The 115,026-nt window shown below is 44.2% G+C and overlaps 1 protein-coding gene across 1 annotated transcript; it reads left to right on the forward strand.

Moving 5' to 3' along the window:
• Positions 1–2,043: 2,043 nt before the first annotated feature.
• On the forward strand, positions 2,044–114,398 carry BHLHA15 (basic helix-loop-helix family member a15). The gene is made up of 3 exons (XM_078665165.1): positions 2,044–2,380; positions 83,200–83,341; positions 108,821–114,398. The coding sequence occupies exon 3, from the start codon at positions 108,860–108,862 to the stop codon at positions 109,388–109,390; it is 531 nt and encodes a 176-aa protein (XP_078521291.1). The 5' UTR covers positions 2,044–2,380; positions 83,200–83,341; positions 108,821–108,859; the 3' UTR covers positions 109,391–114,398.
• The last annotated feature ends 628 nt before the right edge of the window (positions 114,399–115,026 follow it).

A 115,026-nucleotide genomic window follows, 5' to 3' on the forward strand; every position in this document is an offset into this window, starting at 1 on the left:
ACAGGCAACTGCCCTGGTCCTCTCTGGCCTTAGCCGAGGCACCCTGAGCCCTAAGCCTAAATAGCCTTAGATCATGTGACCTTTGGCCAAAGGGAACCCTAGCCCTAACCAATCATAACTCTAAGCCCTAGAGCCAATGAGAGACCTGGACTTAGGAACCAATTACAGCCCTAGCCCTATTAGCCAATCAAAACCCAAACCCTAAGCTCTAAGTCTAATAAAAACCCTACTCAAGAAATCAAAATGGGGAGTGAAGAGGAATAGTGGTAGAATCGTTCTCCTCTAAATACTGTTTCTCAACACAAAGATTCTACCGTTATATCGCTTAATGCTCTTCAAACCTTGAAGGTTCTAGTCATAACGATGGTGTAGAAAAGATGTTGATGCAAAGGCACCTTCTCGTTTTTGTTTGATGGGGAATCCTTTTGGAATTGTAAAATACCCCTCACACACTGAAACCTGATTCAGTGTCATGCTTCATCATTGGGATCTTCCTGTCCCTCTATGGGGCGGGCCGTGCTAAGACCTACGTAGACCCGGGAGCACATGTGTTCGTGATAGAAGTTATGTGTAGTGCATGGGGAGGTAGGGTCGTGAAAAATAATGGTGCAAAAATGAAAAAGTTCCCTGGCTAGTGGAAAAAATAACTTTATTTCCTTCCCTAGCTGGAAACAGTAAAAATGGGGAAGTGTAGATGGTGTACCGTAATGCATCACTTCCTACAGGGTCATTCACGACCCATACCTCCCCATGCACTACACTTAACTTCTGTTTGCGGATGCTCAGGAAATGTCTTCCCCTCCTGCCTCTGGACCACAGGAAGACAGTTGTCCAAGCCCTTATTGTTTCTAGACTGGACTAAGTTAATGTTCTATATTTGGGCCTCCCGGAATACCTACTGCTTTAAGGCACTGGCGCACATTACCTCAGAAGGAGAGTCATACACTACGACCCCCGCAGAACCTTGAGGTCATCTTCACTGCATCTGTCCCCAAGATATGCTGCACCCGTACAGGAGGTCGCTCTTTCTAAGTGCAGGTTGCACGCGCCTGGAAACCTCCTGCCGGGTCCAGGCAGTTGACAGACTTACTTACCTTTAGGAAGATGCTTAAAACCTGGCTCTTCCATCATTTACCTTAAGTCTCCCCCACCCTTTAACCCCTTCTCCGCAGCACGAAATTCGCTGCGGCGTGGGGGGTGGGGGTGAGCGCGGCATTTCCATTCTCGTGACGGAACCATGCCGTCATGAGTCACGGGGGGAGTGTACTCATGACGGCGTGGTACCGTCACGGCCCCGCCCATTCATTAATTCGCTCGTACAGGCGGGGAATTAATGCCGCGTGGGCGAAGCGGCAGCCGCTTGACGGAACCATGTCGTCATGAGCACACACCGCCCGTGACTCATGACAGCGTGGTTCCATCATACGCACGCAAGGGGTTAAGGACATCAGCAGCTAGTTTTGAGGTTCTCTAGCGCCGGGAGACTCTTTCTGAGTAGTTGTGTGCTTTATACATACTTCTCATTCATTCATTCATTCATAGGGGTCAGCCAAGCTGGGGGCCACAGAATTTAACAGATCATTGGAGGAAGCCCACAGACCAAAAGCTTCTCTGTGTATCTATTTTATATATGATTTGGAAAAAACAGACTGGCAAAAAGCTAAACCTGGCATTAATGTTAAGGTTACTAAATGACTCCATGTCACCAGGGAGACAAGAATGTTGGGAGTTGTATTCCTGGTTCACCTCAAAGAAACCAACTGCACAAACATGCCTGAAACAATGCTTTGAAAAAGAAAGGTCGGTACTGGAGCACGGTGTTCCTGGCGACACAGAGTCAATTGCTAACCATACTGTACTAGGCATTTGCACAAATCTCACTAAAGAGTGATCTCAAAAGTACATTGAAAGTTTGATTGAAATAACCAATTCATATGTGGAAGATTAAGAACTGGCACAATCCCGCGAGAGAGGACACATGACCTTTAATTTTCCACCCAACCGGCTCTTTTATTTCCGCGTGCTGACAACAGGGAAGCCAGAGCAGCTCGGGGAGAAAAGGAAGCAGCCCAGCTCAAACAATGAGCGTCAGATATGTTTGCATAGGGGGGCCGTTGCTTTTGCGAGAAAAAAAAAAGCACACCCGGAGCAGTCTTTGCATCGGGGATGCTGCCAGGCTCCGCCCTAACCTGGCTCGGCACTAAAGCAACGTGTACCAATACCCTGGCAGGGAGCCGCTAACAGCAGCCCTGCTCCCAGAACTCGCGCATGCTGCTGCTGCGCGTGCAGAGGCCGGGACCCCCAGCACGCAGCGCGAGCCAGCAGCCAGTGGAGGCGCGTGCGGGACAGCAAGCGGCACGCGAGCCTTGCGGAGCACGAGGTAGGTTCTTCCTGCGGGGTGGGGCTTGCAGGGTCCTGGCTCCCCTCAAACCACTTCAGAAAGACCGTATTGCCAAGAGGCGAAGGTCGGAGCTTGGCGAGAATAGCATTTCATTTTCCCCACAATTTGAACGAATGAAATGAACTCCTATACATATATTTTTTTTTATTGCCCATATCTCCTAATTGTTAACTCAGCATAGTGTATTTTACTTGAGCTTTCGGGTCGCGATAGCAGGTCAGTCAGGAGAGAGTTGTTGCGACGTAGACAGTTGTTGTGAGCTTAATTTTGCCACCACACCAACGAAGACACCCTGGTGGGACAGCCCTCGTTTAGGAACCAAAATTGCAGTATGAGCAAGCCCCAAGTTTCAACCAGTCAAAAAATGAACTATTCTTCTCTTCTGTCACGTGAGTTTCACCTGCACACAGGGCTTCCCCTAACCACAGAGGACTTAGAATAAAACTGGCACAGTTGTTTTTTTTACTCAATGTGACATAGCACCGGAGAAGTGGTCTTCAAACATTTTAATACGCGGCCACCTTAGTTAAAAAAAAATCACCTAGCTTTCATGAATGACAAACATATTTTCTCACAATAATTCCTGTAATCGTCAGCTCTGAACATATTCAACTATGCAAACATTGCAGTTATCCATTTAAAATTATGTAAATAGGAGATTGCTAACTTGCGAATGGCAGACACAGCTTTCTCAAAGTGTACAATTTTCCACATTGTAAGATACTTTAAGTGTTGTTTGCACCCCACCTCACCTATACCTACAGGACATGAGTGACAAAAACATTACTGACGCTCCTCTACGGAGTGTCTCGCTGCCACTCTGTTTTGTTTTATAAACAACACAAAACTGTTTGCAACATGATGTTTGCCTTGGTTCCCTATGGGCATAGTAAATGTTACTCTTGTCCGGAACCTGTCACCCCCTGAGATCAATTCAGACACACCAGGGGGGCATGCCTCACAATTTGAAGACCGCTGCTCTTGAATAATCCATTTTAGGGATCTGACCCCTATTTGACCTACATTTTCAGTCAAAACTTTGGACCTCATTTACGAAAACCCTATGGCACTTTTTGCGCTGCCGGAGCATTACTTTCTTGACGCTCCGGTGGCACAATGGGCCGCAGCATATTTACATGGCCACGCAGAGCCACTTTGCGTGGCTTTTCATGACCTTGAAGATATGTGCCCTTTTCATGCAGAAGACTGCGTGAAGGGAGCATTCCATGGGTGTTGCTGTGGCATGTTGCTGTGGCATGGCATCAGAAGGATTCCCAGGTTTACAAGGAATCGTAAAACTGGGAATGCGTCAGATTCTAACGGAACCCCAAGGGTGGAGGTAGGGAGGCGCAACAAGGAGAAATATCCTTATTTCTCCTTGTTTTGAACTCTTTCTATGTGTGCTGCATTCAGGACACAGAAAGAGGAAAACACCTCTTGTGATTATTTTCGTGCAGGAGGATGTCCTTTCGTTCCCAAAAACAATCACCCCCTACAATGCAGGCACCCTTGCACCATGGCATGAGGGTGCCTGCGTTGGCGCATGGCAGCCCAATGTGTGCCAGCTTCGTGGAAAAGGACAAGATACGGCACATTCCTGCCCTTTTCTTTTGACTCAGGGCAGTACAGCAAGATTCCTTGCGGTGCTGTCCTGCTATAAAACCTCGTAAATGAGGCCCTCCACTTTCCTGATCTGACCCTACAAATCGGAGAACTTCACTAGAAAGTTTGTTTTAAATAAGCATACCATGGCCGTTTGTTACAATTTCAATGGCTATACATGCAATAAAGTAACAGAGCAGTGTCAACTTGAGTAGTTTTGGGGCCCACTGTTAGATCAACTTTGAATTATATTTCCAATTTTCTCTAATCTATGCTTGTAAGATGGCACCCAAAACAGTCGAAATATGTTTTTCGAGGGTCCCAAACATCCTTAAAATGAACTGGGTAGAGAAAAAGTCAGTGGTACATTAGGGCAGACAGAAGAAAGGGTAAGAGAGAGAAATAGACAGAGGTAAAAGAGAAATATCAATTTAATTGCAGGCTACTTTATAGGTTGGAGCCCTGGGCAGTTGCCCACTTTGCCCATACCTTAAAATGTCTCTAGCACACAATCTCACGTGCAATAATTGAAAGTTTGACGGGCTATTATAAGAGCCTGTTGTTATTGAAAGCGTGGACAGGTTCTTATTAATAGTCACTATGAAAAAAGTGATACTGTTTCATCAAACCTTTGTTGGAATTAGGGTAAGAATTGTGAGTGTGCGGTATTGTCAGTGTATTTTAGTGCCATAGGAGTGACGCATTTTTTTGCACAACCCTCTCTCTTTTGGCCACAGTGCACTTACGGCTGTGAGAAATGATTGAATCGACGTAGTCTTTAAATCCAGGAAGATGGTTCAGTGAGTTTCTGACGTGTGATTTTTTGACCCCCGCTTAGGAATTTAAATACAGGCATGCATGTCATGTTCATACTTTCATTCTTCTGAGGTAGTTACTATTACAAAAGGATACAGCAGTTTTGCACTTAAGATAGCACATCCGCTAATGGGTACGCAGTGCTTGTGTATTGACAGTGCACGTACTGGTTGCTAAACCCCATGTAACTTTCTGCTTTGAAAGCTACTGAGACTATTGGGTGACCTACCATTACTGGGAGAACTAAACTTAATAGCACTTTTTTAAAGATCAGTATCAGAGTAGCATTGCCAGAGTTACAAGTCCATGTTAAAAAGTGAAACAGATGAAGATAACTACTTTTTAGATATTGTTTGTTTATTATACAACTATCTTGTATTCTTGACATATTGTAGTATTAAATCTCATAGAATAGCCGCCACTTATTTCTTCAACTTACGACTTCCTTAAGGCCCAGACGGAATCTGTGTCTTGGATGGAATGGGTTGATGTATGGAAACACTGGCATCAGGTACAGTAGTGTTCTCTGTGTAGTAGAACAGTGTAGGCTCTAAGTGGGTCCCAGCTCTGAAGGAAATGGTCATCAGTGGTGGTTATTGCTTCGCGGCATGTTTGTTGAATTTGGAGGTATGTAGTATTGGGTGTCAAAGACATACACCCCCAAGATGGTTCAAGGAGTTGAGCACTTGCTGCTAGTATGGGTGTTTATGGTCCTGCATTTCATGAAGTCAAATACCCACCTGCATAGCTAATTCATCCTTTTATCCCACTAAAGTTAATAAATTGAGTACCGCTAAATTAGTAATAAATAAAGAAGGAGATGTAGCCCGTGTCTATAACTAGTGCCTTTGGAACATCAATAACATCGATAACAGGTTTAAATCCCAGCTTTGGCTCAACATCCTGTGATTATGCTCAAATAATGTAATCTCCCTATGCGAAAACAAATTTTAAAAAGGGTGAATCTGTAACGTAAACAGTTGTTTTTAGTATATTGCTTTAGTACTCTTAGGCCAGTTTCGCTAAAAAAAAAATGCAAAAATTTGTATTTATGGGATTTAGAAAATAGCGAAACTGCGATATCATGTGCTTTAGAAAGAACAGATTATTTTGCTTAGCTCCACATCTGCACACCCAATCTTGTCTTGCACAAAGTTAATCACAAATCATGTATCTTTTAAGAAGGAGGTTGGAGAGCCCTATTGAGGAATTTTGGAGGGTGGACCGCTTTCACTGTAAGTGGTACATTTTTGGCAAACAAGGATAGTAACATTGAAAGATTTGTAGGATTCAAGATGTCAACATAGGCATTTTGGGATAAACCATCAATGTTTGGGAAAAGGATGAATTTTAAGCACACAAACCTAGTAGGTTTTCTGTCACAAACTACATTTAGCAAAATCAATGGATTTGCAACCACAAAATTCCTTTTCCTAATTACCAACCCTGTTTTGCCAGTCAGACAACTCAGCAGCCACAGAATTGCATGATCCCAGTGGATCTGTATAATAAATGCAGACAATATAATACAATCATTGACATAAGAAGAAAGGATGTGAAGAGAAAATGGAAGATTCCCATTGTGGGCAATTAAATAGCAGAGAAGCAGAGTTTTAATGTTCTCTAAGATTGGTTAGGGCAGGAAAGGAATAGTGAAATAGGGGATTAAAACTGAAGGATAGACTTTTAGTGGGTCGAAGTGGACAGGTGGTCCTGGGCTATTGTCATGAAGTGACTCCTGATCCTGTCAATAAAAGGTAGGTAATCTTGAACGTATGTAAATCAGTATCTCGTGAGTGGCCATTGTCAACAATCTTCTTATCCCTTCGCAGTGCATTGGTGGGGGAACACTCTTCCACAGAAAACACAACAAAATCACCATCCAGGCCATGGAGAACCACTGGCACCAACGCAGTACTATCCCCTGGATGGTGAGATGTCATGGAGAAGCACTAGGTCAGAGGATGAGGTTATTGCCACACAGATTTCATGCAGTGCAAGGATTCTGCCTCAACCATGAACTACTGATGGACAGGATCAAAGAACATGTGTAATGTTGCAGGCAAGCTGTTTGCCTCTTCACCAGAGATAGGAGGTATTGATGCCTGCCCTACAAAGGTGGGCCGGGCACCAATGCCATTCAAGCAAGATTTTCGAAAACCTGACCTTCAGGCAGTTGTCTATCATGATGGAGCAGCAGGACAGACTATTCCTTCTTGGAGTACATAGTGGTGAGATGATCCCGCTGCACAGACAGCGACTTCGATTCGGTAGGTTTTTCAAATGTACCTTCCAGCTTGAATGCGTATAAGCCCAAAGCTCATGATGAGAGGCAGCTCACAATTAGAGACAGACCCAGGGGTATGTGTCCAGGAACTTTTTAAGGCATTGTGAAAGTTGTAAGTATTTTTCCAGGAACTTCTTGATGTTGACTGTTACATTGCTTCCATTCAACAATATTTAATGCCAGAGATGTTATCGTTTTCATGCAGCTAAAACTGAAGCAGATTTTGTTCAGGCCTCGAAAAACCATAAAAATGTTACAAGACGTGCAGGTCTAGACTTAAATAATCTATTTGACCTAATTATAATGTTCTTGACCCATAAACTGGTTTCAAAATATGTGATCCTGGGAAAATATTTTAATTCACTGAGCCGGCTTTATCATAGATGAGAGCACCTTCAAATACATGAGGTCAGCATGTCTGCTCTACATAAACACTATTTTTTTTATTTAATAGACTTAACTTTTGCTCCATATATAAAACAAATCTAGTCACATACAGGATACATTTGACCGCTGACTTGCCTCTTAGTACATTAACGTCATTGTCATGAGGGCAGGAATGTTTCTCAAATCATGTTTAAACACTATCACTTTTAATAAATACATACCTGAAGCATGACGTGATAGTACACTTATTTGCAATCAGCAGATTTTCCATTGAAATGGCCTCAATATTTCTCACTGACATTTGGTTTTACAGATACAACTATATAGTGTATAATGCTTGGAAATCGAGTTTCTCCAAATATTTTCCATTCTCACATCACCAAGTAAAGTGTTCTGATTTGTGTTGCTCCAACTTAAATCTTTGTTTGCATCACTTCTGAATTACAAGAAAAACCCTGGCATCCTACAGCCTTTTGTTTCACGATTGTCAGACAGCTCACTTGACAAAAACCTCTAACTGTAATAAGAGAAAGAAAAGTACACACAATTTTCCAGGATACAGCAACAATTAGTGAAAAGACAAACTGACATTTGACCTGTCCTTGAACAGAGAGCAAATGTGTCAAGATAAAAATAAGTCCTGAAGGTGTCTTTATTGCTCATTCACTTTCTGAATGAACAGATCACATGTTCCTTCTGGCTCAAATCTGACCTGCCATAGCAAGTAGGCTAGTAGATTTTTCAAGGCCTGTTCTAGTCTGTATAGCTTATTCAAGTAAATCTAGATTGTAAATAGTGGTGCTTCAGTTTTGAAGTAGATTTTAACACCTGTAACAAATTCTGTCACTTGTGAGTAGAAGTGCAGCAGACTTTATTCTCTCCAAAAATATTTTCTGACAGTGATGCTTCCTGATTTATTTTACATGCAAGTGTGACCTCAGAGACCTTGTTTCTCTGATTGGTCCGTATGAGGACATTTCATGATTGCTAACAGGGGAAATGTCTTGTTATAATTGCATTTAATGTATGTGAAATGTTATTACTTGTAAGTTGAACTGAAACAACTTCTACTCCCCTAGTAATCAGAATAGGGACATCTGGTTGCCAACAGCAATACTGCAGCCTTTAATCTCCATGTAGACTGTAGGCAGCTATCTCTTTAGTACAAAAACAGCCTTTCCTTTCTGTACTCTCTGTGTGAGGGAATCTAGTTACTTTCAGTAGTATTGCTGGCTTTAGCCTCAATGCAATGTCTATGAGAATATGTATTCAGAAGAATTGCGGAGCCTACCCCCTTCAAATAAGAGTTAGCACATATAGATGATGACTGTATTTGTTGACGTATGTGATCTCACCAGCATGTCTAGTGTCTTGGATTGAGAGTGCTATAATTTGTAGCCAACCATAATTCTCTAATTACAGTGGCAGATGATTTTGAATCATAATTATATTCCCCTCAACTTAAGTAATTGTTGAAAATGAAGATGTTTTTAATGTTTTTAATAGTGATAGATACTTATTGATATTAGTGCACAAGCATAATGTCACCTAATGAATCATTTTTAGAGACTTTTTGTCTGCTTGTACCCCTGCCCGGTGTATCCACTGACATCGCTTTTGGTGCATTTATGACATTATGCGCATATGGTATAGTCATAGGCCATGCCTTGTGCCCAGCATCCCTGCTGGAGCGTTTCATGGACAGAGCCTGTGGTAATGCTCAACGTGCACAGGACATGAACCTCAGAATGGCTGCATTCTCCTCTAGATTTGGGGAGTGATTCCATCGGCTTCACTGAAACCTACCACATTGTTTATACAACAAGGTTACGTGAACCCAATGAGGTGGCTCATGACCCACAAAATGGCACATTGGCTGAAAAAGAGCCCCACTCAATCAGTTTCTGAGTTTAATTTTACATTTTCATTTGTAAACCTGTTTACAGACATAATCTTCCTGGTATCTAGATATGTTGTTTTTCCAAATTTCTCAGGAACAACTCAATTGATTTTATAACAAATTAAGCAGGAGGGTTAGTTTGGATCTTGCTGAGTATTCATTCTGTACATCAGTTTTTGTTGTATTGATGTGAAAAATCTCATAGAGAATTTTGAATAGGACATGTAACCTTAAGGGGTGAGGTGATTCTCAGTTACCACAGGAAGCACAAATTTCGGGTCAGTAAACTTTCTGAAACAAAAATATTCAAACACAAATGACAAGGATGTTAGGATGTTTTTTAGCTCACACAATAAAGCCACCAGAGTGAATTTATATTATTTTACGGTTCTACAGCATATTGTAATTGCATGATTATCAGCCAATCCCTAAACACATGCAAAAGGTTGACAGGATGTCCCCACCGACCTACCAGGGGTCATACTTCATCATAGGATAGCCCCAAGCTCTCCAAAAACTTTAGTTTGATGGAGAGGGACCCTACACCCTGAGATCAGGGACACAATTTTTTCTAGCTTAGGATCCGGGAAATAGATTAAAAACCAATTTGATAACCCAATCTGTTTTTTACTAAGTAGGGTACCACTTGGTATTAGAAATTAGGTGTGGAGTATCGAGGAATTTGTACCCTAACCCCACTATGATGCCAACATGTTGCTGCCTTGCGTCTCAACTGAGTCCATTGCATTCATCAGGACAGATGTTGGATCCTCTTTAAGCATATACCCTTCACATCTACTAATGTACTGGGGACTAACGCTTGTCGCCACCCAACGTTCATAGGTCACTTAGTTATCTGGAAAGCAGTAATAACATATGTGTGTCACCAATATATATATATATGGGAAACAACCTTTACAACGCAACTTTTACAACGCACTACCATTACAACGAAACTTTTACAACGCAACATCCATTACAACTCATGCAATTACAACGCAACCATTACAACGCATGACACTACAACGCACACCACTACAACGCATGTCATTACAACTAAGTCATTAAAACGCATACCATTACAACGCATAACATTACCATCCAACACTTACCCTACTGTTGCACCCCCTGGAGTTAGAATAGTAATTTTTACCCCTACACTATCCAACACTTACCCTACTGTTGCACCCCCTGGAGTTAGAATAGTAATTTTTACCCCTACACTATCCAATACTTACCAAACATGCAATGTAATGTTATGTGTTGTAATGGTATGCGTTGTAAAGGTATTTTGCATTGTAATGGAATGCGTTGTAAATGTAGTTTTTAAAATTTCGTTGTAAATGGCATGCGTTGTAATGGAATACGTTGTAATGGATGTTGAGTTGTAAAAAATGCATTGTAAAGGTATGCGTTGTAAAAGTGTGCGTTGTAACGTCATACATCCTATATATATATATATATATATATATATAATACCCTGCACTTGACTAAGGAGGCACATGTTGCAGGTCAATACTTCTTCCATCTAGAATGGCCAAATTTGTAGTCTATCCTCTATGTTTATGTGTGCCTGAAAGAGGGAGGAGGGCTATATATTCCTACAATGTCATGGTGCCAAAACAGATTGACAAAGCCTGCTGCGCAGGCGAAACGCGCCTCTCCTTTTCTGCAGGGTCGTGGGCGACCTGAACAATAATAAATAAGCCTGATCCATAGACGCCTCGTGTACGTGCCTCTTCTTGTTTGCTGTAGGAGCGGTTTTCTTCAAATATATATATATATATATATATATATATTAAAAACCTTGCAAATTCACTGAAAAAACCATAGGTTTCAGGCCTTATATAGTTAGGAAAAAACCTTTGAAATTCACTCAAAAAACTATAAGTTTTAGGGGTGTTATAGTTAGCGGGACATTTCACTCATACAAAACCATTGAAATTGCTCCTATATAGTTAGTTGTACTAACTATATTTCGCGCACCCGCAATCCACTGCTGATGATGTCACATATTACATCATTCATGACATGGTCAGTGACATCACTGATGACATCTCAAATGACATCAATGATGACATCACTGATGACATCGTCCAGTGAATGTGGTTTGCTTCGTTATTTAAATATGCATTATATATATAGCAATTTGCATTGAAGTATGAGTAGATATATAAAAATAAATATTTGGATGGAGGACTTTAACAATGTATAGTGTCTCGCTAAATATAGTGGATAGTGACTAAACTGTGTGAATATCTGTATCACTTTGTCAGTTGTTGTGTAAACTGGTTCTCCAGTTGGTTACTAGCTATGTGAAAGTCTATATTAGTTACTGATTAGTTAATTGAGTATTTGTATGGGAGAGTGAATGTGTGTGTGGTTCTGTGGAGGGTGTGTGACTGCCCAAAGATGTGTGAATAGTTGATTCAGTAGATATAAGAAGTTACAACTACATGTTCTAACAGTTGTTTGGGTGAGTGAATATCTTTATGGTTGTGGTGATGAGCAAATACATTTCTCAATGGTACATGTCCAACAAACTAGAAAAATAAAAGGCAGTGTATGTGTCAGTTGTTGTATATAAATAAGTATACATAAGACTCAATGATTGTGTGAGTGACTGTATGGATAACTGTATACTTGTAATAATGATTTTATAATATACTAAATATGACTTACTATCTAAATGAATAGATGAAGTGGTGTTTGTATAAGTGTGTAGCTAACTAAGTATGATCAATTTTTTGCATAAGTGAGTATGATAACTTCATATGTGAATAGGCTGTGTGCTGGTGTGTAATGTTGATATAGGTGTATAAGTATTTTTGATAGTGTTCTATTTTTCAATGACAGCATGTATGAGTGAATCTACAGGTAATTGATTACATGTGTGTATACATCTAGGAATCAGTGAGTGGGTTTTTAAATACTTGTATTGCTGTGTCAATAGATTCAAATATGATACTCTGTGTTTTACAAAGAGTGATGAAAGATTTTACTAGTGTATGAAAAGGTGTATGTGATTGTCACGTGGATGAAGTCATCAGTGATGTCATCATTGATGTCATTTGAGATGTCATCAGTGATGTCACTGACCATGTCATGAATGATGTAATATGTGACATCATCCGCAGTGGATTGCGGGTGCGCAAAATATAGTTAGTACAACTAACTATATAGGAGCAATTTCAATGGTTTTGTATGAGTGAAATGTCCACCTAACTAGAACACCCCTAAAACTTATAGTTTTTTGAGTGAATCTCAAAGGTTTTTTAAAAGCTAATTCCTAACTATATAAGGCCTGAAACCTGTGGTTTTTTCAGTGAATTTGCAAGGTTTTTAAAATGCTAATTCCTAACTATATAATGCCTGAAACCTATGGTTTTTTCAGTGAATTTGCAAGGTTTTTTAAATGCTAATTCCTAACTATATAAGGCCTGAAACCTACAGTTTTTTAATTGAATAGGCAAGGTTTTTTAAATGCTAATTCCTAACTATATAAGGCCTGAAACCTATGGTTTTTGCATTGAATTTCAACGGTTTTTTAAATGACAATTTTTAAATGTATTAATTTGTTTTTTTTATACTGATTTACTACATTTTTGCAGGCAGGTGTTCGAAGGGCACGTCCCCTTTTTACAACACTCTGCAGCGCAATGCCTGGCGCGTTTGCAGAGGAGGAACTAATTCCCCTTGCATACTGGGGGTCCCTGGGGGGCAACTAGCCCACCAGGAGCCTCCAGTATAAGCCAGGGGCTGCATTGCAGAGAGGTGTAATGAGGCCACACCCTTTTTTACACCTCTCTGCAACGCAGCCCCCGGGCATGTTTGCAGAGGAGGAACTAATTCCCCTTGCATACTGGGGGTCCCTGGGGGCCAACTAGCCCACCTGGAACCTGCAGTATGCGCTAGCGGGCTGCATTGCAGAGAGGTGTAATGAGGCCACACTCTTTTTTACACCTCTCTGCAGCGCAACCCCTGGCGTGTTTGCAGAGTAGGAACTAATTCCCCTTGCATACTGGGGGTCCCTGGGGGCCAACTAGCCCACCAGGGGCCTCCAGTATGCGCCAAGGGGTTGTGTTGCTTTGCCCCGGGGGCGGCAGTCCCCGGGAAAGTGTGGGGGGGATTGTGGACCCCCCACACTTTTTTATCACTATGCCCCGCGATTTGGTCCCCCCGTGGGGTAATTTTTTAAAAAACAGACCAGGTTTTTTAAAAAAAAATGTGGTCCTTTTTTGTCCTTGTGGGACCACCTGGGCAGGCCTAGGGTGTCAGGGTGTATCTACCCTGCCCCCTTTGTGTGTTCTTCACGTTTCTTTTTTTGCTTTCTTTTGCCTTTGTCTATCGAGCACAAGATGGATTCCAACACTTCCTGGTTAGAAGTGTTGACAGCCAATGAGCATGCAGCTTTCTCGGGAAGGCATGCTGATTGGCTGCCACTGTCTGTCAACACTAGCACAAGATGGATGCCAACACTTCCTGGTTAGAAGTGTTGACAGCCAATGAGCATGCAGCTTTCTCGGGAAGGCATGCTGATTGGCTGCCACTGTCTGTCAACACTCCAAACCAGGAAGTGTGGCAGCCATCTTGTGCCTCGGTAGAATGAAGTCACAAGAAAGCAGTGAAACAAAGGTGCAAAACACGCAAAGGGAGCAGGGTAGAAGCACCCTGACCCCCTAGGCCTGCTCAGGGGGTCAGGGTTTTTAAATCACGATATTCCGAACAATTGAAAATGACTTTTTTTGAGAAACATTTGGATTTGGATTATCATGTCCTATACTTTGGAATTTTTGAAAGACTGACTTTGTGGATGCTATAAATTACTCAAGTCTGCCCGAATTGTGTGGGTAAAATTGATACCTAGTCACTTTGAATAAGAATGTGCTTACGTCTCGTCTAACATTTGGAAGAAATATCTAGTTATATGACAACAGGATACCGACATAACTTGAAGGAAATAAGAACGCCCTGAAGAAGTTCTGTTGTACAGAACGGAACGCGTCGGCTGGCTGTGGTACATAAACTTAAGGAAAATAAAAGCATTTGAATATACACCAAGATTCAGCGCTTCAATAACGACTCTAAGTGATATGATTTGATTGGACTTGTGTGCAAGTGGTGCTGTGCCAAACTTTGGAATATTCTCCACTACTCTCTACTACTCACTCTCTATTACTCCACTACTCTCTACTACTCTCTCTCTACTACTCACTCCCTACTACTCACTATCTACTACTCTCTTCTACTCACTCTCTACTACTCTCTACTCTCTACTACTCACTCTCTACTACTCTCTACTACTCACTCTACTACTCACTCTACTACTCACTCTCTACTACTTTCTACTACTCACTCTCTACTACTCTCTACTACTCACCCTTTACTACTCTCTACTACTCACTCTCTACTGCTCTCTACTACTCACTCTGCTACTTACTCTCTACTACTCTTTACTTCTCACTCTCTACTACTCTCTACTACTCACTCTACTACTCACCCTTTACTACTCTCTACTACTCACTCTCTACTGCTCTCTACTACTCACTCTCTACTACTCTCTACTACTCACTCTCTACTCTCTATTACTCACTCTCTACTCTCTATTACTCACTCTCTACTCTCTATGACTCACTCTCTACCTCTCTCTACTAGTCTCTACCTCTCTACCTCTCTCTACACGCACACATATACACATATATATGCATATATATGCATATGCATTTATATATATGCATGTGTATATATATATATACATACATATATAAACATATATAATCTGCATATCTATATAAATACAAATATAAATGCATGCATACATATACATATATACATACATATGCATGTTATTTACATGAAAGTTTGAAAAACACTAATAAAAGCAAAGCTAAAAAGCCACCTCATTACAAACAGTATGGCTTTAACTTAAACGAGGGCGAGATCTATTGCATTTTCAATGCTTGTTTACTTTGGTTCCGACAAGAAGGCATTCAGATGTGTCACACATTTGCCATAAATTCTGAATGTTAGCACTCTAGTTGCTCATTAGATCACTGTAGTAAAGCTACTGCTCACCAGGGAAGTCTGCTGCTGGTATTCAAAGTGCATGTTTCAGTCTGCATGGCAGAAGTTGTTCTTTAGAACACTCGGGGACATTCTGTCATTGGGCTATACTTGGGCTACATCTGGGTGATATTTGGGCTACATTTGGGCTCTTTTGTCTCTGGTGGCCATCTTGGGAGACTGCATGTAAGAATTTTTTAATGAAATAGAAGAGGATTTGAAAAGTCACTCAAAATGTGCCCTAATTTTTCTTTCTGCCGCACTAATCATAATTTCTATGGCAAAATGAACCCCCTCATCTTGTTCCTTTTTAAATTAAATGTTTTAAGAGTTACCACTTTATTCCAATCAAGATGGCTTCAGGTGTGCCATACCTTTGTAATAAGTAGGACTGTTAGCGCTCTAGTTGTTCTTTAGAACACTCTGGGAAGCTGCAGTAGAACACAAAGGAATCAACTGACAGTCTCTGTCCTTGTTGGATGTACATGTTTTACTGAGAATGTCAGACTTCATTCTCACATGACTGAGAAAGATAATGTGAATTTACAGAAAATATGCTTTCAGCTTAGCTTATAGATCCCCTTCCAAACCACTGTGGGAAAAGCATGAGATAATAGTTTTCTTTCAAACATGATTCATGATATCCCAGCAGAAGGCTTTTTCACATGGTAAAATCACCTTAGAAAACCCCACAATTCTTAAAATTAGTATGGTACTATCAACAAATAATTTATAATGTAACTAAAGTCTTTAAACCTTCTATTAACTGCAATGCTTTTTAATGAGGTGCTATCATGTATATTGGTCCCAAGATGGCTGCCAACAGTTTCTGGTTTGGAGTGTTGACAGACAGTTGACAGCCAATCAGCATGCAGCTCGTGCTCGGAAAGGTAAGCTTACAGTAAGCTTCTATAGATATATATATTTTTTCTCTTTTAATTTTCTCAGGAACTACTGGAGGGATTTTCACCAAATATAGAAAAGGCACTTCTGCATGCCAGTCCCTACCATTTTGCCAAGTTTGGTGTAATTCCGTTCAGCCGTTCGGGCTGTAGCCGTGTCTAATCGTCCTCTGGAAATTAACATGGGAAAACACGTTTTGGGTCCCCCCTTTTTTCTCGGCCCCTGCTTGACGAATCCCCCCAAAACTTTCAGGGAAGGAGCAGAACTGAGATGGCCAAATTTTGGAAAATTGCACGCAATTTCCTCAATCGACGCCAAAGTTATTCCCAATAGAATGTTGCGAATTTCCTATGGTAACTAGGTCCTAACTATATATACCTACTGGCGACCGCCAGTAGGTAATATATATTGACTGGTAAATCTGGACATGGTGTCCTTCAATCTCATATTTAGGAAATAATGAATGCAGTGTCAGCATGAAACTGCACACGTGTATCACACCCATACAATATTGTGTAGTATCATGCTGTGAGAACCAGCTCACACACTCTTACCCTAATAGAGGGTCATCTGAGCCCCTTGGAGAAAAGCCTCAGGAACCCCTCTAGTCACACTCTGCATGGAAGAGGAAAGGATTTTATTGCAAGACAGGTGGCTACCATTATGCATAAAACCCTTTCCTCACTTCCAAGCAGCAACTTCTAAAGTTCCATACTAGAACCAAGTATGACAACGTAAACCAATTAGAACGTCTAGTCCATAAAACTCCTCAACACTCCAGCGTCTTCCTTTTTTATTTGTTGCGTCTGAGCAGAAAAGTATACCTTTAATTTAATGTATGAAAAGAGCAGTAGAATGTAATATATTGTGTGTTTTTATTAATATGTAGAATTTGGTATGTAATTTATATCGCGGTATAGCTAAGAACCCAATTTATGGGTTTATATTAGGTAGGAATGTTTTAATAATTGTCTTACTAATGCTAACAATATTTTTTTGTATTATTATTTAGCTAACTTGAGTTATAAGGTCGATTGATTAGGATTTAGGTTGGATTTAAGGCTGGAGGTTCTGAAGTTTTGACGGAAAAACAAAAACAAACAACAAAGTGTAACTGTCTTGGACCTCTAATGTTTAAATTTGAAGGAAAGCAGGGTATAAGAGCAGTGCGGATGTAGCCGCATGTTTCCAGGCTTTCTATTATGCCATCCCACTTCAGAGTGCATGTGAGGTGGAGCACGTGGCTCACGAAGCTCTGGCAGAACGTGGCAAAGTGCTCGCTGTCTCGTGCAACTCGCGTGCAGCGAGGTCACAGCTCCTACTGTTTCAAGTGGAGCGTTTGCATCGTTTCAGCTGCTCTGTTCCTGGAGGGGTGTAAAGAAGTCCTGCTGCTCCTGCTGTTTGTGCGGAGCACATGCAATGTAAGAGCAGCATCGGCCCTGGGGAATTTTGAACTAATAAACTGTTCTGGCCCAAAGGAGAATTGAAATTAAGAGGTTCATTAAAAATAAAAGGTTTGAGAAGCCAATGAGATAAGCGCTTGCTATCTCCAGAGTAAGAAATATAAAAACAAAAGGTAGGTTTATCCAAAGGAAATAGGTCTGTTGTAATGAAAGACAACAGTTACTTCTTGAATGAGTTTATTTGAAGATGAACAGGTGAGAGTCAGGCAGCACGGCTTCCAGTCCAAGGTACAGGCAGCAACTCACACTTGGACTGGAACGCAGTGGAAGAATGCAACCGACATTCTATGCATCGCTCCCAACAAGGAATACAAAGAAGCAATACACAACACACCCCCCCCCCGACACAGAAAACAAAACAAGTAGCCAAATAAATTGTGCAATAAGAATTTCCAAAACTATACACAAACAGAATGCAGTAATGTAAACTATAACCACATTACATATTCTTTAAGCCAACCTGGAAGTGTTCTCTTCCTACTTCCACTCACACCAGTATCCTGTGTAACCACAACCGGATTAATGGCACTTGAGCACAGTTCCTTCATTCCAGATTGCACCGCTTCCAAAACTTCCATTCCCCCATCAACAGGTTGAGCTTCAAAACTATCCTGAGTGTCCACCACACCTTTTTCTGCCTCAAAACTATCCTGAGTGTCAACCACACCTTTTTCCGCAGCACTCTCCACCATCTTCCTTTCCGAAGAGATATAAGAAGATACTCCTGATCGAAAAGAGCTTGTGTCAAGAAAATCTTCCATCCATTCAGTATCCTTCACACCATCAGCACCCACCAAACCTTCTTGTAAAACATTCCAAATTTTCCCGGAACACAGCGCAATACTCTTTAGATTCCACACTCTACCATCTTCCAAACGCACTGCATTGCGCAGAGGTTCAACAACTTTTTGTAGTGGCCCAAACTGATTCTCACCCTTAGGAACCTTACCAGGTCTCTTCACACAAACTAAATCACTGACCTTGACCTGCACCTCCTTGAGGCCATGAGTCTTATCATAATAGCATTTACTCTTATCATGCACCTGCACCAATTCGCTCCTCACTTCCTCCACAGACCATTGTTGCAAAGAACCATCAGAAAGCCAGGCAGGGGAGAACTTACACCTGGGGTTTCTGCCTCTCATGATGACAAAAGGAGACAAACCTGTGGAATCATGCATGGTGAATCTGTAAGCCCAAACACTCTTCTGCAATTCCAACTTCCAATCCTTCCTCTTGGAAATAGCAGCTTGGATGACTCATTTCAACAGACGGTTAGAGCGCTCCACAGTGCCATTACCACTGGGGTTGTAAAGAGCTGTGGTTTTGTGCTTGATGCCCACCCTTTCAAAATATTCCTTGGCACTCCTGGACGTAAACTGTACTCCATTGTCACTCAAAACACAAACAGGTAACCCTTCCATTACAAACATTTTATCCAGGAAATTAAGAACAGTGTCAGTATCTACTCTCTCAACCATTTTTACCACTGGCCATATGGAAAACAAATCAATGGCAACTAAACCATATTCCTTAAACTCTCCAACAGGACCAAAAATATCCACTGCAAAAACTTCCCATGGAAAATTTGGAATCGAACCCTCACTCATTGGGGGTCTTAAAGTTTTAAAAGACTTGTCAGCAGAAGAACACATTACACAATCCCTCACAAATCTATCCACAGCTTTATCAACATCTGGCCACCAGTAAAATGCCTTCAACAATGATCTTAGTTCTTACAATCCCAAAATGACCTTCATGGCACAAATGTAATAGCTTGTTCCTAAGACTCTCAGGAGGTATGACCCTCATGACTAAACCCTTGTCCACCGACAGTTCAGTGCTACCTTCCCAGAAAGATCTCAAATCGTCCGTAACATCATCCTTCTTGGGCCAACGCTTGCATTAAAATCCTTGAACTAGTAGTAATTTAACATCTTTACATTGTTCCTCCATCCACTCAACTTGCTCGATAGCTGGTATTCCAGCGTCCTGAATAAGTGCAATGTTGAAATCCCCCCATGAATCATCAGAACATTCTTCCATGGGAGGTGGCAATCTAGACAGACTATCAGCAATGGCATTTTCTTTGCCCGGTACATAAACCAAACTATAGACAAATTCCTTTATTTTCGTGGAGATTCTGGCTAACCTTGCTGATGCTGTAATACTTCCCTCAGTAGTAAGGATGTTTACTAAGGGACGGTGATCAGTACAGATTACAACAGGTTTCCCCCAAACAAATACATGTAAATGCTCCAGGGCCCAAGCGCAAGCCAAAGCCTCTCTTTCGATAATAGGATATTTGCTTTCCGAGGGAGATAAAGATCTTGAAGCTAACAAAATTATCTTCGCCTGATTGGTCACACATTTCTGCGATAAGACAGCTCCCAAACCCTTATTGCTTGCATCCGTTGTCAAAATACATTCCAGATTGGGGTCATAACTACTAGGAGCACCCACATTTTGTAAATCACTTTTCACCCGACCAAACTCTGTCTCACACTCACTAGTCCATTCAAATTTAGAGTTTTTCTTCAATATTGAACTTTACTGGCAACATTTTGAATGAATTTTGCGCAGTACTCAGCCATGCCTAAAAATTATCTCACTTCCTCCTTGTTGGTTGGAGCAGACAAACCAACAATTGCATTCACTAAAGCAAGCTTGGGTTTAACACCTTCTTCACTGATAATATGTCTCTGTGCAAATTTGCATTTACTGATTTCAACAGTTAATCCAACATCTTGTAACACACTCAAAACATCTTTCAGCTTGCTATCATGCTCCTCCTTGTATTTGACAGAGACTAAAATATTGTCCTGACCCCACTTATTTTCTGAACAACTTGTGCATTAGGCACTGGAAGATGGCAGCCACGGAAGCAAGGCCAAAAGGCATGCGTTTGAATTTGTAGCAGCCATACGGTGTTATGAAAGCGGTAAGCTTCCTTGATTCGGGCGATAACACAACCTGATGGTAAGCTGCTGAAAGATCAATGGTGGAAAACCAAGTAGCACCCTTGAGAGATGATACCATCTCATTGATTTTAGGCAGCGGAAACCTATCGATGACAATGTTGTTATTTAAGTGGCGCAAATCAATGCATAAACGGATCTTGCCATTCCCTTTGTGTGCCACGACCACCAGAGAAATCCATTCAGAATTTTCCACTTCTTCGATCACATTCTTCTCAATCAACCCATCTAACTCCTTGGCAACTTCATCCCTTATTAATATAGGGATGGGTCCTACAATAGTATGCTCAAAACCTTTAAGAGCACCTAAATCCTTATTGAATACCTTTGGAAACATGCTACTCATTCCATCTTGTAGTTTACTTGAATCATCCATAATGAGTACTTTCTCCTCACTATTTGGGTCGAAAAAAATTTGCTAATTCTTTTGGTCCATCCAACCTAAAACGGAGGGATCAAACTGAGCTTCATAGAGTTTTCCTCTTGCTGACCTTCCCTTGAACAAGAACGTCAACCATCTGAAACCTAACATGTTAATCTTTTCACCAGTAAAACTTAGTGGATTGACATCAGTGGGAATTAATTGCTGGCCTATTTTCTTAACAAATTTCTCCTTCCAAATTCCTTAGTTTATTATAGTATACTGTGACCCTGAGGCAGCAAACATCTTGATAGGTCCCCCATCTCTGGACATGTCACACACATGTTTCTCCTTAACTGAACTATCTGTGATGTTAATCACAAAATTACCCTGTAAATTCAGGATTCTCATTCTCAACTTCAACCTCAGTAAAAGTGTCATCCTCGCACAGGTATTTTACATTTCCTTTCCTCCTTCTACACATTTTACTAAAATGACCAATAAGACCACAAATGCAAAATTTCTTTTTCGCAGCCGGGCAATTTCTGCTGAACGCCAAATGATCTTTGTTGCCACAGCGATAACAATGTCTATCCTGCGGTTCTTTTTCTCTCCAAGAACTCCTTTGTGTTTGGTTAGGGTTTCTGCCAACATTTTGTTGTGGTTGTCCACGGGTCATGTTTTGGACTTTGAAGACCCCTCCAGTATCCTTATCAGACTCCTTAAGTTGTGTAGCACTTCTTCCAGACATTTCGGCCTTCCTTATGATGGGTAGTACATCCTCTAAAGATACAAGATACATGACCATTTATCCATAAGCGATCTTGGATTGCAGAGTTACTACAGTGCATGACTAGCTGATCACGTAAAAGGTCATCATGTAAATTACCATACTTGCAGTCAATAGCAAGTTTTTTTAGTTCATCAACGTATTCATCCACCAATTCACCCTTGTTCTGTTTCCTCTGGAAGAACTTATAGCGTACAACATCAATGCAAACTTTATGTGCAAAGTACTTATCTAGGTCTTTTAAAGCCGCTTCAAAAACATTAATTTCCCCACTTACAACCATTTTGGGCATACGATCATAGGTTTTCAGACCTACAGGTCCTAATGAATGTATCAAAATTCTCTTCATTTGATCGGCTTTCATTTTGCCTGCCTCATCAACAGCTTTGATATAGTTAACAAAATAATCTTTACACTCCAGCCACTCCATTGCTGGACGTGGTCCTGTTGTCCAAAAGGAATGGGGAGGACTAATTGTCTAGTTTTATTGAGCCATGACTATTTCTTCTTGGTGATCACCTTCTTCCATACAAGGATGAATATAGTATAGTTCTTCAATTTCGTGGATATTATAATAACAGAAGAAGGTTAAAGCATTGCCAGTAACTCTCCCATCATGAGAAAAAGAAAGTGTGTAAGTCTGCTTAAAATTACATAAATTAAACCATTATAAAGTGCGGAATGAGATAATCCTCCTTACCTGACATCCTCACCTGTCCCGCTATGTTTATTTTCTGTGAGAAGAGAGAAAAGTTCCAAACGAATGTTGCTCGGTAAAAACACAACGCCGTGTATGCCTTGAGTTGCCACAGCAGCCACTGCAAACAAAATGGCTGTTACATAAGTCACGTAGCGTAACCCAGCTCAAAGACATCCCACACGAGGTGTGCGCTACCGTCATGTGCGTCACGGCTACTCCGTCACAGCCAACTTAGCACGCACCTGGCAGGGTCTCTGAATACTGCCGCCACTCGAAAAATGTGGCTGAACGGCAGTTACACTCAAAGAGATCCCGCTAACCAGTAAGGGCCAAAGTCAACTCACAAAGTCTACTCACAATTTAGTTGTCTTCAGAAATCCGAGGTGGAAGATAATGGTATTTTAATTCAGTATACAGCTAGTCTTCCTGTCAATTTGATACCCTTTGAGTACTTCCTTCTGTTAAGATTTCCTCTTCTTCCTTCTTTCTGTTTTTTTTTTTTTTGTAATCTTCCTTGCTTCACACGCGTTGGTAACCAGGTCGTCGCCAGTTGTTGTAATGAAAGACAACGGTTACTTCTTGAATGAGTTTATTAGAAGATGAACAGGTGAGAGCCAGGCAGCACGGCTTCCAGTCCAAGGTACAGGCAGCAACTCACACTTGGACTGGAACACCGTGGAAGAATGCAACCGGCATTCCATGCCTCGCTCCCAACAGGGAATACAAAGAAGCAATGCACAACAAGGTCATGATAGAAAATGGATTGTGGAGCCAGGTAGCATCATTGTAGAATTTTGGGACGTTTTGTCGCAGAACAAAACGATCGATCAAAATCCTTTCATTGCATTGAAGGATTAGCGATTACATTACTGTTCAGCTAAGTAAAAAATCACCAATTTAACAATCTAGGGCTAGATATAGGTAAATGGAATTTACCGACTCTAAAATACCGAATTTTACCTATTCGGTATTTAAGAATCGGTAAATGCAATGTAGGTAAAAATTTGGTAACATTCGGAATCTGCCATTCGGTATTTACCGAATCGGTATTTACCGAATCGGTATTTCTCATTCATTCCCATGGGCCTTTTGGCCCATAGGAATGAATGGGAAATACCGATTCGGTAAATACCGAATCGGAAAGCAAATAAAAGTGAAACTGAATCAGGCAGCCAATCAGGTGCTACCACCCTCCCCCTCCCTACCAGGAAGTGGCTACACAGGCAGCTGCAAGTAATTAGAAGCTTCTGGAGAGGCAGTTGGAGCTGAGCTGAGTCCCTGAGCCACAGAACATTTTTGCACTTTTAAACTGTGAAAATGGCAAGCAGCAGTGAAAACGTACAGCCAGAGAGGAAGAGGAAAATAAAATTTAGGAACATGGAGCTGCAGGTCCTTGTGGAGGAGGTGGTGAAGGAACACCAGAAATTGTTTGGCAAGCTGTCCCTGACTGTGGCTGAATCTGCCAAAAGGAAGATTTGGCTGGACATTCAAGCAAAGGTGAATGCTGTAGGAGTGACTCCAAGGGACATAGATGACCTGAAAAAGAGGTGGTATGACCTCAGGAGCCTGACCAAGAAAGAAATTGCTGAGCTCCACATCCCCTTTTGTATCGCTGAGCTCCACAAACAGGCAAACAAAACTGGAGGGGGGAAGAACCGGGCACCCCCCCTGACTGACCTGGAGGAGCTGGTGGGGTCCACCATTGAACCAGAGAGCGTCTGTGGACTGGGAGACGCAGACAGCTCAGCCAGAGCTGCCACCAGAAAAGGTAAGACGCATGCACAGCAATCACCCCACCCCATCAGCCTTCCCTTTTCCCTATGTGACAAAGTTAACCCCAGTCCAGTAGAGGTAGCACTATACAGGTGCAATGCATTATGGGACATGTAGTCATCAAATGAAAGACCATGTCATACAGCAGAGCAAGCAACAAGTTTGGCAAATCATTTCAGACATAATCAAGCGCAGGCAACATGTACAGTGTTTATGTGAGAATTATTTAATTGTAGTAGCTGTGAGGCAGTAGCACCGAGCTAATGTACGCTTACATGTCCACAGGCGAGACGTCTCGCAGGCGGACCAGGGAGACGGAAGGCACGGCACCAGAGAGGGATGACAGCCAGGAGCCATGCCCAAGTGCAGAGAATGTCACAGAGGACACAGGTGCACCAACTACATAGCCATCATCCCAAGACCCAGAAATTTCTCCAAATCTGCAGGCGTCGCCAGAACGTTCAGGATCCCCTCTGATACTGTCCTCACCTGAACTGCCTGCATCACTGCCTCTGACAACTCCTGCATCACAAAAAAGCAGGAGGCATGTAGTTGCCCCACTTGTACAAATGGAGTCATCAGCAGGTGACATGGAGGGGGATGACACACAAACCTTGGCTGGGGAAGGTAGCCCTGCCACACAGCAGTCCAGTGCAGAGGGTGTCCGTACAGGTAGCAGACGCCGCAGGCACAGAGAAAGCATTGTAGCAGCTCATGTGGAGGGTCCCAGTGTCTTCCATGGCCTTGAGGGTAGCATGTTGAAAATCCAAAGGATGCAGGGGAAGGCCATCCTGTCTGTGCATCGCCAGATGAGGAACCTAAACACACATGTGAAAGATATAGGGAAGGGCATTGGAGAACTGGTTGATGTGAACAAGGAGATGGCTGCAGGAATGCGGGACATGACACAATTAGTGCAGCTTCTGTGCAGCAAACTGGACCAGGAAATGTTAGCAAGGCGCAAGGAGAGGCAGTGTGCGCAGCAGCAAAATAAAGCAATAAACCGCCTAGCCACAGCCACTTCCCTGCTATGCAGACGATATTAACATGCAACAGGGACTCACCCACAACCGCAATGAGGTGTCTAGGGGCATTGCTAGGATGACCAGTGCTGTAGAGGTGCTGATAAATGCACAGACAGCACAAACTGCTGCTCTGGATGTACCAGAAAGTGAGGAAAGCACCAGTAGGAGCAGCATGACAAGCCTCCTTGTTGGCGAGACACGGAGGAGCAGCAGGCGCCATGGTGAGCCTACAGCCCAAATGCACAGTGAAGAGATCCAGCCACTTACATATGGCACTGGTAGGCGTGGGCGGAAATGACTTGTTCAGTTAATGGGGAAGTGACCCAGAACTACCATTATTAAATGGATGACATTTGTGTTGCACATTTGTGCTTTTGAATACCTGCGTAGTGCCAAATATTAAGCTACGTTGGGTGCATACTCCACCTGTCTGTGTCTCTTTACTTACTTAAAAGTAGTTGCGTGTGATTTCTGCCCGTCTGTGTCTACCATCTGTTGGTGTCGCAACTCCTGCTGTGTTGGGTTCAGGCAGTGCATGTTCATCATCATGGTCCTGATAGTCACTCAATTCCACCTCGGTGCCCTTCTTAGTAGCAAGGATGTGCAACATTGCACAAGTTGCAATCATCTTACAGCAGGTGATTGGTGTATACTGGCGTGCCCCTCCACTTTTGTGGAGGCAGCGGAACCTGCTTTTCAACAGCCCAAAGGTGCACTCAACAATGTTTCTGGTAGATTTGTGTGCCCTGTTGTATCGCCTCTGGCTGGGGGTTGAAGGGTTGAGGTAGGGTGTCAGGATGAAAGAGCGGACGGCATATGCACTATCCCCTATTTGAAAATGAGAAAGACATTACTCACATGCACACATACATCTGCAATATGTATCAAGGGAGTGTCACACAGTGTTTTACCTAGCAGGTATCCTTCGCCAAATTCCCCCGCTGTCAGGCGTGTTTAGATCCCACTGTTCTGAAAGATGTAGGAGTCGTGGGTACTTCCTTGGAACTTGGCCACTATGTCCGTGATAATGTAGTTAGCATCACAGATTACCTGTACATTTATTGTGTGGGTTGACTTCCTGTTTCTGGTTGGCATATTGGGATGTGGGTGCAATCAATACAGCCGATGACGTTGGGGAAATGTGCTATTTGATAAAAGTCTGTCTTGGTCCTGAGCAGTTCTGCGTGCGTTTCAGGGAAGCTGATGTAATGATGCATTCTCTGCATCATGGCCTCTAGGAACTTCCTAAAGAAACGGGACAGGCAGCTCTGGGACACCCCACCTACTGCAGCAATCACACTCTGGTAACTCCCAGAGGCAAGCAGGTGTAGGCTACACAGCACCTGCACATGGGGTGGGATGGCGTGCGCCCTTGGGGTTGTGTGCTCCAAAAGTGGGTGCAGGTCCCTGATCAAGTCCAGGATGGTTTGGGTTTGTAGCCTGTACCTTTGTAGGATCTCTGCATCAGTTAGTTGGAATAGGGTGATCCTCTGCCTGTAGACCTGCTCCTCCCTTCTCCAGACAATCTCTCCTTCTGCCTGTAGCCGTAGCTGCCTCGCTATCACGTAGAATGCCGCCATTCTGGTCAAACTGTTGCATTTTGGGCCCTTTTTCATAGCCTGCACCTGGTTACCACCTGCTTTCAATCCATGGTAAATAACAACTCTTAAATACCGAATTTCATGCAAATTCGGTATTTTAGAGGTTACCTACTACTCAAAAGTCATTTTTTCCATTTCTTATTTACCGAATCGGTAAATTTACTGATTCGGAAATTTTACCGATTCGGTAAATTTACCGAATTGGTAGCTTTTTTAGGCCCTTACATCTCAATATCCAAATACCGGTCAGTAACGGCCGAAAATCGGTATTTTCGGCCGTTACCGACCGGTATTTGGATACCTACATCTGGCCCCTAGTTTTATTTAAAAATGGTATTATATTTAAAGCTGGGAGATTATGACTGAACAGACAGCAGGGAAAAAAATGCAGGAAGAGAGAGTAAGGGACATTATTAGGAGACAACTGAAGGAAAGTGTGTAAAAACCATTTAGGACTATGTTAAATAACAGGAATAGCAAAGGAAATATGAATGAGGAGGAAGAGTATTGGTCCATGTCTGAGGAGGAAGGTGTCTCAAATAAAGGACCAGGGAGCAAATGTTTTAGAAAGAAAAAACATTTGATGGCTATTAATACAAACCTTAGTCGGCTAAAATGTAAGACCAAAAGAAAACTTGTTAAGAAAAAGGAGTGCACAGATTCACAAATATAAATGTACACAATATGAAGGATGCGACAAAATTGGAAAAATTCTAGCATTTAAAGTAGCAGAAGATAGAGCAGAATCTACGGTCTCACAAATCATAGGAGTTGACAATAAGAGATATAACCAGACAGACAATATAATACAACAATTTGCCAAATACTATGAAATTCTATATACGCCGGAAAACACTCCTAATGGCAACACAATTGATAACTACCTAAAAGAGAATCTTACGAACAAAATAACCATCTCTGAAGCAGAAACCTTGGCTTTAGAAACAACTAGAGAAGAATTGTATGAAGCTATAAAAACACTACCATTGGGTAAAGCGGCTGGGGAAGACACCATCCCTTTGGAACTGTATAAATCATGTATGGAAGAATTAACACCCCTTCTTTTAGAAGTAGTAAATCATATAAGTAGAACAGGGTCCGCTCCGCACTCTTGGAATAAGGCGAAAATTGTATTCTTTCACAAAAAGGGTAAACCCAAAGAGGAGATGGGCTCATATAGACCCATCTCCTTAATCAATGCCGACGCTAAGATATTTGCAAAATGCTTAGCCAGAAGACTCGCACCGTTATTGCCTAAAATAGTAAGTACACAACAACACGGGTTTGTGATGGGGAGGGACACATCAGCCCATGTAAACACAGCAATAACAGCTTTCGATATAGCTGAGGTAGAGTCTACTCCCTTAGCAATGATAATGCTTGATGCTGAAAAAGCATTTGATCGGGTGGGATGGGACTCTCTATGGCACATAATGGGACATATGGGGTTCAGCGGAAACTTTCTAAATGGGATCCGCGCCCTTTATGACAATCCAACCGCATACATCAGTTATCGTGGCCTTACGTCAAACTATTTTGCAATCAGGAGAGGTACACGTCAAGGGTGCCCCTTATCCCCTTTATTATTCGCCTTATCATTGGAGCCGTTTTTAAAGGCATTGGATAATCAACCAGAAATAATTTCCTTTAAAACCAGTGGGCAGAGCCTAAAAATAACCGCATACGCGGATGACATTGCCATTTATGTGACTGAGGCTACCGACTCTCTGAAAGTAATCAATTTAGAAGCATCCAAATTTGGCAATGTATCTGGTTATAAATTAAACACTCATAAAACTCAAATAATAGCTAATTTTGTCCCCCCCCAACCAATGCCTGAAATTTGTAAGACTGCGACTTATTTGGGAGTACAAATCACCTCAAATATTAAAGAGCTAAACAAGATCAACTACAATAAACTTATGAAAACCACCATTGAGAATTTAAAAAAATGGCACCGACTCCCATTAAATCTAATTGGCAGAATAAATCTAATAAAAATGAAAATCATACCCAAATATCTATACTTATTCAGATCAATCCCGTTGGCACAAAATAAGCTTTTTTTCAAACAACTAGATAGCGCTTTCTGTAACTTTATTTGGGGATATAAGAAAGCCAGGAGATCGCTAAAGATGTTAAAAAATCAAATCGGATCAGGCGGTCTCAATTTCCCTGATCTGAAACTCTACTTTTGGGCCTCATTTATAAGGCGTATCAGATCTTTATTAGACCCAGAGAATCTGCTTTTCTACCACCATTTACTCTTAAAAGGAGATTCCAAACAATTTTTACTTCGTATCACAGACCCCAACTTCTACAAAAGGGTTAAATTTAAGACTGCACGGGATTTAGCAAAGATATGGAAAGAGATACTTATCTACTGTAAAAGCAATATATATCATACCCAATTAACTTTATGGGACAATCCTGGACTACCTAACATATTTAGTGATGGGGAATTCCGAAGGTGGCAATCGAAAGGTATCAAGGTACTAGGAGACTTATATACCTCTCAAGGTATAATGGATTTCCGTACTTTAAAACAAATATATGGACTGTCTGACACACACGAGTTTAAATATAGGCAAATATACGACTTCTTTGTGCGAAAGAACTGCATTAAAGTCTTATCGAGTGGGGGCATCTGGGATATCTTAAACTCAAAAAAGGAGAAATCAATAATCAGTTTGACATACAAGATCTTTACAGACTTAAGAACGGACGATAACGAAATATTAGCTAATAAATGGAATGTAAAACTGGCAATCAACGTAACAGGAGAACAAATAAGCAATTCGTACACTAACATTCATTATCATGTAAGATCTTCTAGTTTACGTTTACAGCAATATAGAACCATATATATGCTATACTATACACCAGAAAGGATTTCTAAATGGGCCTCCAATAATAATTTGGGAGAGAAAACCAAGTGCCCAAAATGTGACGAATATGCAGTAGATCTTATACACATGCTGTTCACATGTCCAAAACTTGGGAAGTTCTGGGAAGAAGTGGGGAAAATATTAGTTATAAAAAAGGTTCTCAGCACTCCAATAACAGCCCCTATGGTAATATTAGGCCTACATACCACAAATCAACCACACTCTGTATTGCTATCTATTTTACTTTCCTGTGCTAAATTAACTCTAGCTAGAGCTTGGGTCAGTCCAAACCCACCCAACGCCTTGGAATGGTGGTATCTGGTTAATGAAATCAAAACTATGGAATGTGCGTTAGCAGAATTTAGAGGTGTCAAATCATTGCAGAAATATGAGAAAATCTGGGGGAAATTAGAATTGAACTGAACTGGCATTTAGTTTCGATTCATTTCGGGTATTGTTATTTTATGAGATGAGAACAGATTATGTATGTATATTATGAACCTGCTTAACTTGAAATAATATCGAATGTTCTTGTAAATTTGTACCAGGTGAAAATAAATAAAAATAATATAAAAAAAATAAAAAAATAAAAAAAAACATTTGACAGTAGAAGAGGTGCCTATTTCTTCAAAAATTAGAGCCCAAGCTGTTCGCAAGGAAAGGTTGGCCAAAGCAGGACAAATTCAAGGCAGGCTAACCCTGCATACCAGATTTTTAATAAAGGGAAAATAGGTGAAGTAGAGAGCTAGATGAGTACATATTTGACATGGGCTATGATGACGGGGAAGAATATCCAAACAGAATTTGGGGACAGTGGGAGTTTTACACAAAACACTGAGAAGTGTATTAGAGATCCTCTGGGACAAAAATTATTTGACCCAAAACAAATAGGGCACCCAAGAATTTCCGACTCATGGTCCATGGGACAAGTGGCGGAATATGTAAGGAAGAGAATTAGGAAACGTCTAGAGAAAGAGGAAAGGAATGTCATGAGGGCAGAGTGTTCACATTCAATTGTTGGTGATAAGGACACAATGACACCCAATTTGAGCCCAGAGTTAATCACATTCTTATTCAAGCTTGGTAGACATCCTAGAAAGGGTCTATAACGTTCCTTATAACAATACAAGGACAAAACTTTGGTTATTTTGGGTCATTTAACCCATATATTTGATCTGATGGAAGATACATACGTAAATGGAGGGAGGTTGACTTAGGAATCCTAAGAGGATGGAGACCAAGGGCGATAGATAGATAGATAGATAGATAGATAGATAGATAGATAGATAGATAGATAGATAGATAGATAGATAGATAGATAGATAGATAGATAGATGGCAGAGAGGAAGAAGGCAGTATTATTTAAGATTAGCCCAAAATTATGAAACTTGGCAAAAAAGGATACTGCTGAGGAAACCAAGGGTCTTTGGTGGAGGTATGGTCAAGTCATTAGGTAAATATGTGCTTTAGTGCAGGTGAACAAGAAAGGAACGTTTTTGTAAGTACCTTATTTTGAGTAAAAAAGAAGGACAAGGGATGGAGGCCTGTGATTAATCTTCGGCTGTTGAATCAATATGTGACATACCGTCACTTCAAAATGGAAGGGATTCATATGTTAAGAGACATTTTGCAAGAGAAGGATTGGATGGTAAAATTAGATCTGAAAGATGCTTATTTCAAGATACTAATAGAGAGTGAGAGTCAGAAATTCCTGCAGTTCAGGTGAAAAAGAGAGCTTTTTCATTTTCAGTGTTTACTTTTTGTTCTTTCATCTGCCACGTGGTGTTTTACAAAGGTATTGAAACCAGTTATGGGACTGTTGAGAAAACTAGGGATGAGAATGGTGATTTAGTTAGACGATATTCTTATCATGAACTAGGAGAAAGAAGTTTTGATGGAACATTTGATTATGGTTAGACGTTTATTTGAGAATCTGGCATCTATTGTAAATTTGGAAAATTCTACTTTACATCCAGCTCAACACCTGGAGTTCCTAGGATTCGTCACAGATACAGAGAAGGTGCAATTGAAATTACCAGAAAGTAAGATAAAGTTGATAAATAGAGAAGGGAGTCAACTACGGTTGAGGCAGGAAGTGACGTTGAGGGATATAGTTATAGTGGTATTCCTTTTGCCATCCTCAATTCAGGCTGTCTTCCCAGGACTTTTACACTAAAGAGCCCTTCAGAGACTGAAGTCCTCAGCTCTCTTAAGGGGTTTGTGGTATAGAGACAAAGTGAAGATTACAGAAGAAGTGAGAGAGGAGTTAACCTGGTAGTTGGAGAATTTGGAAGGATGGAATGGACAACTATTTTTAGGACAGTTCTGGATTTTGTATTAGATTTGGAAGCAAGTATACTAGGATGGGGTGCAATGGGTCTAGGTCAAGAGACAGGAGGGAAATTGAATATGACAGAGAAACAGGAATACATAAATTATTTGGAGATGAAAGTGGGTTTCTTTACCCTACGTAGCTACAAAAAGTTAACAGGGTTGTTCAGTCCTTTTGAGGATGGACAGTGAATCTGGTGTGACATATATAAACAAGTTAGGAAGAAGCAGATGCCAATTTGTGGGCAGAATTCTTCAGTCAGGGATTAGTGTATAGGACAGAGAATTGCTATAGATCAACTATAGCAGCAGGTCACTCACTTTTTGAAGGTTTATCTACGGGTAAAAGCCATTTGATTTGTTTTTTAGAGTTATAAAGGGTATTTGTTTCAAGAGACCAACCTAAGCAAGGTATGACAAACTTTGGGATGTGAATTTTGTTTTCAATTGTTTGATAGCTGGTTAGTAAATACGTTCTTAGCTCTGAGGGAGTTATCATGGAAGTTTGCTGAGTTTGATCTCATTTAGAAGAGTATTAGATGTCCAGGCTTTGGAAGTAGATTTTTTCAACCAGATGGAGTACTTTCTTAAATTTGGAGAAGAACTAAGACTATGTCAGAATCTGTATTTTATCCAAATTGTGAAGAAATGCCAAAATGTTGTGTTGTAGGTTGCAGCAGGGAGTATGAGAAGAGAACGCAGGAATATAGAGATGATGGTGTAACACAATTATTGATATCTCATGTGAAGCCTTTTAAGGCTGTATCAGTGGCAACTATTGCAAGTTGGGTGAAGAATATTATGAGAGAAGCTGGAGTTGATGTAGAAAAATGTAAATCTATTTCTGTGAGTGGAGCTATTGTGAGAAGTTGGCCTGATATATGCTGTCCACTAATTAAAGTGGGTACCTTGCGCCAGTCCAAACAACCCTTATGATCTATGAGGTCAAAGATAACCTTTAGAAAGCTATCCTAGTGGTAGCTGTGGAGAGCAGCCTTCAAGCTTAATCTTGAAGGAATGTAAAGCAGCTTGTTTTACCAGAATATCACCTCTTCTATTAATTAAAGGAAAGGAGAACCACACAGTAGTTATATAAAAATATGTATTTATTAATATAACACTCTCTAGTATCCTCTACCCAAGGATAGAACACAAAGCACACAATACAATATCAATAGAACAATTGTAAGTAGCACAAGACACAGTGGGCTCCAGGGGGAGACCAAACCATATACTAAAATAGTGGTATACCAACCACAACTCTGGTCAAGACAAGGTCTGTAGCACGTAGAATCATTGGGACCCCAAGGAACCACCCAAGGTGAGTAAATAAGGACTCCACGGAGGACGGGTGCAGTGTGCTAACACAACCGCGGGCTCCGTACAATTCTATGCGGAAGTCACAGTTGCAATTTTACAGTTTTAGGACCCTTCTAGGAGAACTTCGAGGAACCCTTACAGAACTTAAGAGGTTGGAGAGCCACCCCAGCAGTGGATACCTATCCCAGAGGAGCTGGGTGCATAGAGTTGAAGTGGCGTCGGAAACCACAGTCGGTCTCTATGGAAGGCTTTGAAGAAGTGCTGCTGCTGTGAAGGTGAAAAGGGTCCGGTGGAATCCAAGGATGGATTCTTGAAGAAAGGAACATGAAGTGACAGGGGACAGAGTCTGGGTCACTACAGAGTGATCAGGGGCTCGGGAGACGAATGCCCACCGATGTCTGGTGTTTCAGATTTGAAGAAGGGATGCTTGACTCTGTAGCCACAAGGACCAGGAGACGTCGAGGACGACCATGAGGAGCCAAATACGCGTTGTCCCACAAACGATGTTGAGTGCTGAGGGGTCGGTATCCGGCTGCAGCACCAACAAGCCTTGGCAAAAGCAACCCACGCAGGAAGGTCAAGCAGGTTAGGGTGAGGACCAGCAAGGTCCAGGGACTCTCCAGGCAATGGAGAGTCAGGGCATGTGTGGAGAAACCAGGAAAGCCCAAGAGAAATCAATATGATGCTCAGGAGGACCCACAGGCCGAATGACCACGAGTCACAAGGGGACCTCGAGCAAGATCACAAAGTAACAGCCCACGGAGTACTTGGTGTGAGGAGGTCAGAGTTATTTGGTGAAAATACTGCTCAGGGTCAGGGTTTACACGGAGTCCAATGCACAAGCTTGGGAATTGCCAGCAAGCATATGCACTTGCAAATAGACACAGTGCACAGGGGTTTGGGTTATGCAGTCCCCACGAGGGATACTGGCCTCAAACTTGCTGAGAGAGCAGATCAATCTCAGGGACCTCCGAAACCCACCTCCTGTGTTGCTGGAGTGTTCAGAGTCCGGAGAAGCTCGGGAGCAGCAGACCGGTCAGTTGCGTTGTGGTGCCTGTGAATGCAGGGGAGTGACTCCTTCACCCCAAGGGAGATTCTTCAGTTGTCCTTAGTGCACCACAGGTCCTGCACAGAGCCTGTATGAATCAAGGGCACAGACAAAGCTTTGGACCGAGAGGGAGACAATCTTGTCCAGATTAAATCTAAAGTCTTAAAGCCAGGTAAGCCCTTTTGTATCCACGGGAGAGGGTTGGACAGATTCAGGGGACTCTCCTAGGGGAGGGGCAGGACAAAGGGGAGGTTACTCCCATGTCATTTGTCCAGTTTCACGCCAGAGCAGGAGTCAATGGCTCCTAGAACTCGTTTGAGCTGGAATATGCACAGGGACACCAAATGTGTCCCAGGTGCAGACTTTCAGGCACTCTCAGAGTGCACCCACCTAGCCCCAATACTCTAAATCCTTTCTGGGAGGTGGCCACACCTCCATGTTACAGGATGCCTATTGTACTGCCTTCCTTTGCTCGAGCTTGGCTCAGTAGTAGGAGGGCAGAAATGTGTCTCTGGTTGGCAGCATCCATTTTGTGCTGTCTGGGTTGAGAAAGCTGGCACAGGATAGACCAGTGACTCCACGAAGCTCACTTCAAAAGGGTGGAATCATACCTCCCACACCGGTTAACGGTGTGGAGGTATGATTCCAAGGTGTTTGATATCAAACACAACATATTTTGTTTCAGCCTTTTTCGAGAATGTATTTACAGCGAGGTTATAATGCACCTCTACCTATATGTCTGGCTGAGTCACAGACAACCCGGGAGAATGGTCTCCGAAGGCTGCAGAGGGGCTCTGCTCATGCAGGGGCACCCTCCCATGTAAAACCCAGCACCTTGCCTTCAGAATTAATAAGGCCTGCTATAGGGGTCACTGATAAGTTTTAAGTGTAGTGACCTATAGACATAGTGAACCTATATCTAAAGTAAGTGGTGCAAGCACCAGCTTACACAAGTTGCAGTAGCAGACCTGTAGTTCCCTTTTGCATGGCCTCTCATGGGTGGCATAATACATGCTTCAGCCCATGGGAGGCCTCTTGGGTACCTATGCCCTGGGTACATGGGGGTACCATATACTAGGGACTTATAAGGGCATCCCAGTATCCAATCTGGAGGGTACCAAAGTACACGCATAACATTTTAGGGAAAAAGCAGATAGACTGGGGTCCTGATTAGCAGGATCCCAGTCAGACTATTCAAAAACCAGCAAAACACCAGGCAAAAAGTGGGGGTAACCATGTAGTCATATCATACCTTCCTACAGCTATGTCTTCACAAGTATTTTGTGCAAGAGGTAGTTTGAAGGAGATAATGAAAGCAGCAGATTGGTTGAATGCAGGAAGTTTTATTTTCAACCAGTAGAGCATGCATCTAATTTCGTGTTAAGAAGCTTTGAATATGGATAATGCTTGCCTTCTGTCTTACCATAAATTGCAGTTTCTCATAGTTTAAGTGATTAGAGAATTGTGATTTTATTAAAACAAGGAGGCTAGAATTATCGTTCCCTCCCAGCCCAGTGGAAGGTGTAGGAAATACAAATGTTGACAAGTTGTAAAATATGTATAGTTTCAAGTTACAGCAGTGATAATAATATAATACACTTTATTTACTTTTGCAGATATTAAAATTTTGGGATATAATGGTTGTGCTACTTCTTTTCCTAGATAATTAGAATATTGTTTTGGAGTAAGTTTAAAAGCAAACAAGCAGGATGACCAACAGTAGCGCCAAAAGAGCAAGATGCTGGGGCGTTGGGCTAGAAGTTCCTATTGGTTTATGTTGTCATACTTGGTTCTAGTATGGAATTTTAAAGGTTGCTGCTTCAAAGTGGTGAATAAAAGGGTTTTATGCATAAGGCTAGACTTCTTGCCTTTAATAAAACCACGATTCTCTAATCATTTAAGCTATGAGAATTGGCATTGTCAACCATGCTAATTTCCCACCAATACCCCTTACTACACCAAGGTGCGTTCCTCTCCGTCCACCAGTTCATACTGGCTCTTCCTCTTGATGATTGTGGGAGTCACTGTCTGTTACCCTTAAATACCCGATTGAGGTCACACCGGTGATTAATTAGTGACATCCACCAGCGTATCTGAAGTAGCTGTGCAATTATACCCCCACGTGCACTCTCTTGAAGAGGGTCAGCTGTTTTTCAGGCCCGTTCCATGCAGTCCCACAAACATGCACCATTGAAGTAATTGAAGGGATCCTGGAACACACTGAGTGGGACTTCATAACCCCAAGATGATTTGTGCTAAATGCGTTTAATTAGCACTAACTGAGAATTGTTTCAAATTTGAGGACGTACTTTACTATCAGATACAGGGGGCAGCACCTTCGCCCCTAGTAGGGCCTGCCCCTATGTACACCAGTTTGAGGCTGATCACATCTTCATCCCAAACAACCCATATAGAGATAAGACATAACTTTGGCTTCATTACACTGACGACACCTTGATAATATGGCACAGGAGTGTGGAGTGGACATTAATTTGCTCACTGGGTACATTTTAGAGATAGGTACCTCAATTTCACCTATGGTATCTGCAGGATTTAGGCAGTCTTTCTAGATTTGGTTATCACCATTGGGGACAGTGGCATAGAAGCCAGGGTACACAACAAGATCACAGACCAGAATAGCCTATTACTATACGATAGCTTCCACCCAAGGGCCCTATGTAAAAACCTCCTGGTGGGCTAATTTGTGAGAGTTAGACACCACTTCTCCTCTCTTGAGACCTTTGAATCACAAACCACTATCATGGAAAAGAAATTGGTTGCACAGCACTTACCTAGGGGAATGGTACGAAGAACCCGTAAAAGAGCCAAGAACCATAATAGAGAGGCCCTACTGGAAACAAACCTAAGAACTAACACAGATAGAATCTCGTGTGTAAACACATACACTCCTATCTTGAACAATGTGCAAAACATTGTTCGTAAACATTGGAGGATATTGAACAGTGGTATCAAACAATGGCCATCTCCTCTTTTTGCTTACAAACGCAATACCAGCATATGTGACATGCAAGGACACACAAAGGTCCAGAAGACCCTGGTACCACAACAAAATACACTCTGGGGGAATCAAGCCCCAGTGGGACATTTCCCATGTGCTAACTGTGTTGCGTGTGCATTCACCACACAGACTAAGAAAGTGGATATAAAAAATGTGAGACCTGGAAACTGAAATCATTAACTAACTGCAACAGCGAATATGTGGAATACCTTATCAGTTGCCCATGTCATTTATTCTATGTGGGAATGACCACCAGGGGTGAACAACGTTTACAACGAAACTTTTACAACGCACTACCATTACAACGCAGGCATTACCACGCATACCATTACAACGCATTGCGCTGGGGGTCGCTCTAGGATAGGGAATACGATTAATTTTCTATCCAACACCTTCCCTAGTGTCCACGGCGACTGGAGTTGGAATAGAAAATTATACTTACCACTATCCAGCACCTCTAAGCGCTATGCGTTGTAAAGGTTTGCGATGTAAAAACCGCGTTGTAAAGGTATGCGTGGTAAAAGTATGCGTTGTAACGTCATACATCCCCACCAGGATTATAAATGTTAGAGTCAATGAACATTGTAGAACCGTACGATGTAGAAAGAGTGCCACAAAATTGACACACCATTATTTGGAGGCCAATCATAAGTGTCCTTGATGTGTTGAGGAAGCTTTTCATCCGAGAACAGAGATGGGTGTATCGTCTAAGGGTGTGGGAAGTTGGCCTCAATGATGAAATACCCGTGGCTCCAACTATATGAACTTCCCTCACGACGATGATCTCTGAGACCTGTTTATGTAAAATAACTAATTGAGGGATATTCATTTACCCCCCTTTTTTGTATGATATTAGTGGGATGTGAAGCTAAGGGCTATCCAGTTTCCATGTCCCAGAATGCATCTCTGGACACTTTCTGGTGAAAATATATTTTCAGATTTAACCACACTGAGCCCGTAATAATGGGGCACGGATATATGCCGTTACCCTTGTTCTCAGGACACACTGATGGACCACGCAACAACCAGTGGTGCTCCTGGACTACATCACCATGAATCCTGGGTTTTATACATGCACTGTGATTGCCATCCGTTCCAGCCATAAAGCAATGTGCATAAAATTCTGTTACCACTTTGAATCAATCTTAATTAAGTTGCATACGAATTGAAATAGAACATCTATTCACACTTTTCTTTTAACCACTTCCATGCTGATGACGGCCCCCATCCATCATGCATCACGGTGGGCGTGTGCTGATGACGGCTGGGGGCCGCCATGATCCCGCCCACTCTTTAAAACGGCCGCACAGCGCGAAAATTCGCAGCGCATGCAAGGGGTTAATATTGCCTATCAGTTTCTTAATATGCCATTGTAATGTTTTTAACATTATACAAAAGCTTCTGAAAACCAAACTAAGCCTGGGGCGCTGGGGCAAACAATGATTGTTGTATCTGGACTGCATTATCCATAATCCTAGGTCTGAGTCCTGAGTCATGCACTTAACCAAGTGAGCGCTCCATGCCCAGTGGTGACGCACTCATTCGAATGCAAGACTGTGATTGAACTGAGCAGAATCAGCTGTCTCCCGCCTGGGGATACAATCACATTAGCGCATTGATTTTTAGACGGGCACCCTGACAGCTGAATGGCATTACGCCCCTTCCCCCCTTGCATCAAATGAGCCTGGTTGAAATGGGCGAATCAGCTGGTTCCTGCTGGGGGACACAATCACACTATCCCATTTAATTTCAGAGCGGACGCTGACACAGCTGCATAGCAATATGCGCCGGCTTAGGTGCATGCAAGGGGCCTGAAAAAAGCTGACCCTCATCGAGAGGGCGCAACTAGGGGTATAATTGCACATCTACTACTGATACTCTGGTGTGTGTCACTAATTAATCACAGGTGTGACCCCCATCAGGGTATTTAAGGTTAACAGACAGTGACTTCCAGAATTATCAGAAGGAAGAGCTAGTATGAATAGGTGGACGGCGAGGAACACACCTTGGTGTAGTAGGTGGGTAGTGGTGGGAAGTAACACTTTCTGCAGTGACTACTAATTTTAGATTAGAATGGTTGACGATCCTTTTCTCTCCTATGTGGAGTATGACTACAGGTGTTCTTGAGGCCTGTCTCCATGGGGCCCAGATGACCCTCAATTAGAGTAAGAGTGTGTGAGCTGATCCCAGCACGGCACTACACAATATTGTTTGGGTGTGATACACAAGTGCAGTGTCATACTTACTTTGCATGCAATGTTTCCTAAATATGAGATTGAAGGACACCAGGTCCAGATTTATTGGTCAATATATATATTAGTAACACACATATGTTATTACTGTTTTCCATGTAACTAAGCGACCTATGAGCGTTGGGTGGCGACAAGTGTTAGACCGGCAATACATTACTATATATGAAGGGTATCTCCTTAAAGCCAATCCAACATCTGTCCTAATGAATGCAATGGACTCAGTTGAGCTGCAAGGCAGAAACATGTTGCCATCACAGTGGGGTTGGGGTACTAATTCCCCAATACTCCACACCTAATTTTAAATACCAAGTGGTACCCTACATAGTAAAAAGTACACTGGGTTATCACATTTTGTGGTTAATCTCTTTCACGGATCCTCGGCTAGATGCAAGTGCCTCCCTGATCTTTTAGTGTATCAAATTGTAGGCTTTGGAGAGCATGGGGATAGCCTATGATGAAGCAAGACACCTGGTAGGTGTGTGAGGACATCCTGTCAAACCTTTGAGTGTGTTTAGGAATAGGCTGATAATCATGCCATAAAATATTGTAGAACTTTAAAATAATATAAATTCATCGAAGTGGCTTTTTTTGTGTGAGATAGAATTTGATTGGAGGCCAGCTCACCCATGAGGCCCTATAGCCTCTAGATCCCCACAGTGGAGATTTTCCATGAATATTGGGGTTTGATGGGAAAGAATTTTAAGCAAGATTTTAGAGAAACAGAAAGGGTAAGAGTAGTAATTAAATATAGGGATTAGGTAAAAAAGAAAATGGAGAGGACCTTGTTCTGGGTCCTCCTTTAATTTAATTAAATTTAATTAAATTAGCAAAATAGGTGTAAAGAATACAGTTAATCAAAAAGAAGGAATAATAAATGGAGTAAAGTAATTGAAGGTTAATGAGCATGCTGTGTCTCTCCCCATAAATTATTTAATTTGTTAAGTAATAGTCATTCATTTTGAAACAGGACATTTTGAGATCGAACTCGAAATTCTTGAAAAAATGCCCTGAGGATTTAAAAGAAAAAGAATCTGACATTGATTAGTCAGCGATTAATCACCCTGATGAAATGGAACCCATATGGCTTTTGTCTCTAATCTAAATTAAACTTTCCAGTATCACACTTAGATGCATGGATGTTTTTTGGGTGAGTGTTGTGTAGATTCATTTAATGAGGTCAGAGTTTTTAGTGATAAGGAAACTTTACCTATAAACTTTCTACTCTCACAATGAGGGTCACCGAATGTGTAATGTAGGTAGAAAATGTATTTAAATATTTGCAAAGCACTTTCTTGCAAAGAAGCTAGTTTTAAATCCTGAATCTTGTAATCTAACTGCCAAGAGTGCTTATAGAGACAAAAAGTAAAGATTGAGGCTGGTAAAGACAGAGAATAGAAAACAAGGGAAGAGACAATAGGTTCGCGATGTGAATTTCATCAGGGATAGACCATCATTAGTTAGCGGTTATGTGAGCAATTTGACACACTTTTAGTGAAGAACTGGTTTTAATGTTTGTTTTTCTCACCTTGAGTGCCATCGGTGAATTATACAGAAGCCATAAAACAAGGGAGAGTTTCTTGAACAAACCAACAGAGAATTGTATTATAGCCTTAGAGCCCGCCGTAGCAGGGCTCTATCGGCCATTAAAGGCCCACTACAGCATTCGGTGAGGGCCTTTAACAAGGTAACAGGCATTTAATGGCTGGTAGAGCTTGCTTCAGAGGGCTCTAAGGCTATTGGAACATTCCGCTCCTTGAGGGCAGAATGTTCTAATTTGTAAAAACAAAGGCTTCACGGAGCCTGGGGGGTTGAAATCCCCTCAACCTCCATAAGGCCTTTGTTCACAGCAACAGCTGTGAATAAACACTGGCATGTTGATGCTCCAGGCTTCTACCAGCCATTAGAAGCCCGGAGCACTCCATTGTCTTCACTGGAGCACTCAACATTTCAATATTCTAATTTATGTTGAATGGGATTCCTGATGTTGTGCATGAGTGTATATGTAAGTATACACAGTGGCGTTAACCACTGTCTGGTTATAGTTAGGACGGGGTTCCATCGGAAACTAATTTTTTTGTTTGCTAATAACTTCAGCTCTATTTCATAAATATTCACAAAACTCTCCACAAAAAAGGTTTAGCCAGCTTCTTCCTGGAATGTTTTGAGGTGATCTGTCAACGAAGGGCCGAGAAAAAGAGGAGTCCAGAGACATATCTTCTCCATGCAGTTGTTCATAGGGTTTTTGAACAGCACTACAGCTAATACAGCTGAAGTGAATTAAACCAAATGTGGCAGAAAGCTAGATTGTGATCCACAAAAGGTGCTGTTTGTTATTTGGTGTAAATCCATTCAGTAGTTTTTGAGAAATGTAGGTTCACTTGTGTGTGCATATATATATATACTCACAACATGTGATTTAATTAGTAGGCCGCAACCTGAAGAACATGCTGCAGACACCATTTTATTACTCGGGGACTGGGTCCCCGTGTCGTACGAAATAATAAAAACTAAAATATAACAAGGCATTGGAAGGGTACCCTGAGCATCTGGGCCTTGTGGGGCGGTCCTACCCTGGATTGAAGAAAAAGTTATTATTTTTTCTTGGCGCTGACTACTGCTGCAAGACCCTGCATGGCCCTCATGAAAATTCACAACAGTACCACAGTGCCACTGAAAAATAGTATGAGGCTTGGGGCAATGCCCAACTATTCTGTTTGTCCAGCAACGGGGTGGGGGGGTTTGGGCACAAATGGGGTCTGTTGTGTGAATGGCCTGGCCACGAAGGCCAGAGTTGAGTTTGTATAGAGAGGTACGGTAATAAAATATTACTTTCCATGAAAAAATTCCTAGAAATTTACTGAAAAAACGAAGGTTAAAGCGATGTTATTGTTAGGTGAAAATGTCAGTTAAAATGTAACGTTTTAAACCCTAAGAACCACTGAAATTCCATAATTATAGTTACTGAATGAACCATAACTCAAGCTTTCAGCATGCATTGCTTATGATCTTACATATTACACCCCTGATGAAATGTTATATATATATATATATATATATATATATATATATATATATATATATATATATATATATATATATATATATATATATATATATATATATATATATCAGAATCCACAGTCCTGCAGTACACGGATCCAAACGAATACCAGCACAAAACAGGTACAGACCACAGCAATGGAGGGATGAAAAAAAGTGCTTTATTCCAAAATGTCGAAGAAAACTCGTCGTCTCCGCTTTTCCTTCGCAGGATGCCATTGAAGAGCACCGACCACAAAGATCTTGAAATACCTTCGGTGTATTCTTTTACAGCGTACAAACAGTGTAGGCAGCCATGACGCGTTTCGTCCCTACCTGGGGGACTTGATCACAACACATGACATATATATATATATATATATATATATATATAGTACCATGGTTACCTGTCATGTTTTCTACATATATATATATATATATATCAATGCTCGGAGGTGTCCACCTTTTTGAGTAGCACGCGAACAGCAGCTTGGTTTATGTATAGGTGAGGACGGGGATCCACTCGTAGACGCCGCTCCGTACAGGATCTGCCCGACGCGTTTCGAAGCTCCATATGCTTCTCTTCAGGGGCTTTAACGGAAGCAGTGTGCGCAACCGCCGACCCACTTCCCCATTTTATATATAACACACCCGCTGATGGGAGGCTCAAATGAGACTGTATATATATATATAATTGTGTATTCTATTTTATATATATATATATATATATATATATATATATATATATATATATATATATATATATATATATGTCTGTATCTATATAAGAATGTATACATATAGAGATACAGATGTCACCTGAAATTCAAGACACTAATATGTGACCATATTATACTTGTTATTCTCATATATGTTTTTATATTGCAGAATTTATTAATTGATTTAATACTCTGTAGAAAGATTTTGAGCATCTGAGCGTCATCAATTAAAATGTATTGTTTGTCTGAGACAGAATATATGTTTGCCAATATGTTGAAAAATGTGTGTTTTTGTTGCCCATAACGTGCTCATGTTTAAAATATGTTTCGATACGTAGTATTATTAATACACATTTTTAATAAAAAAGTGCATTGTAAGGAATTCAAAATAGGCATTCGAAAATGGGCTTTTCTTTTATAGTATACACTAAAGCATAGGTTTAACCATATATATAAAAAGAAAGAAAATAAAGTGCAATGTGGTACAATGTAACGTTTTTCTGACAGGGTTCTGCGTTTACAATGTTTACTTTCACACACTGAAGAGGATACATTGGTAGATGCTTGCAGGATGAGCCTGCAAGGACAAACTTGTCAGATGCGCTGATTTATTGTCTAAAAGCAGCACTGTCATTTTGAAAAAAAAATGTTTAACCAGCACTGAAAAGAAAGACAAAATGCTATGTTTAATTTTTTTTATTTGTTTAGGGAAGCTAAATATCCCACAAATTAATTTAGTACTGGGAATTTTGGGAGCAAATTCACAGCTAGACCTAATTTCTGTGAAGTACGAGATTTGAAACCACTGCAGACCTTAAACAAAAGGTCTTAACCATGTCACATATTTAATATCAGTGTGTAATTATGGTACAGGCTAGCTCTTATTAAAAATATTTGTTTTGATTTCCATATATCTTTTAACCCCATGGACAGACCTACATAAAAATACAATTGTGATTCCGCCATTTTAACCCCTCCCATGCTCGTGACGGAACCGCTCTGTCACGAGCCTCTGGTGGGCTGTGCTGGTGACGGAGCGGTTCCGTCACGGCCCGCTCGGCGCACCTGCGCGGCGCGTTCTATTGAGCGTGCGGGGCTGTGACGGAACTGCTCCATCACAAGCACATCCCACCCTAGGCTCGTGACGGAGCGGTTCCGTCACGAGCATGTGAGCGCCGCAGCCAAGGGGTTAAGTAATTCATTTGGCCTCCGTATTCTAACAAAAATCATAATTTTGATTAGAGTTTTGACTTTCAGAAAAAGTTTAAAGAAAGAAAAGACAGTAGTGGTGAGCCAGTGCTGGGCGGACTCCATACGATCATTGCACCTTCGGTTGGGTCTACTTTAACAATAGGTGAATTGACTATTACATCTCCTTGTTTTGTAGTTATGGGACATTTTGGCACATTAATCTATTCTTTTCACACATATATGCTCTGAAGATGGTTTATTGGTCTTTTCTCCCCTTCCTCTTGGTGGTGGTAGTCCTTTTCAGGCACATTATCTTTTGTTTCTTCTCTCCTTTTTCTAAATAGCGAGGGATTTTGTCACTCATTTTTTGCTGTAATATAACCCTTGAATGTCTGATATTCATGTTTACATAATTTTGTTTATAGATGTTTTATTGAAACTGGTACGGACGCTCATATAATTACTGTTTGTCCTGATGATGACCATTTAGTTTTACTATGGTCAAAACGCCGTAGATGCACATATGTGGCCGAAATTGAAGAGGACGCATAGTTTGCTTTGTGTTATTTCAGTTTTGTCCTGAACTTCTGATTTTTGTAGAGCTTTTTTCCTCAGCCACTTTTGTCTGTTTACACATTGCACTGTTTATAGATCTTTGTTTGTGTATTGTGTTGAGCTCCTTTTGTCTTATATGTTTTAGGATTGAATTATTTATCATTGTTAATAAAACTTTTTCTATGAATTGTATATATTTAAACACAGGTTTTCTCTTTTTTCTCCTTTTTCTCTTTCCTTTTCTGTGTCTACATTAGTATAATTTTCCATATTTTCCATATTTTCCATATTATAAGGTTTTCTTTAGTTTTTTTGATTTTTTGTTTAAAATTTCATGCACGTAGTTTGTTAACTTCAACCCTTGTTAGGATTCTAGTATGAATCTCTTTAGAGCAAGCACCTAATAATTTTCTTAGTGATTATACCCCTCCGGGTATATAATCCGTTAGCCCCGGGCCTCAAGACTTCCAAATAGAAGCTAATTGGGAACTATACAACTCTCATCAGAGAGTCTAACCACGTAACACACAGAGGCTAATGCTCACTTTTAACTGTAAATTTAGTATTGTTATGGGGTTCAGTTGATGGTAACAAAACTGTAATACGATGTATCCTTTAGGCTCAGGTTTTATTGGAATTGCATTTGTCTTTCCAGTTCATTGATTGTAATGTTATGCTTGAGTTAGTTATGAATACTCGCTCCTGAGTGAGATGACTATGTAAATGAGAAGCGCTCTGATACCCTAACGGGTCACGTTTGCACTATATAAAACACTAAATAAATAAATAAATTAGGTTGACTGAGGGATCACAGACTTTGTCTTAGTGAATTTATTAGCTCTATGTGACACTTTCATCTGTTCCATCTTGGCAATTTTTCTCGAGGCTAAGGGAATTAGAGGTATTGCATTCGCCTGGTTGAGATCTTTCCAGGAAAGATGAGCACACAGTTGTTCTCTCAGCGGTACATTTTAGAGTTTCTTAGTATTAAAAGTGGGGTTCTTCAAAGTCCCCTTTCAGCCCTACCTTACTCTATATCTATGTTGCCCCCACTTGCCAGGCTTATCAGATAATTTGGGTTTTCCATTTTATACATTCCAGGATGATACTCAAATGATCCTAAAATGGACTGTAATTTATCCGCTACTAGAAACGGCGTCACAACATTTTGTCTTTCATTGCCATTTTGATGGACAGTGAAAAACATAAGGTAAAAGTGTTTGTGATGTTGCATTGGTTATCCTGTTCTGCTCTTCACAACTTTGGACAAATGTGGGATAGAATTCAGCAAATTCTGATTTTGGCAGAACAACTCTTGCACCAAAACAGTTTTTTCAAGACAGGTATTCTGCAAGTTTTGTGATGTTCCAAAAACTTTGCAAATTTTGCACAGTTTAGAAGCTTGCTGAAGAAATGTACATTTCTTCAATTCTAGTTAAGGAGCAATAAGGTTGAGATAGAAAAATTACACCCGCCGCAAATTGACTTATTATGGTTACCAGCATTGTTGGAGCCATAATACCCTGATGGCCAAATTCTCGCTGTACTAATTATGTATTTAGAAGGCATTAGGATAGTGGTTTTGCAGAGAACATGAATGCACAAATCAAAAAGGAGGGAGATGGAAGCAAGTTCAACAGGTTCACTTAGCCTCCCATTCAATGCCAATAATAAAAAAAAAGTGAACGACAATTCCTACATACCAACTGTTCATAGAGGATTGTCTTAAAGTCGCTCATCCGCATATTCTCACCCAACAGTGTATGTTATCTCTGTTGGGGCAATTTAGTGGGTAGCATCATTATAGGGTTTAGTACACTTGAGTGTCGAGTTCTACAGGTGAAAACTGAACTCCTGCCTAGAGGAGAACACTTCAAGTGAAGGCAGTGGTGACGTGTGGGTAATAAAATTAAGTCCTATCCTCAAGAAGGCATTTATTAGAAAACTTGATAAAGGATAGGGGTAAGGTAAAAGGAAAAGGCGATGTTGTGTGGATAAATTACTGGTCCTGCACATCTGGTGACAGGGTTGACATGTTTCAGCCACATACAGCCCTCACGGGCCTAAGGCTTTCGTCAGGACCATAAGAAAGGGACCCCCTGTAAGTACAATAACTTACAAATAACTTGTCCAGGTTGCAGTGACCTTCTGGACTCATCAATATTAAGGGCACAATTTGTAGCCTTGTAGTGATGTCGAGTGATGCCTCATAGAGTTGGAGAGAACCTAGAATGGTCCATTCACATTTGCGAGACAGGCCATCCCGTGTGGTTCTCCGTGTCCCTCCCGTCACGAATGAGGTAATGGGATACCATACTCTGTTAGGTGAGAATACATGGATGAGGATCTTCAAGATAATCCTCTATGAATCTTTGGGATGTAGATAATCTGGTTCACTTTTTTTATTATTGTTAACCATGATTAGCCAGTTTCAGTAGTGCTTTACTATCCCGCCTCAGCTACAATTTTGGAAATCAAATGAGGGAGAGTAGAGCAATATAATGGCCATTTTTTTCAAATATACTGGTTTAAAAATGCAATGAGCTTCACAAAGCTTGACAGAGAATTGGCATGTAGTGGCGGCTGCCACCGAGTGACACGGGTGGGGCAGAGGGGAGAAAAAAATAATTAAAAAATTACTTACCCTGCTGCCGGACCGCCGCCACGCCTTGCGTCGTACTCTTCGGTTCCTGTTTGAAGCAGGAAGCACACCAAGGCTCCCCTAAGCCTATCCAAAAAGCTGCAATGCAGCTTTGTGATTGGTCTGAACGCCGTGGTTCGGCGCTCAGATAGGCAGTGGGAGCCTGTGCATGTTCCTCACCAGGCTGTGTATTACAGCCTGGTGGGGAACATGCAAAGTGCGCATTACAGTTTGGACGGCCAGCCAAACCGCCATGCGCACTTAAGTGTTCACCACTCCTCTCTAGCTGGCTGTAACACAGCCGAGCCCCGCCCCGCAAACCTGCTTGACAACGGAAAAATAAACTTATAATAACATATTGTTATTATTATTTTATTTGTCATTTTCCCACTGCTCAAAATGTAGTGGGGTGGCGCTCCTCCGCCTTAGTCGAGGAGCCGCCGCTGGTGACATGCAACCCGGAGGTGTACCTACTTGGAGATTTCCCCACACTTAAAACCAAACAAGTAGATAATAGATTAATTGACTTAGCATTGACTTCCCTAAATGACTTGTTGCCATTTACTGGAAAGCTATTGGGGGACCTGCATATGAAAGGTGAATAAAGGATGTGGGCATGGGAGGACGAGGAGGAAGCCCGGCATAAGGAGAAAGCATGTGACATTCGTAGGCACCCAATACTTGATTCCTGGAGCGAAGCACTACAAGAAAATGACCGATAAACCAGGGCTGCCTGTTAAGGGAATTCAATGGAATCTGATGCATAAGCTAGTACATCCAGCCCTCCTTTCTTTCGGCATAGGTCTCACTAAAATGTAATGTTCTCTTGCTATATGTTGACGCCCTCATTGACTATCCTGGGATTCATGTATTGTCTGAAATCCACACTAATAGATCATACCTGGATCTGGTTTGCCACGCTTTACTTGATTGGATATGTTTTCCCTTTGGATTAAGCCTCACCCTGTCCTAATCCATAGATTCTCACTGCTTCATACTGTGAAACAGAGACATTTGAAAAAGAAAGTGGAATACTTGTATTCTGACAATATAATTTTTTGCAAGTAATTGGATAAAAAGTTATATAAAAGAAATGCAAGAGGCTTTAAAGGCATATCTGAAGGAACACTTGTGTAGCACTACAATATATTTCGGGGTGTGCTTAGCCAGCATGATCATCCACCGGGGTGTAGGGGAGGGTCAACCCCAGGGAACCATCAAGCTTGGAAAATGGTGGATCATAAAAATCCCCTCCAGATTACACGAAACGAGAGAGAGCAACCTGAAGGTGAGCAGCTGTGAAAGAACCCCAGGTTTCTTAAATTATGCTCCCAAATCCTGCTTGGTCAGTCCACCGACGTAGGAAAAGTAAATTTTTCCAGCAGGAGAAATATGTTCCCTGATGGAGGCAGATGTATAAAAAAGGTAACTGTGCTAATGTACACATCTGTCCCTATACTACTACAGTTTTGCCCTTCGGAAATCTACAAGAGTAAATAAAGGGCAGGATGGAAGGCTCAAACAATCTGATACTTGTCTAGACCTCTGTGCTTACTCCTGCAATTTTGTTTGTGCAGGAAGCCCCTACCAAAACTTCGAAAGGGGTGCTGGTGCTAAGGGAACTTCTGACATAGGAGAGGTAAGCCCAGAGAGTCATAAGTGGCCTTGCTGTCTCTAAACTTCTCAAGGCCAGGGTCCGCTTTCTTTCCAAACAGTCTAGAACCGTCAAAGGGGTTGTGGATGTCCACAGAAATTACAGAGGAGCTAATCCAGTTTTAGCACCTAAGCTCCAGGCTGGTGGGGCCGACTGCTCTCCCCGAACAGTGGGTAGTTTCCAGACTTCATAGAGTATATTGCTGCATCATGTCCATCCAAGATCAACTTCTGTAAGGATTGACGGACATTGTCTGAGACCATTGGCATGATATCCGCCAATTTATCCTGGAATGTGTGTGAATAACTGCCCAGGAGGCATGTGGTGTTTAACCCCTTCGGTACGGTGGGCGTGTGCTGATGACGGCCGGGAGCCGTCATGACCACGCCCGCAATCGGAATGTCCCGCACAGGCGTGGAATTCCGGCCGCAGCCAGGGGGTTAATGACCTGAGGGTGACACTGGTCGATGAAAACATCATTTGGCGAATGTCTCCATTCTTTTCAGTTCCGTTTTAGGTGAGGTGATAGGGAATACATTGGAGTTCCAGCAGCTCATTATTGCTTGGACAACAAAGCTCTCTGTGTGGGATGCTGTAATAGGAAGTCTGAAACCCCGGGAGCCGATCCATGCCGCCTTGCCACCTTCCTATTGGCTTCATAGACCAGGTGCCCACCAGCGTGTCAGGTAAGGCCTCATTAAAGAGGAACAGAGGCTCCTGAGTCGAATGTTTCTGAATAGAAGATACAATGTCACACAACTAATATTCTCTCGTAATTCTTATGTATATCTAATGGCCAACTAGCATTAAAGTGACACAAAACAACCTATATAGTGTTAAAGAAGGAGAACTGCATTCATCATATTGCGTAGGAAAAGAGAAGATAGTAGAAGTCCAGTTTGTGATGAGGTAAAGATTTATTCTCTGTTCCTCAACTGATGTGATAATAGCCAACATGTGTTTTGGCCCATAGAGACGCGCTGGCCTGGGGACGTTTCAAGGCTGAAAAATATCATGGGCATAGAGTTACATCAGAGAAAATACAATATGTATTCATTCCTATAATACCTATGTGTGAGAATATTCTGTCACCAGTACTTACATTGTGTGCAAACAGTAGCAGCAAAGTAAACAGGAGAATTCTTGTGGTAAGGTTAATAAATATGACAGTAGGTGCATAGATTCTGTCTGATTTACAAAATATCAGGCAAGACTATGAGAGAATCAAGGGAGCTGTAGGAAGACCTCCGACGGGACCCAAGAGAAAAGCTGTCAAAAAAATATATATAAACATAAATATGACCTTTATAGGTAATCTTGATTCTCTCATAGCGTAGTGTGCAAGTCATCAGGCAAAGAAGTAGTCTAAATATCAGGCAAGACTATGAAAGAATCAAGGGAGTCTGGGACAGACTCTTTAGACAATGAAGGGAAATGGACTCTGACAAGATGGTTTGCAATATATGTTTAGGGAAAGGTGTTCTGCCCTCAAGGGGTTACACACAGACATCCTTATAAGAGTCACTTTAAACGGCATTAACTGAAGGAACAGAAGACCTCAATCACACTTGTTATTTCTGAGTAGATTGTGCAGGATTAAGGACTTTTGTTAGGAGGGTAGTTTTGACCTCCTGGGTTGTCAGGATGAGGGCTAGTGCCTCAGCCATACTTCGAATCATAGTGGTGAAGGGTGTGGACTCTTCAATAGGAATGGCATGATGGCATGCCCACTGTATGCCACTTTCTCTCCTGATGCCATTGGTGCTGCCCCACCCTGCACCTACTGCTCTGTGCCCTGCAGTCCCAGACACCGTTGATCATACACTCTTATTTTTTAACACAAAAGTCCCTTTTATTGACTGTTACTTGTATTGCTTTTTTGTTTTCTTTATACCGTTATTTATCATAGGGTAGGCTTGTTAGCAACCAATATACATAAGATACCTTGACATTTCATGATCCTAACTCTGGTAGAATAGTAGGACTTTGACCTGAGAAATTGTAATAGGGTCATGTTTTTGTAAGCACATTGTGTTGTTTGTTTGTTTTTATAAATGAAAGTAATTACATTTATGTTTGTTTATATGTACAAATCTGCATTTATATGTTGTTGAGAAATCGAGATACGTTGTATATATCTTTGTGCAAAAAATCAAGACATGAAATGTCAAGGTATCTTATGTGTATAGGTTGCTAACAAGCCTACCCTATGAGAAATAACGGTATAAAGAAAACAAGAAAGCAATACAAATAACAGAGTCAATAAAAGGGACTTCTGTGTTCAAAAATAAGAGTGTATGATCAATGGTGTCAGAGGCAAAACCTTTTGTTAAAACTTGTCAACTTGATTCTGGCCTCGGATTTCCTAAATTGAATCACTCCCCTTCAGTTGATATCCGCAGTCCCACATCTGCACCTCTAGACTCACTGTGTGTGCAGCCATGCGCATCCCTTATTGCCCTTCTGTGTCCCCCAATGGCTGAGATATTTGAAAAAAGCTATTTAAGAGAATGGAGAGATTTTTTTAAAAATGAAGCAGAGGATCAATATTTATTTTTATACCCCAAATCATATTTTCTCTCTCTAAAAAGGTAGATGAGTGTAAAGGATTTATTATAAACCCACCAACAGGCAGGCATTAGTGCCTCTTACCTCCTTGCTCCTGGGCTTCCATATTAATTTCCATGACTGTCTTGCACAGGGCAGGGGACAAGGTGTGCTCTGTTCCCCCTGCCATCTTGCCCACGGGAAGGAGGAGGATTCAAATGTGATTGCTTCCTGGCCACCTTGCCCAAGCGCCCAAGGAGTTGTGTGTCCCCCATCTGCCCCTTTTACCTTGCCCAAGAGTGAGGGGCAAAGGAGGAGGAGGTGATATGCACCCTTTCCTGCTCCCTAGTTTGAAATGGGGCACAAGGGCCGGTGGCAGCCAACCAGTCCTCTGTTGCCTACAGCCTTGTGCAGGTGGTGGAGAGCCTGCACCCTGTGCCTATCAGCAAACAGGGTGCAGGAGCAGGTGCCAGCTTACTGGCTCCTGTCCTCACTGGCCTGCATAATGGTGCTGGCAGTGCAGCGGCCTGTCAGCTGGCACCCGCTCCTTTTTCACAAATATGAAACGGGCATAGGAGCAGTGCCAGCACCCCTGCAACTCCGTGACTTTGGGCTATTGATGTGCAGTCAGCTGCGGTGCCTGCAAACAAATTACTCTGTGATGTGAAGCGTTTTGAAGGCCATGGAAGTGCTTGTCAGTTGGCACCTGCTTCTGCACCCTGTTCCTAATTGTGAACTGGCTACAGGCAGTGGCTCTTGGTGACCCACAAAAATGGTGAGTCGAAATAAATAAAATTAAACATACAAATAAACACTTACATTTCAAAATGGAAAAAAACCTTTCACTTACCTTCTTAGCCTGCAGCATGCCTTCGGTGTTCTCCGGCTGGCTCCAGACTCCTCCAACGCTAGGTCTTGCAGCTCCTTATCCAATCCATAGTGCCCACACCGCCATGCGCTCCCCCCGCTTGCAATACACACTTACATTTCCCAACAGAAACTCAGGAGACATGTTTATGGGAAAGAACTGCTGCAGGTTTATTTCATACAACACAGGTATGGTATGACGTTCGTTATGGTGTGTCATCATACAGGCGATCCAAAGCAGGCAGCCCCTCACTGTCCCGCTTGCCTAAGGAGCCATCTTGCACGGCGAGACGATGCTCTGATGGTGCCTTTATCACACTTTTGTTATACTCCCGCCCCCCCTGTCAGGGCGGAGCGGTGGGGCACACCCCCGGTCGGTTCAGGCCCCCCGACCGCCCGAAGGACTAACGGGGCGCCGTCGCGGTTTCCCGGAACCTCCTTTGGCTCCAGGTCCTTGGCTCAGGCACCCTTACTGTGCCAGGCAGAGGTACCCTTACTGTACCCTTCTGCCGCAGAGGTACCCTTACTGTCCGTCTGCTTCCAGATCGCCCTGTACTCCACCACAGCTCTGGAGGAGGCCCCTGTCGATGACAGAGCCCCCCATCAAACATGCTACTTACAACCTGCCGCTGACAAAGCCTCTTGTACGTCTAGGAGGAAAACATCCATACCCAACCCAGACAAGTGCACCCCGTCACTCTCGTAATAACCTTCAGTTCTTTCTTGTCTGAGTGCGTGCCTGATAAACCCCAGTCCCCTCTTCTCCATAAACTTCTGCATGGACCTGTTGACCCTCCTGCGGAACTGTTCTATTGCCACCTGTGATCGTGCGCCCCTTCATGCTTCGCGGGGGACAATTTCTGACCAGAATAGCTCAGTAGCTCCTAGCCTGTTCATTATCGCGGCCACGTCCTTCTGCATGGTCTGAATCAGGGCCCTCCTCCCTGTATATTGAGAATATTAGGAGGACCGGCCTGAACTACCAGGCATTGTTCAAGCTTATTTTTCAGCTGGCCCCATCTCATACCCGGAAAACCCAACCACTGAATTTGTGTCCTTGCAAAAGCCAAATTCCATCTTTTGGATGTCGCCCATCGTTCCAGCCTGGGAACGTAAGAATGGCCCATCACCCACACGCAACAGTCCGCTGCAAAGAGACAAGACAAATATTGAAACCACGCTACAGGAGAGAGAGGACCAGAAGCCGTTCAACATATTTTGTTTATTGGGTACTAGCCGGTACATTAATACTTTGTATATTGGTGAACACTGCACACTCCACTCGAAAAGACGTGATGTGACATAAACATTATACATAACACTTAAACGTGCGCACTGCAAATTCACTAGATCACCCAAAAGTGTTGTTTTCAAGTAACTTATGACCCTTATTACTCATAACTTAGTAAATCGTAGCGGTCGGCAACATTTCAGGGGCGGATGTACCGCTGGTAGCAAGCGGATGACCACCTCCCTACCCTTTTGATTCCTTCCTCACCCAACCCGGCCTTAAATGCTGCTGTAGCCGCCCCTATCCTGAATGAGTGGCTGGAGAATTTCTGACCAGTCCCTGACAAACCTGCCTTGGCCAGGGCTGTGGCCATCACGCATTCCAGCTGGAATTTAGTCAGTGGGGAGCCATCTGCATGGATTAAGAAGTGACCTGCCAGCAGAGGCCTGATCTTCAGGTATTCCCCGACTGAGGCAACCGGGCAGTACCTGGGGTCATCCAGCGCTTACAATGTGATTGATGCACCCTTCCCTACCTGGTCCATCTTGGATTTACGGACCCACAGTGCCAGGGAGTCCCGTGCACAAACGTCCATCATGTCCAGGGCTCTCCCCGATCGGTCTGACTTTGATTTGTCCACTAGCTCGCTGGCTCTAAAGGCGCCAAAGAATGCTAAGCAGAAGGCTGTTGCAAAGAGCGGAGCTTCAAACGCTGAATTGGCCACGGATGGTACAATGTCCATCATGCGCTGCAAAGCGGGGAAGTCAATCCCAACCCTCTTGTCAGGAGACCTAACTTCTTCTCGGGCCCACCCCTTCAATGCTGCCCTAATCCTAAATGCACTTGTGGGATCGTCTTCTCCGCTAAGCTTAGTCTCATGTTTGAGTGCCGCCAGGTGGCCGCACACCCATGAATGTGCCTTGCCCGTTTCCTTTGCCCACACAACAAAAGTCTCAACTTGTTCTACGGGACTTAAAGCAGCTGCCCCCAGGGACAGTGATACTGCACGGAAAGTGGTCAGCTGGGCCGTGTATCTTCTCCGAGTAGCCTGGGCCAACGAACGCTGTCCCATCATCTTCAACCGCTCCCCAACTGAAGGAGTCGCCAGAGTGGTGCCGGGAATGGTGTCATCGCCTCCCTAGCCTGCGGCCAGGCCTCTCGAAATCGGAGCCACTGAAAGCGAGAGAGAGCGTCAGCTGCCACATTCTTCACACCTTCGATATGCCTTGCCCTAAATTCAATGTTACTCTGTAAGCCAGCCCTAACTAACTCCCTGAGCAGGCTCAGGACCAATGGGCAGTTGGCTGACAACCCGTTGATGGCCTGGACCACGGCCATGTTATCTGACCAAAAAACCACTTTCTTGTTACCCAGGCCCTCTGGCCATAGATGTAGTGCCACCACTATGGGGAATAGCTCCAGTACTGTTATGTTTGAGGACACTCCTCTCTTGCGCCAAGCGTCTGGCCACCGCATGGCACACCACTCTTCACCAAAGATCACCCCGAAACCTTCTCTACCAGATGCATCTGAGAACAGGCAAAGTTCCTGGCTGCTTTCCCAGGGGGACCTCCATATCACGGTGCCATTAAAATCCTTCAAAAATTCATCCCAGATCAGGAGGTCTGCTTTCAGCCCTGTACCCAGGCGCACCAGATGATGTTTCTTTCTGATGTGAGCCGTAGCCCTTGCAAGCCTGCGAGAGAACACCTTGCCAGCTGGTATGACCCGTGCTGCAAAGTTCAATTTGCCTAAAAGACTCTGAACCACTTCTAGTATTGCCTTGCTCTTGCCAACCAGTGAACTAATGTCGTGCCTCAAATCCTTACCCTTGTCCTCTGGGAGCCTAGATTCCCCTTTAACGGTATCCAGCTCGATGCCCAAGAAAGTGAGTGTTTGAGAAGGCCCTTCAGTTTTCCCTGGAGCCAGGGGGACACCCAAATGCTCTGCCAGTTCTTCGAAGGCACGCAAAACTTCTGCGCACTCTTGAGAACCCTCCTTGCCAAAAAATAGAAAATCCTCTAGATAGTGTGTAACTTGAGAAATGCCATGTTTGCTTGTGAGGGCCCACTGGAGGAAAGAACTGAAAGCCTCGAAGTAGGCACACGAGACTGCGCAGCCCATGGGCATGCAGCGATCAAAAAAGAATGCACCCTCCCATTTGAAACCTAACAAGTGTTGACTATCGGGATGAACAGGCAGGAGGCGGAACGCTGATTCGATGTCAGCCTTAGCTAACCACGCCCCCTTGCCCGTTCTCCTGATCATGTCTATGGCCATGTCCAATGAGCAATAGGACACAGAACACGCCCCTTCCTCTAACCAATGGTTGACCGAGTTGCCCTCTGGGTAAGACAGATGGTGAATCAAACGATATGCCCCGGGCTGCTTCTTTGGCACAACTCCTAGTGGTGAAACTAGAAAATTTTCCAAGGGGGGTGAAGGAAAAGGGCCCGCCACCCTCCCCAGTTCCACTTCCTTCTTGATCTTACTGGCAACAACCTGTGCTAAGTCCCAGGCTGATTTGAGGTTCAAAGCGTCCCTGGAACCCAAAGGTCCCTTGTAAGGTATCCTGAAGCCATCCACGAAACCTTCCACTAGTAAAGTTCGCTCTTTCGTAAATGGGTACAGTCGGAGTAAAGGTAAAAGATTTTGTAACACTATGGGAGAGGGGCCCTTGCCCTCTGCTGGCCTATTGGCGTGCTTAGTCCGATCCCTATGCTGTGGAGGTGCCCTATTGTCGTGTTCCGTCCGATCCCTGTGCTGTGGAGGTGCCCTATTGTCGTTTTCCGTCCGCTCCATGTGCTGTGGAGGGGGGGGGGGGTTCTGGCCGTTGGTGCAAGTGATTGCTGCATGTTGGGCACCACATTTGCTACAATTATGGGCAAACTTACAAGCTCTACCCCAGGTGCATGTTCCACTATTGAACAATCTGCAGGTTCCAGAGTTGAAACGTCTCGGTCCGGATCCCTGGCCCCTCCCCCGACCCCCCCGAAAGGGCTGCTGGAAAGAACGCCTCGGGCATTGTTCCCACTTCCTAGTGTCTGCCTCGCCTTGTGCTTTATATGGTGTGTCTCTCTGATTATTACCTGTCTTGCACATATGTTTGATCCAGAGCTGGATATCAGTATGTTCCCACCCAATATCAGGGCAGCTGGCCATGCTTTTCCTAAATTCCTGATCATACCAAAACCAGCCCATCCCTCCGGACTCCCTAGCTCCCTGTTGGATGGAGTTGGCGTATTCCATCAGTGCCTCGCTCTGTGCTGGATTCTTCTGCACTATTACTGCTGATAAAATGTTAAATGCTTCGGTCCAATTTTCTATTGTCTTCTCAGGCCAACACTGGTACCTAACCTTCTTCTCATCATCTTTCTTCCCCATCCTCCTAGTGTCTGCACCTGCGTTGTCATGCATCAACAGTGTCAAAATATCAATATACTCCCTCCTCCATATCCCTTCTTTCGCAGCCTGTGGTACCTGCCGAGCCAGGGAGAAATGACCTGCTGACAGCGGGGCGTGAGTCGTGTTTGGCTTGCCCGGGCCCGCACAGACCGGTTGTACCGCCTCCACTTGTGCCGGGGTAACAACAGCCATACCAGGTTGTGGTGTTTCCACTGGGCCAGCCGCGCCACTGATTGCACTAGCTGCTATGCTCCTAACCGCACTCTCCGATGTGGGTGCTGTCCCAGTGGCAGGTACCTGGCCAGCATTCTGAGAAGTGATGGGGGTGACAGGCGGCCGTGGCACCACCACTGCGGGAACTTGCAGGCCGGCAGCTGCGTTCCCAAGACCGTGTGACCCCACAGTAGTACCCTGCTGAGCCCACACTTGCATCACTGGATCAGACGTCGCCGGCCCGGTGGGGGGGGAGGCCACCCCTTTCTGTGCCGCCGCGATATCATCTAAACGTTTTTGAAAAAGTGCCATTAAACCCATCATTTCGTCCATTGTCTTACCCATTTGGGCCAAGTCTGTTAATCCAGCCGCTGACTCATGCACCACGGCAGGCATTACGGGTAATCCAACGGGCCTCGCCACGGGCGGGGGTGGCGGGGGGGGGATGTTGTCCCCTGCTGCTCGTTTCACGCTGGCACGGCCGGAAAATCCTTGCGAGTGTGTTTTCTCTTCCGAGAGGACCTTCGCATCCCTTCGCCTGAGGTGCCCGCCGCGTCTTCCGGGGCGCTGGGTCGGCCAGCTTCCTCTAGCCTACGCGCCTCTATGAAACCTTGCGCCCATGCGGGCCCTTTAGCCTGCGCGGCTGCCAGGAATTCTGCCCACAGCCCATCCTGTGGCAAAGCGGCGCCGCGGGTGGACATCACGATGGCTTCTGCCCTTTCGGGTTCCTACGGGTGAGAAAATACATGAGTCTACCTCCAAAGCACGTTGCGTAGCAGGACTCCTACCGAGTCTGCTGTACACCGAATCAACCTTGCTGACTAGTGCCTGCCCCCGCTGATACACGACCACCGTCCAATTCGCGCCCATGAATTACCTGCTAATAAACTCGTTAATCCTATGCAGCTGTCAGACCTTGCGACGTGTTCCCGGGCGTGACCTGAAAGATAAAACCGAATTACTCATCGTGTATATTGCCACAAACGCGCCTCGTACGGTGAACTCTTTCTGGCAGGAGCCAACCTGGAAGAAAACATCTGTGGTAAGCAACCTTGCTGACTAGTGCCTGCCCCCATTGATAACACGACCACCGTCCCATTCGCACCCGTGAATTACCTGCTAATAAACTCGATAATCCTATGCAGCTGTCAGACCTTGCGACGTGTTCCCGGGCGTGATCTGAAAGATAAAACCGAATTACTCATCGTGTATACTGCCCCAAACGCGCCTCGTACGGTGAACTCTTTCTGGCAGGAGCCAACATGGAAGAAACGAGCCCCAGGTAGCACGTGAGCAGAAGAAGAGAACTCTGTGGCCCAGCAGTGGTTCACAATGTTAGTTGAAGTGCAACAATGTTAATTAAAGTGCAACACGACCTGCATCAAAAGATTAATCAGCACACCTGACTGGCAATAGGTTATTGAATATACTCAGTGCCTAGTACTCCATATTTTATTTTCTTTAGCATTTTACCTAAACGAGTTTAGGTAGCGGTCAAAGTACGTTCCTAAGATTTTTGATTTTTCAAAACAATTCCCACACTCTTGAGGGCGCGTGACCAGACTGCAGAAGCAGGCTGGCTATGGCAGATGCATTATGGGCTTACTAATAATATACAGGACTTGCAGCTCGCACATTTGCACACCTTTGACCGTATCCGTCCCTCCAGTCCCCGTTTCGCACGCCGTTGGAGCCCCCAGAACTACGAGTCCCAGAATGCACCACACAATGGAGGGAGAACCGTATCGAAGAGAAACCCGTATCGGGGGGAATGCCCAAAAGAGTAACAAAGAACCAGCAATGCCGCATGGCCGGTAATGGCGGCCGGATATGGCAATACCGCATGGCCGGTAATGGCGGCCGGATCTGGCACCAACCAAGAGCAGCCTCGCGGACTTCGCTGTCGAGCGCTCTGCAGCAGTGTGGGCCCTGCCTGCTTCATTTGAGGAAAGCCAAGTAATGCACAGCTTTATTACTGCCTTGTATTGGTGAGATACGAGAAGAAGAGATTCGGCGAGTGAAGAAATGGGACGTCAAAATATAGCGCATTTAGGCAGTGACATGCTTTTGGTCTAGGCCCGAGCAAATTTGAATAACAGTGATCGAGACAAAGACACCGTGTCCTAATGCACCATATCTGTAGGGTCATGCACTCTATTCGAAACTCAGGCCTAGGCAGGCAAATGCCCAGTCCAATTTAACTGCCCGATAATTTATTTCAGATTAGGTCCAACAAATGCTAGCCTGTCTCTTCTGTATTGCCTCACAAATACCCCGATCGACTCGTCATAGTCACGGCCTGTGTGTTTTCTTTTGCGCGGCCTGTGTGTTTTCTTTTGCGCCACCATCCTCTCTCTAAAATGACATTTGCATTATCTCGAGAAAACGTGAAAGGTGAGCACGTCAGTTGGTACTGACCCTCTGCAAAGGGTTTAAATAGCAATTTTCATACCCTGTTTTACTAGGGAACGCATTGCTTCCGAATCGAATCAAGAAATTCGCTCATGAAAGAAGGGTGATTTTTAGCTCGCGTTTGGGGTCTTGTTATTTGACCATATTAGGCTGAGGCTCTTGTGCAGAGTTGCCTCTTGAAACCGAGGCTACTTGAAGTGATAAACGTCAGGAGCCTTTCTTCTAAATTACTTCCAGAGTTTTCGTTCAGCGCATGAGAGTGCACGTTTTGCCGAGGAACAAATGTGATGTGCACACTCCGTATATTTTTACTTATTGGAGACTGGTACGGGACAATACACGACGACAATACACCAGGGGACACGAGAAACCTCGGAGAGCAGTTGGCTGACGCAGAAAGCGCGGTAATTTGCTACAGTACGCCCCAACTCTCCTACAACGCATGCCAGGAGTGCAGCTTGCTTTGTGCGCTTGATATCAGGTCTTTCTAATAACTCACTGACACTCATTTTATGCACTCTTTGTATATTTTTACTCATTGGAGACTGGTATGGGACAATACGCGATGGGACACTAGAAACCTCGGAGAGCAGTTGGCTGACGCATAAAGCGCGGTAATTTGCTACGAGAAGCCTCGGAGAGCAGTTTGCTGACGCAGAAAGTGCGGTAATTTGCTACGAGAAGCCTCGGAGAGCAGTTGGCTGACGCAGAAAAGCGCGGTAATTTGCTACAGTACGCCCCAACTTTCATACCACGCATGCCAGGAGTGCAGCTTGCTTTGTGCGCTTGATATCAGGTCAAAGCGCGGTAATTTGCTACGAGAAACCTCGGAGAGCAGTTGGCTGACGCAGAAAGCGCCGTAATTACAATCATTTCATTTGACTAACGGGGGTGAAGAACTAACTGGCTGACTGCCATGAATAATGCTGGTACCGCGGACGCTGCAGTGAGCTGTAGCATGACTCGTGTGCAGCGCCGCCTCTCAGTACCTAGCGGCTGCCATAGAAACGTGTCACGTCCTGCCCGCGCCATTCACACGGGGCTTCCCCTCCTAACTAAAGACACGCATATGCTGTAGCATGACTCGTGGGCAGCGCCGCCTCTCTCGGTACATAGAAGCTGCCATAGGAACGTGTCACGTTCTGCCCGCGCCATTCACACGGAGCTCCGCCATTCCACGGAGCTCCCCCTCCTAACTGAAGACACGCATATACTTTGCTCGCTCGCACTGGCATCTGATCAGTATCGTTTGTGCTGGAGGCCGTTTAAAATTGGTTTTACCTGGGTACATTTCTTACCTACGGTCATAAACGTCTGTGGTTAAACTTAGCAAAACCACAGCGTGATAGCTCTGTAGCACCGAGGCGATCCGAAGCCGATCAGTTACCCGCTCTGCGTCCCTAAGCTGGATACTCCCTCCTAACACGATCTACACACAGCCGACGATCCCGCCCCCGCCCCGCCTCGCCTAGCCCGCGACCAGCAACCACCAGCCCCCCACCCCCGTGGTCGATACCACAGGGCCCCATCAACCTGGTCATATCCAGGGACCGGGCCGGGGGGAGGCTAGTTGGAAGCCACATACCTTAGAAGCGATCCGCCGACGCAACACAACGCGAGGCAACAGCGCAGAGCCGAGGGAGAATCCAAATGAACGGGAAAGAGGCCGAGCACTGGCGCTGGGGTCCTAAATACCAGAGGGGCGCCCCTCCTCCCAGGTGAGCCCTCCCCTTTGTTAGGAATCTGGAGGTAGGCGCCAGGAGGGGCGTGACAGAGCTAAGCTCGCGCGTCGTGTGGGACTAGGGCGCTGCCCCGCCCATGCTCCCCTGCGGGTCGCGCGGACAGCGGCAGATACTGCTCTCATGCTACATGAAAGAAGTGTCTGGATTGGCTGGAGCAGGCTGCTTCAGCACTCCGAAGAGCACTGAAGGCCTGTGTCTGCTCTCCAACCAAGCTGTCTATGACAGCCGGGTTGCAGAGGTTGAATTGCCCATGTCTGTTTGGCCATAATAATGTATCCGGCCAAACCGACATGTGAAAGGGACACTTGTCAATCAGCAGTTATGACGCACTGGCCCCACCCTGCCCTCTCCGTTCGGCAGAAAGCCAGAAAAATAAAATGGCAAAAAAAAACCTTCCATTACCAGTTAATTTTTTTCAGCTTTCTGCAGCTGTGTCGGGATGGGGCAGAGCTTCTCTGCTCCCATGGAGGAGCTGCCGCTGGTTACAGGAATGGATAAGAGCTAACCTACTCCTACATGGCTCACATAAGGGAAACATCCTTTACAACGCAACTTTTACCACGCAGTGCCTTTACGACGCAACTTTTACAACGCAAACTATTACAACGCATTGCGCTGGGGGGCGCTCTAGGATAGGGAATAATTTTAATTTACTATCCAACACCTTCCCTAGTGTCCACGGGGACTGGAATTGGAATAGTAAATTAAACTATTCACTATCCAGCACCCCAAAGCGCTATGCGTTGTAAAGGTTTGCGTTGTAAAAACCACGTTGTAAAGGCATGCGTGATAAAAGCATGCATTGTAATGTCATACATTCCTCACATAATGATGCGGGAGGGTGGTGACACACACCAGGGGCTGTATTAAGCAAAGTGCCCCAAGGGCGCAATGGGCGTTTGCTTCATCTTTGTATGCCCCCGGTATTACAGAAGGGGCCGCAAATGCTTGTGCGGCTCCTTTTGTAATGCCAATAACGCTGGCACACATAAAGCGCCAGCACTATCTTCAGGGGGCGTTCCCTCATTTGCAATGGGCGTGTCCCATGCAAATAAGGGAATTTCTTTGCTTCTGTGCTTGTGCCATATTGCAGACGTGGGTTTAGAGGCAAAGAAGCTCTCAGGAGGTGCACTGAGAGCAGCCCTCTGGAGGGGGGAGACCTCTCCTTGTAGGCGGGTGCAGTCACTGACTGCACCCACCTGAAAGGGTATCTGTAATCCCCTTTAAAACTGTGAAAACCCGAGCAGCTTCAAAGCAGCCGCTCTGTTTTTCAGGGGAATGCGTTGCCCTGAGGGCAGCGCAAGTGCATGGCTGCCCTGAGAGCACATTATAATATGTTGCATTTTCCTTCAGTGTGCCGGGCAATGAAGGAAAATGTGCTGCATATATAATGCGGCCCCTGGGCAGTCTTTGGGGAAGGTAGAACGGTTTTAGGTATATTATAAGGCCTGGCCTGCTCCTAGGCTCTCATATAATTGTCTTCACCTACCCTAGTGCCAAGTGGAGGGTACGGGTGCAAAATACCCCATGCACACTTTTCAAATGCAGTGGAGGTCCTTCCAATTGTTCTCCCATCATTGTGCAAGGCTGTAGTAGATGGTGTTTTATTTATTTATTATTTATTTAATGCGATTTTATATAGCACGAACTTTACCCGAAGGTGTCAGAGCGCTTTACATAAGAACCAGTTGCCAAACAAAAAGGACTTAGGATTACATGCGTTACATAAAAGAAAAAGAAACAGAAAAAATTGCAAATGTACAAGATGTAAGGTCACACAAGGAAGAGATACAAACAGAAAGAAAAATTGCAAATGTACAAATAGTAAAGTCCCTCAAGGAAGAGATACAAAAGGACATACTCTAAGAGTCACATAGGAATGGTAGAGAGTACAAAGGTCTACTGCATATACTAGCGATTAGAGTTATCTCTATATACATAGGGAAGGGATACGAATGGATATACTCTAAGAGTCACATAGGAATGGTAGAGAGTACAAAGGTCTACTGCTTATACTAGTGATTAGAGTTATCTCTATATACATATATACACATAATAGATTCATTAACTCCTCCCCAAGGCAAGACAATGATGGGAGTAAATTACGTCCACCCTATGCTTGGGAGAGTGATTTGCTCCCTTGGTTCAGGCGAGGGGAGGATGAGGGATAAAACCCTTTTTCTTTTTCTCTCTCTCTGGCCTGTCTAGCAGGTTGGGGAGCGATGCTCAAAACTGGTCGAACTGACCTTCACAGTTATGGTTCATGCAGCTCTGCTGCTCTGCTGCTGTTCTTTTTATCTTTTGTTTTCTTTGTAATAAGTGTGAACATTGGGAGGAAAACACTGGTGAGTGTCCTGTGCATGTGCACGGTATTGTCCATGCTTACTGTGTTGTGATTGTCTGCGATTATTGAGTTTGTGGGCAATCTGAAAACTATTCATATTGTCACGTGCACACTGGACACTCACATTTTGCTTCTGTCTCTTGGAAGGCTGGACGGATTTTCATCAAACCAAGTAGAGGCAAGATAACAACAGGGTGTGCATTCATCGCCCTGGACACTCACCAGATGTTTTTGTCATGATGGTTCTGGAAGCGGTTGTTTGTTTGTTTTGCCATGAGAGAGGCAACGTTTGTGCGCATTCTGTTAGTGGGTTTGGAAGAATGCATTCTTGGGCACATTTTTATAATTTTCTGGAGGGAGCAAGAGGGAGACTAGTCAGCCAAGGCGGTGTTTGCCTTACAAACTGACAGTATAGGAGGGACTGCCCAGGCAGCTGCTTCACTCCCATAGAGCACCCCCCACACCCACAAATGCTGAATATTCTAACTTTAACACAAGAGTGTTGAATGCACCATCAATGATGCTGTTGGGTCAGGGTATATTAAGAGAGTCAGGTGATATATGCTTTATCCAAGAAACACATCTATTGAAAAAAGATGGACGTCCTAACTCACTTGCTTTGGCAGTTCCCAAGATTTCTTAATTGGACGACCATCATAGATGTAATAGAGCTCATATTCCAGGCAAACATACTCAGATTCCATACTATACCCCATTAGCCCTACCCAACTGACTCACATGTTCATTGTTTTCACTGCGGGAAGGGAGATGTCAGTGGCACTGTGTGCATCAGGGCACTATGGGGTAAAACGAGAAATCCCTCTTCTCAGGAATGCTTGCACCGTTAACTCTTACAGTCCTGAGTGATGCTCACAAATCTGAAAAGCTTTGGGCTCCAATTTTGGATTTATTATTTTCTAGTGCACGGAGCTCTTTCGTGTATTTCTTATAATCCTACCAGATCATATGGAAATACTCCAGCTTTGAGGGGGAGAGGAGCGTGGGAACATGGTTGGGACTATGAGATGCAGAATGAGTGGCAGATCATCAAATGCAACTGTGACGAATGGCTTCCTTGATGACTGCTGATTTGGAGAAGGGAGGGTGGGTATGGGATCTAGTAGTCAGTCATTTAGGTTCCGTCATGTCACCCGCACTGGCCACCGGGTTGGAGGCATTGGTTAGTGTATATTTCAAAATTCCACAAACAGATTTGGTACAAAAAAATCATCCCATAGACATTAAGTGCATAGTTATGTGGGTTTGGGATTTGAGCATAAATTAGCATTGTTTGTAAATGCAGTGCCCTCATATGAATAGTTTACAACATTCGTAAATTCTGCACTCTAGTCTAAATTATAAATGTTTATCAGGTAAAAAAAACGATTACCTATCACGACCAAGCAGAAGTGGGCCATGCAAATGTAGTAGTTTACAGGTGTTTTATGAATCCTAGCCAAAGACATTTGCTGGTATTAGGGTCCCTCTCTTCCTGGCTGCTCCTAGTTGATGATTGATCTTCCTTCCCGACAGTCTCAGTTGGGGTATCTGTTAGATAAAGAGGGCCTGGCTATTGAAGGCAACCTTACAAGCGTTTTGGGGTCTATACATAAGATGCGTTAGGGAAAGCTGAAGACACACACTGTCTGTGGTGTCATCAGGCTGCTAGAATAACTCATGGATGATTCTCTATTTTTATCCACAAGGTTCCTCTGTGCAAATATTGTGTTTCAATTGTTTGGTTGAAGTGGAGGAGTAACAAAGCTCCTTTCTGTGTTAGGCTATTACAAGTCACAGCTGTCCTATTTAGACATCTGTTCTTGCTCTCACTCAAGGCAAAACTGAAAAGCCCCTAGCAAGCTATCACCTACATTTATCATGTGATCATCTGAAATAAGGTTTAGTAGGTGAGTTCTCACCGCTTCAGAATTGTGCAGCTGGCACCGGTAGAGTTCTAATAGCTGCATAAATATATACAAGGTGTGGCCTTGGTGTTTATATTTTTTAACTTGTATTTCATAAGAATACCACACTAAATTTATGTTACTGCAGTTCTCTACAAAATCAACAAAAGTTACAAAACTATATACCTTTAAGCTTTTTTTCTTCTTCAAACCATATTATACTAAATTTTCCCTATACATTACAACACATCATCTTTTATTACGGTTTGTCTGGACATAATTATTAGGACAGGGTCAGGATATATACATATTTTAAGCTTGATAAAGTGCGTCGTCATGGCCTGCCGTGCAGGATCTTATTTTGTTTGGTGCCGGCTCTGGGGGCAGAGAACTAGACCTACCAGCATTCTCATGTGCCCCAGGAGGCAGTCCCTGGGAACTCCAACCCCTGCAGCTGGGTATGCTTTAAAGCGTGAGTTCACTGCCCCACCTTCCCAGCGGGAAATGCATTGTAAACGCCCGGGCCAAGGGTGTGCTCGTCATTGCCTGGAGGAGACTGGGATGGGCCTCCACTCCTTGAATTTGGTATTTCAAACAATGAGCATTAATTTCAGCTGTTAGCATGAGGCCTGGTTTCTCCTCCTTCCTTGGGTGTGCTACTCCTTAAGCATAACAATCACTCCAGTCTAGCCGCCTGAGGGTTGACACGCGACCAGCATGGGCAATCGTAAACTAGCATGGTCAATCGTAAACTATTTGGGTGAGATAGGCTCTGCTAAAATGCTGCCCATGGTAATACCCTAGACACTTTTTTAGTCTGTGCAGTAGGGGTGACTGTGAAAGAAATGGATCTTGCGGATCGGCCTCTATCCTTGGATGCAGGGGAGGGCCTTAGACTCCCGCCGCCAACCCAACAATACTCTCAGTCCCGCTCTGACCCTGTGCCCCTGGCTGTCCCCCTCAGCACAGCGCCTGCTGATTCTGACCCTGAACCTTTAATAGGAAATGATGCGCCTGAAGTCTCAAACAGCAGCAAGTGTACCCCTGCAGCCAGAAGAAAGCGCCAACCTACACGAACTGCCAAACGCACCATCAACGTCACCCTCAAGACCAGCATCTTTCCTGATGGCTGGAAACGTGCAGAAGTCAGACCCCTGCTCAAGAAGCCCTAAGCAGATCCCACGGACCTCAAGAACTACCGACCCATCTCCCTCCTCCCTTTCGCGGCCAAAGTCACAGAGAAGACCATCAACGCCCAGCTAACTAAATTCATTGAACAAAACTCCATCCTCGACCCCTCCCAATCCGGTTTGCACAGCAACCACAACGCTGAGACAGCCCTACTCGCTGCCACAGACGACATCTGCACCCTCCTCAACCAGAGACATAACGTGGCCCTAATCCTCCTCGACCTCTCTGCAGCGTTTGACACCCGACTCCCACAGCACACTCACCGCCAGACTCCACGATGCCAACATACAAGGTACTGTCCTCGACTGGATCCGCTACTTCCTCACCGGCAGAACTCAACAAATCAGAATGCCACCCTTCCTCTCCGAACCCACAGAAATGAACTGCGAGTACCATGAGGCTCGTCGCTCAGCCCCACACTCTTCAACATCTACAAGCCCCCCCTCGTGGCCATCGTCAGACAGCATGGACTCAGCAGCATATCCTACGCCGATGACACTCAGCTCATCCTCTCCCTCACCAAGGACCCCATCACCACCACACTCAGTTTCCAGGAAGGTATGAAGGACGTCGTGTCCTGGATGAGCAGCAGCTGCCTGAAACTCAACTCGGAGAAGACAGAGGTCCTCAACCTTGGACCCTCCCCCTCGGCATGGGACAACACCTGGTGGCCCACTACCCTTGGGAGACCTCCCACCCCCACGGACCACGCCCAAAACCTCTGCATCATACTCTTTTTTTTTTTTTTTTTTTTTATTGAGCAATAAAATAAGAGTTACAGAGATGGGCCTACAACCACACGGGCTGGCCGCTAGTAGCAACGCACAACATAAGTAGCGAACGATCATTCCCGTGGCCGGGCACAAGGAAGGTACCAATTATTGCTCGAAGCATAGGACAGGACATGACAATTTTTATATTAATCATAAAAACAACAAACTCTAAACAAGGCGAATGCACAGTAATCAAGTCAGCCCAGGAGGCGGAGGGGAAAGCAACTAATCAGGAAGACAAAAGCAAAGCAATGAAACTCGGCATGGCCGGGGGGGGGGGGGCCAGCGGGGAGGGCAGGAAAATCCTAAAACCATATGAAAAATTTTCGGGAACGTCAGCCTAGGGAGATAGGGTCACATCTGGAGCGTCAACCAAGGGAGGGGCACAAATATCTCCACGATATGCATTCCACTGACCCCAAATCTTCGTCCACGCCCCGGGTCTGCCCCTAGCCACATAGACGGTCTTCTCTTGGAACATGGACCAGTCCATGTTATCCTCCCACACCGAAACTTCGGGAGGTCTGGATGCGCCCCAAAGTTGCGCAATGTCCCGCTTCGCGACCATGTATCCCAAGGTCGCCCATCTGGTCTGGGCCACAGAATAGTCGGTGGGTTCCCACACGTTCAACAGGCATCGTCGGGCCTCAGGCCGCAGGGTAATACCAGTCACAACAGTCATCACCGCAAGCACATCAATCCAGTAGGCTGCTACCACCGGGCACTCCCAAAGAATATGCAGAAATGTGGCACTCATCCCACAACCACGCTTACATAAACCATCCGGGGAAAAACCCATCACAACCAGATGCGGACCAGTTACATACACCCGGTGGAGGATCTTAAGTTGAACCAAACGGAGACGTGCGGGGATGGCGACCTCTTTCGGAGAAGAGAGTGCCGACTGCCAATCCTCGTCATCCAAGTCCAATCCGTCATCGACCCAAACCTCCCGAAGTCGGACCAATAAGTCAGCGCGATTATTAATAAGTTTCTTGTAGATAAGGGAGATAGTGCTATCGGGCAGGTGTCCATCCAGTATACGATCCTCAAGGGGAGAGGACTCGGGCAGGGTCACATCAGGAGTCAGAACTGAGGCCAGGGCATGCCGGACCTGCAAATACCGAAAAAACTCTCTATCACTCAAGTCATATTCTGCCTTAAGGGCCTGGAAAGACTTCACTCTACCCTGCACACAGACGTCACCCACTTTACATATCCCAATCATATCCCAGCGGTCAAAGCCCTTAGTAGACCAGAGACACCCCAAACGTTCAGAAGCATAAAGCGGGGTCGCCATTGTCAGTCGGTTCTCCCATCCCAAACTCACATTCGCGGCGCGCCACACATTGACTGCGATCCTGGACGGGCCCACAAGATGGCGCCCGGCCGATCTGGAATAAAGCGCTCTATTAAAATCCCCTCCCGGCAGCTGGAGTCTATCCATCTCAAAGGCCGGATCTCGACCCGGGGAATACATTACGTGGTTAATGGCAGACAGCTGGGCAGCCCAATAATATCTCTTGATATCGGGGAGCGCCATGCCCCCGTCATACCAAGGGATAGTAAGTTTCGCAAGGGCGATACGTGGACGCCCGTCCCAGATCAGTTGCCTTTGAAGACTCTCGATCTCCCGGAAATAGGTAGCGGGAATGTCGTCATAAGAATTTTGAAGCGCGTATAGGAATCGCGGCAAAGACATCATTTTAAAAAGGGCAGCCCTGCCCAGAGGAGACAGGGGTAGCTTACGCCAACGGGCCACATCCAGTCGCAGTCTAAGAAGCGGGGGAAGGAGGTTACGCTCGAACCGGAGTGAGGAGTCCAGCGTGATAAAAATCCCCAAATATTTGAAGCCAGAGTGGACAACCTGGATAGGAAACCTGTCCGGTAATGGGGGCAAAACACCCGAGAGAACATATACACAGGACTTAGCCCAATTAATAACCAGACCCGAGTTAGCACCAAACGAAGTAAGAACGTCGAATAAGACATTTAAAGATTTACGCGGGGAAGTAAGATACAGAAGAATGTCATCCGCGTAAAGCGAGACGCGGTCTTCAAAATCCGGTGACCAACGGATCCCTTTGAGTGAAGGTTCCCATCGAAGCCACGCAGCCAACGGTTCCAGAGCAAACGCAAAAAGCAACGGAGACAGGGGGCACCCCTGACGGGTCCCCCTACCAAGACAGAAGGGGACAGAAACTCGACCGTTTACTACTACCTGTGCCAAGCGTTCGGCGTATAACAACTTCACCCAACCAATAAACTCAGGCCCAAAACCGAATTTCTCAAGAGCTGCCCAAAGATAGGGCCACTTTACCGTGTCAAAGGCCATCGAGGCGTCCAGCGAAGCCAAAATGGCCGGCTCCGTCAGTAGCCCCGCCCTCGCAACAGCTCCGTGGAGACGGCGTAGATTGAGAGCCGTGTTGTGATGTGGGATAAATCCGGACTGATCCGGATGAACCAAGCCACTAATGACCGTCAAGAGGCGGGTTGCCAGGAGCTTAGCCAGGACCTTGGGTTCAACATTCAAAAGGGAAATGGGCCTGTAAGACGAACAAAGGTCCCGAGGTTTACCTTCTTTGGGAATAACAACTATCGTAGCCAAACGCAGATCATATGGGAGAATACCCCGTTCGCGGGATTCCAAAAACATGGCACGAAGATAGGGCGCCACCTTGTCAGGACGTAGCTTGTACAATTCAATTGGCAATCCATTCGGGCCCAAAGCCTTGCCCGAACGGAGTGAGCGAATGGCCGTCGCTATCTCGTCCGTAGTAAAAGGGGACTCCAAAGAGACTCGGTCTAAATCGGAAACACTGGGCAGAGCTATATCACGCAACAAAAGGCGAGAGTCATCAACATCCCGTTCAGACACAGGGGTATAAACCGCACGAAAATAATCCGCAAAACATTCAACTATTTCAACCGGGTCTGTCACTCCCACGCCACTCGAAGTCTGAATCACAGGCACCACACGATTCGCCCTCTCCGTCTTATCCAACCATGCCAGTAATTTACCCGCTTTGTCCCCCACATCATACAAACGACCCTGTTGCTCCCGAAACATCATTTTAGCCGCATCTGTGACCAAAGACTTATAAGCAAATTGCTTCAGACCCAGGGCGTGGAGTTTATCAGATGTAACGTTCGATTCTAGGTCAGCCTCTATCTCAGCAATCTCCCTCTCAAGGTCTACCACCTCCCGATTCCTCGCCTTCTTGGATTCGGCAATAAGGGCGAGGGCCTGCCCGCGAATCACTGTCTTAAAGGCCTCCCACAGGGATACAGCAGAGGAGACGGAACCCTCGTTGTCCAAAAAATAATTGTCCAAAGACTTAATCAAGAGATTGCGGGTCTCGGGGGAGGTGAGGTACCATGGGTTGATAGGAGCCACCCGGCCCGCCGCCTCCACCCCCACCTCAAAACAAAGCCAGAGCGGGGAATGATCAGAGATGCCCCGGGGAAGGTGCCTAATCTCACGAACCGCTGGCGACTGCGCCGCAGGCATCAGGAAATAATCCAGTCTAGACAGACTCCCATGGGCCCCAGAGTGGAAAGTGTATTGAAGCTGAGTAGGATGCATAAGTCTCCAGCAATCCACCAAGCCGAACGTATCCAGAAACCCACCCAGCCACTGTTGGGACAAAGGGGTGTCCCTAGGGGGGTGACGATCATGTAGACCGGAGAGCACAGAATTAAAGTCACCTGCTATGAAGAGAGTACTATCAGGGAGGTTCAACAACACACGGCCCAAATCGGAAAAGGTAGAGGTCTGTAGACCGGGGGGCACATAAACGGCAAACAAGGAAAGGGTTCGACCCTCATAGCGACCCACGAGGACGGCGTATCGCCCCCGATCATCAAGGATCACATCATCAATAGCTAGGGGGAGGGAAGCCCGAACAAGGATACCCACCCCCCTGGAACCCGTGGTAAACCCCGAATGTGCGGCGAGGCGATAGCCCCACCTATTCATTGCACGACATGTATTGCCTACCAAGTGAGTCTCCTGCAGAAAAACAATATCTGGAGACAAACGTCGTATACATCGCAACACCACACCCCGCTTAATACGATCCCCCAGACCATTAACATTCCACGAAATAAACCTCAACCCGCTACCCCCATCCCATAAAGTAACGCCGCAACCCCCCTCCAATGAGCATGACATCAAAAACATCATTAGCAAGATAGAATCGCCTTGAGAACACAACACACAAACATCAAACTTCCCATCCACCCACCCCCCAACAATCAAGAAAACACCCCCCACCCTGCACCCCTGCAAGAAGCTAAAAAGCCACCCCAACATGCAGTGTGCCTGTCGCCCAAGAACCCCCATTCTACAAAAAGACCCCGGAGGAGGAAAGGCTCTGACCCACCCGCCACCCCAACAAGAAAAATAACAAAGAGATCACTCAGACAGCAGAGGCACTTAGGCATAGAATCCCAGAAGAAGTTACTTGACACGAGGACCCGGGCATAAACAAACAGTTCAGCTCTCTACACCACCCTCAGCACCACCCGGGTGGGCGGCGGACTCAGCCGCAGGAGGTCGGTCCGGCAGGGAGTCCAGCCAGTCATTCACAGAATCAGGCCGATCAAAGAAAAAGGTTTGTTCACTGTACTCAACTCGCAGCCTGGTCGGAAAAAGCATAGCGTAGCGCAGTCCCATGTCCCGGAGACGCTTCTTGACTCCACGGAAGCCCATACGCTGTTTCTGCACCAGTTGAGAAAAGTCCGGATAAAAGTTCACCGTGGCATTCTCAAAGGCCACCGGGCCCTTCACACGTGATGCCTGCAGGATAGCGTCCCGATCCCTATAGTGGAAGAGTTTCGCAACAATAGGCCTCGGCGGGGCGCCAGGCTTACCTTGGCCTCCCGGAACACGATGGGCACTCTCCACTGCGAAGAACTTACTCAGCCCAGACGGAGAGAGGTAGTTCTGGATCAGGTCCTCAACCAGGAGATCAACAGAGTGCGGTTCTGGATTCTCCGGAACGCCAACCACACGCACATTACAGCGACGTGCCCTGTTCTCAAAGTCCTCCAAGCGTCGGGTCATGAAATCGTTCACCCTACGGAGATTGCCAATCTCTGTCTGTATCTCCGAGACGTCTGCCGTGAGGCTGGATGACTTGAGATCCAATGACTTCACCTTCTCATTGGTTTTAGATAGGTCGGCCCGAATCAAGTTCACATCAATGGCCACGGTGTCGATTTTGTGGGCCAAAGCTTCATATTGTTGACCTATCGTTTCCTTTATGCCAGAAATGGCGCCCATGATGTCCTGCAAGGACGGTTCCGTTGATGCGTCTACGATGTGATCAACCGCACTTGGGCCAGGCAGGGCGGCTCCGGGGGACCCCTTCGCATGGGTGTATCGGTCCATAACGTTAGACTGGACCGGGCCCCCACGCAGGGGCGTCTTGGTCTTTCGTGTCTCTCGGTCCCCTCTGCCCGCCATGTCGGAAACCGCGCCACCAGGAGACTCACTCGACCCGATGGAAATGGCCACAGGAAAGTAGGGCGTCGGGACCAGAAGGCCGCTGCAAGGGTACCACTAGGAGAGGACCAGCTTGAAAGGAGAATAAGCCAGCCAAAGGCCCGACAGCCGTACCGTGTGCCGGACCCAGCCCAGGCCAGACTCCCCTGCCAGATGTCTCAGTCTGAGGCAGAATCGAAACCGAAACTTAAGAGGGGGACCCACAAGTCCAATCCCCCTGCCGTTGTTGTTCAACTCCGAGACGGCCAGAGAACCTCACCCAGTCCCGGGCACACCCCAAGGGCGGACCCCGAAAGTTCAAATCGCCATATCTTCGGCGCCCCGGGTCCAAATCAAATTCCAAAAATCACAGGAAGATCAGCCCAGCGTCCTCTACATAAATCCTCATGAAGAATCAGGATATGTTCAGGATATCATGCCGGGAGTGGCGGGGGTCCGGAGAGCGCTGTGCTCACGCGGCCATCACGGATGCCCGCCAAGCTCCTCCTCGGCATCATACTCAACTCCTCCCTCTCCATGACCCGCCAGGTCAGCGCCGTTACCTCCAGCTGCTTCAACACCCTGCGCATCCTCCGAAAGACCTTCAAATGGATCCCCTCCGAATCGTGAAAGACCGTCACCCATGCACTCATAACCAGCAGGCTGGACTACGGAAACGCCCTCTATACCAGGATCAACAAGTCTCTGCTTTTTTAAACTCCAGGCCATACAGAACACCGCTGCCACACTGGTTCTTGGCATACCTCGACACGAACACATCACCCAACACCTACGAAACCTCCACTGGCTCCCCGTCAAGAAGAGAGTCACCTTCAAGATATTCACCCACACCTACAAATGCCTCCACAACACCGGAACCCAATACCTCAATTAGAGAATCTCTTTCTACGTACCCAAGAGAAACCTCTGATCCGCCGACCTCGCCCCTGGCGAAAAACCTGCACATCCACAGAGCCAGAACAGGCGGAAAAGCCTTCTTCTACGTCGCAGCCAAGACCTGGAACAAGCTCCCGATCGAAATCAGACACTCCCCCTCCCTGAACATCTTCAGGAAGGCACTCAAGACCTGGTTCTTCAACTGAACGGAGCTGCCATTCCCCCCCCCCCCCTCTCCCCCAAGCACCTTGAGACCCTCATGGTTGAGTAGTGTGCTTACAAATCCCTGATTGATTGATACAAATCCCTGATTGAATAGTAGACACCTGGCATGAACCCTGAGCCAATGAGAACCAACTGTGGATCACCAGGAAGTTTGTGAAGCTCCTACGCTTGAAAGGGACCTTATTTTGGATACGTTTAAATCTGTGTTTCACCCACTTGGTGGAGGGATTGCATAACTCAGCCCTGACTAAAATGTCTACTACCACTAATGCTTTTTTTCCTGCAGGTGTGGTCCAGCCAGCCACCTCTGTTATTCCTGAGGGTGCAGCTAGACCCTAACATACAAATACGACCTGTTCTGTCCAAAATAGCTCACAAGCTGATACTGTTATCTCTCAGTCCCCCACCTACACCTATTGGAGTAGTTGCGGCGTCCTCATCCAGTGATGGCTTGCCTCAGGGGATTTTGAAGCAGGGTTTGCTCGGGGTCCAGGAGGACGCTCTCAGCCCCCTAAAGGTTTGCCTTGCCTTAACCTGCCACTGATTGTTGATGATACGTTGCAATTATGAGGGAGGTCCCCCATCTTACCTTTAACACCAAGGAATCTACAGCCAACCTGAAAACCAAAGTGCCACTGGTTGTGTCACACCTCTAATTTTAATATCAGTGAATACAGGGACATACTTTTGTGAGGAGATTTGGGTGGGTTGGCCCAGCTGTTAAGAAGTTGAAAGGAGACTATGTAGTAGTCAACTGTAAGTCACCCATCTTGGCCTAACATTTGACCCATAGTGCAAAACAGCAGCTCCACTCGGATGTGGGTATTACAATCCTTCTGCTTGGCTGTTTCTTGATGGGTATGCTCAGACGTGAGTCCCATGCTCTCCACACCACTGGAGTCAAGCTATCCTGGCTGAAGACAGCTGATAGCCAGAAACCGGTCCTAGGATGCTTGATTCCGGTCCAGGAAAGACATGGCTTGGCAGTTCGGGCTGGACTGTTACCATGAGGCACAGGGTCAAGGCTGATTTGCATATGGCCATGTCCAAACTGGGGTGGTGTGGAGTGCAAAAAAACGATGGATTTAGGCCCAGATCTCTGTACTGGGATGAATGTATGACATTGTTCTGCATTCTGTCGATCAACTGTTGTTTTTGCATTTGTCACCCCGAGTGGGATGGGTATGCTCAGACGCGAGTCCCATGCTCTCCACACCTCTGGAGTCAAGCTATCCTGGCTGAAGACGGCTGATAGCCAGAAACGGATCCTAGGATGCTTGATTCGGGTCCAGGGAAAACATGGCTTGGCAGTTCGGGCTGGACTGTGTCCATGAGGCACAGGGTCAAGGCTGATTTGCATATGGCCATGTCTGAACTGGGGTGGTGTGGTGAGCAAAAAAACGATGGATTTAGGCCCAGATCTCTGAACTGGGGTGAATGTATGACATTGTTCTGCATTCTGTCCATCAATTGTTGTTTTTGCATTTGTCACCCCGAGTGGGACGGGTATGCTCAGACGTGAGTCCCGTGCTCTCCACGCCACTGGAGTCAAGCTATCCTGGCTGAAGACGGCTGATAGCCAGAAACCGGTCCTAGGATGCTTGATTCCGGTCCAGGAAAGACATGGATTGGCAGTCTGAGTCGGACTGTTCCCATGAGGCACAGGGTCAAGGCTGATTTGCATATGGCCATGTCTGAACTGGGGTGGTGTGGAGTGCAAAAAAACGATGGATTTAGGCCCAGATCTCGGTACTGGGATGAATGTATGACATTGTTCTGCATTCTGTCTATCAACTGTTGTTTTTGCATTTGGCTGTTTCTACAGGCATTTGCAACCCTGTCTAACAGTAGGACTACCCCCGGTGATATGGGACATAGAAAAACGATGTATCCCCATTTCTAGTAGGTTTCTTCCCTTGATCACAATGACTGACTCTCAGACATCTCAATCCCTAGCCTTAATGTCAGCTAGTCACTGACGACCAACCCCCCCATTGTAACAGCTATCCCCCAACAGGACTCTGCTATAACGTTCTTTTGTTGGAATATTGCAGGCATTATGGCCAAGCTATTGGATCTAGAATGGCTAAAATGTATCACCCAGTACGACTGATTCTGCTCCAGGAAACATGGGCCCAGGAGCAGTTTACCTGGGATGGTTTTAATGTTTTACCATCTCAGTCACTCCCTACCCAGGCCATAGAGCTCGAGGTGGGCTAGTCACCATGATCTGCATTTCTAAAGAGCTAATGTACTACTGGGAGGTTAACGCTAAACTGGCCTAAACCCTACTGCCTCTGACCTGTTTTTGGCTTGCAACACCCCATTTTGCTTTATGACATCTGACACCAGAGGTAGGCTACTGCATAATCAGTGACGTCGGGTAGGGGACGGGCGTGGCGGGGCGGGGGAGGGGTGGAGACCAAAAAAAAAAGAAAGAAATCAATTTACCTTTTGCTGCCGGCCGGCTCCCTCCACTAAGCCAATCACAATGCTCTAGCTCCCTCGATACGGGTCCTAACTAGACTACTTAACCATTTCCGGGTCGACACCACGTGTCTGCACCCGGAACCACTGTGCAGGAGCACCCGTCCTGCCGGCTTCTTCTCCCGCAACTCGGGTAAGAGAAAAGAATAGCTCTAAATACTAAATCCAGCACTCGATTTACTTGAGAAGGTCTTAACATTTAGTTAAGATCACTCATGGTCATGATTGATCTTCTATCACAACGCATATACAAATGCTCGTTTACTATCAATGAGAGCGGGTAGACTGATACTCTTGCTCTTTCTCTCCTTTATTCTCCACTCCCTATTCCTGGATCAACCGCGACTATGGATCCAGGATTCGCGCTGTTGCGCCTCCACATATTCAATATTCGAACAAGTGGATGCCCTTACCGTCTTACAATACCTTTTTCAGAGAAGCCAACTAAGAGCACCAAATACTCCACTTGCAAGGTGAGATTCTGGTCTATTTTTATGTAGGAACTGTAAAAATTCTCTCAACAAAACTCACCAACGAACCCATAATTAGAATGAGCTTACGGTTCTGAAACTTACTAATTTTCCTTCCTCAGCCTTCGAATCGTATAAAAAATACTCTTTGATTGAATAAGTTACCACGACGATTGGAAAGTATTTAACCTGGTCTTGAGCGGGCCGGGTCGGAATTATCACCGGCATAGCGGTGAGTTCCTCCTATCACAAACACTGACCCCAAAAGAACCGTTTCGATGTCTAATACACATGATTTCTATTTTAAGATTCTTATGTTGCCTTCCCTCCCTAGACTGTGTAGTTTGATTTCCTCCCTTCTGTTTCCTTCTCTTTGGTAACTCTATAGACCTGTGGTTCAGTACCTGTCGACTACAGGTAGGAAGCGCACACCCATCTCTCTTGACCCAAGTAACTGTTCCCTATGCACCACTTTTTTTCGGAATAATCATCGCACACATATTGTATTTTCGTAACGTACAAACCACACTAGAACAGGGACTTATTCATACGAATGGCCTCAAACCTTTGGTCTCCCCTCCCCCACCCTTATGTTGTTTTGCGGCACCACGTTAGGATCCTAATCACGATGACACTATTCCAACCGGCGGCACAGACATACTCACTTATTTACCACTACCCTGCTTGCTCACCATTCTTCGACATCCACACTGGACGGCGGGGACGGTGTTGTGTGCTTTCACGAAAATGTTGATGTATATTGTCACTTTACTCACCCTCACACTGCACTTGCATTTGAGACATCCACCAAAATATGTAATGTTCATTGTATTGGTATATTGTACTCCATCCTCTATTTTTGTATCCTCCCCAGCCCTGAGGAGTCGTCAAAGTAGTGTATTTGCTTTACGACGAAACACGTGTCGGCTGGCCATCCATAGCAATAAAAGAGGAGTCGTACTACCCTTCGTCTTCCTTTGTCTACAAATGTGGATACCTGAACTTTTATATGTCCATTGAGACATCATTTCTGTACTCTCTTTATTTGGTGTGCAACAGGTTTTGCTTGTCGTGTACAGTGTGTGTCTTGACACACACCCTTGGAGGGGTTTAGGGCCTTGTCCCCTCACCTGCATGCACCCTCACCACTACATTTTCCATTTTTTACTACCGTGAGCAGTGCGCCTAGTATTTCCCTCCTTGCTTAAAAAAACCCTGGTCTCAATTGGCTGTGCAGTGCTAAGACGGGGACTGTGAGGCTTTACATATGCCTCACCATGCTGTGTAAAACAAGCCTGGTGGGGAAGATGCAAAGTGCACAGGACTATTTGACCGGCCAAAGAGGGCCGGCCAAGCAGTCATGCGCACTTGGAGTGGGCAAACCCCTCCTCCATCGTAACCCTACCCTTAGTGAAAAATAAAATGATAATAACCAGGTTATTATAATTTTATTTTTCCGCTGCACTGCTCTTAAAGCAGTGGGGCGACGCTGGCGACGCTCCTCCGCCTTAGCAGAGGAGGCGCCACTGTGCATAATGCTATTGAGAAGGCTGATTTTTGCAATGTGATGGATTTGGTTTGGAACCTTTCCAACCAATGACCCACCTTCGCAGGTTGGTGTAAAGGGTCAATTATAGATTATGAGTTTATCTCCAGGAACCTCGAATGTTTTGTAATCTCTGGGAAGATACATAAAACCTGCTATAGTGAGCATAACCCCATCGAGGTCAGTATGGCTTTACCAGCCAACAGCCGGCCAAATCCTACCGCTTGACTAACTGGCCTGATCTCAAAAGCTCAGGGTCTTGTGGTTAAATGGTACGGCATATCAATTTCCTCCCAGTTAAAGGCAACAGTCGGTTCAAACCTGAGCCTGATCATGGCCTCACTGCTAACCTTTGAAGGCGCACCCACCTCTGTTTTGGGTGCCTTCCAGCTCTCAAATTGTTCCATCAGCACCATCATGCTTAAACTATCTGGACCTTGTAGAACTCCCAAAACTGGTTGGTTTGATGAAGGGTGCAGGGTGGCTAATTAGAGGCGCCATAAAATGCTTAACGCTAGCCCAAGAAACTAGCAGAACATTGTGACTGCAAGAGCAGCCTATAAGAATGACATTAGGAATAAGAAGTTAACCCTAAAAGAAAAACTTTGGGAGCGCCTAGTTACCACCTGTAATTCCGGGGATGCAAGGGGTTTTTGGGAGTTTGCTAATGGGAAGCAGTCTTATTCTGCCAGGCCGGGTGACATAGGCTCGGACATCACTCCCATAGAATGGGTGGAACATATCTAAAAGATCTATGCACTAGGTGTGGATGGACTCTTGGCCGCCACTTTTAATCGGGTTTAATTTTCCCTGTGTTGTTATACGGTGCCACCCTCCGGGGGTATCATAATTGTTTGAGTTTCCAGCGAGAGGGAAATTGCTTTTGCAGGAGATTGTTAGACCTGGGTCCTACCAGTTCAGGTGGTTTTTTTTTGCACGATGAGTTGTACCTTGATTATGCTGAAGACCTTGCCGAAATTGCCCCGCTTCTTTTGTGGATAGTAGTATGGAGTGGTGAGCATACCACACTCAATAGAGATGTGATTGAAGATTGACTTGGGTGCAAGTATGGCCACAAAAACCTGTGGCTTAAAGACCTTAGGAGTGCTGCCATGTCTTTGGACGGACCAGAACTGTTCTATAGCCTTCAGCACCTGAAGAAAGAAGATAGGAAGCTAATCAAGAATTTGTTCTTAAAACCTGTACAGAGAGAATATGGCCCAGGGAAAACTGTCCCTGAGAACCCTCTTGTTTTTAAAAAACCATTGCGGGTCTGAACCTTACCTTTCCCTTGTTAGATGCCTCTGGGAGAGATCACTTCTTACCAAGTTTCGTCAGTGTACAATTCGATCTAATCTTTGTTTCCCGCCAGGGCAATACGATCGAGTTCTACTGAAATATGTCCTTGTGATGAAAGCTTGCAACAGACTCTAGCGCACTTGGTACTGTTATGTAGATATTATGATCCCCCTGACAAAGGTATTTATGTCCATTCTTACGCCAAGGGGTTTCCATATCACTTGGGGGGCTTAGGAGCCCAAGACTTAGATGTATAATATAGAGTGGCCCAAAGCGCCATGCACACTATTGGATACACTGCCCGGCTGATGCTCCCCATATACAGATTGAGAGGGTGGCAGATGCTCCACGCCCTTTGCCAGCACTCGTATTTAAACCTCCGGACCGTAGGACTGGCATGTAGACTCTATCAACACAAGGGTGCATGTCTGGCAACATCTTTTGAAACTACAGGTGGGAGCCGTTTTGTACTCTCCTTATAGGCCACTTGACTGGTGTCTATGGCTGTCCACATGTACTGACAGGGGGGTTACGAGGGTGATGGAGTCCCTGCATATCGAGACGATAGGCGATATGTTCTCTGACGTATAATCAGAACGTGGGACGAAGTGGCCATGGCGGTACAACAACACACAACACTTACTAGGTTTCAGTTTCACCGATTGAGTCAGTCATTACTCGAGAATTTTGGCTCAGATATGGAGGAGCCGCCTGAGGTGGCTGCCCTCACATATATAATTAGAACTGATCAGTGTACGGAGGGCTTTATTTGATAAGCTTTTTTCGACTCTGTTTGATATGATATGTTCTTATTGTGGTGGGTGGCGTTGAACGGCAGTTGCCACTGTTTTTCTGGTACGACTCATATTCTGCCCTTACCGATAGGTATTTGTCATTATTGAGTTATCCTGTGTCTTTTACTGTGGCTGTTCGCGGCCCACCACGGCCCTCCGAGACTTCCTACCTGTTTATTATCCTGTTGTACCCGTTTCTATATATTAGAAAATCAACCTTCTCGTATCCTGTCCCTGCTGGTTGCTATATGGCTTTTAGCCCTTATTTCCTGTATGATTTGTTGTGATATTCTGTATGCGTTTCTGTATTGTTGATTAAGATCCTTTCCTGTGGTGGCCGGCCCGCTGGGTTGTAGGCCCGTATTTGTGAGCCTTCCCTGTACAATAAAGGTTTAAAAAAAAAAAAAAAAAAAAGAACTGATCCTATGAATCATATAATTGCAAAGCTATACAAAACTACTCAGAGATACTGTTCCAACCACTACACGAAGGCGAGATTGGCATGGCAGGTGGATTTGGGGGTTGATATAGATGTTAAAATGTGGATATACTGCTGTGAAAGTACGAAGCGTATTTCGCTAAATGGGAGACACAGGTTGATTCACTTCAAATTTCTCAATAGGCTATATTACACTCTCTAGAGACTGCATAGGTACGGGCTGCGAGATGCTGCTGTGTGTGAGTGTTGTTGTGTTGACGTGGCCGATTTCCTTCACCTTGCATGGGTGTGCCCGGGGATTGCTAATTTCTGGACACAGGTTTTCAAATTACTAGGGTACATCATTGATATGCCACTAACCCCAGATGCCATGCTCGCGCTGCTCGGATACTCCAAACCTCTTCCCAAAGCAATAAGGAGATTAGCTGATATGGGATTGTTGATTGCGAGACATAGGATTGCTGTATGCTGGTCCCATGGCCCACTCCCCACAGTAGCCAGCTGGTCAAAAGATATGATGTATTGTTGTACCCAAACCGAAAATTACAGCGAAATGCTTCCCCCTTGCAGCCGCCCAAAAACTTTTGGGAATTGTATAAGACATACCTCTCCACTAAAGATAATGATGCCGGAAATGGGGCACCCCCTCCACCTCAGTGAACGAAGTGAGATGGGGCTGCCTGTCATGTGCCCCAGGCTGTATTCACAAAGGGAATGTCAGGGATCCTCCCAGTTCTACTGTTCTGGAACGCTTGTTGGCTGCTCTGGTATTTGATGCAGGGGTGGATATATAATGATTCTTTATCACTCTGCTGCCACTCTCTTTTTTTTCAACATTCCGCGACGCGGATGACATGATGCTACACGTTATGTTACATGATACTCATTATGAGTGATGGACGGTATTCACTAATGTACACTGTAAATTATGTTATGCCCGGTATTAGTCTCTGTACTTTATGTTATTTTATTTTTCACTTTTTTTGGGTTCCTTTTGTTTTTGTATTTTTCTGCATTCATAATAAATTTAATAAAATAAATAAATTAAAAATAAATTGAAAAAACTAAAAATATTAAAAATAAAATAGTGAACCTTTGACAAACTAAAATGGCTATAGTGAAATTAGACATTTGCAAACTGATCTAGCATTCTTCTCTACAACAGGTTATTTCAATTAAACTTCATTCATGTTGTCTGTCTTTTTTCTGCCTATCTAGACATACCAACCGATGCAGTGGGCTCGAACTTCAGATGATGTACTTTGCACATTTGACAGCAAATTAATTCTAAAGTCAAGACACAATTTCCACGTCATCACCGATAGTACCACGTGATGAAATATTGAATGCTTTTCTAAAGGTAACATTGACCTCTTCATCTGCATCTCTTTTTTTAATAAATATACTTGTACTGTTCTTGAGGAAACATTTAAAAATTTGTGGTAACATATTTTCACACACACATATCATTTCCCTTAATGTTTGTAGTCTTTTACCTGACACTGAATTTAAGATTGTTTTCTGGTAAATTCCAATGAGAATCAAATCTCCTTGTGTACAGTGCCTTTGAACCCTGTATTTTCATAGTATTTCCAGGAAGTGCTGATCACACTGATAACACCGCTGATCACACTGTACTGAGTTACAAAGAACCAAGGGGCATATTAGCAAGAACCTCGTTAAAATTATCGCCGTTTTAGCGGCAGGAAACTGCTGCTAAAACGGCGATAATGGGCTTGCTAATATGCGTTATAGAATTCCAATAGAAGCCCAGGTTAGATGTCCTGCACATCTAAAATGGTCTTCTATTGAAATTCTATTACACATATTAGCAAGCCCATTATCACCGTTTTAGCGGCAGTTTCCAGCCGCTAAAACTGCAATAATTTTAACGAGGTTCTTGCGAATATGCCCCCAAAAGATCTAGGGGCATATTATCATGGAAGGGCATTAAAATTATCGCCTCTTTAGCGGCAGGAAACTGCCGCTAAAACGGCGATAATGGGCTTGATAATATGCCGTAGAGAATTCCAATAGAAGCCATGTTATCACCTGAACATGGGCTACTATTGGAATTCTCAAGGGCATATTATCAAGCCCATTATTGCCGCTTTAGCAGCAGTTTCCTGCCGCTAAAGTGGCGATAATTTTAACGCCGCTCCTTGATAATATGCCCCCTAGTTAATTACAGGTATCATTTAAATAATCAGATCATCTACAGGCCTGTTTAATAAAGCAAATAGCATTTCTTAATTGCTAACATACACCTAGGAATTATAGAAACAGTTTTCTGCTTCTGTAAAAGCTCCCAAACATATGGTCGAGATACCAACAATATTTAGAACTTATGATTGGAACCACTGACATCCTTTTAACACGCAATGTCTTACTTTGTCTCTAGAACCCCCTCAATTCGATCATCCTACCCTTTTCTCAAATACAGTCCAGTGACTCCCCATTGCAGCTCACCACCTGACCAAAAAGCTGAATATTTTTGAAGTCAAACAATCTCTGCGTACAGGGGTGTGGAATTTCTATTGCTTGACGCCTATGACATATTGTTCAGGGTCAAAGACAACATGTTTTCATGTTTGTTTTGTACACTGGACATGCAGGCATGCTCCCCTACAACACAACCCTTTTGCTGCCAGTTTACAGGACCTGAGCATGGATCTATGAAATTACCTAGTCTGCCACTAAGGCAAGGTTTCTATCCATATGCTTAACTTGTTCTAACTTGTATATATGATTCAGTAATACAAAAGCCTTTACTACTAGGGCCAGCTGTAAGCTCAGTTTGCATTACAGATGGAAGTTCCAATATAAAAACATGTTCGTTTATAAAATGTAACAATATGAGTCCACTTATAATGCATAAAGAATGCTCCCTGATTATATGCAAATACACAAAAAAGCATCAAAGCAAGATTTGCGATTGTTTGCTTTCAACATAAAATGCACATAAACAATTGCAGCTTGAAAATTATGTTTTGCTAAACTATTGTATAACTCTAAAGACCGTTTTCCAACAGCATTATTTAGTCAAATCTGTTTGATGAATGCCAACATTAAAAGAAAAATAATTACAGGCACCATTATGGTAAACATGAAAATAAATAAGGGTCCCTGGCATAGATTCATCAACCGAAATTGCGATCGCAATAGCTGCGAAACAGCAATTGCGATCGCAATTTCAGCTTCCGCAATTCATGAAGCAAAAACCCACCAATTTGAGAATTCGCAAACATAAATTCGCAGAATCAATGTGGACCCCCCTTAGCGAATCTGTAATAGCGATTTTTCACTAATTCTGCGAATTAATTTCGAATTCGCAAATAAATCGCTAATGCTATTCATCAAACATCCCAAATTACGAGAAAAAAACAAATCGCTAAATGCGAGTCGCAATTTAAGGAGAAGTCAAACCGGGTGGTAACCATGAAGTTCAATAGGAAAAAACAAAATAATTCAAACAGGAACAATGGGCGGAGCAAAACAAACACACTTAAGGAGACACAGTAGTAGCATGAGTACATTCACAATGCCAGGTCTATACATTGTGGCAAGGCGGCTGAGGCTCCAGCGCGCAGCCTGGAACCAACACAGTATTCAGGAGCGCATCCTCCGGCTGCGGATAACACTCCTGGGCCAGACTGAAGAGGAGATATACTCCAAATACAGGCTAAATGGGGTAATGATTCACAAGCTCATCAGAGACCTTGACCCCCTGATGCAGCACCCAACAAGGAGGACCAATGCGTGCCCACCCATGTCCAGGTCCTGTGCTGCCTGCACCTCCTGGCCTCCGGAAGCCTCCAGGGGATCGTTGCAGTTGCAGGGGGGATCTCCCAGCGCACACTGTCCCGCTGCCTACAAAGTTTCCTGGACGCCATGCTAACCCGGATACACCATTACATAACCTTCCCAACCACCCAACAGGACTTAAATCAAACAAAGCTTGCCTTCTACAACATTGCGCAATTTCCCCATGTAATTGGATGCATTGACTGTACCCACATCCACATCTGTCCACCCGCTGAGACCGAGTACATGTACCGGAACCGCAAGTCCTACCACTCACTGAACATCCAGATGGTCTGCAATGCAAAGACAATCATCACTGACATAGTGGCCCAATACCCGGGTAGCACGCATGATTCCTTCATCTTCCGGCACAGTGGCATACACACCCGCTTGGCCAGGGGTGACTATGGCGAAGGACACCTCCTAGGTAAGTACACATGCCCACATACAGTATGTCGAGAACATGTAACTGCGCATAACAGGCACTGACCCTCTGCTCCTTTCATTCAGGTGACAGTGCCTACGGCCTCCGTGAGTACCTCCTCACCCCATACCTCAACCCTGCCACGCCACAGGAACGGCGTTACAATGCTGCACACATTCGCACTAGAAATTGCATTGAACGGACATTTGGGCTGTTAAAGAACTGATTCCGCATCCTACATAAGACTGGTGGGGCCCTCAAATACCAGCCTGAGGTCTGCTGCCGCATCGTGGCCGTGTGTGCCATACTCCACAATATTGCTACCAAGCAGAGGATACCTGTGGAGATCTCTGGCAGTGAGTCGGAGGGGGACAACCGCCCACCTGCACATGTGCATCATGCACGCGGGGAGAATCCTGCAGAAGGACACAGGTGCCGCAACCAAATCACAATGAACTATTTCTAGTGCACCCATACCCCTCACACAACACTGCACTCATGCATGCCAGATGAAATAACGACATGAGTCGGATTTACGTTTGAAATAAATTCTTATTGTTTTTTGCACAATAATATTTCTTTTCATTTCTTTTAACAATACATGACAACTGTATTTTCTCATATAGCCCCATGATAGCGAAGCAGGCGTGCTTGTCAAATCAGCATGGCACTGCTGCTAGACTACATACAATCACTGGCGCCTCCGGCCGGACGCACCCAGTCGCCTCTCCACATCCTCCTCGCCAGTATTGGCCCGTGATGCTGTACTTGGCCTGGTGCTACGGCGGCGTTCGGTTACCACCGGCAAGGACAGGCTGCTGAGACTTGATGTGCCCTTGCTGGCATCATCCCCCCACCTGCCTGGCCATGGACACACGCCTGCTGATTCTGGACAACGGTTGTGACCTGTTCCAATGCCCTGGCAACGTCCTGGCAGCATTGCACCATCTGAATCTGCATCGCCAGGGACCGACGTGAAAGTTGTGAGGTGGCATTACCAATCAGGTGGTTTGATCTTGTGTATGCTGACAGCTGGGTCAGCAGCTGGCGGTGGCGCGGGTGATGTCCTGCTGTGACACCATGATTTGGCTGTTCTCCCTGACAGCAGCCGTCAGCACCTGCACGCTTTCCTTGAGCTGGCTCATGTTGCACCATGTCTTAAAGAGCTGCAGCTGCATGGCTGCCATGTGCCGTTCCTGCTTTTGGTGGACAGCTAGCATCGGCGATCTATAGCCAGCCCTGGATCCTGGACATGTTCCCCCCTGCCAGTGCGTGTTGCCACGTTGCGCTGCTGCCTCATCGGTCCACTGGACTACAAACGCACAGTGGCTGTGCGCCGTGTCTGCCTCCTGGGTGGTGGTGTGGCCTGTACCACTGCCATGGGTGTCATATGGGGTGGTTGCTGTCCTCCTGTGGCTGCAGGGGTGGCCCTGTCCGCATGGGGAGGTGATGGTACTGGTGCTGGTGGTTGTGATGGTCCAGGTCGTGGGGCAGGATGTCCCTCTCCCTCAGTGTCCTCAGGGTTCTCCTCAATGTGGAGTGCCTCGCTGTCTGTGCTGGGTTGTTCTGCAGCACCTGTGATGTAAATGGGTGCATGATTAATGATATGTATCTTGCACATGGGATGTTGCAACATACATGCCGGCTTGCATTCCCTGACTGGCTTTAGGGATATGTTTCACATGACAGGCTGGCTGTGTGTGGCTATCAGGGAACTATTGTCACACTACAGGTCCCACAATGCAATATGGCATTTCAGATGTGCATGGCCTGCATTACTGGGGTTATCAAATGGCTAGCTCTGGAGGCATGGGCATTGTTAGGGGACAGGGTCGCAGTTGCATGGCACTTACCTTGGGATTGTTGGGTGAGTCGGGAGGTGTCCAGCCGGGAGACCCCCACGCAGGCTGCAGGGTTGATTGTGTCCTCCACCAGGTCTTCAAGTGGAGTGTTGGGCGCAACTGTGGGGTCTCCTCCTCCCGTGGCATGTTGCTCCCCCAGCCTCTCTGCAATGCGCTCTTTGGCACGACCTCTGAGGTCGTACCACCTCTTCTTCAGCTCATCAATGGAGCGCTGGGTCACTCCAACAGAGTTCACCTTGGACCGGATGCATCAAGCCCAGATTCTGCGAATTCTAAATAGCGAAAAATACTGAATCGCAATTTAGAATTCGCAGAATGGGATGCATCAAGAAAAGTGATTTAAAAAAGCGAATCGCAGTCGGCCGCAATTGCGGATTGCGATTTTCGCTAAATCGTACAAAATTCGCAGAATCACCTGTTTCCCATGTTGAAATTGCGATTGAGCAATTACCGAAATCGCAAATTATGATCTCGCTAATTGCGAGATCGCAAAAACAGGAAGTCGCATTTCGAGCACAATGATGACATCACAACCAGGAAGTAGGCAGTTCCCTCACTCATTATGAACACAGAGCCTGAGAGTGGAAGAAGCACAGGACAGAGCTCCACCAGACACACCCTGCAACACCACAACAGGACACACTCACTAAACCAGAATGTCCCAGGAAGCAGCAGGAAGCAGTGCACCTGGCAGAAAACGCAAAATCAAATTTTCTAAGCAGGAGTTGGAGTTCCTCATCGAGGGTGTAAGCAAGGACCATGCCAGGCTATTTGGCAAGGAATCCCGGAAGGTGCCTGAAGCCGACAAGAGGCGCATTTGGCAGCGCATCCGGTCCAAGGTGAACTCTGTTGGAGTGACCCAGCGCTCCATTGATGAGCTGAAGAAGAGGTGGTACGACCTCAGAGGTCGTGCCAAAGAGCGCATTGCAGAGAGGCTGGGGGAGCAACATGCCACGGGAGGAGGAGACCCCACAGTTGCGCCCAACACTCCACTTGAAGACCTGGTGGAGGACACAATCAACCCTGCAGCCTGCGTGGGGGTCACCTGGCTGGACACCTCCCGACTCACCCAACAATCCCAAGGTAAGTGGCATGCAACTGCGACCCCGTCCCCTAACAATGCCCATGCCTCCAGAGCTAGCCATTTGATAACCCCAGTAATGCAGGCCATGCACATCTGAAATGCCATATTGCATTGTGGGACCTGTAGTGTGACAATAGTTCCCTGATAGCCACACACAGCCAGACCTGTCATGTGAAACATATCCCTAAAGACAGTCAGGGAATGCAAGCCTGCATGCATTTTGCAACATCCCAATTGCAAGATACATATCATTAATCATGCACCCATTTACATCACAGGTGCTGCAGAACAACCCAGCACAGACAGCGAGGCACTCCACATTGAGGAGAACCCTAGGACACCGAGGGAGAGGGACATCCTGCCCCACGACCTGGACCATCACAACCACCAGCACCAGTACCATCACCTCCCCCATGCGGACAGGGCCACCCCTGCAGCCACAGGAGGACAGCAACCACCCCATGTGACACCCATGGCAGTGGTCAGGAGGCAGACACAGCGCACAGCCACTGTGCGTTCGCAGTCCAGCGGACTGATGAGGCAGCAGCGCAACGTGGCAACACGCGCTGGCAGGGGGGAACCTGTCCAGGATCCAGGGCTGGCTATAGAACGCTGGATGCTAGCTGTCCACCAAAAGCAGGCACGGCACATGGCCAGGCCCGGACTGGCCATAGCGGGCACCGGGCAATCCCCCGGTGCGCCGCAAGGGTGGGGGCTGGTTTTGGGCCCCTGGGGGCCGATTTTCTTACAGGGCCGTTTTTGCAGCAATGCTGCAAAATCGGCCCTGCAACAAAAGCGGCCGAAAACCGGCCCTAGCAAAGCGCTCGGCGGCACCTCCAACCCTCCCCAAGTGGGGAGGGGGGCCGGCCGAGCACTTTGCCAGGGCCGGTTTTGGTTCCCAGTCCGGCCCTGCACATGGCAGCCATGCAGCTGCAGCTCTATAAGACAGCGCGCAATGTGAGCCAGCTCACGGAAAGCGTGCAGGTGCTCACGGCTGCTGTCAGTGAGAACAGCCAAATCATGGTGTCACAGCAGGACATCACCCGCCGCCGCCACCGCCAGCTGCTGACCCGGCTGTCAGCATACACAAGATCAAATGACCTAATTGGTAATGTGACCTCACAACTTTCACGCCGGTCCCTTGCGATGCAGATTCAGATGGTGCAATGCTGCCAGGACGTCGCCAGGGCATTGGAACAGGTCACAACCGCTATTATTGTGCAAAAAACAATAAGAATTTATTTCAAACGTAAATCCGACTCATGTCATTATTTCATCTGACATGCATGAGTGCAGTGTTGTGTGAGGGGTATGGGTGCACTAGAAATAGTTCATTGTGATTTGGTTGCGGCGCCTGTGTCCTTCTGCAGGATTCTCCCCGCGTGCATGATGCACATGTGCAGGTGGGCGGTTGTCCCCCTCCGACTCACTGCCAGAGATCTCCACAGGTATCCTCCGCTTGGTAGCAATATTGTGGAGTATGGCACGCACGGCCATGATGCGGCAGCAGACCTCAGGCTGGTATTTGAGGTCCCCACCAGTCTTATGTAGGATGCGGAATCGGCTCTTTAACAGCCCAAATGTCTGTTCAATGCAATTTCTAGTGCGAATGTGTGCAGCATTGTAACGCCGTTCCTGTTGCGTGGCACGGTTGAGGTATGGGGTGAGGAGGTACTCACAGAGGCCGTAGGCGCTGTCACCTGAATGAAAGGAGCAGAGGGTCAGTGCCTGTTATGCGCAGTTACATGTTCTCGACGTACTGTATGTGGGCATGTATACTTACCGAGGAGGTGTCCTTCGCCATAGTCACCCCTGGCCAAGCGGGTGTGTATGCCACTGTGCCGGAAGATGAAGGAATCATGCGTGCTACCCGGGTATTGGGCCACTCTGTCAGTGATGATTATCTTTGCATTGCAGACCATCTGGATGTTCAGTGAGTGGTAGGACTTGCGATTCCGGTACATGTACTCGGTCTCAGCGGGTGGGCAGATGTGGGTACAGTCAATGCATCCAATTACATGGGGAAATTGCGCAATGTTGTAGAAGGCAAGCTTTGTTTGATTTAAGTCCTGTTGGGTGGTTGGGAAGGTTATGTAATGGTGTATCCGGGTCAGCATGGCGTCCAGGAAACTTTGTAGGCAGCGGGACAGTGTGCTCTGGGAGATCCCCCCTGCAACTGCAACTATCCCCTGGAAGCTTCCGGAGGCCAGGAGGTGCAGGCAGCACGGGACCTGGACATGGGTGGGCACAGCATTGGTCCTCCTTGTTGGGTGCTGCATCAGGGGGTCAAGGTCTCTGATGAGCTTGTGAATCATAGCCCCATTTAGCCTGTATCTGGAGTATATCTCCTCTTCAGTCTGGCCCAGGAGTGTTATCCGCAGCCGGAAGATGCGCTCCTGAATCCTGCGTTGGTTCCGGGCTGCGCGCTGGAGCCTCAGCCGCCTTGCCACGATGTATAGACCTGGCATTGTGAATGTACTCATGCTACTACTGTGTCTCCTTAAGTGTGTTTGTTTTGCTCCGCCCATTGTTCCTGTTTGAATTATTTTTTCCTATTGAACTTCATGGTTACCACCTGGTTTGACCTTTCCTTAAATTGCGACTCGCATTTAGCGATTTTGTTTTTTTTCGCAATTTGCGTTGTTTGATGAATAGCATTAGCGATTTATTTGCGAATTCGCAAATTGGTGGGTTTTTGCTTCATGAATTGCGGAAGCTGAAATTGCGATCGCAATTGCTATTTCGCAGCTATTGCGATCGCAATTTCAGTTGATGAATCTATGCCCCTGTTCTTTAAGAGAGTCGCAAAAGTGCACCTTCAGGTATTTGTCCCTTGGATTTATGAAGATTTAGGACTTTCAGAAATCCAGAAGAGTTTACAGAAATCATCCTGAAAATTGGTCATGCGAAAATCTGCTGAGAGACTTTACACAACCCGCTGGCTTTAAGACTGTTACCCTTAACTTGTTTCTGATGATGCAGTTAGAATGGGCATTTGGACATGTTACACGAAATATATTCTCATCCAAATCAGACTCGAAGATGTCATGCAGCGAGTGCTGGGCATCAACCACTTTTAGCAATGATTTTAATGCATGATGTACTATGCTACCATGCACCTCTTGATGACTCATGTAAAGTGGGCATTCGGGCATGACTCATAAAAGACATGTTTGGGCCCAATTAGTCTCTGTGACATCATGCAGGCAGTGCTCAGCGTTACATTCTGCACCTTTTGTAAGGCTTGTACTGGATATTGCTGTTTGTAACTTTGCACACATGCATTTTAGCAATGCTTTTAATGAACAATTTACCTTGCTACTTGGCACACATACACTTCTTGGTGATGCAGGTAAAGTGGACACTCGGCCACAATACACGAAAGACACTGTTAGGCCAAATTAGTCTCTGTGACATCACGCAGCGAGTGCTCAGTGTTATCTGGTGCATCTTTTGTAAAGCTTTTATGAGATATTGCTATTTGCAACTTTGCTCTTTTGCACTTTTTTTGTCCTCAAAGGGCTATTTAATTTTTTATACTACATGTTAACATAATACAGATTGTTGAGCATTGTAAGACACCATGCGGCAGATTATGCTACATGATTGTCTGACCTGGTTTTGCAATGATTTTAATTAATCTCTCAATAAAATGTATTAATTAATTCCTTAACCCCCTTTTAGCCCACCATGGAAACAATTTTATTTATGCCTTGTTAGGAGTGCATTTTCAACTTTTTCTAACATGGGAAGAGATTAGAGAGGAATTAAATACCCTAAAATGTATGTGTGTGGGCGTGCACCAACTCACAAGGCATTCCAACTGTGTAAACATTGCTTCCCGCCTCAGTATGATAATTTGTGGAAAAGTGGCAAAATCAAAGCGTTCCTAGAACCCAAATCCTAATACAATATGAGCCCTGGCACATTTGGAGAGGCCATATTCAAAGTGCTGATATAATGAGAATGCTGCCATAATTTGTCATATAACTGCAGGCACCTAAAATGACACAACGATTTGTTTTTACAGAACAGGTTTCTGAAGCATCCTGTCTGACAAGTAGCTATTTTTATATAATTCCGCACCACCAAATGAAGAACTAAATCTTTTCTCCTAACACCCCAGCATTGATGAAAGAGTTACCACGGTTCAGTATTAGTCTAGCAGTGCTACCGGAACTTGGAGCGCACAGTTTTCACTTCTCCACAATACCACTTCTCTTACATCCTTCAAGAAGCATTTTAAAGTCTTCTCTTGGAAAGACATTTCCAACATTATCTACCGTCACTACTCATCTCTGCTGTGTTCTTATGACTGTTTAATTATAGGTACTGTTAAAAATGGTTCTTTCTGCAAGGTCACCCCCCAACATTTAGCCTTCCTCTTCCCTTTTTTGCCGAATTTGTTTTGTTGGCTTTAGGATTCTGTGCACTTTACCACTGCTAACCAGTGCTAAAGTGCTTGTGCTCTCTCCCTAAAATGTGGTAACACCGGCTTATCCACAATTGGGATATTTATTTTACCTATAAGTCCTTAGTAAAGTGCACTACATGTGCCCAGGGCCTGTACATGAAATGCTACTATTGGGCCTGTGGCTGCCATGTCGACTTGGCATTTAAACCCCTTGCCAAGCCTTAAACTACCCTTTTTCTACATATAAGTCACCCCTAAGGAAGGCACTAGAGAGCCCATGGGGCAGGGTGCTGTGTAATTCAAAGGTAGGACATGTACTTTTGAGTTGTACTTGTCCTGGTAGTGAGAAAATCCCAATTTAGTTGTTCACTAATAATAGGTTAACATTGGGAATTCCTTATTACACTAAATAAGCTGTAATTTCCAATTGAATGGAGGTAGAGCTGTAATGTTTAGTACCTATGGACATGTAATGATGAATACTCTTTAATGGTAAAGTAGAATTTATCATTACAATTTAAAAAATGCCACTTTCTGTCCTTAGACCTGTGTGCCTACAGCCTGTCTCCAATGCATGTCTGAGGTGAGTGACAGCCGAACTTTGTGCATTCCCTTCAGACGGCCACACACAAAGGGAGCTTAGGGGTGACTTGAGTTATTCTGGGCAGGATGGGAGGGGGAGCTGGGCACAGCCTCACCCTTACACCTGAATAGGCTGTATCCTGTCCCCACACAAAGAACTGCTTAGCCCCATGTAGTGAGTCTGGAGCCAGGGCAGGAAGGAAGGACCTCTGTGCACTTCAAAGCCCTTCTTTGAAGTCTCCCCCACTTCAAAGGCACCACTGAGTAAAAGGAATGGACTTCTGGCCCTACCACTTCAGTACAGTTCTGGACCTGTGGATACTCTGCCAGGAAGAAGGACTGCTGTGCGGTTTAAGGACTGCTATAGAGAAAGAGTCAAATGCCCATGATATGACACTTGCAAGCTAAGTACCCACAGCGACCCTGCAACTCGGCCCCCAAGACTCATCCATCCCATTAGCCATCCTAATCAACCCCGAAAGAGCTTGTGTCTCCATCCATGGATCATGGTCTAGCTGGACATGGTTCTAACAATATCCCCCTGTGACTGTCCCAATCTTTCTATATCTTGTGATGTTTCTGAGGGCAACCCAGTGCCAAATATACAGGGTGCTCCAAACCCATGCAATGATCTATTCCTTTGCCCCATTTACTAGCAGATGGAGCCTCCATATTCTTTCAAGTCTGTGCTATGCCTTGCTTAGCAATCATCAGGCTTAGCCAAAGCAACGCCCCCTGGTACCTGTTCCCTTCCGTGCCTTCTGTAATATGTAAGAGAATCAATTTCGTGTCTCTAGGTACTTTCCAACCCAGTATTGGCTCCCAGGTACCCAGCACTCTGCTCCAAATGGACAAAAAAAAGAGGCCAGTGCCAGAATGTGTCTACGTTAACCTCTTCCATGCTCATGACGGCTCCCGGCCGTGGTGAGTCACGGTGGGTGTGTGCTCATGACGGCCAAGAGCCGAAATGACCACGCCCGCGATCGGAGTGTCCAGTACTGCAGCTGAATTCGCGCCACAGTGAAGAGGTTACATCACCATTGAGGTCATCATATCGAAAGCAACTTCCTGTCATAATCAGCTCCATCCTTAAAAGGCGTGCCCTAGTGAAATATGTGCAATGTAGCAATTTAAGGTGATCCCGGGTCTCCCTTACCCTTTCCAGTGGGTCAGGCTGATTATGAAGTAGTGTCTGATATATGACAGATAATGTATGCTCTTTGATATTAGTGAGTAGGATCTTAGCTTCCAAGGGGGAGAATTCACAGATGTCTTTGACATATTGTAAATAGGGCACAAGTGCATGTCGGAGCTGGCGGTAACGGCAAACCTGAGTGCAGTTGATATTCGCTTGTAAGTCCTGAAATGACTTATTGGACCCATGATTAAGCCCATCACCAAACAATAAAATGCCTAATTTTTCCCAGGCAAAGAAGCCTCGGAGGACCACAACCTGTGGGACTCTAGTCCCCTTCCTCAATGGAGTCTCCAAGTTAAGTCTGCTTGCCCAGCCCGTGGATTTTGAAGCATCCACCCTTATCGTCAGCACAACTCTTGTGGCAGTTAGTACAGGACCTGGGATATACCCCCGTAGACGAAGTGTGGGAGGCTGCTGCAACCCATGATCCCTCCCTCTGTTGCATCAGAAACCCAATTTCTAACATATACTAACTCTTCTTTCTATTATACCCTTGATGCCTCTCACTTACTTTCTCATATTTCTTCTTTTATTTTCTATACTCCCCCGATCTTGCACTTCTCTCTCATGAGCGCTGCTTGTTCCTGCTTTTTAGTTTGATAAATGTTTATTTTTATAAAGCAATAAATACAACATATGGGTTAACAGAGAATAACAAAAAATAAAAAATGTAAGTAGAAAACAGTAACATCATAGTCATCACGTGTCATTACATATACATGTTAGATTTTCACCATAATGATTTCATCTTCTTCTATTTATTTTCAGACATGCGGTGTCTATATAGGTAGAGGCAAGTTGGGTTCAGAGAGGAACTAAAGAAATGGGGAAGGAAAAAGAGGAAGAAAGAGAACAGAAAAGATGGAAAGCCAGTAGAAACTAGACTTGTCAGAAGATAAAAAAAACATATGGATAGACTTTTGAGTGGGAGTGTTAGCACAGATTTCCATATCGTTATAGGAATGAAGATGTGCTTTTACACTCAATTAATGCCCTTGTGTGATAAGATTGTATAAACATGTATGGCCTAGATTGATCATTTTCTCTGGCGGGGTTATATTTGTCTAATTTATCCCACATACAGCACGATGAGGAACACCAGCGCGATTGCTATAGTACAATATTTGCCTTACTTCTAATGTATGAAAACCATTCCCACCAAGCATGAATGGAGACATTGTACAATTTTCCGTTACAGAGAATTGATTTGATACCGGATGTGTGCATTACATCAATTAGCTATAGGTCTGGTTTATTTAGTTATGGAGTGTATCTGTGCTATGTAGACCCCAGGCTATCATCTTGTAATCTAAGGATACAGTGGTTTGTAATACTGTTTTCATCAATTCTTCAACAGCCTTCCAAAAGTTTGACAGTCAAAGAACACATGATTTGTATCTCCAGTTTCCGAGTTGCAGTTCCACCATATGTTGTTGTCTCAGAATTTTAGTTTGAGTAGTTCAGTAGCAGCCAATAAAGTTCTGTGCAAAAACATACATTTAATTAGGGCTAAGGATAGGTTATTTGTTATTTCATTATAAAAAGTTTCTTCACAAATTTTGTTGCAAACATTTGGAGGATGGGTATATTTGTAATCTGAAATAGTTCTGCCTTCCATTTTAATTAGTATTTCGGCAGTAGATTTGATGATTTAGATTGTAGTGTGATACTATTTGAGCTGTTTGGGAACTTTGGGGACTCATATAGGTAACAATCAGTTAAAACTTTGATTATTAGCTTTATTCATACATACATGAGTGATCAGCAATCTCGGAGATATGATAAATGTTTGTTCTTTGAGTCTATAAATTCAGTCATGTTAGCATTAAAGTGTAATGGAAGATATAGTTTAGAAATCCAGTTGCCACTTTAAGCCTGTATCTCCTAATACCTCCTTCTACAGTGAATATTTAAAGGTCTCACCCCCATGTCTTTTTTTAAAATGTAACCAGAGGCTAAGAAGAAGTTACTTACCTTTTATGATGTCTTATCTGGTAGTGACTCTATCTAGCCGCAGATTCCTTATCTTGGAATTATCCCCAGGCATCTTTTCTTTCTGTATCCAGTCTGATGCCTGGGGATAATCCTATGGTAAGGAATCTGTGGCTAAAAGTCTCTTGATTGAGTATTTATCAATAGTGTCAATTAATGCTGGGATGAGATGGTCAGTATTTCTCTGAAGATCAATATATCATTGGCATAGGCAGCCACATTGTATGATATATTGGTAAACGTCACTCTTTCGATTAAGGGCTTTAATCTTGTAGATTGAAATAGTGGTTCAATTACCAATAGGAAGAGTGCCAGAGATAACAGGCAACCTTGACTTGTACCCTTTTTTATATTACAAGAGTCACAGATGATCCAGCTATTCTCACTTTTGCCACTGGTTTACAAAATGAGGAATTAAATAATTTTGCTGAATTTTTTGTCAAATCCGAACGTATTTAGAGTTGCATGTAGAAATGGGCATGCAGCTTTGTAGAAAGCATTTTCTGCATCCAATGCTTGGCTGCAGATGCTGTGCTTGAGAATTTGGCTTTCTCTGGACCATGGGTACTTACAAACATTTCCCTGGGTGCTGCAAAGTGCAGTCTGTGGCATGCCCGAGGGCCTCACCAATGTCAACAATGGGAGGGTCTGGGTGATGAAAGGTGAGCGCAGGGAGACGCGAAGCAGGTGCATGGTGTGGACAGCAAACTGAGTTCTCACATGACTTCTGTCTGCCACCAATGCTCTATTCTCATGCATCAAGAATTAAAGTCAAAGCATTAACTTCTAATGTGAAATGTGAGAGGGTAAGAGATAATCATCTGGTGGCTGAATTGCAAAATGTGGACTCAGAAAAATGGCATCAGTCCTGGCTTCCCCACTTGATGAAAATGTGTGATCCTAGGCAATTTGTTAATTTCACTTTACCTATTTCTTCATTAACACATATGGGAGCCCCTTAAAATACATGAGTTCAGGAATAGGATATGGACCTTACAAAACCTTCTCGAGTTTGATTTAATAAACCATAATGGTATTCCAATTATATAACAACCAAGGCTACACACAAGATGCGCCTGACAAATGACTTCCCTCTTGGTTCACTAACAGCATTCTTTTCAGACTGGGATGGCACAAAAGTTTCCAAAATCATGTTTGAAAATTATCACTGCTAATAAATGGCTTTCAATGCAGTGACAATCTGATTTACCAAGGTAAAACTCTCATGCATGTTAATAAAATACACTTGTTTGCAGAGAGTGTAAAACTAAAGGTGTCTTTAAAACTAAAAGTGTTACTAAAGATAATTTATCTAGGCACTTTATTGTCTTCCTTATGGTTACTTTAGCTAATGTGCAAAACGTGTAAATAAATATGGCCGTTTGTTTTGCAGCTTTCTGAATTTTCCTGCTCTGTTAACCCCTTCACTGCGGTGGCTATTCCGCCGCAGCGCTAAGGGGGCAGGGCAACGGCGCAGCGGTCCCGTGCTCGTGACGGAACCGCTCCATCACGGCCCCGCCCGCTCAATAGAACGCGCCTCGCAGGTGCAAAATCAGCGCCGCGCAGGCGCGGCGGCGGGGCCGTGACGGAACCGTTCCATCACCAGCACAGCCCACCCGAGGCTCGTGACGGAACGGTTCCGTCACGAGCATGGGAGGGGTTAAGCGAAAAGCAGCTCAGTGCTGCTGTTCACCAGGGGTCGCAATAAAAGGGCAGGAGGGCCGCTTGCGGTCCCTGGCTATACTTTGAGAATCCCTGCTCTAGACCACAACAGCAAAGCTGGGTGCTATCACTGGAGAATATATTTTTCATTACCTTGTTTGTGAGGGAGTAAAAGGTTTGAGAGGGTGTAGTCTGTTGACTAAGATCATGGCATACATTTTGCAGTATGTATTTATAAGGGTATGGGTCTGATGTTTTTTGCCAAAATATTGTTTCCATTCTTTCGGTCAGACAACTATTATAGCTTCTTTAGTATTGCCACATATTTCCTCATAGTGGTTAAACAGTTCTAAGAGGGAAGAGGATAACTGTTCCCCCATTGATTTATAAAACTTAGGTGTAAAACCATAAGGTCCAGCGGCTTTGCCAATTTTTAATCCTTTATTAGCTGTAGATATTTCTTCCCTCGTAGCAAATGTATCAAAAAGTAAAAAAGTGCTCCTGAATATGTGGAGATGTGGACATTATCCTCATATCATTTGCAATTCACCGAACTGATTGTTTGGTTTCTCAAATACAAGCTTACGTGGAACTCTTTGAAAACTTTAGCGATTAATTTACGCATTGTCTGCTTTGCCCCCTTTGGTCTTTGATTACAGATTTGTTCTGTCTGGAGTGCTTACATTTTAAGTAATCGGCCAAAGCCTTCCCAGCTTTGTTAAACTTACAAAGCTTTATTGCTTCCAGTGTCATGCATATCAGCTGATGTAAATGTTTACTATGGGAATTAACAATTTCAGCCTTCCCTGCTGTTAAAATCCGTGAAGAGACTTTGTTCCACCCTCAAGCGGCTATAGTTGTCTTGCAGACTTTAGCTGCCTTGCAGACTTTAGCTGCCATAGCTGGATTAGCTGAACGTAAGCATTTTAGGCAACTTTAAAAAAAAAAAAATATTTATTTAATGTATTATGATAAGTTTGGGGGTTTAACATTCTGATATACAACTCGGGTTCAAATTACGTGTTCTTTTTATATTTTACTGATTTTATCATGGTGATATGCGATTATTTTAATCGGGCACATAATTAAACTTTGAAACTTCATTTGCAAAGAATTGCAGTGCCTCCATTCTCACTGATGAAACAGTGCTCTTAGACAGCCTCAGAGCCACGTGTTGTATTTTACTGTGCATCTTCCCTGCTACTCTGGCCCTTGCTGCTCAGTCAGTATGAATGTGCTGTGTGGAATGTTGGGGTGAATGGTGATGCAATGGAATGTAAGGGTGCCTTTGAGCTGGAGTGTCAGTTGGAGTATTGGCTGTGCAGCAGGGAGGCTGCTCTTGGTGGGGCCTTACTATGGAGTAATCCTAGAGCTTACTAAGCTATATACTTACCTCAACTAAGATCAATAAATCATTCTATAAAATCTACACTTCAGCTAATAGACTTTTCATGACAACACTCTTCTCAAGAACACCAGTGAAGCATACTTGTTCTGTGTTCCAGCCACCTCTCACAGCGGCGAATGAGCTCTGCAGCCCCACAGTTCATGATGCTTTCTCCCTACAGCCCCAGACTCTGCCTATTACCAGACTCTTCCTATTACCCGACACTGCCTATTACCAGACTATGGCCTGCAACACTCTCCTAAGGTGCCAGGAACAACTGAGCTCGCATAGATTACTTATCACTATTGCTAGATTAACAAAATAAGGGACAGGACTGTGGTGCACAGGAGAACTGAGCCAAACCTACTATCACAGGTCAACAAGGCAGTTTAACAGCTTCTAATTTTATGAGGCACAGGCCTGTGTGGAAAGGGTGGGTGTGAGACAGTAGGCAAAACCATGGGAACAAGAGAGCATGGAATAAGTGTAATGTACATTGATCCTGTCACCATGTTCAGCTGCTGTGATCCTAATGCTGTTTGTTACACTGTTATTAAAGTGACACAGGTTGCAGAGGCAGCATGCTCACAAAACAAGGATGATCTAGGCCAGAGTTTAGAGTGTGTGGTAAGGAAGTTCCCCAATCAAGAGAAAGTTCACAAAATCAGAACTCAAAAATCAGAATGATGTATTGCCTCAAGAGCCTAAAGCAACGCTTCCAGCTTGCTAGTAAGGATAGCTTTCAACAAATACTGTTTTAGGCAATGGCCCTAGATATTCTCAGACTTGTAGTTTTACTTTATATGTCACAATATGCTTAGTGATATTGGCTAAAAAATAGTTCTGGCTAAAATGTATTCTTAAACATAGGGTCAGGTGACAGCTATAGTAAGCCCAGAGAGAGGGGGTCCTGTACGACTACTGGTGTAAGGAATGCTGCAAGCACCCAAAGGGGTGAGTGTCCCAGCATCCAGAAGGAAGGGAAGGGTAAGAGTAGATTGCAAGAAGGGTGAGAGAGTTGCAGCAGCATGGATGAGGTGAGTGCTTCAGGAGCCTGAAAGGAGAAAATGATGCAGCATGTTGGATGGAGAAAAAGGAAGGAGTACAGTAATGGTAATGTTGGGAGGGAGGACTGGTGTAGGGGCTAGTCAGAAATGGCGAATGTCTTGTAGCTGGACCCTGAATGGAGGTAGCATTGCTGTGTCATGGAGAGAATGCTGAACAAACATGGAGCAAATCAGTCAGTTATCCAAAATACTGGGGGCCCTTATACAGAGGGCATTCTGAGGCAGGATGAAGTTCAGATCTTTTCACCAACTTCATTAAGGGCTGGGCTTTGTTGCCATCTGGTTTGGAATGCTGGCAAGATAGCATAGGACTCCTTGGTGCCAGAATTGCGGTACCATAGTTATTTATGGTAGAGACAGTTCCATAGCTTTCAAATTTCCCAGCTCCATGTACAGGTACTGTATCCAAACTAGATTTATTTTAGCATTTTGGTACCTGTAGCCATTTTTTATTTTATTATAAATTCAGGGGCATATTTACTAGACAAAGTCGGAGCGCTATGCCGTGCCACATCTGGCAGCGTGGTGATCTGACATTTTCAAAATGCAGGGATGTACCGTATTTACTACAATATGGCGCACCCTTGTGATTTTCATTGCGCTGGCGCTAAAATGAGATGCCTAGCGCCAACATAGGCACCTTTGCACAGTAGTGCAAGGATGTTTGCATTGCAGGGAATGATTGTTTATGTGCAGGAAGGTGCCCCTTCCTGCACATAAACAATCCATAATGGCTATTTGTTACTTCTCTGTGTGTTGCATTCTGCAGCACACATAGAAGTAGCAGATCATCATTATTTAATGATTGTTTATGTGCAGGGTGCAGGAGGCGTCTCTTCCTGCACATAAACAATCATTAATGGCGTTTTGCTCTTTCTTTTAGAAAAATCAAAAATTAGGAGAAATGAAAGCATTTCTCCTTGTAAGCCATTCTAATGCCTGCTCTTGCATAGTTGTTGCGCTTCCACAGATTTACACTTCCTTGTAAATCTGAGGCAGTGTAAAAAAGCAATGGTTGTTGCAGTGAAACGCCCAGAGCCACACCCATTGCACTCCCCTTTGCCTTGGAGGACTGTGGCAGAAACTGACTTATATACAAGGTGGCGTTAAGCCACTCTATGAGGGTTAGCGCCACCTCGTAAATATTGAAAATGGTGCTGAGCCACCGGAACTTTTAAAAAAGAGATGCTCCAGTGGCGATAGGAGCCTGTAAATATGCCCTTCAATACTCTACATGGAAGAGTGCAAATAATCACTCTCCTACGAATTAAGTCCTCACACATGGATTTGATCATCCTGAGAACTTTGAAGTAGTCAACTAGTTTCATGTCACCCTCAGGGCCGGCTTGAGCGCTTTTTTTGGAACCTCCCTTCCACATGACCTCCTCCTCGGATTCCCTCACTACTACCTGACAAAAGTTCCCCCTCATCTATCAATTACCCCTTCTCTCACATACATTTTATTTGATTTAAAGAGCTGGTAAAGGCTGGCGTTACTAATCCATTCAGCTATCCTCATAAAAATCAAGTCTGTTCTTTACAGCAGGCATATTAACCCTCTGCGCTACTTTATGGCGAGTCAATCCTACCACTAGACAAAACTCCTATCTCTCTCCAGCAGAAATAATAATCACAAGAGTCATTTTGGCATCTTTATTGCTGCCTTAAACTTTGACCCAAAAGGAACTCTGAATCAGGTGCTTTTGAATTGCAAGTTAATGCTAAGCACAGCGCCCCCCAGAGGTCAGTGCCCCCTCCCCTCCAGGTCAGCGCCCAGTGTGGCCGCACCAGTCGCACCGCCCTAAAGCCGGCCCTGGTCACCCTCTCAGGTACCATTTCACTGCTGTGTATGTTGCTGGAACTGCTTGAAACACATACACTGCATGAATGCAATTTAATGTACTATTGCAAGTAAGGAAGGTTGGTGACGAGGCAGAGAAATTGCCAAAGAAAAGGCAGTGTTACTACTGTAGACTTTGCTCATAACGTTTTCCTGCAATGTATTTTATCCAGTTCTGAAGGTCACATTTCCTGTGAATGATCTTTATTGCAAAGATTAATTAAAATCATAGCAAGAAAATATATGAGCAACATAAATCAACAAATAAAACTAATCAGATTTCAAAAAATGCTAAAAAAAAATAATGTAACGAAAATTCAGTGTAAACATTCTGAGCCTTCCTAGGCTAAAGTGCTTATATTGAATAATCATCAGCAGTGCAATCGTGCTGTCAAATGCATAAGATTAATTAATGGAAAACGTAATACTGCCATTCTGAGTTTTCATAGGCTAAAATGGTTATAAAGCAAAAGGACCGAAAGTGGAATTGTGACGTCGAATACATAAGATTCGTTAAAAGAGACCTTCACAGATAAAATTTAATATCTCATCTAAATAGGACCAAATGCAGAAAGTGCAATTGTGGCATTACATATATTATCTATCTTAATAAAATCGGCATCATCAAAAATGTTATGAGTCAGTGGATTGATCAATCGATGCATGAGTGAAAAGATAAGTGACAGAGTAAATATTGACTAGTTTTTGAGTATCTACACCCATCAGTGATACCAATGGCACTTTCATTCATAAGCCAGACCTATTGTCATTGTCCTTGCCAGTGCTTGTTAGATTTTATATTCATCAGTGTCTTTGTACAGTGGAATTGAACAACTGAATTTGGAGCATATGGAAACAAGATATTAACTTGATATGTGTACATTTTCAGAGGTTATCTGCGTGCATGAGTGATTGAAGCTCCCATGACATCCTGTTTGTGTTTGAAGTACGCCATGTTGGTAATCAGCACAGTATGAAAAATTGTGCACAGTTAGTACCCCGACCTTTCTTATGAACTTTAACTGAAAATAAATTTAAAGCAACAATATAAATGAATGTTTTTTTGTGAATATAACAAACTTCGGTGTGTGAAGGTTCTGTGCCAAGGATCAGTCTAGAAGTGACTTCTCGGTTAATTACATTCGCTGTTTATAAGGTTGTCGTGCTTTGTGACTCTGCTGGTACCAGTGTACATGCAATGAGTCACTTTCTAGGAAGGGAGGCACAACTCGTGGTGTAGCTTTTAGAAACACTTTGGGGTCTATCAATAAAGAGCGATCTACTACTGTAGATTTGGTTGTAGTAAATTTACTCTTACTCTTTTGAGTTATTTCCCTACTTTGGCCTAGTCACAAAATACGAGGGTACAGTTACTCACAAGTGTAGACTCACATGTCTTCAGCTGCAAAAAATGGGGGTGGAGCCACATTTATCAGTTACTACTGCCGAAAAGGAGCGGTAGTAAGCCCAGCACCACACATGGGTAACCACTGATACTACTGTAACACCTTTCCATAGACAATAAGGGTGGTAAAATTAAACCCCCATAGAACTTATTATTAAATTTAATTATTTAAAATAGTTAAATAGTGTTAAATTGTTAAAAAAATATTTTTATTTAAATATCTTTTATTTTTACATATTTTAATAAGCTTCTGGAAACAATACATCTCACCCCCCCCATATGTTACAATCCTACAGCCCTATTAGCTTAATTTTAATATTTTTTATTATGTGGTAGAAATTATTAACAATGGTATATAGAATTAATTTAATGTAATTGAATTATGTTTTAAGAAAATATAATTAATTATTTTATATTAAAGAAAGTTATTAAAATATTAAAGAATAAAATAATAAGTATGTTTTATTTTCAGATTTTTGCAATATTCAATTAAATGTATTTATATTTTTAACTAGTTTAAATATTTAATGTAACATTATTTCCTATGGGGTTTTATTGTAAGTTTCCACCTCTATTATTTTCTACAGGAAGGTGTTGTACTACCATTTTTGGTGCTGGACATACTTTAGCTCTGAGTTGAAGTACATTTACTCCTGTTTTGGGGCCTTTTTGGGTGTAGTAATAGTAATGTTGTGAATAGCAATGGGTTTACTCTTTTGTGGGTGGGTGCATGTCCCTTCCTAAACCCTTCCTTAACTCTCAAAACCCCCCTCCTTACGCCTTACTAAACCACTCCCATTTGCTAGTAACTATGCCCTTTTTCCAGCCACTCTCACTGATCCCTCCCACATTTACTACTAAGGGGCCGATTCCTACCTCGCTCGGAAGGGCTCCAAACACGATCCGGCCGTAAAAAGTATGAGACGTGCCCGCATGTTTTCTGACCAACTCATACAGCTGTACGAGCAAGCAAGTACGATGCAAGAAACTCGAAATCGCCGACCGAATCGGTTCCGGGTCCAAACTGACCTGTACATCTCATCCATAAGCAAACCGTGCCATGCAATGGAGGCGATATCCGACCGAGCCAGTCCGATGCATGATTCAGACAGCTGGATCGAGTCGGAGCCTCCGAAACGTAAACCCTCCGGGAAGCGAACTTCGGGGGTCGGACCCCCTTCACCCGTAGTTGTGCAAGTCGATCGCAGGGGGAGCCCAAGGGTCCCCCCTACACATGCATGTATGTTGAGTGTGGCACATATGCGTCCCCACTACAGTTGTGCGCAACGTACCTTTTTCGTCAATGGGAACCTATGTACGCGTCGTACAGCAGGCTCTCATTGACTTGAATGGGGCTCAGAGCGCCCGTGCCTGTCAGCGCTTGTTCGCATCATACTTGGGCACTCAGAACCCCAGAGCACGAGTCGGTTAGAAAGCCCTCCGGATCCGAGTCGGATGGAGCCTTCTCCCAGCGAGATCGGAATCGGTCCCTTAGTAGTGCACTTGCATTTGTTAGGATCTCCCCATAGAAATGATGGGAGAGGTGGAGATTGGAAATGAAGATTTAAAATCTTAGGGATGTGAATTGCATTTTGTAGTGAGGTAAGTAGTACAACTGCAATTCTACCTAATGTACTACAAAATGTACTTTGCGAAACGGGCCCTTTGTTCCAGCTATTTTTGTTTCTCTAGATGCACTGTGCAGTGTTTTGTTTTAGCTGCAAGCTCTCAGTTTGTTTCTACCTTCTTTGCTGTTGCAAATTTGTTCAGCATTCTGATTTATCTGTGAACTCCTTTGCCTCACCAATCACTGTTTCTGCCTATTTCTCTGACTTGACTTTCTGGCATGTATGCTGTATTCATGTTCTCTCCGTTTTAAGCCTCCTTTGACACCTGTTTTCTGACTTGGCACCAACCTTGTGTTTTCCCTTTGTCTGCTTTTTCCATCTGTATCCTTGTCCTTAATCCTTGTTGTTGTTTCCATGTGCCAGAAGGGTATTAGTTGTCCCAGTGCTTTTTCAGTACATCCTTGAGATTGTATTAGTAATTTTGTCTGCCAATGAGTCGTTTGTTGTCCCGGTGCATGCTGAGTATACCCTGCTCTTCATTTGTTGCTTTCTGAATTCCTTTTTTGATATCTGTAGTCCTGTTCATGATTTCTAATCTTGAATTTTCTCCTGACTTCTAGCTTTTTTCAGTGCCTTTTTGGCTTGTGTTAGTGTAGTTCCTGTATTTCTGCACTCATGCTGGCCTCAAAACTAGCTATTTGGTGCACATTCACACTGGCCCATTTGAATAAAGACCCTGTCATCAAGCAGCAGCAAGTGGCCTTAGATCCTACATTTTAGGATTAGGCAAAGCTTATTGGTGACACTCATGGAAAAATGGTCTCTATATAGAAACTGTGGGCCTCATTTATGAGGCCCTACCAGCACTTTTGCGCCCCCGGGACGTCACTTTTTTGACGGTCCAGTGGCGCAATGTGCCACCGCATATTTATAAGGCCACGTAAAGCCACTTTACGTGGCTTTTCATGGCCTTATAAATATGTGCCCCTTTCACGCAGAAAACTGCGTGAAAGGGGCTTACCATGGGTGTTGCTGTGGGTGTTCCCACGCATCACCCATGGAACCTGACACATTCCCAGATTTACGAGCAATCGTAAACCAGGGAATGCGTCAGAACCTAATGCCACCCTAGGGATTGCGTTAGGGAATCTCAACGGAGAGAAATGAAAACATTTGTCCTTGTTTTTCCTTTTTTTATGTGTGCTGCATTCTGCAGCCCACACAAAAAAGGAAATCGCCTGAATTGATTGATTTTTGTTCAGGAAGGTGTCCCTTCCTTCACAAAATCAATCAGCCCTGCACTTCAGGCACCCTTGCACCATGGTGCAAAGGTGCCTGCATTGGCGCACTTCAGCCCATTTTGCGCTGGTGCAGAGGAAAAGGACAGTAATGCGCCATATTACAAGGATACAGCGCATTTCTGCCCTATTGTTTTACAGTAGGGCAGCGCAGCAGGAAGGTATGCGGTGCTGCCCAACGGCAAAACCCCATAAATGAGGCCCCGGACGTTTGTCTTGCTCATATGTCCTCACATGACAATAATTATTAATTGTTATTGTCTATGTGCTCCTAAAACCTTTTCAAAGCAAGGAATGTTCCTCTCTGGCTATTGTGGCAAGATACGTAATGCACTCCTGCCCTCATTATTTGTCACAGGTACTGTTTTGATTAGGAGTAGCCAAGTAAAAATAAGCTCAACCAAACTTATATAAACCTGCTTTTTTAACCCCTAGTGCGCGGCCGCGATTCTGCGCCTGTGCGGCACATTCCGATCGCGGGTGCGGTCATGACGGCCGGGAGCCGTCATCAGCACATGAGCACTGTGTGCCATGACGGCTCCCGGCCGTCATCAGCATGGAAGGGGTTAAACAAGCCAAGTTAGGCATTTCTAAAAGTAAAGTTGTGTTTTCTGCTTTCCTGCAGTTAGTAATGGGGGTTCTTTGTGGCTTTCAAGGATTAAAACGTTGCACTTGTACAAAGTAAGCCCAGATCTGATATGCTATGCAGTGGTGGCTGGTAGAGAACAGGGGTGGCTGGGCATGGGGGTTGAAAAAACCAAATTATTGGAAAAAACCTCTTCATGGCTGCCGTCTCTCCTCTGTTGTCCCTTCTCCCAATCTCTTCCTGACTCCAGGTCTCTTAAGCAGGAAGTACACAAGCTCCCCTAAGCCAATCGCAACGCTGCTGTCACCAACATGATAGCAAGGTCGTGATTCGTCTAAGCGCTGTGGTTCGGCGCTCAGACACGGACTGGGAGCCTGTGCATGTTCTCCACCCAGGCTGTGCATTACAGCCTGGTGGAGCGCCTGCTAAAAGTGCATGTTTGTTTGCCCCGCCCTAACCTAGCCCCATGGCTATGAAATATGAAATTATAATACCTCTGGTATTATCATCTTATTTTTCCCTTTTCCAATGCTATGAGAGCAGTGGGGTGACGCTCCTCCGCCTTATTGGAGGAGCAGCCCCTGATGTTATCCCTTCTCAGTTCAGATTTACTGTGGTAAGCAGTTGAAGATTTATATCTAACTTTCTGATCTCATCTTTTTACAGCACATGACCATTGCCACCAAGTCTGCACCCTGTTGAAGCATGAAGTCAAAAACTAAAGCAAGGAAACAAAGGGCTGCAGCTGACGCAGTGGACCTACCTTTTGACGAACCAGCAACCGACCAGCTGGAAGTACTGAAATGTTCGGACTACAAGGAAAAGTCCAAGGGAAATGTAAAAGGGATGGGTAGAGTATCCGTAAAACGCAAGAAACACTCATCTAAGGTAAAGGAACACACCACGCGGCGACTGGAAAGCAATGAGCGTGAAAGACAGCGAATGCACAAACTCAACAATGCCTTCCAAGCTTTGCGAGAAGTTATTCCTCATGTGAGGGCAGAGAAGAAGCTGTCCAAAATTGAAACACTCACATTGGCAAAGAATTATATTAACACTCTAACTGCTACTGTGCTCAATTTGTCCAATGGATTTTTACCTGCAAAAGAAGGTGACAGCTCCCCAAACGGGGGCAAACTTTACAAACATTACCAGAAACACAATGGAGACGATGAGAGCGACGAACAGTTAAAAAAATACTCTACACAGATCCACAGCTTCCGGCAAGGTAGCTAATGTAAGCTACTGACTTAGCCCCTATATTATGGAATGTGCCATCACCCGATCCCTCTGGACATGAGAAGTAAAATGAGTGTTTTTTCATTGTTTTTTTTTATCATGAGAGGTAGACCTCAAAGAAATATTTTGAAGTACTCGCAGTTTATGTCTCTCTAAATTCTCCATCTGAGTAAAATACTGATGAGTTGCAAGCACCAAGGTGCAAAGAGAGATATAAGAGCAATAAATAGTCTGGTTATAAATTATGTACTTTTTGCAGCTAATGGTGTAATATTGTGTTTCACTATGGAAAACATAAAATTGGTTAAGGTCAGGCAACAGTGGGCTTCAGGAAACATCATTACTTTCAACAAATAGAAGTACTATTACCAGGGCTTTACGTGGGATGAAAAAACTGGGGAGTCTCTCAAAGGGGCGTGGCTAATGTAATTAGGGGCGTGGCTTACAAACTTAAGCTAAAAATCTGCGCTTAGCATAGTGTGCCGCACGACTTGTATTTAGCTGTTTCAGTCATTGCATCCAGATATATGATACAACAAGTAACATCATACCTACAACAAGTCAGGACCATTGGCTTTGTCAATGGCTGTTAGCTGCATAAGATAAATAAGCAGCAACTATGGCTTGTATATAATATTGAAAAAGCTTCGGCTTAAAGCCCTGGTGACACCAAGACAATGTTGCTGCTCCTGAGTTTCAAAAAGAGCAGGGAAATCCAGAGAGAAAATGACTCTCTTTAAAGGATTTCCCTTCCCCTACAACACTCACCTGGCATGACGTCATACCGTAACTTCTCCACTAGTGAGAAATGAGCAGTGGGAGCATGCGCACCTGATGTGCCATCTGTCACTGCCGTCCAGAAAAAAACAGACCGCCTGTGCCAGGGCACAAAACAGAGCCCAATAGAGACCCGTTTCGAGGCCCCGTTTAAAAAACTACCAGTGCTCAGACCTGGTGAGACCCGGCCTACTTAAAGCCCCGACTATTACATATAAAACTGTGAATTGCTTGCCAGCCACAGCAGGGATGGTTACCACTTTAAAGTTCATAGTGTTATAGATCAAAGGAGTGTAGTTTGAATTGTCTTTGATGTGTGAGATCCCAAAAAAACACCTATGTGAGGATGTTAGACGTGTTTCTGAATGGGAAAGTGGCATTGCTAAAGACCAGCAGTACAGAAGATAAAGAAGGTAGGGCATAACATTACTTCTCCAACTTAACCACTACAAATTTACCTCCAGAGCACCAACCATTACCTCTTTTACTATTAAATTGTTCACCATTACCTTACGTATGAAAAAATGGGTTATTATGCATTCATTTTAGTTTATTTAAATGGAACAAAATTAAAATATGGATTAAAATAAAGCAAACATAGTTTACAGTTAGGGTTAGTATTCTGGTGACAACCGAGAATAAATAAAAGAAATACAATATAAAAATATTGTTCATTGTTTGAAGTAAGGTTGGAGGTTTGGGTTAGGGATACTATTAGAGCTAGAGTAAAGTTTTCTTTTTAAAAAAATATTTATTTAATTTATTTCAGCAAATCATCTTAAAAATGTAACATTGGTTAGGGTTACATTTAGAATTAGGATGAGTACATATTTTATATACATTATATATAATTTAATTTAAATAGTTATGCATTCACTATTTATCAAAGTTAGAACTAGCAATAATTTGAGGATGAGTGTCCCTTAATTATTTTCTTTTATTTAACGTCAGTTAATTTAATTGACAAAACGAATTTTACAGTTTTTACTGACAAAGGATGGATAAAAACATAATCAAGTACAAATAATTTGATACGTATCTTAGTTTACAGGTAAGAGATAGGGTTAGCAGTAGGGTTATGGCAAGGGAACATTATTTAAAGAGCAATACAGTTAAGGTAAGTTAAGGTAAGAGAATGTTAGTTAATGTATTGAAAATAAGTCCTCAGACACTAAAATTGGGAGAGGTCAGGAATAGCTTTAGGAATTAGTGATGAGGTAAATGTCAAACAAATGAATCATGTTAATATTATAGTAATTGTATTGTTACAAAATTGGCTGACAAGGATATGGTAAATCAGGTTTAAATTCCAAGGTAGAATAGTTAATGGCAGGGGAGGTAATGGTGTGTATCTGAAACAGTAGTCCCAGGGAATTGTTATGTAAAATACCTTTCTCCTTCTTTTTCTTGCCTCTCCACTCCTGAAGAGAAGAAGCACAAAACAAGTGCCTGGTCACTCATCATGCCCTCAAACAAAGAGTAAAACTCCAGTTTGAAAACCCAACTGTGGTGAATAAGTGGAAATATGCTCTACCACAAAAAATCAACAATATTCTGGGAAATGTGCTTACATTTAAGCACGCGTAGCAAATGTTTTGTACATTGATTATGCAGAGCTGAGGCATTTGTTTTTGTGGGATGCACCACTATCTCAGTTACTGAGATTGCATTTTAATTTTACGAAGGAATGTCTGTGGCTCTGGTAGGAAGCTGTTGGTATGTACTGGTCATTGAACATCGATTATGGCCTTTACCAGGACTGGCACAAAGCATTCTTCCGAAATTAGTGCACCTAACTTGTCACAGTCTCTTTTTCTGTATAGGATTTTTTTTTTAATACATTTCCATTGTATCTCTTGTGGGATTATCTTCTTCTAGAAGATCTTTACCACTGGCACCAGAAAGCTCTGTCTTACTAGAGGCACTATTTACAGGAAGGCCAGGAGTTGTTGCATGGTTTTTTAAATCAGACTGTATACTTCTGGGATTCCTGAATGTTCTCCTTATGCTTGGTACAGGACAAGGAATAAATGATCATTTGATTTTAATAAATATACGCTAATTTCACATAAATTGCTGACAATTCTATATGTTATCACCAAGCAAATTCTGCCAGTGTTTATTTAGTTATAAAAAAAATATGCCAGCTTAGAGGCTTTTCCTACTGCCAGTAAAGATACCCTGGTAGAATATAGCATTTCGTCCTACAGGCATTATTTGTAGCAGAGAAACAATTACAACCAAGGATAAAAAGGTGCATTCTGCAGTGAAAAAGACCAGTGGTCAGAAGCAGTGTGTAAATTGCAAGGGCAGTGACAGAAAACCACGTCACTGTCCTTAACCTTAGTATTTGTTGACAATACGTAACCTAGAATAGCAACAGATTTTTTGGGGTGGTTATTACCCCAATTTATGAGGAGGTATTTCTTCCTGTAAGGGTTTCTGTTCGAGATGATAAATGTTGTACTGGCAGAGAACTGTAGGAGTTAATTTTATCCTTCAGTAATGCGGAGTATTTTACCACGAGTACTTATTGTAAAAAAAAAAAAAAAATCAGAACAAGTGGTATTTGTGTAAACATTTTGTAATGTATGTGTTTTGTACTATGTATTTAATATTTTTGTTTCCAATGTATCATAAATAACAGGTAGGATTCAGAGACTGAATTAGTATGTAGTTTTGAATGGGAGGAGGATTATGTCTGCAATAGGTTGGCGAACCCTGTACTTCATGAACTCGCCATCTTGGTGAAAGTGCACCTATTTTGAGAGGGTGTGGGGAGATAGAGATGTAAGTTAAAGTGGACTCCTATTGTTTTGAATTGTAGCAATGCTGTGTTTTTTACAGACTGGCATACGACTTTGAAGTGCCTTTGGACTGATACTGGGCACTTGAAAGCAGCCTTAATGAGAAGATAACATAGTTTTTGAAAAAATCAATTCTGAACTTCTCAGACGGTTTAAAAACGTTGAGTTTGCATGGGGTCCATTGGTGTCGTATTTGTCCAAGGTCCTACCACTGATGGCCTGCTCTACACATACGAGGCGCTGCATCTTTTTCAATTCTAGTTCCAGAGTTGACCTCATCCTTTTGCCTCTCCTATCTCTTTCACCACTTCTGGTACTCACCCTGTGGCTACACCAGCCACCATAGCTTCTTGCCTGCCTACACAGCTCCAAGATCAAGCATTCCATACACTGGACCCCACTGTTTTTGTTTTGTTACTGTTTTTATTGTTTGCAATGTATGTATTGCCCATGTACCAAATTCAGCTCGATAAGGATTCCCACACTATGCTACAAGCTGTGTTTTCTCAAGATGCTGCTGATTGTAATACCAACTACCTGAAATTTAATAAACCCAAGTTTGACAAAACAAAATATAATTCTGAACTTAAAACTAGAAACAAAATTGTGTATTTTGAAACTGGACACTTGACATGTGCCCCGTGTTTGATTCTCCGTAACAAAGGGCATGATTTTAAGTTGGCATTATTGTAAAGTCCTCACATTTCTGGATAAAATGTTAAATTTAGAAAATACAAGAAAGAGAAAATTCTGCTGATAAATTCTCCCCTGGATTGCAGAGTTCACAGGTGTTTCTTATATCTCGCCTCTAAATTGTTTATATATTTTTTAATATGTATGTATGAACACATGCACAGCAGGGGAATCTCACTTCCTCACTCCTTGGATCACAGAAGCCTTGATGTGCGGGATTATCACAGGATTCAATAGAATGTTCAATTACACCAGATGAAGCCAAAATACTGACACATGCAGTGGAAACAGAGAAGTACCGAAGAACTCTCTGGTCTGCCCCCGTCAACCTAAGCAATATTTTTCTAAATGTGAAGCACTAACGCGAGCAGCAAAAGAAACTGCTGAGTGAGCCTCGACTTAAAGCTGCAGCATTCACTCTCGCATAAAAGCCATTTTGTACTTTCCAAGCTGCTTTGTGTACCGTCAATGTGTTTGCTTGTGCGTTTGACCTATGAAGTACCTAGAATACACAAGAATTACTCTGAGAGACTGTTGGCCTCAGGCTATCTGCAACCTTTGCGCGTTCCACAGTTTGTCCTATTATTCCACTGCTGACATGTTTGTTGCCATGCTGCAACGTTCTGTGACACTACATTTAGGAAAAGGAACCCCTTTCATTGGTGAAAACCAGAGACTAACACCAGACTTGACTTCGCTTTTTTTCATGTTTCAAATAAATGTATTTTCGCAAATTCTGTTCAGTTGGAAGATTGCTTGCAGAAATTAACCATTTTTTTCAGAATACCATAAATATTATAATTCATATTAAACACACTTGTTTTGGGGGGGATGTGTTTCGTCACAGTTCTGTCGTGCTCCCTTCCCCAGAAGTGGATGTGGATTGAACCTAAAAAAAAGGATCCTTAACATGTGTCAGCAAATTCAGGCTGAAGGTTTGAAACTCCTTTAGCTTCAAAAAGCGAAATTACCTTAATTCGAATTTCAGGATCATATATGAAAAACATTTTGTTTGAAAATTAGCTTGGGACAAATGTTTGAAAGCATGTCTTATTTACATCCAAATAGATGCCATTTTTTTTAAAGAAAATAATTACTTCATTTTTTTAACTGATTTATTTTTACTACCTAAACCTGCACGTAGCTGCGGCTTTGCCCATCATCTTACCTTAGAGTTATTTCAAAAGGACAGCTGCACCATTCGAACCCCAGTCCTAGCTAATTTGGGCCAAGTCAAGCCAAAGGCCAACGTTTAAATTTCAAATTTTCAGTCTAAAAGTTTTGAAACCAACGGCCCACGAAACTTTCTGAACAGTACTTTGTCTGTCAGGGTGGTGGAGGTCATTATCTCCACCA

The sequence above is a fragment of the Lissotriton helveticus genome, chromosome 10, assembly GCF_964261635.1.
Source record: "Lissotriton helveticus chromosome 10, aLisHel1.1, whole genome shotgun sequence".
NCBI classification, from domain to species: domain Eukaryota; kingdom Metazoa; phylum Chordata; class Amphibia; order Caudata; family Salamandridae; genus Lissotriton; species Lissotriton helveticus.

Coding starts and splice junctions, on each gene's coding strand:
- BHLHA15 (XM_078665165.1), top strand. CDS start 108,860: ATGAAGTCAAAAACTAAAGCAAGGAAACAAAGGGCTGCAGCTGACGCA.